The sequence below is a fragment of the Hemiscyllium ocellatum genome, chromosome 21 (genome assembly GCF_020745735.1).
Source record: "Hemiscyllium ocellatum isolate sHemOce1 chromosome 21, sHemOce1.pat.X.cur, whole genome shotgun sequence".
NCBI classification, from domain to species: Eukaryota; Metazoa; Chordata; class Chondrichthyes; order Orectolobiformes; family Hemiscylliidae; genus Hemiscyllium; species Hemiscyllium ocellatum.
The window spans coordinates 37516761-37639321 of record NC_083421.1 but is presented as its reverse complement, the minus strand read 5'-3'; the positions used below and the strand labels follow the sequence as shown (position 1 = coordinate 37639321).

At 40.4% G+C, this 122561-nt stretch overlaps 2 protein-coding genes across 2 annotated transcripts; both read left to right on the top strand.

Annotated features, from left to right (window-relative positions):
• Positions 1 to 1875: 1875 nt before the first annotated feature.
• si:ch211-282j22.3 (ER degradation-enhancing alpha-mannosidase-like protein 3) lies at positions 1876 to 64842 on the top strand. The gene is made up of 20 exons (XM_060841341.1): positions 1876 to 2397; positions 9907 to 9952; positions 12912 to 13012; positions 17102 to 17141; positions 17991 to 18103; positions 19398 to 19551; positions 19845 to 19979; positions 25856 to 25961; positions 30851 to 30948; positions 38224 to 38349; positions 40331 to 40414; positions 41757 to 41840; positions 43539 to 43663; positions 44734 to 44899; positions 47067 to 47221; positions 52555 to 52717; positions 56280 to 56471; positions 57315 to 57480; positions 57829 to 58020; positions 61502 to 64842. Exons 1-20 carry the CDS (start codon positions 2249 to 2251, stop codon positions 61786 to 61788), a joined length of 2682 nt encoding a protein of 893 aa, XP_060697324.1. The 5' UTR covers positions 1876 to 2248; the 3' UTR covers positions 61789 to 64842.
• Positions 64843 to 82612: 17770 nt separating this feature from the next.
• On the top strand, positions 82613 to 105126 carry nelfb (negative elongation factor complex member B). Its single transcript, XM_060841027.1, has 13 exons — positions 82613 to 82771; positions 83751 to 83914; positions 85447 to 85546; positions 85763 to 85993; positions 87104 to 87289; positions 87801 to 87913; positions 87999 to 88101; positions 88450 to 88545; positions 92737 to 92879; positions 94134 to 94240; positions 101832 to 101973; positions 103485 to 103593; positions 104150 to 105126. The coding sequence occupies exons 1-13, from the start codon at positions 82670 to 82672 to the stop codon at positions 104285 to 104287; spliced, it is 1734 nt and encodes a 577-aa protein (XP_060697010.1). The 5' UTR covers positions 82613 to 82669; the 3' UTR covers positions 104288 to 105126.
• The last annotated feature ends 17435 nt before the right edge of the window (positions 105127 to 122561 follow it).

Here is a 122561-nt window from a genome sequence, read left to right as displayed (position 1 = left end):
ATTCATGCACTTTGTGTCTCTCACTGTGTCTCACACCTGCACGCACACATCATGGGTGCTGGAGAAAAATAAGCACTACTGCAGTTAGGCGGTAGTGTGGGGGTTAATTAAAAAAAAGAAAACAAAACAGGGAATTATCACACAGCTTTGAAAAATAAAAAAAATTAAAAAAATAAACAGGAGCGTCAGAGGTAATGTTCAAAAAGAAAAAGAACTGGAATGTCCATCATCCTGTTCACTCTGAGAGCTACAGAGAGAAAAAAAAAGGAGTGGTTGATTTAATCCCTGCTCTCCCCTTCACTGTTTGATCACACAGAATTGCCCTTTGATGTGAAGGGCACTGCTTGTCACTGGCCATCAGGTGTTTCCTTTTTTCCTGATGGTGGAAATTGAATAAAGATTCGTACACCTTGTGTCTCTCACTGTGACTCACACCTGCACACACACAGGTGGGGAAAAAATAAGCACTACTGCGGTTAGTCTGTAGTGTGGGGGTTAATTTTAAAAAAAGAGAAAAAATAAATAAATAGGAGTGTTTGATTTAATCCCTGCTCTCCCCTTCACTGCTTGGTCATACAGTATTGCCTTTTGATGTGAAGGGCACTGCTTGTCACTGGCCATTTGGGTGTTCCTTTTCTTCCTGGTGGTGGAAATTTGAATAAAGATTCGTGCACCTTATGTCTTTTAAAAAAAAGAAACAAAGAGAAAAAAAAATAAAAAAAGGAGTGTCAGGGGTTCTGTTCACTCTGAGAGCTGGCTCCATCTCATGTACTATGCACATGTAAATAAAAGATGACTTGATAACAGGATACTGGCCGTAGTGGAGTTATTTCAGAAAGGTGCTGTGCGAAGACCTGAGGGTGATTGAGGAGTGGAACAGCATTTTGCAAAAGGAAGAATTTCTTCAGAAGGGAGATAAGAAGGTTTGCTTAATGGTAGTATCATGTTGGCAGTGACAGAAATGGCAGAGGATGGTTTCTTTAATGTGGATGTTGATGGGGTGAAAAGTGATGCAAAATCAGTCAGGGTTTAGGAATGGGTGAAACCAAAAGTGCAGGAAATTAGATGGAAAAGAATGAGCACTGTCAACCATTGTAGACACCCAAAAGGATAAGCCAGTTAAACTGACAAATGAGATATACCCCTATGACTTGTCTTACATAGTTCAGAATGTAAGTTCAGTATTATAGTATATTCATTACCAAATATTACTGATTCTTCCCTCTGTAGGGTGCTGCAGAGATTGGGAATACTTGGCTGTGGAAAAAGATGTGTTTGAAATGTTGGTATGAAAGGTGCCATCATCAAAACAGTTGTGAGGAAATGGTTAATTTAAGAAATAGAAGACAGTAGGTAGAGACAAGTGTAAATATATTATTTGGGCAAATCTTGGGATATTGGTTGGTGGCATATTCCAAGAAATGAAGATGAAGAAGTGTATAAACTGAGGTCCTATAAGCACTCATGTACTTAAACATTTTAAGGAAAGAACTCCTGATCTGATTCTACTATATTAAAAAAAACCTCAAGCATCAAATATCCATTGATAAGATACTGTTTGGAAGATTGTTCATTCTAATGAGATACAACATGTGAAGTGTCCCTTCAGGAAATATTCAGATGTGTGAAGCACAGCAACAAAACAAACCTGGAATGGGAGCCAGAGGGTTCAATGAAAGTAAGGGGGCTACTGGGCAATGCAACTGACAGCAGTGGCTGGGCCTGAGGGCTTGGTAGGAAAGACTACAATCCCATCATGCTTTGTGCGCTCACTTCCGCCGGGGACACGTAACGCGGCCGTGTGATGCCTCCCGGTAGTTGGAGTCCCGCCTTCCCGGCAGCGACTGCGCCGGCTGGCTTCAGCTTTGGCGTCTGGCGGCCTCGGTGTTTCGGCGAGTTCCGCCCGAGTGGTGGTGGAGGAGGAGAAGAAGGAGAAGATACCGGGAAATCGCGTTGACTGAAATGAATCCGGAGACGGTCGCCGGTGGGGGGGCCACCTCAGAGCCGCCCGCGTTGAGGAAGGAGGCTGGTGTTTAAGTGGACAGGATGTGGCCGAGCAGAGCAGCGAGAGGTTGGAGCAGGCTCTGAGGAAAGGACTTGTCAAAGCCTTCCAACAATCACCTCCCGGACCATGGGCGCGGATTAACAACAACCAGCTGCCTTCAGATTTGTCCCGGGGGGAAGGAGGGGTTTTATTTAAAAATTAACAGGTTGTGGTTACAAAATGGGACAGCCTGCAGCGTAGCTGATGGTCAGTGGGACACAGACTGGAAGCCTGCTCCTCAACTTGAGCAACATGGGCTTCGCACTCAGGCTGCTGTTGGCAGGCTTCACCTTCAGCTGCCTCTGCTTCCATCTGCTGCTGGCGATGACAGAGCAGGAAAAAGGCGCAATCAGGTAAGGGTTCAAACACTGGTGTCACCTGGGCCTCCTCTGTACACAGCACTTTGGACCACTCCTGTGTCCCAGCTGTCATCGTTTGATAATCGGGTGTTTGTTTTTGAAGCAAATTATAACTGTTATTGACACTAAAAATAGCTTGAAACTAACTATGGTGAATGTTTTCTCAGTGCTAGTGGAATAAAGTTTTGGTGCTCCGCCAACTGTCATAAAGTGTGCTTGTGCATTTCTCTGTGAACTTTGTGCTGATTTATTACATTCCTTCATGATTTTAGCATTTTGTTTTACTTTCCCCTTGCTTGCTTTTCTGTTTCTGATGGTGAATGAATGTGCAATTAGTATGTGCATAAGCCCCCAGACATCTTTTTGTTTGTAGGTAAAAACAATGACTGCAGATGCTGGAAACCAGATTCTGGATTAGTGGTGCTGGAAGAGCACAGCAGTTCAGACAGCATCCAAGGAGCAGTAAAATCAATGTTTTGAGCAAAAGCCCTTCATCTGTGGAGATTGCACGTTCTCCCCGTGTCTGCGTGGGTTTCCTCTGGGTGCTCCGGTTTCCTCCCACAGTCCAAAGATGTGCGGGTCAGGTGAATTGGCCATGCTAAATTGCCCGTAGTGTTAGGTAAGGGGTATATGTAGGGGTATGGGTGGGTTGCACTTCAGCGGGTCGGTGTGGACTTGTTGGGCCGAAGGGCCTGTTTCCACACTGTAAGTAATCTAATCTAATCTAATCTAATCTAATCAGGAATACAGGCAGAGAGCCTGAAGCGTGGAGAGATAAGCTGGTGGGGGTGGGAGTGGGAGAAAGTAACATAGAGTACAATAGGGAGTGGGGGAGGGAATGAAGGTGATAGGGTAGGGGGAGGGTGGAGTGGATAGGTGGAAAAGAAGATAGGCAGGTAGGACAAGTCTGGGGACAGTGCTGAGCTGGAAGTTTGGAACTGGGGTGAGGTGGGGGAAGGGGAAATGAGGAAACTGTTGAAGTCCACGTTGATTCCCTGGGGTTGAAGTGTTCTGAGGCAGAAGATGAGGCATTCTTCCTCCAAGCATCTGGTGGTGAGGGAGGGGCAGTGAAGGAGGCCCAGGACCTCCATGTCCTCGGCAGAGTGGGAGGGGGAGTTGAAATGTTGGGCCACAAGGCGGTGTGATTGATTGGTGCGGGTGTCCCAGAGATGTTCCCAAAAGCGCTCTGCTAGGAGGCGTCCAGTCTCCCCAGTGTAGAGGAGACCACATCGGGAGCTATCTATACAGTAAATGATATTAATGGATGTGCAGGTAAAACTTTGGATGTGGAAGGCTCCTTTAGGGCCTTGGATGGAGGTGAGGGAGGAGGTGTGGGTGCAGGTTTTGCAGTTCCTGCGGTGGCAGGGGAAGGTGCCAGGATGGGAGGGCGGCTTGTAGGGGGGGCGTGGATCTGAACAGATAGTCACGGAGAGAATAGTCTTTGTGGAAGGCGGAAAGGGGTAGGGGTGGGGGGGGTGGCGGGGAGATATATCCCTGGTGGTGGGGTCTTTTTGGAGGTGGCAGAAATATCGGCGGATGATTTGGTTTATGCGAAGGTTGGTAGGGTGGAAGGTGATCACTAGGGGTGTTCTGTCCTTGTTACGGTTGGAGGAGTGGGGTCTTGAGGGCAGAGATGCGAGATGTGGACGAGAGGACATCTCCAACATGTGTTGGAGGATATCTTTAACCACATGGGAAGGGAAATTGCGGTCTCTAAAGAAGGAGACCATCTGGTGTGTTCTGTGGTGGAACTGGACCTCCTGGGAGCAGATACAGCAGAGGCGGAGGGATTGGGAATATGGGATGGCATTTTTGCAAGAGGTAGGGTGGGAAGAGGTGAAATCCAGGTAGCTGTGGGAATCAGTGGGTTTGTAAAAAATGTCCGTGTCAAGTCGGTCGTCATTAATGGAGATGGAGGGATCCGGGAGGTGTCAGAGAAGGTCCAGGTAAATTTAAGGTCAGGGTGGAATGTGTTGGTGAAGTTGATGAATTGTTCAACCTCCTCGCGGGAGCACGAGGTGGCGCCAATGCAGTCATCAATGTAGCGGAGGAAGAGGTGGGGAGTGGTGCCGATGTAATTATGGAAGATTGACTGTTCCACGTAGCCAACAAAGAGACAGGCATAGCTGGGGCCCATACGTGTGCCCATGGCTATGCTTTTGGTCTGGAGGAAGTGGGAGGATTCGAAGGAGAAATTGTTAAGGGTGAGGACCAGTTCCGCCAAACAAATGAGAGTGTCAGTGGAAGAGTACTATTGGGGATGTCGGGAGAGGAAAAAACAGGGCTTGGAGGCCCCGGTCATGGCGGATGGAGATGTAGAGGGATTAGATATCCATGGTAAAGATGAGGCGTTGGGGGCCAGGGAAACGAAAATCTTGGTGGAGGGTGTGGGTGGTGTCTCGAACGTATGTGGGGAGTTCCTGGACCAGGGGGCATAGGACAGTGTCAAGGTAGGAAGAGATGAGTTCAGTGGGGTAAGAGCATGCTGAGACAATGGGTCGGCCAGGGTGGTCAGGCTTGTGGATCTTGGGAAGGAGGTAGAACCGGGCAGTGTGGGGTTCCCAGACTGAGGTTGGAAGCTGTGGGTGGGAGATCTCCTGAGGTGATGAGGTTCTGTATGGTCTGGGAGATGATGGTTTTGTGATGGGGGGTGGGGTCATGGTCGAGGGGGGCAGTAGAAAGAGGTGTCCTCGAGTTGGCGTTTGGCTTCAGCGGTGTAGAGGTCAGTGCGCCAGACTACCACTGCACCCCCTTTATCTGCTGGCTTGATGATGAGGTTGGGATTGGAGGGCTGCGCGTTGAGGGTGAGAGGTTGGAGTGGGGGAGGGGGGTAGACAGGTTGAGGCGGTTAATGTCCCGGCAACAGTCGGAAATGAAGAGGTCAAGGGCAGGTAATAGGCCAGCACAGGGTGTCCACGTGTGTTGGAGGTGGGCGAAGGGGTCCTCGGAAGGTGGGCGGGAATCCTGATTGTAAAAGTAAGCTCGGGGCTGGAGGCGGCGGAAGGATTGTTCGATGTCGTGCCGTGTATTAAATTCATTGATGCATGGACGGAGGAGGATGAAGGTGAATCCTTTGCTGAGGACTGATCGTTCGTCCTCAGTGAGGCGGAGGTCTGGAGGGATGGTGAAAACTCGGCAGGGCTGGGAGCTTGGACCCAGTGTGGGTGTGAAGCTGGGAGTGGGGGCGGAGCCTGTAACTGGAGTGGGTGTGATGGGGGGGTGGGGGGAATGGGGATGGAGTCATGGGCAGGGGAGGTGTTCCCCTCAGGGTTCTGGGGGCCGGGAATGGTGACAGTGGGATCTGTGGGGGGGTGTCAGCAGAATGCAGGTGAGTGGTGTTGGTGGGGGCAGAAATGGTGGCAGACACAGCAGTAGGGGTAACGGAAGTCACTGAGTGTGTGACATCAGCGATGATGTGAGGGGTGGGAGTGGTCATGATGGCTCTATGTTAATTTCTCCTCACCCCACCCTCCTCTAGCTTATCTCTCCACGCTTCAGGGTCTCTGCTTTTATTCCTGATGAAGGGTTTTTGCCCGAAACATCGATTTTGCTTCTCCTCGGATGCTGCCTGAACTGCTGTGCTCTTCCAGCACCACTAATCCAGAATCTTTTTGTTTGTATTTTCATGCAATTGAAAACTTGGTGTATTGCCAGCCAAAGTACTTGAGCAAGAAGTTGGTGTCATTGAATTTCGTCATTGTAAGTTCATGCTCCACTGGAACCAGAACTGGAAGGAGTGCACCCCATATTGTTGCCTCTCCCTTGCCTTAACATTGGTTATTGTGTTGGCTGAGCTCCTTGATGCTGGCCACCACCCCAACTACCCACCTTGATTCATGCCTCAGGCAGATGGGGAGTGGGTGAGACAGCAAATAAGCCACCAACTGCTCTTTCTGAGCACACTTTGGGTCACCCATTCTCTAATTTGTAGTGTGGCCAGCAGGCTGCTCTGTTGAACCTATTACAAATGTCCTGTATTGTTGCTGGTAGTAACATCAAAGGGACTGGGATTGTAAGGGCTTTCAGTGTGCCCCTTTCAGTTGTGATGAGTAAACATAGCCATGACAGATACCTTAATAAATTTATCTATGCAGGAGAATCTGGATGTTGTAATAGAGAGAGGTTTTTGATGGAGTACCAAAAGTTTTGTCATAGAAAGGGGTTTTTAGGAAGTGAAGGATTTGAACAGGATTAGCAATGCATTTCCACAATCTGCATGACAGAAGGAACTACCACCTATATGGGGTAAAAGGGCAAGTCCTAGGAGGTGTTGCTAGGAAATATAGGGCTGAAGAATGTTACATGTGAGGAGCTAAGGTTGCTTAGGCATTTAAACAGGGTTAAAGTTTTAACTCAGTGGGAACTGGATGAATTGAGAATCAATAAGAGATGAACTGATAGAAATGCAGCTGACGACAGTTTAGTCTCATTTCAAGCAGATAGGAAAAGGGGGAAATATAAGGTAGGAGTTGATGGTACTTGCTGAGCTGCAGCAGTCTCTGTGACATAGTTTTCCCTTCTTTCCCAATGGCAGATTAAATATGCTGCAAATCAAGGGATTCTCCAAGTGTTCGTAAACTTAAAACATATTTATTCTTTTTAAAAATGTGTATTTTTATATCACGTAACCCTCAAAGTATTATTTCCTTACTTGGGTTATTTTAAAGGTACAAGGTTTGGAACATCATAGACCTTTGATAAAGTTGTGTGTTAGCTGTTTATTTCAATGTGTGATATATTCCACATCACTGTGCATGCACAACTTAGTGAAAAAAGTGGTTTATTTGCTCACTCCCCAGAGGTCCTTTCCCACATACAATTTTCACTGATCCCAATCCATCTCCCCTCAAATGGTCAGTTTATATTTCTAATCTTACACATTCCATTCCATCTTGCCTCATACATGAGGATTGGGTCTGTAGCTTGAAAACTTGGTCATGGATCATAAACAACCTGAGATCTATTCATCTTCCCACATTAAACTTTCACTCATCAGTTATGCTAGTCATCTTCAACTAACCTGCAGTTTCCAGGCTGGTATGTGTCAATACCAAGGGAGAGAGTTCATTGACCATGGTCTTCATATACGATCAATATCCGAATTTGCATCATAAATCTATTTGTCATGAAACATTTACGTGCTCATTGAAACTAACTCCATATTTCAACTTTCTCCCAAGCTGTGGTTTTATTCTGCTCAATAAGGTTAATATCAGTGCATTTGTGACCATTTGTGTCACCCATTGTGAGTGTGGGTTATTTAGCTCTTGGCCATCAAGAGTAGCTGACTTGACAGTACTCTTGAGTCTCCCCTTTTTTATAGGGCTAGAAGCTAGACACACTTAAGTGCCATCACTTTTTTCCAGTTCAAATCCCTCTCTCTCAGCCCCAGTAGCTAATGGGTGAGATTCCCCAGTCCTACAGTTCTTGGCCAATTCATGATGGAGTGCTGTCATTGTTTGAACCTGGACCTCTCCGGCCTTGCCAACTCCCCGCCCCCTGGTGTTCTGCCCTCATTTGATGTGCTTCTCGGATGTCGAGGCACCTACCCTTTCCCACTTAACTGTCTCATCATGCTTACTGTTCTCCAGTTACAGATCCCCACTCTCGCTGTTCCTCTTTTTACAAGCTCCCACAATCCTCCCCACACCCCCTCTTCTTTCGTCCCCACATCCCCTCTTCCTTCCACCTCATTCTCCTCCCCCCGCCCCCCACCCCACGTGAGCCGCCTCTTTATTTTGATGTGTGACACGTACCAGATTGCTGAATTACCACACATGTGCACACTCTTGATGGACATTGCTGGGAGAACCTGAATGGTACATACTGTGGAGGAACATAAAATCACTACACTGACTGTTGGACCTGCTGCCAGGTTCAGTGGGGTAACAGTGGTGAGCACTGACAATTTTCCCATCATTGCCACTGTGTACAAAGTTCATCTGAAATGCCATAGTTTGACAACTTAGTACTGTGTAGCAATCAAATGTTTCCACAATCCTATAAATATACTGCAAAGAATGCAGTATTTTTGTCTTTTTATTATTTTGATTAAGATATTGGAAAGTTGTATGACGCATTTTAATCACTGAAATCTATTTATGCCTCTTTCACTTCATTTTATCCTACCCAAGAAACCTGAGAGATATTTGGCCTTTGTGTGTTATTTGTTCATCCTATGGAGAAAAAAGGAGAATGTGAGGTGTTTCAAACCATGATCGTAGTAGTTCTTGTGTAAATGTATGTGCTAGGTAAATTTTACCACTTCATTCCCTCACCCAGGTTGTTTAATGACGGCAATGATTGGCAAAGATTAAGGCGGCCACCCATGATCAGAAGATGCTGCCATTCCCAACATTTAATTCCAGTTAACTAATTTACATCAACATGCTCAGTATATTTATCTTTACAATCTTATTTTTGGCCATGTAATTTGCAGTGGTCTAACATCTGCGTTTAAATTTCCACCTGAATGGAACTAGTTATGTTGAGGCTTAAATGTCAATATGGTAAATACAAAACTTTGTGTTAAATGATGTGACTTGTCTCAAGGAACCTTTACTTGATAAAAATGAATCAGTTCTATGATTGAAAACTGAATTCCAGTAGCCTTTTACCAGCAGAAAGGCTTTAAGTTCAAATGTTTTGCTTTTTTTGTCTTCCTCTGGCAAACTGAATTAACTTGCTGTGCTGGTAAGTAATGCTACATATTCCATAACTGTTCACTACTTTTAGCTTCTGAAATTCTTCAGAGTAATTGTAAGACAGCATAGTTTTCATTAGATACTGTGCTTTGCAAAATCCCTTTTTATTACTAAAAATAATAAACTATTACAAATCACATGACACATGCTTGGTCACTGAATGTTCATATGTATTATATCGCTGCAAAAGAGTTTTCATAAATCAGATGTGGCCTGATGCCACTTAGCTCATATCCTTTTACATAGAAACATAGAAAGTAAGAGCAAGAGTAGGTCACCTTGCCCTTTTTGAGTCGATTTGCCATTTACTGAGATCATGGCTAATCGTCCAACTCGGTATTTTCCCATCATTGCCCCATATCATTTGATCCCTTTAGCCCTAAGAACTATATCTGTCTCCTGCTTGAAAACATTCAATGCTTTGGCCACAACTGCTTTCTGTGGCAAGAGAATTTCAGAGGCTCACCAGTCTCTAGTCCTTATTTCTCCTTATCTCAGTCCTACATGACCTTCGACTTCAGTTTAGATTAGATTGTGACTCCTCATTTTGGACTCCCCATCTTCCTGCCTTTAAGCCTGTTTAGCCTTGTTAGAATCTTTTAGGTTTCTGAGATTTCTTTCCCTCCAAATTCTTCTAAACTCCAGTGAATAGAATCCTAACCGTTACATACCGTATAGATGTCTGCAATCCCAAAGGTCAGTTTTGGTAAGGTAATATTTTTGTTTGGTTATGTCTGCTGGAGAAATACTTTGAGACTGCTCTTTGATTTAACTATCTCTTGGTTTTTTTTCGTTGCAGGAATGAAGTTGTTGAAATGTTTGAGCATGCATACAACAACTATATGGTAAGTGTTTCATTTTTATTCAGTTGCCTTTGTGCAGTATTTTCATTCAAGCCATCCAGGACAACTGGAAATCCAAACTATTTGGATATATAGGGGAGGCATTGGCTGGTGGTATTACTGATAACTACTAATCCAGAAATTCAGTTCAGGTTCTTGGGAATTGGCTTTAAATCCGGCCTTTGCATATGGTGAAATTTGAATTCCATACAGAATCTGGAATGAAGAGTCTAATGATGACTAGGAAACCATTGTTGGGGGGAAACAATCCATCTGGTTCACCGAAGGCCAAATCAGGTCAAGATTTGGGCAATATGTGACTCCAAGCCCACAACAATCTGGTTGACTCTTAACTGCCCTCTAGGCAATTAGGAATGGACAATAAATGCTGCCTTGCCAGTGACACCCACAAGCTGTGTGAATAATTTTTTTAAAAAAGTAGCAATTTCTTTGTTGCTGTGCTCCAATGAGGACCGCAGCAAAATGTCTCCAGTTTTTGTTAAATGTTAGAGTCCAGTTTTCTACTGTATCTTGCAGGTATTGCTGTCTGACATGGAGTTTGAGCCCTACTTTTGAGTTTTATTTTGTTGATCCCAACTAATATCAAACACTATCAGAACTTGTTCCATACCTTTTTCATATCCCATCGAAGTCAGTAAATTCCATTCGATGAGACAAATATTTCTTCAGATTTAAACAAAAACACTAAGAAAATTCTTTGAAATTCTAATTGGAAATTAACCATATGTAGGATGATTTTGCAAATTTGTACTGCTCCTTTGCCAGTCGATGGGCATGTGCAGCATACTATTTTCCATTCACACTGGTCAAAATTTCATGGCCTGCATAAAACTGAATTCTGAAAGTTCAGTGCTGGCTGCCAAGCCACTCCGTTGGCAGTTCAGCCACTAATTTTGCCGATATTGTTTGTGGACATTTCCTGATCATGTCCATCACACGTTTTCACCAGAGACTAAAGGACTTGCTACCAATGCACAGAAATAGAATGTTTTGGAGACAATTCCTTGTCTTGAAACATTTAACGTGCTTATTCAAAAAAAGGCGTTTCATCACATTTTGAAGTAGGGAAAGGAATTACTAAATGCTGCTGGCTACCTTTTCTTTTTTAAGTGCATTACAAATATGCCAGCACAACCAATATTCCAATTTCTGATCTTATGGCTGGGTTTTGCAGTTAGCAGCAATCAAGCTGTGTCACCTCTTTGTTGCATTTGCAGGTTGCCCACCATGGACTTTCTGAGCTTTGGGATCTGGGACCTTTTTGAATAAATCAATAAACTGTACATCTGCTTAATCAGTCAGTTTGCAGAATCTTTGAGGCATGCAGAGTCTGAACCAGGGAATGCAAACCAGAATAGCTAATCCAATGCCCAAGTATGTAGAAAAAGCAAAATGGGCAGCAAGATTTAAAAACAAAGTGCAAGGAAAGCATTTTTATTTTGAACTCTACAACTATAGTTAAAATTTTCAGGGAATATGTGCCCACATTTCTAATGCCTAAGTTTCAGATTTACCCTTTTAGATGAAGATGAGCGGTGTTAGTCTCAGTTATTTCTACCACAAAATCTGAGCCAATCCTTTCCTGTGTCTTGCATCTTTTAGTTAAAATCAACTCGGAGAAAGTGTGGACTGCAGATGCTGGAGATCAGAGCTGAAAAATGTGTTGCTGGAAATGCGCAGCAGGTCAGGCAGCATCCGAGGAGCAGGAGAATCGATGTTTCGGGCATAAGCCCTGAAGAAGGATGCTACCTGACTTGCTGCAATTTTCCAGCAACACATTTTTCAGCATCTTTTAGTTAAACACTATATTACTAATTCTTTCTGTGTACAATTCGTTAATTCAGAGCAAAATATTTTTTAGATCATTTTCTGTTTTCATTATGCTTGGGAAAGAAAAGCAATTTTTTGCTGTGATTACAAATAGCTTTTTAACTTGTAAATATAATATACTACTTTATATGCATGGAAATATAGTATACTACTTTACATGTATGTGCTTGCATGTAAATATAGTATACCACTTTACATGCCTGTGGTTGCTTAAAACTGAAGTTGCAAAAAGATGATTTCAATTTTTTTGACACTACACTGCAAGAAGCATGTTTAAATTGAGTTTATCAAAGGAGTTTTTCTAATATTCACATCAAATAGGAATCACAGCACTTATCTTAGAGTTCAGTTGAAAATTGTGAATGACTTTTTTGTAATTGCACAAGTTATTCCGACATGAAGATAGCTTGGTTAGCTGAAAGTGTACTGAAGTTGTTAAAAGTATTTGACTGGTTGTATTGCCTTGATTAAGTTTAACTATGATGCAATTTTATGAAGTAACTCACTTTGCTGTTTAGTATTATTTCCTCAGCATAGCATTATGCAGCTGACAAGTTTACTTTTTCAAGAGCATGGGAAATCATTGAAAATATTGCAATGCATTGTAAAGATTTCAAGAAAGGGGCTGGGAACAGGAGAGCGTGGAGCAGGGCTTAGTTATGCTTTAAATTCTGGGACTTGCATTCAACTGCAGCAGAGTGAAAAGATTTAGGTACTTGGAAGGATACTATATTCAGTGACTGTAACTAATATCAGCCCAGGTCTCGATGATTGAGGCCATAAGCATTAAATTGGGCACAAATCACTTGACATTCCTAGTTACAGAGATTGGGATTATATGAATGATCGGGGAAGAGGGATATTCACAGTGATGTAACATATTGGGTGAAAGTCAATGGAGCTTCTCTCGACATATGATTCTGTGGTGGTTGATCTGAGGTTGATTCGGACATCCTATGCTATCTGTTTCATTCAAAATGATATGCTGTCACTTATGAATATATTATCAAGCCACTGTAAGCCTAGTGGTACTGCATGCCATTTCTGAAACCAGTTAAAAATGAGGTTCTAATATTTAGGCTTTGTTTATTGCCTTCATCTGTCTCATTAGGAACATGCATACCCTGCTGATGAGTTGATGCCCTTGAGCTGTCGTGGAAGAATTCGTGGATTAGAGCCAAGTCGTGGTGATGTTGATGATGCCTTAGGAAAGTATGTTCTAGATTTGCACGTTCAGAAATGCTGTCACTTGTGATTATGAAGTGGAGAACAGTTTAAGAACAATGAAGTTTAAGTAAAGGATAAATTGTGCGTTAAGTACATCTGATAAATGTGGCAAGTAGGAAAAAAACTTTATGTTGTGGGCATTTGGAACAATCCGAAATAAGTTTTCATAATTTATGTCGAAATACATTTTATATTTATAGCCTTTGGTGCTGGTTCCCAAAACTGTGGCGTAACTACAAACAATATTTTGCGTAAACCTAACTTAGGATATCCCGTAAATAACAGCGCTGCTCAAAGTAGAGATCCATCACGCTTCAGCGGTAAATTCTTGCAAGTCAAAATACCACAGGTTGAAGCCACACACCAAAACACTTAGACATCACGTAGTCCAACACCTTTGGTACTGAGGGAGTGCTGTGCTGTTACAGGTACTGTTTGACTGTATTTTAAATTGAGGCACCCTCTGCTTTTTCACGCATAGACTTTTCCAGCACAGCAAAGGACCTTTTTCCACCCCTTGTGTCCATGCCAATATTTAAACATCTATCTTTTCCAATCCCATTTTCCAGTATACTTTGTATATTTTGGTGTTTCAAGTGTTGGTCTACATACTTGTCAAATGTCTTAAGGGTTCCCACCTCTATAACCCTTTTAGGCAGTGAGTTCCAGATCCCCATAACTGTCTGAGTGAAAATATTTCTCCTCATATCTCCTTTAAATCTCCTGCCCCTTGCCTTAAAACTGTGCCCTCTGGTTATCAACCTCTCCACAAGGGAAAGGCTTTTCCTCTCTACCCATCTGTATACCCCACAGAACTCCCTATGTTTGAGTGATGTTCCCCTTCAGCCTTATCTGCTTTAAGGAAAATAACCCCAGCCTATCTAACCTCCCTTAATAGTGGAATTTCTCATCTTGGCAAATCTCCTGTGCACCTTTTAAGTGCAATCACTTCCGTCCTGGAGTGTGGTGACCAGAACCAAAAAACAATCAAATGAAATCATACCCAAAAAAACATTGAAACGTGAGCAGTGGAGTTCTTCAAATGTCCTGGCAAACAACAATCCCTCAATCAACATCACTAAATTGGATCATCTGATCATTTGTTTCATCGCTATTTGTGCCTAAAGTAAATCATTGGCTTCTGATCATTTCTATATATCTTGACTTGCAAAGAGCAATATACAATTGTAAGTTTTGTGAAGAATCTAAGCTGCTAGGAGAAAGCATAAAGCTGTACAAACTCCCATAGGAACTTTGTTCTGATTATATACTTTGCCAATTATCTTATCATTGACTATGTGAAAATAAGGTGCTGCAAAAATTCATTGACTGCTGTAGGAAGGATTTCCCATTTCTTAATGACACCAAGGCGAGAGATGGTGTGAGCAGCTGTGATGCCAGCAAACTTGGGACGATCAATCTCATTGAAATATTTATGCATGTCAAACTATAAGTCAAAAGTATGTAATAACATTCTCAGTATTAACTCACAATTAGCAAAATAACTGTTTACTGTTGGATCATGCTAGATCTTAAACTAAAGATAAAATAACTTAGAGAAAGTTTTTAAAAATAAAAATGGGAACATTTGACATTCCACGAATAGAACATTGGCTTCTCGGGGCCAGCAAGGCAGCTTAACAGTAAGTATGATTTTAATACATCATTAAAATCCCAGTTACAACTTAGCAAACAATGCATTATTTTTTCAAGAGGTTTAACAGTGAGACTAAGCAGATAATTCTAAGTTCTCATCAATTCAATGATTTGCGATTGGGGTCCCTGGATTTAGTCAGCCTTGTAGGTAAAAACAATGACTGCAGATGCTGGAAACCAGAGTCTAGATTAGAGTGGTGCTGGAAAAGCACAGCATTTCAGGCAGCATCTGAGGAGCAGTAAAATCGACGTTTTGGGCAAAAGCCCTTCATCAGGAATACAGGCCTTAGTCGGCCTTGTAGGAAACATCCAAGCGTTCTGGGGTGGGGGGATTCCCAATGGTATTGTCTCATCTGGCATTTCATGAGATTTGAGATCTGATTGGCAGGAGTCCTGCCAGCCAATCAGAGACCAGCAGCTCTCCATTACGTGTCAGCACTACATAGAGTGCACAAACACTAGACGTCCAGGATTGTTGTGGGAACCCAGGCCAAAGGTAAATGAGAGTGGAATAGGACCTCAAGTTGGATGATGGCAAGAGGTGGGGCAGGGTTGGTAGCAGAAAGGGCTGGAGGTCAGTTTTTTGTAGCCCACCTTCCCCATGCCTGATTCCTCATTCAGGTACAGGGAGCCTTACAACTGGTCTCCTGGAAGTCTGACATAATTTACTCAGTTGGCATAGAGGATTGGGAAAGTTATGCTGATGCTGTTTAATCTGAGTCACCATTGCATTGTAGTTTGCTTGGAAATATTTGTGTCATTAATAAGCCCCATAGTCACCAGCTGAGAATCCTGTACTAGCCTCTTCCACTCTCCAACATAATTTGGGAAGGCTTTACTGCCAAGGAGAGACTGACATAACGCTTTCCCATGATTTGAGTTCTGCTGGCCTTTCTGTCCACAATGGGCTGTACTGAAAAACCTGAGGCAAAAATAACAACGCCCTACCGTTTGTTTTTAAAGCAACGTACATTAATAATTGAATAAAAGTGGCAACTGATAATCATTCATGTCTTTGAAAGCTCATTGTTTAACATTTTAAATTTAGATAATTCATTTTCTCTTTGTCAATATTTGTTTGTAAGCAACAATTTGATGACCATCTTATTTTTGTCTTTTGGATTTAAATGTTTCTGTCAGTGATCTGCTTTCAAAAGCAAATTCTGACAATCCAAAATCCAGATTTAGTTTACAAAGACTACATATGATCCAACAGGAGAGATTTATGAATTACTATTTCTCTTGACTTGGCTGAGTTTTAACAAATGAGGTGCTGCTGAATATTGTAAATAAAATGCTTAGTTTCAGGCAAAAGGATACAGTTTGTGAAAACTGAAAGAAATTAACTTAAATCTTGCTGATACCAAAGCAAATGTAATTTGCTGATTTTAAAAGGGACATTTGTCTTCGAGCCAAAATAATATCTGGAGACCATATGGTGAATTTCCAGTCTTCAAACTTTGGTCGTCACTGGCATTTTGTCTCGTCAAAGCTCCTTTTTAAGTAATTCTGTCTTAGTTTCAGCACACAATGAAAAATAGCAGTCAGAGAGAATTATAGAGTCATATAGCACGGAAACAGACCCTTCATAGGCTTGTTATATCAACCACTGCACCAAGTAGTCAGGATTTTCACATTTTCTTTCAAATCCTTTTTTCTGCATTGAGTTTGGTTTGAATCACATATGGCAATGAATTACATTGTTTTTAAAGTAGAGACTTAGAGTACTTAGATGGTTAATTAATGGTTGATTTTATGGAGGATTTTATATCATCCTTAGCCTACACATAAAAATGCCCTGCTTCTCTTGAAGAGTAGCTCTTCCACTAATGAATTACTGCAACCAAAAATATCTTTTTCATGGAAATTTTGAAAATTTGGGTTCTATTGAAGTGGCTTCAGAAAGATGCAACTTCAGTCTTTTGAATATGCATGTTTCAACTGCAAATTGCTGAAGTTGACTTTGTAGTCCTTGAGCAACGTAAAGTTTGTACTCAGACATACAGTCTACATTCAAACTTAGTGATGATTTAGAATAATTTGGTAAGGTCTTCCCTTATCTAATGCAGTTTACTTAATATTTTAAGTGCTTCTTAAATACACCTTTGTTAGAGCCTTTGAATATCTCTATGAACGTATGTATCGACTGCACTGAAAGATTTAAAACTTTGGGTCGTATTCCAATTGGTACTCTACCCCAAGTGAGATCTCCTGCCTTAAAATAGTTATGTTGATTAAAACAGAGCCTTGGATTAATGTATGAAATGATAATAGTTTATAGCTGTTTGTCAAAATATATATAAAACTGCTCACGCAGCAGAGGGGAAAAAAATCTCAAGTTTAAAATGTAATTGGAAACTTTAATGCATATTGACTTTTTTGTCACCTTCATAATTTGAATTATGTTTTCATTTCCAGGTTTTCACTCACTCTTATTGATACATTAGATACGCTAGTTGTAAGTATTGTAACTTGTGATTTCAAGAGGGTGGAGGGATTATTAAGAAAAGTGGGTTTCTTTATTTTTATCCGATCATGTTAGAAATGAGTGGGCTGCTGGTTTATTTGAGTTCAGTGTAAACAAATAGCCAAATCTATAAATTAATGTTGGCGCAGAATACACAAATTTTAGACATGAAGCACATTTTTATGTTGAGTTTTATCTAACCTCAACCTGATGGAACTTGTACCGCTAGATGATAAACTAGGAATATAAATCTGTGTTCTTTTGAAGATCTTCACAATTATCCTTTCTTTGATTTCAGGAAGAAATTGTGAGAGAAACAACATGATTTATTGCAATAAATCCTTTCTTAACATTTCTCACTAGTGTATTTAGATTAAACCTAGGAATAATTCAATTGTGCAGAATAAATCTATAAATAAACAGATGCATTTATTATGTGTCCTTGGAAAAATTGTTACCTTAAATTCCAAGGTCCCCTTCCATGCTGCACCTCATGTTGAACTCTATGAATGGAAGCTCGGTGTTCCATTTCATTTCTGGGGGAAAAGAACAGTGTTTAGGAAGAGACTGCTCTTAATTTTGTGATAACCTCCCTTTTTCTTTGCTGTCCAGCTATATTGCAGTCAAAAGAGCAGCTGACCAACTTTCAGGCCTCAATTTGTGCAATTATTTCTCCCAGTTGGTTAGCAATAGTAACTGTAGATAACCACCTATCTAATTTGTATTTTCTTTTTTTATCCCTACAAGTCTTGACTGAGTCTTATTTTGCCATATTACTTTGCCGAAGTTGTCACTTCAGTTCTTAAACTGAATAAAATACTATTATATTCTACTTCAAAGGTACTAAACAAATTAGATGAGTTTGAAGATGCAGTGCGAAAAGTAATACGACATGTCCAGTTCGATAATGACGTTGTAGTCTCGGTGTTTGAAACTAACATCCGTGTATTAGGGTGAGTAAAGCTCTGTGTAGATTACGGTGTCTTTCTGAATTTGCAGAACTAGGCAGTCGCAGCATTGGAACAAATGACTTGATCTTGTGCCATAGTTCATTTCAGTCCATTTTTCAGCTTCTTTTTGTAAGACTACATGGAAACTGAACATTGCCACAGAGTGCTCAGAAATAAGCCAAATCTTAGCTATGTGAGGGAGAAAAACATTGTGAACAGATCACTTTAAACTGTTAATACTCACCTTTTTAGCCAGATCAAAGTGAGTGTTATCTGGAATCTGTGAATACACTACCCCTCACTTTCAGTGTTTCAACATTTTAAAAAAGGATGGGAGAAAAATCTTGCAGTCTGTTGATTTAATTGGAATGGATAAATATAACCTTCAACAGCAATGTTCTAAATGACTGAATAGCAGTCCTTGCAGAATGCCAGTGTAACTTTTTTTTAACTTTTTTTTTGGTTATTTGACAAGGCACATTGATGCCCTTTCATGGTATGTTGTATAAAGTATTACAATGTGGTTTCACAATATTTGACTTGACAGTTTCTACTTCTAGTAAATTTCTAGTTGAGCAAACATTGCGAGAGAATTAGTGCCATAATGGTAATGTTACTGGACTAGTGATCCATAGACTTGGGTTCAAGTTACGCTGTGGCAGTTGGTGGAATTAAAATTTAGCATTCTGGAATTGAGGTCTGTCTGAGTAATCCAAGTAATAGTCATAATGATTTTATCATGTATTGTCATGAAAATGACAATTGGTTCACTGTCCTTTTGAGCACCTTCTAAAATACCTAGTAAGCCACTAATAAAATCTTGGTTTTTCCAATAATGCCAACATTCTTTTAGAGTTAAAGCAGAGAAATTATTCAACAAACTTGCTTTTGTAATACAAGTGGATTGCATTGTTTGTTTTCATAGTATTTTTGTGATTCATGTCTTTGTTTTAAATTTGCATCTCTTTAGTCTATAAATTTGGGTTTTGCACTGCATACCAATTAATAATCATTCATTTTTATAAATGGGGGAGGGGGAGAATCACAATATGGTGAGCATGGCAATAGAAAATCCTGGTTGTAGAATTCAAACATAATTAAGTAGGACATGTCCCAGAGGTCACAATGAAGTGTACTCACAACTGCTAGTTTAAAAATTAGTTAGTATTATGGGACTTTTTAAAGGAAGTTCTGCTCAGTATGGCTGGAAATGTTATTGCACAAGAACTCATTTATTATAATACTACAACTCTATTTCTATGATACTTGTTATTAAGAATATTTATTTTTGCTGCAGTGGGTTGTTAGGAGGTCATGTGATGGCAACCATGTTGAAGAACCATGGGTCCAAGGTTCATTGGTATAAAGATGAGCTTCTATATATGGCTAGAGACATAGGATATCGACTCCTGCCTGCTTTTAACACTACCAGTGGTCTACCATATCCAAGAGTAAGTACATAGGAATTAGGACAATAATGATCTTGGAGTGAGAGTTTTAATCTTAATATATTGTTTGTTAAATAAAAACTCCCAAGTGTAACTACAATGAATTTTGGTCATGTGTACCAAAGCTCATAAAGCAAATAGTACGACAAAGCAAGTTGTCTGTATTCTTTTGACAAACTGAGTTATAGTAGTCCACTGATATCACTGTAAATACATTTATACAGTACTTCTAAACTAATTGTGGAGCAGCAGTTATAAAGATTATTGAGAAGTTTAAAGTTTTTATTTTATTGTAGGTAAATCTGAAGTATGGAATCTTGAGCCCTCTGTCCCGAACGGGCACAGAGTCAGACACTTGTACAGCCTGTGCTGGAACCATGATTCTGGAATTTGCAGCTCTCAGTCGCCTGACGGGTGAAACTATTTTTGAGGTAAAGCAAAACTTAAATTTTGCTTTAAATTTGCATTGAATAATCTTCAAATTATGTTTGGAATTTTTTTTTTCTCCCACTCTCCAAACTAATCCCCAAAATCATCATTGGACCATGAGGGGAGAGACAGAAAGCTAGAAACTATAGCCCACCTAGCCTGACGTGACATCTGGGAAAATTGCTGGAATCCATTATCCATAGCAGGATATTCTGAAAAATATAGTGTGATTGGGTTGAGTGAACATGGCGTTATATTTGCTTAATTTATGGAAGTCTTTTGCGGAGGTAACTAGCAAGGTGGATAAAGGGAATCTGTAAGTGTTTTGCAGTTGAATATCCAAAAGGCTTTTGGTAATCAAAGCTTACTGCACAGAATGGTGGATAATCACTGAGCATATTCACATAAAGCTGCAGATTTTCTTTATCAGAACAGGAATAAAAGAAAACAAACAAAGCTATCTAAATATAGAAGACAATTTGAATGAGCTTGTAACACATCAATTCAAACTTTCAGCCTACCTCCTGACTAAGGTTCAGAAAACATTGTACACCAATCTTAATTCTTTAGAATTCTACTAGGTCCTTCCACGATCTTCCCATTGGATTATGGAGACAATTCATTGAGTACTTTCCAAGTCTGCTGACAGGGACTTCTCACAAATCTGAGATCTTAAACATTTTTCAGTTCTAAGAACCTGCAGGTTTTTAACCAACTCTCTGGTTTGGAAGTTTCAAAAGCAGAACCATTCACGTGAAGTAACTGGTTCTCTGGACTATCTTGATCTCCTCCATGGGGAGAAATTAAACAGATATCTGAACTCAAGTCTGGTGTTCCCTGAACTGGTACAAAAAATGTTGCTTCAATCCTAGATTCTGCTAAACTCTAAACAAAGCTAATGGCCTTCAATGCTTACCCAACTGTCATAAACCCAACATTATAAATATCTTTCAATTAACCCACTGAGACTTACAGTATTCTGCTTTATGACAAATGATGGATTGAATCTTTATTCCCAAAGGACATTGATTTTTTTTTAAAAGTAAGAACTAAGTGACTATGTCACCTAATGAAGGAGTTTGAGACCGAGAAAAGGAGCCCCTGCAAACCAGAAGGTAACCACTTGATTGAAATAAAGCCCTCAGATTTTCAGAGGAAGCATCCTAAGTGGGCGGCACGGTAGCAGAGTGGTTAGCACTGCTACCTCATAGCGCCAGAAACCCGGGTTCAATTCTCGCCTCAGGCAACTCTCTGTGTGGAGTTTGCACATTCTCCCCGTGTCTGCGTGGGTTTCCTCCAGGTGCTCTGGTTTCCTCCCACAGTCCAAAGATGTGCAGATTAGGTGAATTGGCCCGTAGTAGTAGGTGAAGGGGTAAATGTAAGGGAATGGGTCTTGGTGGGTTGCGCTTTGGCGGGTCGGTATGCACTTGTTGGGCCGAAGGGCCTGTTTCCACACTGTCAGTAATCTAATCTAAATTGCTGCTGCTGTGCAGAGCTTTGCTGAAACCTCATCTTGAGAATTGAATATAGTTTGGTTTCATTATTTGCAAAGAAAAATTGTATTGGAAGCAATTAAGAGAGGGTTAATATAATTGATTTGACTTCTACCGATTGGAGTTTAGAAGAATGACAGATGACTTTATTGAAACATGGGCGTGGGGGGGTGGAGTTGCTGGGGAAGAACAGAGCTGAGGGAGGGGAAGGTCTCCTTTTTTGGATAGAGATGAGATTTTGTTTTCCCTGTGGGTTGTCATAATGTGAAATTCTTTTCCCCAACAAGCAGCAAAGACTGCATCATTAATTTATTCAATCCAGATTTTGACAGTTTTAATAAACAAGGGAGTCAAAGCTATGAGAAGCTGAAACTGGGTACAGATACTTGTCTGTTTGCATCTTCAGCTGCTTCATCAATGACCTACCCTCCGTATAAGTTCAGAAGTAGGGATGTTCACTGTGCATTATTCAACATCATTCGTGACTCCATAGATGTTCAAATACAAGATCTGGACACTGTCCAGACTTTGGGTGATTCGCACCACACAAATGCCAGGCAATTACCATCTTCAATAAGAGACTATCTAACCACTGCCCCCTGATATGCAATGGCATTACTGTCACTGAATCCTCTAATATCAACATCCTTACCATGGACGAGAAACTAAACTGGACTGGCAGTTTAAATACAGTGGCTACAAGAACAGGTTAGAGGCTAGGAGTAACTCACCTCCAGACTCTCCAAAGTCTATCCACCATCTACAAAATGCAAGTCAGGAGTGTGATGGAATGCTCCCCACTTGCGTGCATGGGTGCAATTCCAACAACACTCAAGAAACGTAATACCATCCAGGAGAGAGCCTGCTTAATTGGCACCACGTGCACTAGCCTCCACTATTGCTGCTGAGTAGAAGCATCGTGTGTTGTCCACAAGATACACTGCAGAAATTCACCCAAGCTCCTTAGACACAACTCCACAACTGCTTCCACCTGGGAGGACAAAGTCAGCAAATACATGAGAACAATTTCCATCCTAACCCCAGCTATACCTCTGGAGTGGGAAGTGGGTTAGGCAAGGGCTGGGAGCTGATAATTGACAACCTAATGCCTCCAGCTGTCTGTAGGGTGCTGGGGACAGATTAGCTGCCTGGAGACTGCCTCCTGATATCAGTATGGAGAGCCTATATTCTTGCCTGGATGTAGCTGTTGACTTTCCTTTAGAGGAGGTCTGCTCCACACCACCCTTAATGGATGATGGTGGCCTTGTAGCAAAAGCCATTTTAGTTGTCTAAAGTTTTGAAAAGGTTGAAGGGACATTATCTCTGTTTTAAAGCCTGCTGCTATCAGGCTGGAAATCCTGTGATTAGCCCCCCAGCTTAGAGAACCTTCCTCCTTCAAGACTGGCGGTGCATGTGGGGGGAGCTGCATATAAAGGGGGTAGCCAGGGCAGGATAGTGAAGTAGGGATAGGTGAAGTTAGGTAGAGGGTACGACTTGGTTGGTGAATGGGAGGAATGAATCCGGTAGGTGGCAGGGAGCAGTGGAAGGGAGGGGCAGGGAAGGGAGTCAGAGGATGGGAAGGGAGGTTATTTGAAATTGGAGAACTCAATGTTGAGTCCTTTGGGCTGTAGGCTGCCCAGGTGGAAGATGAGGTGTTGCTCTTCCAATTTGCGCTGTGGTTTGTCGTGGCAATGGAGGAAGCCAAGGTTGGTCATGTTGGAAAGGAGTGGTTAGGGGAATTGAAATGGGCGGTGGCTGGGAGGTCAGGTAGGCCCCACGCCCAGCTGTTCCCTAAGTTTATGTTTGGTCTCCCCAATGTAGAGAAGGCCACATAGAGAGCACCTGATGCAGTAAACTGGTTTGGAAGAGAGGCAGGTGAACCTCTGTTTCACCTGGAAAGACTGTTTGGAGCCCTAGATGCCAATGAGGGGGGTGGTGTACCAGCAGGTTTTGCATCTTTTCCAGTGCAGGGAAAGGTACCTGGGGGGTTGGAGGCTTCGGTGGGGAGAGTGGTGCAAACCCAAGATTGCCTAAGGGAATGGTCCTTGCGGGAGGCAGAGAGGAGTGGGGAGGGGCAGATATTCTTGGTGATGGGGTCTAATTGGAGTTGGCGGAAGTGTTTCAGGATGATGCGTTGGATGCGGAGACTGGTGGGGTGGTAGGTGAGGCCAAGGGAGTCTGTCTTTATTCCATTGGGGAAGTTTAGAGTAGTGGAATGAGGAATAGAGGTGGTGCAGCGGAGGGCTGTCTAGATGACAAAGTGAGAATAAGCACGTTGTTCAAAATAGGCGGACATACAGGATGCTCGCAGTGGAGTGTCTCCTTGTCTGAGCAGATCCAGTGGAGGCGAAAGGATTGGGAGAATGGGATGGAGTTCTTGCAGGATATTGAGTGGGAGGAGGCGTAGTCTGTGTAGTTATAGGATTCTGTAGGTTTGTAGTAAACGTACGTCTGGAGACTGTCACCGGAGATGGAAATGGTGAGGTCAAGAAAGAAGAGGGAGGGGTTCGAAATAGACCAAGTGAATTTGAGGGCAGGGTGGAAGTTGTGGGTGAATTCAACGAACTGCTCCAAGTTCAGTCTGGGTGCATGATGCTGTACCAATGCAGTCATTGAAGAGTTGGGGTACAGTGCCTGTGTGGGCACTGAAGGGGAACAAAGAGGCAGGCATAGCTGGATCCCAACTGGGTGCCCATGTCGACCACCTTGATTTGGAGGAAATGGGAGGAGTTAAAAAGTTATTGAGGGTGAGAATCAGTTTGGCGAAGTGGAGGAGGTTACTGGGGGGGGGGGGGGGGGGGGCGTGGAAACTGGATGAGTCTGTTGGAGAAGAAGTGGAGAGCTTGGAGGCCATCCTTGTGAAGTATGGACGTGTATAAGGACTGCACGTCCATTGTGAAGATAAAGCGCTGTGGACCAGGGAATTGTAAGTGGTTGAAGAGATGGAGGGCATGGTTGGTATCACCGATGTAGATGTTAGTGCACGAACTGTGTGGGGCGAGATTGGAGTCGAGGTAAGATGAGATGAACTCGGTGGGGCAGGAGCATGCCGAGACGATATGTTGGCCGGGTAGTTGGGCTTGTGAGTCTTGGGAAGCAAGTAGAAGCATGCAGTACACAGCTGGGGTCTGAGTTTGGAGGGGAGATCACTGGAGGCAATCTGGCCATGGACCCAAGCCGACCTATCTTCTCAGCATGCTCCTGCCCCACTGAACCCCCCCCACCCCACCCCCCATCCTACCTCGACTCCATCCTCTTCCCTTTAGTTCAGGCACCTCCCACCTACAGCTGTGATAGCAACCACACCCTCCATCTCTTCAACAACTTCCAGTTGAGGCAGAACTTCACCTGCCTCTCTTCCAACCTAATTTATTGCATCAGGTGATCCCAATGTTGTCTTCTCTACATCGGGGAGACCGAACGTAAACTTAAGGAACAGTTCACCAAGCAATCGGAGCTGGGCCCGCGGGGCTGACCAGACCTCCCAGTCACCACTCACTTCAATTCCCCTAACCACTCCCATTCCAACATGACCATCCTTGGCCTCCTCCATTGCCACAACGAACCACACTGCAAGTTGGAGGAACAGCACCTCCTCTTCCACGTGGGCAGCCTACAGCACGGAGGACTCAACTTTGAGTTCTCAATTTTAAATAATCTCCCTTCCTAACCCCTGACTCCCTTCCCCGCCCTTCCCCATCCCTTTCACTGCTCCTTGCCACCTACAGAATTCATTCCTCCCATTGACCAATCGGGTTGTACCCTCTACCTGTCTTCACCTATCCCTGCTTCACTACCCTGCTCTGGCCACCCTGCTTTATCTGCAGTTCCCCCCCCATACCCACCCCCAATCCGGAAGAAGGGTTACACTCAAAACTTCTCCACCTTCTGATGCTGCTTGGATTGCTGTGTTCTTCCAGCCTCCTGCTTGTCTACTTTGGATTCCAGCATTTGCAGTTTTTTTTTGTCTCTAGAGAACCTTCCTGTCATTCCTAATTGGACAGAGAGTCTATGCTTTGTTCAGCAAATATTTAGGTTCTCCAGGGAGAACAAAATTTAAAGTCTAAAGTGAACATGCTGTCTTTGTTTGGATGTTAGACGATTATGATGATGTGACCCCATTGGAATATCTAGTTTGATTTATGGTGGTATCTTTTCATTATACCAGTCTCTCTGTTCGGTACACCTAGGGCAGAATTTGAAATTTTAGATGTATTAGTTTGTATCCTGTATTAAGTCAATATTTTTCATTTTACACATTTAAATAACAAATTGCCTAACATGTATGTTTGAAAATAATTGGATTTGTGCAAGAGCTAGTTATATATTCTTTAACACTTATTTTCTATTTCATGGTTCATGGCAAATTATTTTTTACCCTGTAGGAATATGCACGGAGAGCAATGGATTTTCTATGGGAGAAAAGACAGAGAGGCAGTGATCTTGTGGGGACAGTGATCAACATCCACAATGGTGACTGGATCAGGCGGGGTGAGCATAGCACCTTTATCTAATATGCCTCAAAGTTACTGTTGCAAATTGCACTTAAATTCTTCAGCACTTCCATGTAAACTTCATGGAAATGTGGAGTGCATACTTGCAGCACACAAGTACTCAAATCCATACACCTTTTAACCCTTTCTATTTTTCAAATATTACATTTCTGTAACCTGTTCTCCAACCTGTCCCTGACTCTTCAAATTTACCTGAGTGTTAGTAGACACCAACCAAAAATATCTGGACTTGCTGTAATAAATTCTGCAGCCTTGTATCCATTTAATTTCTTCCCTGGCTTTAAGGCTTTAAATATGACAGAAATGTACCATAGTTAATTGCAGTCCTTTAGAAGGACAACCCTGGTAATGTGTAGCAGTACAGGATAAATTAAAGACCTCTTACTCCAGGTAAGAGTGTTCATAACATGATGTGATTTCACATTCGTTTTACAGGGAGAAAATGTGGGCCTGTAACTATGTTTTAAACTTGGCAGTTACAGGATTGGTCAAACACGATAGGTTTAATGATTAGAAAAGTTAAAGGCTCAGAAAAGCGGTGGTAAAGATTTGAAGAGATATATTTTTGTTATTGTTAAGAATGTATTTAATTGAATAAAACTCTACTGGAATAACACACGACCCATGACTAAGCAAAGGTTGGCATCATAGTAAAAGAAAATACGTACAATTTTGGAAAGATTGAGAAACAAGTGAAGGATGTCAAAACAATTTTAAAAAGGATGAAATTAGAGTAGGAGAGAAAATTAGCAAGAAATATGAAACCACAATTAAAAGCTTTCATGAGCATATAAGAAGGAAAAGACTAGCTAAAGTGAGCATCAGTCCCCTCAGGATGAAACTGAAAAAATTAGAACATGAAAAGAGGTAACAGCAAAGGCTTTGAACAAAAAGAGAAAAGTATCCCAAGAGCAGTAGAAAATAAGCGTAAAAAGAGAAGGAGGAATTGAATGATCCCTCGAGAAATTGTACAAAAAAACTTGTCAGATAGAGCTTCCAGCACAACACCACCTGGTCGCATATCTCATATGTGGTCTTATAAGTTGTGGCTGCAGAGATGGTTGAGGCATTGGTTGCAAACTTCCAAAATGCCCTAGATTCTGGAAAAGTTCCAATACATTGGCAAACTGCATACAAAGGGTTTGTCTGCCTATGAATAGAAGTGAGAAAGCAGGAAACTATAGGCCAGTTAACCTAATACCCGCCATTGAGAAATTGATGGATTCCATTATTAAAGAGGTGGCAGCAGGCCACTTCAAGAACTGTAATACAAAGCAAGCAGTATTGACATGGTTTTGTGAATGGGAAGTCCTGAACAAAGAGACCTTGGAGTGCAGGTCCATAGCTCCTTGAATATGGAGTCGCAGGTAGATAGGATAGTGAAGAAGGCGTTTGGTATGCTTTCCTTTATCGGTCAGAGTATTGAGTACAGGAGTTGGGAGGTCATGTTGCAGCTGTACAGGACATTGGTTAGGCCACTGTTGGAATATTGCATATAATTCTGGTCTCGTTCCTATCAGAAAGATGTTGTGAAACTTGAAAGGGTTCAGAAAAGATTTACAAGGATGTTGCCAAGATTGGAGAATTTGAGCTATAGGGAGAGGCTGGGGCTGTTTTCCCTGGAGTGTCGAAGGCTGAGGGATGACCTCATAGAGGTTTACAAAATTATGAGGGACATGGACAGGGTAAATCGGCAAAGTCTTTTCCCTGAGGTCGGGGAGTCCAGAACTAGAGGGCATAGGTTTAGGGTGAGAGGGGAAAGATATAAGCGACCTACGGGGCAACTTTTTCACGCAGAGGGTGGTATGTTTATGCAATGAGTTGCCAGAGGATGTGTTGGAGGCTGGTACAATTGCAACATTTTAAGAAACATTTGGATGGGTATATGAAATGGAAGGGTTTGCAGGGATATGGGCCAGGTGCTGGCAGGTGGGACTAGATTGGGTTGGCATGGATGGGTTGGACCAAAGGGTCTGTACATCTCTGTGATAAGCTCGATACAAAGCTAGATAGGAACTAGTAGACATGGCTTGAACTTGCTTAAAGATACAGAGTCAATAGCTTAGGTAAAATAGCTATCAAACCCTGTTTCTGGAAATCCTATCCCCAAACCCAGCAGCTGCCATTTTTACTGAGGGGAAATGAGTCCAGCTTGTATTTTGCACATCCCTGGTTCATAGGGGCAACTGTATGTGTTAAGTGCATTTCCTTCAATTAGATTCGGTTTTCCCTGGTTGGATATTAAAACATTACTTGTAGGCTCTAGAACTTTTAGCAGAAAGTAAAAGATGACCAGAGTTCTTCAGAGGGGTTGGGTAGCCTTTGGAGAAGTAGAACAACTTTTTGGAACACACTCAGGGCAGCAATGAGAGATATCAGATGGCCTTTGCGATCGTTAAAAGTATACTTAAACATTTAAGTGCATTTAAAATGGAGAAGCTCATTCGAGCTGTCAAGACATTTAAATGTCCTAGCCTTTAAATTGTCAAAAAATAAACTACATCGTATAGAGAAAAAGAAGTTAAAGTTGCCATTGAATCAGTGCAGTTTGACAAATTGTGGATTGCCAGGGGAAATAAGGGTTTTGGGCCAGGAAGGAAAATAGAGTTAGGGCAACTGCCAGATGAACTATAATTTCATTGAATGGTAAAGCAAGGTTGAAGGGCCACATGACATGTCCTTCCTCCTTATTCTTGTGTTCTCCAATTATTCGACCAAGAGAAAACGTTTTTGTGTTGGTCTCTAAATCAATGACAATGTTCCTATGACATTTGCTAAGTAAACAGGCAAAGGTTAATATGTGCACAACAGTTCGCAGAAAGGTTATTATATTACCTATTAGAAAACTAAATTTTTGTCCTCCAGTAAACTGGTTAGAAGGAAGTTGTGTAGATATGTATGTCATGTGTTTGCTTAACGGACACTAGGTTACCTGCAATTATAGCTGAAAATGTGTTGCTGGTTAAAGCACAGCAGGTTAGGCAGCATCCAAGGAACAGGAAATTCGACGTTTCGGGCCAGAGCCCTTCATCAGGAAACGTCGAATTTCCTGTTACTTGGATGCTGCCTAACCTGCTGTGCTTTAACCAGCAACACATTTTCAGCTCTGATCTCCAGCGTCTGCAGACCTCACTTTTTTTACCTGCAGTTATACTACCATCAAGTCATAGAGATGTATAGCACGGAAGGAGACCCTTCGGCCCAACTTGTCCATGCCAACCAGATATCCCAACCCAATCTAGTCCCACCTGCCAGCATCCAGCCATTTCCTACTAAACCCTTCCTACTCATATACCCATCCAGATGCCTTTTAAATGTTGCAATTATATTAGCCTCAACCACATCCTCTGGCAGCTCACTCCATACACACCCCACCCTCTGCGTAAAAAGGTTGCCCCTTAGGTCTTTTTTATATCTTTCCCCTCTCACCCTAAACCTATGCCCTCTAGTTCTGGACTCCCCTATCCCAGGGAAAAGACTTTGTCTATTTATCCTATCTATGCTCCTCATGATTTTATAAACCTCTATAAGGTCACCCTCAGCCTCCAATGCTCCAGGGAAAACAGCCTCAGCCTGTTCAACCTCCCCCATAGCTCAAATCCTCCAACCCTGACAACATCCTTGTAAGACTTTTCTGAAGCCTTTCAAGTTTCACAACATCCTTTTCGATAGGAAGGAGACTAGAATTGCATGCAAAATTCCAAAAGTGACCTAACCAATGTCTTGTACAAAAGCAACGTGACCTCCAAACTCCAGTACTCAGTACTCTGACCAATAAAGGAAAGCATACCAAATGCTACCTTCACTATCCTATCTACCTGTGACTCCACTTTCAAGGAGCAATGAACCTGCACTCCAAGGTCTCTGTTCAGCAACACTCCCTAGGACCTTACCATTAAGTCCTGCTAAGATTTGCTTTCCCAAAATGCAGCACCTCACATTTATCTAAATTAAACTTCATTTGCCACTTCTCAGCTCATTGGCCCATCTGATCAAGATCCCATTTTAATCTGAGGTAACCTTCTTTGCTGTACACTTCACCCCAATTTAGCATGATTTAAATCAGTCTTCCTTTTAGTGAAATTTAATGCTGCAGGCATTTTTAAAACATTTTTCTTTCTGTGTTTGCATACGTTCATTCCACCAGTTTATGTCCTCAAACATTTTATAGTTCTCACTTAGGTTTACTTAATTTTGCCTCATTTTGAGCAAATGTTTCTTGATATCTAAAATACTTTACAGATACATTGTGTAAGCTATTACTGTCCAGTGCAAAATTTAAGGTTTTAATTTACTTTAATTAATGTAAATTTAAGGATCATGTGGTAGAAAAATAAAAGTATAACTTTACCAATAACAAAATGCTGAAGATTATGATTTGAAAGCAACAGGCAGAGTTAGCTATCTTTTTGATGGGTGAATCAAAGATTATTGGGTGAGGATGGAAATGTGAAATTGAAAACAAACATTAGCCATAATCTTTACTAAATGATGGGGCATATTAGGGTTGAATGGCCTAATTCTCCTAATGTTTCTGTTTATATGTGTGCTCGAAATATCAAGTACTGTATAACTTGACAGCCTTACTTCTGAGAAGCATGCAAACTGTCTCTCTAGGAGATGTATTTTCAGACCTGTGATCTTATAAATCTTATATATCTGTTTTTCAATAAGTTCATGTGGGAGAAACCACATGCTGTGCAATGTTGTAAATTAGCAGCCGACATTTTACATGAACAGCTCCTTTGTCACGCTGTAGTCACGTCTTTTGTAATATTAATGTACTTATCATCAACTTGCATTATTGATTGTTATGTTTCCAATCACTTTTTGAGATCCTACTAACAGATTCCATTGTATTCTAAGACAGTGGAGTGGGTGCTGGAATTGACTCCTACTACGAATATTTGTTGAAGGCCTATATCCTGCTGGGAGATGATGTATATTTGGAGAGATTTAATACAGTAAGTCTTGTATTTTTTTTCTCTTTTTAAAGGTATTCAGTCGTAAGATCTTGAAATACTAAAGGAAAAATCTGTTACTGTGTGGCCGACAGACATGGAGAGTTAGTGTAGCATGTGATGCGTCAGATAAAAGACTTGGGCTCCTGTGCTGACCCCAAATCAACTGGATATTTGCTGACTGAGCAGAGGCCAGACACTGCACACTGCACAGACAATTGGAACACTGGTAACTGTAAGGCATTGAGTAAAGGCCTTCAAGTGGATCAATTTGTCTCTCCTCTGGCTAGGTTACATTGGCACCCAAATGGGATTGGAAAATGTTACAATGTAGCAAATCTCCCTTGATTGTGTTGGAAGTATATAATGGTAAGTGTTGCAGAATGTAAGTATGGCACTGGTACAAAATACTTACTATATGCAAATCACATAATAAGTAGAAAGGTGACCTACCAATAAAAGTAATCAATTCTAATGTCAGTGATGAACACTATGTGTAAAGCATCATGTTATACTATATGTAGAAAATGTATGCTAATGACTGTTCATCCTTCAAGTGACAATGGTAATGATGCAATCTACTGGAACAAACCATTATTGCGATTAACATTTTGTAGGATGTCCCCAAAACTATTTAATGGATTATCAATTTGGATTGCCATTTAGTAGAATAAACCTATTGTAAATTTATTACTGCAAATAAAGTTGTACTTCTGCCAATACTTATTCTTCATTAATGGAATTGGCAGTTGGTCCAAGGGACATCTCCAGATTTATAACGAAGTGAAGGTAGCAGCTAATAAATGTAACGTTTTAATGAAATTAAAGTTTTTGTTAACATGACTTCAGTGTAATGCAGAGCAGTTTTTCCATTACACTAAAAGGAGAGGACCTTGGATTCCCCCCCCAAAAAACTAAATGAAACCGGGTACCATCTGATAATATGAGCTACCTCCAAAATGTGCCATGAAAGAAAATCACCAGTAAACAGAATTGCTGTAAAGCAATGAACTTCCACAAACTTGACTGACTAATATATTAAGAATTCAGTTAAACCTTTGGAAACATACCCAATGTCAAATCCAAACACGTTGACACTTTCAGACAGAGATAAAGTGGCTGTTACTCAGCAGAAGAGTAAATTAATCTAAATAAAGGAGAACTTTTCAAAAGAATTAACCAAATTAAAGCATCCTTTATTTCACAGGAAATAACAAGTCTGAATGGATGATATGTTGCAACAAGTTGGCAACCCAAATGTCAATTCATTTGCCTCATAATAATATAATAAAGAATGAGTTACATCTAAATCCTGCATTTCATTGCCATAGGTTATTTCAAAGGTCTTCATAGCCAAATAAATAGTTTTGAAACATAGTTATTGTAATGATTTGGGAAATATAGAAGCTAAATTGTGCACAGTAAGTTCCTCCAAACAGCAGTATGATAACCAGTTGACCTGTTTTAGTGATGTTAATTAAAAGATAGGTTTTTTTTCAATTCACTTATGGAATTTTGGCATTGCTGGTCAAGCCAGCATTTGTTGCACACCTGTAATATTTGATTTTATTCATTCGTGTGAGTGTTATTGTCAAGTCAGCATTTCTTTCCATGCCCTAATTTCCCTAAAGAAGCTGGTAGTGTGTTGCCTTCCTGAACAGTTGCAGTCCTTTGGGTTTAAGAGATACCCACTATGCTTTAATAAGAACTTCAGGATTTTGAACCCGCAACAGTGAAGGAATTGATCGAGTTTCAAATCATAATGGTGTGAGACTTGGAGGGGAACTTGTTTATCTGCTGTCCTTGTTCTTCGAGAGGGTAGAGGTCACAGGTTTGGAAAGTGCTAATGAAAGAGCTTAGTCCAATACCAGAGTGCATCGTACACAATGCCATCACAGTATGACTGTTGAAGCTGGTAGAGAAGCAGACTGCTTTGTTCTGGATGGAGGCAAGCGTCTTGTGTGTTTTTGGACATACTGATGCCTGGGTAGACAGCCACTGGGGAGTCTGTACATGAATTACTTATTCCAGAATTCCTAAGTTTTGATCTGCTTTTCTTGAGTATTTGTATGGCTAATCTACTTCAGTTTCTGGTCAATGGTTACCCTCAGGCTATTGACGGTTTCAGCAGTGGTAACGCTATTTGAAATCCGAGGCAATGGTTAGATTCTGTCTCATTGGAAATGGTCATTGCCTGGTACTTCCAGGCATGATTGGTAATGTCCCTACCTCTGAGCCAGGAGCCCTGACTTCAAGTCCTATTTGCTTCAGATGTGTAATAACACCTCCGAATCGGTTGATTTTAAAAATGCCTACACTTCTGCAACAATGCCCTCTGGGCTGAGATGGTTGACCTTCAATAGTTTCCACTATCTTATTTTGTGTCAGGTATGACTCCAATCAATGGAGAGTTTTCCCATGATTTCTCTTGATTTTAGTTTGCGAGAACTCCTTCAAAAAAATAATCAGTCAAATGCAGCCTTGATGTCAGGGTAGTCACTCTTGCCTTATTTCGAGTTCAGCTCTTTTTTTTTCCATGTTGGTTTAAGCTGTAATGATGTCAGGAGCTGCGTAATCCTGATGGAGTCCAAATTGAGCATCAATCAGCAGGTTTTTCTAAATATTGCCTGCTAGCACTGTTGACAACCCCCTCCATCACTTCACTTTGGATTGAGAGTAGGTTGATTGCACAGTGAATGGCCGATTTGAATTTGTCCTGCTTTTTGTGGGCAGATGTGTCTGGGCAATTTTCTCCATCGCTGGGTAATTGCCAATGTTGTAGCTGTACTGGAAGAGCTCAGCTGAAGGTGTGGCTCATTCTAGAGCATATGTCATCAGTACTATTGATGGACTGTTGTCCAAGCCTATAGCTTTTTCAGTATTCGAGTGCCTTCAACTACTACTTGATATTCTGTGGAGTGAGGGAAATAGGCTGAAGGCTGGCATTTGTAACGCAGAGGACGTCATGAGGAGGCTAGGATGGATCAATTGCTTGATGTTTCTAGCCGATGACGATTGAAAAGGCTTCAGGCTGATCTTTTCTGTTATTCTGTGATAGGTTCCCACGTCATAACTGATGAGTGTTGTTTATGGACCTGTTTCTTCCTGTTTAGTTGTTTAATTATTCATCACTGTTCACAACTGAATAAATAGTTTTTAACTATTCAGAGCTTTCAACTGATCCATTGGTTGTAAGCTCTCTGAACCCTGCCTATTGCATTGCTTCCACTATTCAGCATGCAAGCACTTCTGTGTTGTAGGTTTACCGTATTTTACCTCATTTAATTGATATGTCAGCAATGAAGTTATGTCTATGGCTAAATTTAATTCTTCTGATGTCTCACAACACCTGATAGATGTCCAGTTTGAAGTTGTTAAATCTGTTTGAAATCCATCCCACTTAGTATAGTAATAGTGCCACATAACTCAGCGGCAGATATCCAGAATGTGAAAATTGGACTTCATCTCACACAAGGGCTGAGCACTGTTCACTCTTATTAATACTATCATGGACAGATACATCTTTGACAAATAAGCTAGTGAGAACAAGACTAAGTAGGCTTTTCTCTTTTTGATTGTTCCCTTACCATTTGAGCAGATTCCGTCTAACCAGTATGTCCATGGGGATTACTCAATTGCTCTTCTTCAAAACAGTCCTATGAGATTATTTGTGTACATCTGTGTGGTCAGATGCTGCTGATGTTTGATATCTCCTTTGAAAGACAACATCTCCACAGTGCTCTTTCAGTACTGTACTGGAATTTTAGCCTTTGTTTTGTGTTCAAGATTTGGGATGAGATTTAAACCTACAGTCTTCAGAGTCAGAGGTGCAAGCACTGCCAACTAGGACAACAAGGTCATGAACGCTTTAGTTCAGCCTGAGATGATGACAGCCCTTGGACAATGAAAGGGTCAAGAGTGGCAGTGGACAGGGAGAGCTGAATGTTAATAGTGTAGATATGGAAACTAATGTCTCATCTGCAGATAACACTGTATAGCAAACTGTAGACGTGATGGCCTTGTATTATTACTAGACTGTTAATCCCGAGACCCAAATAGTGTTCTGGGGACCCAGGTTCAGATCCTACCACAGCAGATGTTAGAGTATGAATCCAGTATAAGTCTATAATTAAGAGTCTAGTGATGATCATTGTCAATCGTCAGAAAAACCTATCTGGTTCATTTATGCCTCTTTATGAAATGATATTATAGAGTCATAGAGATGTACAGCATGGAAACACACCCTTTGGTTTAACCTGTCCATGCTAACCAGATATCCCAACCTAATCTAATCCCATCTGCCAGCACCTGGCCCATATCCCTCCAAACCCTTCCTATTCATATACCCATCCAAATGCCTCTTAAATGTTGCAATTGTACCAGCCTCCACCACATCCTCTGGCAGCTCATTCCATACATGTACCACCCTCTGCGTGAAAAAGTTGCATCTTAGGTCTCTTTTATATCTTTCCCCTCACCCTAAACCTATGCCCTCTAGTTCTGGACTCCCCGACCCCAGGGAAAAGACTTTGCCTATTTATCCTATCCATGCCCCTGATAATTTTATAAACCTCTATAAGGTCAGTCCTCAGCCTCCGACGCTCCAGGGAAAACAGCCCCAGCCTGTTCAGCCTGTCCCTTTAGCTCAGATCCTCCAACCCGGCAACATCCTTGTAAATCTTTTCTGAACCCTTTCAAGTTTCACAACATCTTTCCGATAGGAACGAGACCAGAATTGCACGCAATATTCCAACAGTGGCCTAACCAATGTCCTGTACAGCCGCAACATGACCTCCCAACTCCTGTACTCAATACTCTGACGTATAAAGGAAAGCATACCAAATGCCTTCTTTACTATCCTATCTAACTGCGACTCCACTTTCAAGGAGCTATGAACCTGAACTCCAAGGTCCCTTTGTTCAGCAACACTCCTTAGGACCTTACCATTAAGGGAATAAGTCCTGCTAAGATTTGCTTTCCCAAAATGCAGCAGCTCGCATTAAACTCCATCTGTCACTTCTCAGCCCATTGGCCCATCTGTCAAGATCCTATTGTAATCTGAGGTAACCGTCTTTGCTGTCCACTACACCTCCAGTTTTGGTGTCATCTGCAAACTTACTAACTGTATCTCTTATGCTCACATCCAAATCATTTATGTAAATAACAAAAAGTAGAGGGCCCAGCACCGATCCTTGTGGCACTCCGCTGGTCACAGGCCTCCAGTCTGAAAAACAAGCCTCCACCAACACCCTCTGTCTTCTACCTTTGAGCCAGTTCTGTATCCAAATGGCTAGTTTTCCCTGTATTCCATGAGATCTAACCTTGCTAATCAGTCTCACATGGGGAACTTTGTTAAACGCCTTACTGCAGTCCATATAGATCACATCTACTGCTCTGCCCTCATCAATCTTCTTTGTTTCTTCATCACAAAATTCAATCAAGTTTGTGATACATGATTTCCCACGCACAAAGCCATGTTGACTATCCCGAATCAGTCCTTGCCTTTCCAAATACATGTACATCCTGTCCCTCAGGATTCCCTCCAACAACTTGTCCACCACCGAGGTCAGGCTCACTGGTGTATAGTTCCCTGGCTTGTCCTTACCACCCTTCTTAGACAGTCTATCTTTACCTGGTCTGGCCTACAAATGAATGACTCTTAACTCTGGGCAACTTAGGGATGGGCAATAAATGCGGGCATAACCAACAACATCCACATCCGTGTAAAAGAAATATCGGGTTGAATAAGTTAGTCAAAAATAGATCCTCGGGTGACTCCAGAAACAGCAGTGCAGCGCTGCAATGTTCTATGGCCGTGACTTATGCTGTTTTGTGTGTTTGACGTTATCCCATCCTATCGATATTGTCTTTTTATTTCTTTGTCAAGCACTTGGGGAGCTTCCTCTTAAATGCAGTCGTAATGCAAAAAAAACTAACAAATATTAAACGTAATTAAGTGAACAACTGAAATTTAACTTGACAAATGTTTTTCTAATATCTTTCCTTATCTTATGGGAAAAATTCAGATATCTTTCCTTGATTGATGGAAACCTGTCTACTTGATTCTAATCCTTTGGCTATATTCATTAATCTGACAATTGTACCTCTAATCATTGCATTAGGTAGTGAAGACCTTAGTTTTAAAATAGCTGAGACAGCTTGTACCTAGAAGAATGTAGCCCTGGAACAACATTCTGTTATTGAATATTCCTCTTATGTGGTGCAATCAGCACTAATTGATTTATTTATCATTAACAGTAATGGTAATTCTAATGTAATTACCATTAGAAATGGATATTGTAATTTCTATTCTGTGTATTACTTTTTAATGCTAACTCGATAGTTTATTTTGCACTAATTCATTTAATACACTATCATTTTATATTTTCAACTGACTGACTGCAAGGTGATTCAAACTAATACAGTGCTAAATAGTTGGTTTAGTTTGTATGTGGCTTTTAATTTGAAAAACACAAAACCTAAGAAGTCCTCTTAGCTCCTTCCTGATGTATTAAAATAGTGGTTCTGTTTAAGTTAAGAGATGACTTAGAATTTAATTAAACAATGAAGCAGATTCAATTTAAAAATCCTAAAAGAGAGAGATTATTTTTAAGTCCTAGAGAATATTTTAGATTTAATTAGGTTCTTAGAATTTTAGAAAAAAAATGTTCACATGAAAGACCTGTTTATTCAGACAAGTTCCTATATCATCTGTTTGTACTTTGTTCCACAATGTCGGGTATAAATATGGAGATTTAGAAAACTGCTATGTTGTGTGAATGAGGGTGGTGGTGGGGGAAAATGAATTAGAATTAAAATGTTTGAATTAGAATTAGAATTCCTACCGTGTAAAAATAGGCCCTTCGGCCCCACAAGTCCACACTGGCCCTCCGAAGAGTAAGCCACCTAGGCCCATTTCCCCCTACTCTGTATTTACCCCTGACTAATGCACCTAAACTACACATCTCTGAACACAATGGGCAATTTGGCATGGCCAGTTCACCTAACCTGCACATCTTTTAGATTGAATGTATCTGACTATTATTGCAAAGACCTGAGCACCCCCAAAATATGACCAAATTCTGTGTCTCAAATTTGAGCCATGTGATAAGAAGTATGAGCTAGACCTCTGTCTGGACTCTTCCGAATGAAAAGTGATCTAATATGAATGCATTGTGTTAAAAGGATCTTTGATTTTGCTGTGTTTCTATGAACGAGACAAATAAATGAGGATTTGTCATAAAATGTCCATTTCAACTTTTATTTGTTTTAATCTAGCACTATGCAGCCATTATGAAGTACATTAGTCAGCCTCCCCTGCTTCTCGATGTTCATATGCATAACCCTACAATTAATGCCAGAAAATGGATGGATTCACTTCTTGCATTTTTTCCAGGCTTACAGGTAGGCAATACGTTTTTGTTTTGATTGAGATCATTAGCATGCATGGAATTAATTATGACTTGATGAAAACCAATATATGAAAGCAGTTTGCACACTTCAGACCAAGCACAATGTAGAATATGGCATAAATTAGTAACCCTGTTATCAATGTTTTCAATCTCAATTTACATAAACATCCATTCAATCATGGAATAATGTCTCACGTTAGGATCGCCAATACATTTGAAAATATTTGAATGTTCTGCCAATTTTAATTTCCAAACAAGTAGATAATCCCAATGTGAGAGGTCAGTCCCACAATTGAATGGACATTTGAGATGACACTGTAAAAATGCAGTATCTCATTTTATCGGTGGTTCCAATTTAAAGAATTTAATTCACTTGAACAATTTTAGGCTAGCTTTCACGGGAAAGCACAGATGACAAAAAAAATGAAGAAGGCTTTGGTCTTCTGAAGTCAGTTCCATGAAGACCTGCCATCCATTTGATCCACACTCATTTCCTTGTATACAAAATGGAGCCACTCATTTGTTTTAGAACAACTTTATCATTTTACTAGATTATGATTGATACCTCAGACTCACCTGAAAGTTGATCCTAGAGCTGAGTTACATTACAGTATCCATAGGTTTAGAGTACAGAAGGTCGTTCAGATTATGATGGCCCATATTCTCCATGAAGTATCAATTATCATCAGATCGCCAATCTGTCAAATCCTTTGAGCATCCAATACTGCTCCACATTTCTTCTGGGATCCTCCAAACTGGCTTCGCCAGAAATTCAGAAAGAAATTCAGTATCTCCGTGACAATGCTAGAGAGCAAAAAGTGGAATTCTCTCTTTATGGAGTAAGCCATACAAATAGTGGTAGGATGCAGGTGGTTGGGGTAGGAGGTGGCGTGTTCATGGAAATGGAAGGTAGATAGGGCACGAAGTGGATTAGGTGGTAGGTAGGTGCAGTATTAGGGATTGATTGGGGAAGTTGGATGGCCATGTGAAATTGGGGGGTCAATGCAAATAATCGTGAGGTCAATTCTGTACATTGCCATGAATTAGTCTCTGCTTTTTGCTGTCAAATGTTTCCTGCATAAATATTCAGGTAAGTATTGTGGAAATATCAGCTCCGAGTGGAGTTAGAGACTTTTGTGCAGTAGTGGTAGGGGTCCCAAGAAGCAGTGGAATTGTCACCAGAAGTTAAAATTTTCTAGAGAATTCCAAAATGAATTGGAACTGAATCTGTGCTGTCTTTTTTCTAGAACGATGCAAGAACTGTTGCTCTCCAACTTTGTTTAATTCTTCAGCATTCACAAACTTAAAAGTTGTTATAACATGGAATTATTTGCAGCAAGTGGTTAGGGATAAAGATTTAATTAGAAGTAGGAACATGCTTATACACATTTTTCATCACGTGCATGGTTATCCTATTAGTTGGCCTTTTTCATATTTAAGCTCATTGTTAATTTTTTTTGAATGCGTACATTCTTCTTTTTTCCAGTGGTAATATTAATGGCTAGACCATACGCACCACTTATTTTTAAATATTTTACTTGCTTTGTACTTTTTTTTTCCATTTCTAAATATGCTCAGATCTTATGTAACACAACATGAAGGCAGTTTGAACTGTTCAGTGTTGAAGAAAAACCCGAAGGTCTGTTTGTACAGATCACAAAACATAAAGGATTTCTGGTGCTCATAAGAAGAAACCTGAAACCCTTGATTGTGGTGTTGTTTTATATACAATTCCCTGTTCACCCTTATTTCTTTTTGACTTTATTCAACCAAAATACAACAAACTTGAAATTATGGCGTTGATGATTAGTTTTCTTAGTCTGTTTCAAAATTTTAATCCGAGGTAAAGAATTTCTAAATGGAAACAAACAGCTTGAAGAAAACTTTTCCATTTAGTCTGATTATGCCTCTAGATAAATTTATCTAATGATGACACTATTAGCACAAATTTCCAGAATATTTTTTACCTTTAGGTACTAAAAGGGGACTTGCAACCTGCAATAGAAACTCATGAAATGTTGTATCAGGTTATACAGCGACACAAATTTCTCCCAGAGGTAAGAAGATTATGAAGTTCATTGCAAAAGTAGATTTTAATAAAATATACAGCTTACTTCAGGAATTTAATTTCTGATTGCCTTAAAATCACTCCCTTTCTCTTTCTGCTTGTTGCCTTCCAACAGTTTTAGGACACTGCCAACCAGGTCAATTCTCTTGTAATAGTTTTCCGTTCTATTTTCATTTATGACTTACTCTGTTAGCTTTGTGTTTAAATTAAAATGCTTTGTTAAATCACTACTTGTTTGGAAAAGATTTTCCTGATGGTGCATTTTGAAGTTGTGACTGTAGTGTCCTTTTTGTAAGTGGCAAGTAGTCTTTAGTGTACAAAACTTGAAAGACAATGTAAAGCAAAATTTTTTACAAGTAGATTCCAGTCTCTCTCTCTCTCTCTCTCTCTCTCTCTCTCTCTCCAATTAGTTATTGTTGCAAATTTTTAAATGAGCTGTTTAAAATCAGCAGTTTATTTGGAATTGAGGTTTATGCTCACTTTCATATTTCGATAAGTTAGTCAGCCTATGTCTTATGCATTTTCATGAAATTCCAATTCACCGTAATAGTTAGTCAACATTTCAAATTAATTTTGAGTGAAACTGCATGTGCATGAGAACAGGGAAAGTCGAGGCTTCCTCAGGTGGACACTCTGCCTTCTGGCCTGACAGATTTCTTGTCAGAAGTCAATTGGATTGACAGGCTTGGCTCCTAGATAGGTGGAAAGTCCTTAAGGAGCAAGTAGGTTCAATTTTGGCCCTGGAAGCATGTGTGTAAATGGATGTATAGGGTCCAATCTCCAACAATGGAAGGAGGCATCCAAGACTTGACTCTGGAGTCAAGGGATTTGGGGAACTGAGCAGAACACTCTCTTTCACCATCTGTCCCATGACTAATGATTTTTGAAGCTTTCCTCACTTTGTTCCAGGGAAATCTTTCATATTCATTGTAAAACTTGTAGGTTAAATCTGAGGCTGCCACTCATTAACTGATTTAAGATCGCAGTCTGACTCCTGGGGACCCACATCTTGCTCCAAAACCATCGAGAAATCAATGCATTGGCTGACAGCTGAGATTACATGCCAGCTGAATAGTAATCCAGAATGTAGGAGAAGGTGGCAGCAAAGATATGTATCTTTTACCAATGGTTAAAATTAGACATTTTGATGTTCCTGATAAATCACAATCAATTCTTGCCCACCTATGCCCTAATATTAAGCAGATTGGTATCATACTTCCAAAGCAGATAAGAAATTTGGTGGAAAGTTGAACTCTCAAATGTAAAAGTTTTATTTTGCCTCCCATCAGTGTAACTCATGATTTAAATTTGACTGATTTGTATTTTCAAAGGCTTTTACCACTGACTTTGCGGTTCATTGGGCTCAACATCCTTTAAGACCCGAATTTATTGAAAGTACTTATTTCCTTTATAAGGTTAGTATGTTCCATGAAACCACTAAATCTTTCTGTGCAAAGTTTAAAATTAGTTAAACATTCTTCCGCTCAAAAGAAGTAGAAATTCTACATCTGTCAGATTTATTATCTGGTGCTATTTATAGTCAGTTATCTTTGCTTAAGATTTATAACAGCTATGTACTTTTCTGTTCCTGTCTGAAAAAAAGCCTGCAGAGTAGAGGATACTGCAAAATGAACATAGACATAAGATATAGGAGCATAATTAGGCCATTTAATCATTGTTTAGAATTTTTTAGAATGTCTACAGTATGGAAACAGGCCCTTCGGCCCAACAAGTCCACACCGACCCTCCACAGAGTAATCTACCCAGACCCATTCCCCTACCCTGTCTTTACCCCTGACTGATGCACCTAACACTATGGGCAATTTAGCATGGCCAATTCACCTGCCGTGCACATCTTTGGATTGTGAAGAAAACTGGAGAACCCGGAGGAAATTCCACGCAGACACGGGGAGAATGTGCAAATTCCACACAGACAGTTGCCCAAGGCTGGATTCGAACCCAGGTCCCTGGTGATGTGAGGCAGCAGTACTATTCACTGAGCCCAATTGGTTGATATGTTTCTCAATCCCCTTCTCCTGGAACCCTTGATCCTCTTTCTAATCAAGAACTTGTGTATTGCTGTCTTAAAGACAGTGAATGGCTTAACCTCCACAGCATTCTGGAGCACAGATCTAGATTCACCCTCTGATTGAAAGGTTTCCTCCTTAGCTTAATTCTAATGGTGGTCCCTTCACTCTGAAGCTGTGCCCTCCGGCCCTAGTCTCTCCTATGAATGGAAACCTCCCTATGTCCACTCTATCCAGGCCTCTCAGTGTTCTGAAAGTTTCAGTGAGGTTCTCCCCACTTCCTTCGAAATTCCATTGAGTAAGGACCCAAGAATCCTCAACCGCTCCTCTACATGATAAGTTCTTCATTCCAGTTATTTGTCTGAACCTTCTCTGGACTGCCTCCAATGCCACCACATCCTCCCTTAGAAACGAGGCCTAAAACTGCTCTCAATGTTTTGAATGAGGCATGATACAGCTCCAGCAGTACGTCTGTCCTCTTGTAACACAGGGGTGTTACATTAGCCATTTTCCAGTCCTCTTCAAACCTACCTGACTCCAGTGATTCCTGAAAGATCATCAATCCCTCCACAATCTTCTCAGCTATCTCTTCAGGACTCTCTGGTGTAGTTCATTTAGTCCAGGTGATTTATTCACTTCAGACTTTTCAGCGTGTCCAGCACCATTGCCTTCATGATAGCCACCATATTCACCCACCACCTCTCTTGAAATTCTGGTATGTGGTTGTGTCTTCCAATGTGAAGACTATAAAGTATCTATTGAGTTCCTCTGCTGTTTCTTAGTTTCTCCATTACTATTTCTCCAGTCTCATTTTCCAACAGACCAATGTCCATTCTTACCTCCATATCAAGTGCCAGAATTCCAGCTAAATCAGAAAAACTGATAATGTGGCTGCTTAAACGTGACTTCTAGGTAGCATTTATTTAATAATAATGTCATTGCACATCTTTTTATGTAATAAATAATTGCCAATTATTTCTGCCAGTGGAAAGAACCTCCAGCCTTTAAAGTGGAAAATGTTGTTTCCCAGCTCTGACTTCTATCACCACATCTAGTCTGCTTTTCTGCTTTTGTCTTTTCAAATAGGCCACCAAAGACCCTTATTATCTACAGGTTGGTAAATCTGTTGTGGATAGCTTGAATCAGCATGCACGCGTGCCTTGTGGCTTTGCTGCTGTGCAAGATGTCCGAACTGGCAATCATGAGGACAGGTACGTTTGCACCAGGAGTTCAGTATAACTTGCAAAAACCAGTCCAAAAATTCGCTGAGTCATTCACCTTTTTGAGGTCAGAACAGTCTGATCCTGTTGCTGGGTGAATGTTCAAAGAATACGATTAATATCTGTTTTAGTTCACTTTTTAAGTTAAAGTGGCCAGCAGAAAAATATCATCCTATAATCTTAAAATAAATTAAATCCTTTACTCTTAAACCAAGCGAAGCATAAAAATCAATTAATTAAAGAAAGAAATGTCTTTGAAGGGAGAGGAAAGCTTAATATTTTACAAGGTTTGGTGTTGGCCATGGTAGAAATCAGAGGATGCAATCTTTAATGAAAATGTGACTGTCTTTTCTCCTCCCATAATAATTATTTTATTATTGAAAGCATGTGTTTTTTTTCTTAAAATGCATGCTTCAGTCAACATTTCAGTGATCTTTTTGGACTCATAATTTTAAAGAAAGTAAGAATTTTTTTTTGTACATGTTGTTCACCTTAAATTTATTGTTTATATTAATTGCCATCAAATCTTGGCAAATGTTTGAGATGTTTATAGAATGCTGTTGTTAATATCTCAGAAAACAAAAAGGTTATGAAAGTATAACAATGTGAATGTGGATAATCTTTCAAAGGCTTCACGTCCTTTCTCTTTTATTTTCCTTGCTATATTCTTCAAATAGATATAAAATCCTTCTGTCTGCTCCTTCCATATTTTGGCCCCAGTGCAGATGTTTGTGGTAAAGTTTAAATATTAGCATTTCTCTGATGCACTTACCAACTAGATGTATTTAATTTTGGCAAACTTAATGCATCCTTTTTGGCAGCTGAACTAATAAAATGTGAATAATTGTACTCTGTTCAGGCCATGCTAGTTCTAGACAAAATCAAATCATAGTCTCGGCCATACAAACGTAATATTTGTGTTTAGAAGCAGTTAACTATTGATTTAAAATCTAGTATTTTGTTTCCTTTTAAATGGGAATTTTGAATATCTGATCTTAAAGTTATACGACAGTGTGAATTACTGCACTGTATACTAAATTAGTATTTCTTTTTTCCCCAAGGATGGATTCATTCTTTCTGGCTGAGATGTTCAAGTACCTCTATTTGCTGTTTGCTGATGACCGTGAGCTGCCCTTTCACCTTGATGACTATATTTTCACCACAGAGGCTCACTTACTGCCTCTTACACTAGCCACAGTTTGTCACACCTGTAGTAAGAATATAACGGTAGGTTACTATGATATCATTGCCATTTTTGCACTCCATCTCATATAGTTTTGCAGCTTAATACTTTAATTAAATGATTAAGACTTTGGCTGATAAATTAGACCCCACCTGATTTAATTGGATCCCTTCACCTTGCAATTGTTGCATGAGGCAGCAGATTGTACAATTGCCCTGTTTAGTTTTGTGCCAGTGAACCGCAGGTGCCAGTTGCTGCCAAAAGGCAGCTAAATTGATGGGTTGATATGCCCTCACGTCTACTGAGATGAGTCTGCTAATCACCAAGACCGTCCTTCCTGCCCAGCAGTTAGCTCTAAGTGGGAAAGTACTCAATCCCTAAATCGCCTGGGCAGTTGGTTGAGAGACCACCTGCATTCATCTGTTTTTGCCCCAGTCTCAGTGGGAATCAGTTTAATAAAATGCTAATGGCCTGGTTGGCTGGCCAGTATGGACCATTTCCCTGTTTAATTTATTTCCTGCTCCCTTGTAGCAGAAAGCATGTCTAAGGGTAGCTCAGCTGTTGATGCAATAGGTGTGGAGCAATCTGCCAGTGCTCCTCAGGATTGTACCTCTCAACCCAGCCAATCTTGTACCTACCAATCCATTGCAAACCGTGATCCTGCCTTGTGTAGGCCAGCAACATCCTGTCCTATGTCATTCTTTTGATTCCTAAACTGGTTTCACAGCTAAGAAGCAAACCTGGTGTCCATTTCCTCTTACTGCTCCTATCATGGGATGAGGAAATTGAAAATGAGGCCGTGTTTAACTTGAGGTGAAATCTGAGGAAAATAAATCCTACTCAAGTGCATCAGGTGGTTCAGTGGTTAACACTTCTGCCTCTTAGCACTAGGGAACTTGTTCAATTCCATTCTCGGGTGACTGTCTGTGTGGAGTTTGCATGTTTTCTCCATGTCTTTGTGGGTTTCCTCCCACAGTCCAAAGATATTCAGGTTAGGAGGATTGGCCATGTGTCTATGGAAGTGCTGGCTAGGTGGATTAACAAAGGAATAGCTGGGTCTGGATGGGTAGTCTTCAGAGGGTCAGTATGTACTCGATGAGCCAAATGGCCCCCCCCTCTACGGTGTAGGAGAAAGTGAGGACTGCAGGTGCTCAAGATCACAGTCGAGAGCGTGGTGCTAGAAAAGTACACGTGGGACAGCATCCAAGGAGCAGACATTTTGGGCATAAGCCCTTCATCCGGAATGAGGCTTGTGGACTCAGAGATAAATGGGAGAGGAGTGGGACAGGGAGGAAGGTAGCTGGGAATGTGTTAGATATTTGAAGATGCTGGTGGAAGTGTTAGGTTGGAGGGGAGGGTAGAAAGGAAGGAGGATGGACAGGTAGGACCGGTCAAGAGGGCAGTGCTGAGTTGGAGACTTGGGACTGGGATAAGGTTGGCGGAGTGGAAATGAGGAAATGATCCTGTGTGGTTGCAGGGTCCCAAGAGGCTTCTGTCAATGGGATCAATGTGGGATCATTTCTGATGAAGGGCTTCTGCCCAAAACATCAGTTCTCCTGCTCCTTGGATGCTGCCTGACCTGCTGTGCTTTTCCAGCACCACACTCTCGACTTTCTACTCTGGAAAAAGTATATGATTCTATCACTGTACGATGCATAGAATTACAATGGATGACATTGACCCATATAGCTGGTTGTTTAGTTATGATGAGTTTATAAAACAAATGTTTCAAAACATCCGAACACTAGTATTGCAAGGTGGAGCTTGGAGTTGCCAACTGGGGGAACCTTGGGAAATGTATTTGGGAAGCAATAACGTTCACCAAAGGGTGGGAAATATCAGTCTGGGAAATCAGCTATTTGGATTTGACAAGCCTCGTGAAACACAGAATTCTGACAAGCCTGTGAATGTTTCCAATCATGAATGGAAGTGGACAGCACGTATGAGCCTTCCTTACAGATAAAGTTACTTTTTACAAGTTACTTTCAGTCCATTTGGTGGCAAGAAATGGATTTGGCCAAACGTGACTCAACATGTATACTTTTTGAGCCATTCGATACAAATGTGATTTTGTTGTTCACATTGTGACTATTGTTTCTTGTGTTTTCCATCTATGTGAATCAGTTTTAGAAACTGAAGAACTTATAATGCAAAGTATTCTACATCAATTGTATTTCAGTTAATTCATCCTCTTTTTTCCCCATTTGCTAGAGTGTGCAATTGGAAAGTAAAGTTGCTGGTGTCCTTTCTCATACGTGCCCAAGTGCTCAAACATTGTTCCCTAATAACCCGTCCTATGCACAGAAAATAAGGGAGACCTACAGAGATATCGTTCCAGATGCAAGTGCACGGACATCTGCAGAAAGGTATGTTCCTTTGCCAGGTTTTGCAATCACATAATTTTTAGAAAAGATTTTACTGAAATAGCACAGAAAGGGATTTTGCAAGTATGTGAAAAGAGTTTGTGCAGTAATATTCAGAGCATCTCGTAATAAATTCATGTAACAGCTTTGTCATTTTAAATATTATATCTCATAGAATTTTTCAAAAACATTTTTTAAAAGCTGAAAGGCCTCTTCCATATTTTGATTCTTTGATTTTTTTTAAAAAAAGTTTAATCCTGGATATAGGAAGTCTACTGTATAAGTAAGACCACCCTTAAGTAGAAGATAGAAACATACAAATTGAATTTGATGTGTGTCTGTCTCTCTCGCTCTCTCGCACACTCACTTTCACGCTCTCGCTCTCTCTCACGTGCTTGCACCCGCACACAAGAACAGACTGGGTGGCGGTGTGTTGTTGTACTATATTGTTTGGGAAGTTACAACACAAGCACAATACTGATTCAAGTCAAAGTGAGAGAGGTAAAGGTTAGCTTTGCTATTTTTAGGCGAGTTGAACAATCAAGGGCCTTAAGTGGCCAGTTAATCCTGTCACGGCTGAAAGGAGCCTGGTGGCACAAGGACTACATCCATGTAAGGAGCCCCTCCTTTCCTCCACACCAACAGCTGGCCCCATCAAGCCCAGCACAGTCACCTCCTTGAAGACCTGTAGTGATACTTCGAGTCTAGAGTCGAGTCTGTAGTCCAAGCTGTGATTACTGATGAAGGGCTCTGGCCCGAAACGTCGAATTTCCTGTTCCTTGGATGCTGCCTAACCTGCTGTGCTTTAACCAGCAACACATTTTCAGCTGTGATTACTGCTCCCACTCCTCATGACGTTTAAACACACAAGGACCCTGAACTGCCATTAAAGACCATCTGGGCTCCAGGGAACAGCCATAGCATTGTTCTTCAGTTTCCCAAATGATGGGACCATCACTATGGCCATCGGATTTACCGCAGCGTATGTGACAGTGACAATGGGTTTGACATTTTTGCTTCCAAATTTGTTAGAAGCAGAGGTGATTTTAATCTGCATTGTACAAATATTCAATTTGGGAGCTGCATCACTCTGTTTCAAATTCAAGCACAGAATAGCATTGGAAAACAGCCTTTTCCTTGGTAATATCAACAACAGTTTACTGCAGCACTTCCAGAAGAATGACTCCCTAATGGATTTGGACTACCCTCTAAGCCACAGAATAAGCTTGGAATTAAGCGAATGAATTTGAACAAAGACATCCCTGATTTGATCAAAACAATTAGTGAATGATTTTTAAATCAATTTCATAAATCAACCTGCCTTTTGGGGTTAAGAAACGTGTATGCATGAAGGCTAGTCTGACCTTTCACATGAAATTGTAATGATTATCTTTCACCATTCAAGTCTAGGTTGAAGAAAAGATGGAAGTAAATTTTTCAGTCTGCTTGAATTTTATTCCCAAATTTTTGCTTTTCTAAAACAATTATGTTTTACATTTGTTCCAATAAGAAAAACTCTGAGCATTACTGAGAGTGAAGATAGCTTGCTGCGTCACTAAGATTTACAGGGTGTATCATATTAATGATTATAATATGACCCATTTCAGATTCACCATCCAATGAGTCATTCTAATAGTTTCCCCATTTAAAACTCCTGAACTGGGACAGCTGCACCAAAGCTCCCAGTGTCTAATTGCAAAGTAACATGAATGGAGATTTGGGAAGTTGTTTGCCTGGTTGGTCTTTATATTCATAATTCTCAAAGGGATATGACAAGACATTATGCTTTTAGAAATATTAAATATGCATCAATTTCCTAGTGTTGTGTTCTTAAAAATATTGATAGGTTCAAAACCCATGAAATTATATGGACCATTTTGTAATCTAGTGAAAACTGAAGAAGCTCTTGGTCTCACCCAGAATACTTTAGAACATAGGACATAGAACAATACAGCACAGAACAGGCCCTTTGGCCCTTTTTGCACCGACCTGTGAACTATTCTCAGCTCGTCCCCCTACACTATCCCAAAATCATTCATGTGCTTATCTAAGGATTGTTTAAATCTCCCTAATGTGGATGAGTTGACTACATTAGCAGGTAGGGCCTTCCACGCCCTTACCATTCTCTGCGTAAAGAACCTGTCTCTGACATCTGTCTTAAACTTATCACCCCTCAATTTGTAGTTACGCCCCCTTGTAATGCTGACGTCATCATCCTAGGAAAAAGTCTCACTGTCTACCCTATTTAATCCTTTGATCATCTTGTACATCTCTATCAAATCCCCTCTTCGCCGCCTTCTTTCCAATGAGAACAGACCCAAGTGTCTCAGCCTTTCCTCATAAGACCTTCCCTCCAGACCAGGCAATATCGTGGTAAATCTCCTCTGCACCTTTTCCAATGCTTCCACATCCTTCCTGTAATAGGGCAACCAGAACTGTACACAATATTCCAAGGGTGGCAGCACCAGCGTTTTGTATAGTTGCAGCATGATATTGCAGTTCCAGAACTCAATCCCTCTACCAATGAAACCTGACACACCATATGCCGCCTTAACAGCACTATCCACCTGGGTGGCAACTTTCAGAGATCAATGTACATGGACTCCAAGATCCCTCTGCACATCCACACGACCAAGAATCTTTCCATTGACCCTGTACCCTGCCTTCCTGTTATTCTTCCCAAAGTGCATCACCTCACATTTAGCTGCATTGAACTCCATTTGCCACCTCTCAGCCCAATTCTGCAGTTTATCCAAGTCCCCCTGCAACCTGTAACATTCTTCCAAACTGTCCACTACTCCACTGACTTTAGTGTCATCTGCAAATTTACTCATCCATCCACCTATGCCTGCGTCTAAGTCATTTATAAAAATGATAAACAGCAGTGGTCCCAAAACAGATCGTTGTGGCACAACACTAGTAACCGGACGCCAGACTGAATATTTTCCATCAACCACCACTTGCCGCCGCCTTTCAGAAAGCCAGATTCTAATCCAAACTGCTAAATCACCCTCAATTCCATGCCTTTGCGTTTTCTCCATCAGCCTACTATGTGGAACCTTACCACATCAACTGCCCTATCTTCATCTACATGCTTGGTCACCCACTCAAAAAACTCAATGAAGTTTGTGAGACACGACCTGCCCTTGACGAAACTATGTTGACTATCTGAAATCAAATTGTTGTTTGCTAGATGATTATAAATCTTATCTCTTATAATCCTTTTCAAAACCTTTCCTACAACAGAAGTAAGGCTCACTGGTCTATAATTACCTGGGTCATCTCTGCTGCCCTTCTTGAACAAGGGCACAACATTTGCAATCTTCCAGTCCTCTGCTTACAGTTTGGTACTAATGATGACTGAAAATTCAAAGCCAAAGGCTCTGCTATCTCCTCCCTAGTTTCCCAGAGAATCCTCCGGATAAATCCCATCCGATCCAGGGGACTTGTCTACTTTCGTTCCTTCTGGAATTGCTAACACCTGTTCGTAACTAACCTCGATCCTTTCTAGTCTAATATCTCAAACCTCATTCTTCTCCTCTACAATATTCTCCTTTTCCTGTGTGAACATCGATGAGAAATGTTCATTTAGCACTTCTCTGATCTCTACAACTTCCCACTTCTGTCTTTGACTGGCCCTATTCCTACCCTAATCATCATCCTTTTATTCCTCATATTCCTGTTGAAAGCTTTAGGGTTCTCCTTTATTCTATTTGCTAAAGACTGCTTGTGTCCTCTCTTTGCTCTTCTTAACTCTCTCTTTAAATCCTTCCTAGCTGATCTGTAACTCTCCATCGCCTCATCTGAACCATCTTGCCTCATCAACACATAAGCCTCCTTCTTCTTCGTAACAAGAGATGCAATTTCAGTCGTAAACCATGGTACCCTTACCTTATCACTTCCTCCCTGTCTGACAGGGACATACCTATCAAGGACATGCAGTATCTGTTCCTTAAACCAGCTCCACATTTCCATTGTCTGCATCCCCTGTGTTTTGCTACCCCATTCTATGCATCCTAATTCTTGCCTAATCGCATTATAATTGCCCTTGCCCCATTGATAACTCTTGACCTGTGGCATGTACCTATCCCTTTCCATCGCTAAACTAAACGTAATAGAATTATGGTCACTCTCTCCAAAGTGCTCACCTACAACTAAATCAAACACCTGGCCTGGTTCATTACCAAGCACCAGATCCAGTGTGCCCCCCCCCCACCCTTGTTGGCCCTTTGACATACTGTGTCAGGAAACCCTCTTGTACACACTGGACAAAAACTGATCCATCTGACATATGAGCTATAACATTTTCAGTTAATGTTGGGGAAGTTAAAGTTCCCCGTAATGACCACCCTGTTCCTTTCACTCCTACTCAGAATAATTTTGCTAAACCTCTCTTCTACTTCCCTGGAACTCTGCGGAGTCCTATTTAAAAAAAACTCCAAGCAGTGTGACCTCTCCTCTCCTGTTTCTAACTTCAGTCCACACTACCTCAGTAGACAAGTCCTCATCAAAACTTCTCTCAGCCACCGTTACGTTGTCTTTGACTAACCAGGCCATGCCACCTCCTCTTTTACCGCCTTGCCTGTTTTTTGTTGGTATAAGAACAATAACTAGAGTTGAAAAACTAGTTATAATAGTTTGACTAGTTTAACACTTCCTAACCAATGCTCCCTGTTGATATGGACTGTTTGTCGAATATGAAATACATAGACAGACCCTGTTGGATTGCAAATCTTAACAAATTGTCAGCACTCAACATCTCTACACAACTGCAGGGGTGCTGTTGAAGTTCAAGCAGCTAAAACTGTACCTTATGACAACACCTCCTTTATGTATAGGTATCAACTCAGTCTCAGTGGTATCACCTCTGAATCGCAAATTTTAGGTTCAGGTTCCATCCAGGAACTGGAGCAGAAATGTTAACGCTGAAAATTCCAGTTCAGTTCTGAGGGAGGCAAACATCATCACGTGAATATTTGGGGGAGTTTGCTGATTGTAAACTAGTTGCTGTATCTTTTACTTTGTCAGTGACTAAACTTCAAAAAGTGCTTCATTTGCTGTAAAGTGCTTTTGAGATGTTCCAGTAATCACAAAAAGTGCTGTATAAATTAACATTTTCTCAATTGTCTTAACATTTTAGTTAAAAAATTGATTTTTCTTTTATCAGTCATTAGTAGTCATATTGCATTTGCGATATAAACTATTCAACGGTAAAATGTATTTTACAAATAGAATCATTGATTAGAAATTTTCAGTGACCTCAAAGTCCTGAAAAATAGATCTCAAGTGTATATGGAAATGTTTTTACCTTCACGTGTGTTTTTACACGATTACAGAGAAAAGTGTATGGAACCACCCCAGTCTAAAGTGTTCCCAACACTTCAAACGAAGGATTTTGTTGCTAGTGGCATGGATCATTTGGAAGTCCTGAAGCAAATGGGGTTCTCTATAGTTTCAACCAATGATGGACGTATCCAGCTGACACACACACCTGATCAGGTCAGTAGCTGGGTCGAAAGTGGACAAAGGGAGAGCAATGATAACTGTTAGCCTTGTAAAAGCAAATATAACTAAGAGTGCAGGTCAGTTTTACATTGTTCTGTAACTTTGTTTTGTTTGGTCAGTTTATTTGATGGGGGCATTTCTGGAAAGACCGGTAGTTTTTGCCCATCTCTAACTTCTCTGGAAATGAATGGCTTGAAAGGCCAGTTCAGAGAGCAGTTAAAAGTCAACCACTATTGTGAAGCTGGAGTCAAATGTAAGCCAAACCAAGTAAGAATGGCAGACCCCTTCTCTAGTGAGCCAAATGGGTCTTTACAAGAATCCATGAAAATTTCATGAAAGGCATTACCGACAGCAATAACTTTCAATTCCAAATTTTATTAATTGAATGTAAAATTCCAGCAGCTGCTGTGTTGGGATTTGCACCCATGTCCTCAATATTCACCTGGGCCTTTGTATTACTACTGCAGTGAATTATTACTACATTATTCCCCATCCCATCCCTCAACCACCCACCGTGACTTCCCTTGTGTAATTGCCATTTCATAGAGTCAGAGAGATGTACAGCACGGAAACAGACCTTTCGATCCAACTCATCCATGCCAACCAGATAGCCTAACCTAATCCAGTCCCATTTACCAGTACTTGGCCCATATCCCTCTAAACCTTTCCTATTTATCTACCCATCCAGATACCTTTTAAATGCTGCAATTGTACGAGCCTCCACTACTTCCTCTGTCAGCTCATTCCATACACACACAACCCTCAGCGTGAATAAGTTGCCCCTTGCGTCCCTTTTGTGTGTTTCCCCTCTCCTCCTAAGCCTTTGCCCTCTAGTTCTGGACTGTCGCACCCCAGGGAAAAGACTTTGTCTATTTATCCTATCCATGCCCCTAATGATTTTATAAATCTCTATAAGGTCACCCCTCAGCTTCCCACGCTCCAGGGAAAATAGCCCTAACCTATTCAGCCTCGAGATGTAGGTTTGTTCGCTGAGCTGGAAGGTTCATTTCTAGACGTTTCATCAGCCTACTAGGTAATATCTTCAGTGGGCCTCCAGGTGAAGCACTGCTGCTGATTCCTGCTTTCTATTTGTAAGTTTGGGTTTCTTTGGGTTGATGTCATTTCCTGTGGTGATGTCATTTGCTGTGGTTACCAACCCTTAACAGACACCAAAAAAGCCATCTTAGTAAGAGGATTAAATTACAACTGCCAGGATGCGGACAAGAAAGCTTTCTTAGCAGCATTAGAAACAACACTAAATGACAACTAACTCTCAGAAGAAACCCCGCAAACTATCAGATAGGTAGTCGCATCAACATTAAGCAGAAAAAAGAAGGAAACACACTCAATACACAAGAAAGAAAAGCACTGGAAAGGCTAAAAAAAAACCATTGTTATCCTACCTGTAGACAAAGGACGCTTGACAGTTCTAAATCAAGAGATTACATTGAAAAAGTGAATGCACTACTTACATATACCAACACTTACTAACAAGTGGTGATAGACTTGACCCCACAACTAGAGAACCAAATCACAGCCCTACTCAAAGAACTTCCAGAAATCTAAAGAAATAAATAAGACTGACTTCAAAAAATGAAACCAGGCAGATCCAACACACCACGCTTCTACAGATTACTCGAAATTCACCAACCATGAGCTTCCCTCAGACCCATAGTCTCGCTACCTGGAACACCAAGTTACAGACTGGCCGAGGAGTTACACCAAGCACTAAAACACTTAGTAGAAGACTCACGCCACTCCATCCACTATACCCAAGAGTTCCTGAAGATCATCAAAGACACTAAGATAGAAGAGGATGAAATAACCCAAAGAAATAAACCAACCCAAAGAAATCCAGACATATAAATCGAAAGCAGGAAATAGCAGCAGTGCTTTGCCCGGGGGCCCACTGAAGATGATACCTAGTAGGCTGACAAAACGTCTGGAAATGAACCTTTCAGCTCAGCGAACAAACCTACTTCGAGAACCTCAACCTGAACTACAAATCTTCTCAAAACATGCTATTCGGCCTCTCAAGTTTCACAACATCCTTCCGACCTCCCAACTCCTGTACTCAATAATCTGACCAATAAAGGAAAACATACCAAATGCGTTCTTCGCTATCTTATTTGCCTGTGACTCTACTTTCAAGGAACTATGAATCTGCACTCCAAGGTCTTTGTTCAGCAACTCTCTCCAGGACCTTGCGTTTAAATGTATAAGTCCTGCTCTGATTTGCTTTTCCAAAATGCAGCTCCTCACATTTATCTAAATTAAACTCCATCTGTCACTCCTCAGCCCACTGGCCCATTTGATCAAGATCCCCTTGTACTCTGAAGTAACCTTCTTCACTGTCCACAACACCTCTGCAAACTTACTGACGATACCTCCTAAGTTCACATCCAAACTATTTATATAAATGCCGAAAAGCAGTGGACCCCGCATCGACCCTTGTGACACTCCACTGGTCACAGGCCTCCAGTCTAAAAAGCAAACCTCCACCAACACCCTCCGTCTTCTACCTTTGAGCCTGTTCTATATCCAAATGGCTAGTCCTCCCTGTATTTCCTGAGATCTAACATTGATAAACAGTTTACTATGGGGAATGTTGTCAAATGCTTTATTGCAGTCCATATAGATCATGTCCATAAAACACATTTTCTTCCTAAAATATGTCCGCTAATCTATGAGCAAGCTGACAAGTCTGTTTTTCATGAAAACAGTACAATAACCTGGAGGAGCAGTGTCACTTTTCTTTACTAAGAAGGCACACCAAACTTGTCCTTCACTCTAAATAGCTGGTTGACTTTTAAGTGTTGGGGCTTCCATTTAGAGTGGCTGTTTTAAGTGGCTGACGTTGAAAATGACACAGCATTTGGTGATGTTTTGGGTGCAAATGGTGACCCTTTCCCCCAACCCTTCCACCAAAAGCTTACCCAATGCCTCTTTATCCCTTTTGTGAGTAGTCTCCAAAATGCACCACCTCATTCCCTTTCCCGCGTTCTCCAAACCTTTTCCTTCCAAAACACTGGATGTCTATGTATCCAGGCCTATGGCTGTCTTCACCTGGGACGTACGTGCCGTTCCAGTGACTTTAGAGTTGCTGAGGAATTTGATTGATCAGCTGATCTCAAAAGCAGAACTTCCGCCTACTGAGGGGTAGAGTCTCCCTCTGTTTATGCAATATGATATCGGTGTGGAACAGATTCTGTTTTGTTAAGCTGCCAATTCAGCTTGATATGTTTTTGGAGTTGTTCTCAGCCTGCTTTTCACCCCCATCATCTCTTTAATCTTCTGACTTACCTCATTTATTTTCTAAGGATACATGTAGACAAAATAACATGCTTCCACTGCAAACATTCGAGAAATGTAATCTGATAAGGTTGGCGTTGCTTTCCTTTATTCTTTGATATTGGTTAGAAGCAGAACTGATAATGCATCCGTTCCAGAGTGTGTCGAACGATCCTAAAACTTCACCAAAACAAACTGTATATTAAAAATGAAAACGGATTCCTGCTTTGTTTGGTTTATTGACATGCAGAATTTCTTTTCTCAGGCTGCAAGTTCACAGAGTGGTCAGCATGGCCTAAAGTTCATTGCAGAAATCATTGAACTGGCTCAAGCGCAGGCGAGAGGAGAGATGACATCATTTGCTGTACAGATTATATCTCCTCCATTTTTGGGACAAGTGGTTTTAGCTGCAGGTCCAGCTCATTTTGGAATGGACCTCAGTAAACAGGAGCATGGGGTGAGTTACATTTCTTTTTGTATTTAAATATTAAAGTGGTTATATGGAAGCACTGCTAGTGGAATTGTTTGAGGTGGGCGAATGAGGTATAGTGTAATTTGTGAGAATAACATTTTAACACTTAGTTAGATTTGTCTGAATGTAACAAAATCAAAATTCTGGGTAAACTCAGCAAGTCTGATAGCACCTGCCTTCGAAGGGACAGTGGACTTGAAACTGCTGGTTTTTTCCTCCACAGATGCTGCCAATCCTGCTGAATCTTCCAGCACTTCTTCTTTTCTCCAGACCTCCAGCATTGCAATTATTTGTTTTATTTTGATTGTCTGAATGTGATTGAGTAATATTTCTTTTCTTGACAATTGAGTGTCAAAGTGTTACGCTGAATAGTCTGCTTCGACATTGTCTTATGTTTTCCGATACAGTAAGTTTTTTTATTCTTTCGGTGGCTTAAGCCTTTTCCGATTATTTATATTTGATTTGAGAGCTGACTTTTCGTCATCCTTTTTGTAACAACTGACATAATGATTACATTTTTGGTTTTCCTAGGGGTAAGGTACATCCTCAAGTAGGCAAGTCACCTATTCCAATAAACCAACTGGTGCAGCTCCAGACGTCCCCACAGTATTTCTTGCCCTTATTTTGCTTACATTCCTCCTTGGACTAAGTGCTTAGTTTCTTCTTTAGTGCTTCCATGCAGAGGCTAGCCAAGTTTCAGGCCTCATCACTTACTGATTAGGGCTGCAGACATTGTCACATTGTTCCCACTGTCACTTTATTTTCCTGTTCAGTGTTATTTTGGAAATGTTAAGCTGTTACTTCAGGGACTGTTTTGTCTTTCTGTAGGTTAAAGGGACCCTGATGAAAGCCATTCCATACACTGCATGCTTGGATGTAACTAACTCGGAGCAGGTCCGTGGTAAAATTGTCTTGGCACAACGTGGAGATTGTATGTTTGCAAATAAGGCAAGGAATTTGCAACGGGCTGGGGCCATTGGAGCTGTCATTATTGGTGAGTATTGTTTATTTTGAATAGCTTGAATAATTTATTTTTAATTGGGTAAAGTGTGTCTTTATCAGGACTAACTTGACACTAACATTGTTATCTCAAATAGAGCCTCATGGTCAGCAGAATTTAGGTACATTTTCCTGTCAGAATGGATCAAATTGTGCTGAATTGTTATTTCGCTGAGTTTGGAGGCACAATGTTGCTATAAAATTAATTCACCAAAATAACTTCAAAGTGTGAATAGGTTTAAAAAGCTAGAAGGATAGTGCTGAATTGTCTTCTGTTTGTCAAAGTAGTTCATTTTTGTCTGTAACTCAATTATTTGATTTTCTTACTATCATTTTTTTTCAGATAATGTAGAAGGCAGTAGCAGTGATTCCTCCCCTGTATTCCAGATGGCTGGTGATGGAGATAATGCCAGTGATATTACCATACCCCTCCTTTTCCTCTTCCACAAAGAAGGCTCAATCCTACTGGATGCTCTGAATGCAAACCAGAATGTGGATGTGCTGCTAATCGATAAAGCCAAGCAGCTCGGACAGGGTTGGTAATTTTATTCTTTTGCTTAGTTATGGTGAGATTTTGTTTTTGTGTTTTTAAGAACCCTGGAGTCAGTTTAAAAAAAAAAGTTAGTATAGTAGTTAACCTGGAGAAAGTGAGGACTGCAGATGCTGGAACTCAAAGTCGAGAGTGGAAAAGCACAGCAGGTCAGGCAGCACCCAAGGAGCAGGCGAATCGACATTTCGGACTGAAGACCTTCATCAGGAATCAATAGTTATCCGTTGAACATGTCTCAGTCCTTTGAATATAGGAGTTGCGAAGTCCTGTTGAGGTGGTAAAAGACCTTGAGGTCTCTGTGGAATAGTGTGTCCAGTTCTGGTCACCCAGTTATAGGAAGAATAGTATTAAGCTCGAGAGGGTTCAGTGTAGATTTGCCAGGATGTTGCTGGGTATGGAAGGCTTTGAATTATAAAGAAAGGCTGGAAGTTTTTTCATCGCAGCATAGGATGTTGAGTGGCGGTCTTGTAGAAGTTTATAAAATAATGAGGGGTACTTATAGGGTTAATGATAGTTAAAATCCCTCATCCTAGGACAAATACGAGACTAGGCGGCATATTTTTAAGGTGAGAGGAGAGAGATTTTTTTTTAAAAGGAATGAGAGGCGATTTCTTTTCACAGAGGGTGATTCACATGTGGAATGAACTTCCTGAGGAAGTGGTGGATGTGCGGACAATTAAAACTTTATAAGACATTTTGGATAAGTGCATGGATAGGAAAGGTTTGGAGGGATATGGGCCAGGAGATAGGTGGGACCAGTTTAGTTTGGGATTATGTTCAGCATGGCCTGGTTGGACCAAAGGATCTGTTTCCGTGGCTCGATATCAACATGAAAGGCCTTCGACACAGTCATGCAAGATAGCTTTGGGTGCATTGTCAGGATGAACAGGGTAACAGGGTAACAGAGGAACTATTAGAAATTGGGATAGTTTCATAAAATAGGACAATCATATAAACATGTAATAGGAACAGGAAAAGGTCATTATCCCCTGAGCCTGCTCTGCCATTCATTGAGATCATAAGACCATAAGACATAGGAGTGGAAGTAAGGCCATTCGGCCCATTGAGTCCACTCCGCCATTTAATGATGGCTGACGGACATTTCGAAGGGCTGATCTGATTATAACTTCAAACTGCATTTCTATCTATCTTTGATAACCTTTCACACTCCCTTACTTAACAAGAATCTATCTACCGCTCCCTTAAAAATATTCACTAACTCTGCTTAAGTCGTCTTTTTCAGGAAGAGTTGGATAGACTTACGACCCTCTCCGAGGAAAGCAGCTGCCTCATCTCTGTTTCAAATGAGCAAACCCTGATTTTTTTTTAAACTGTGGCTCCTAGATTTTCCCATAAGTGATACATCCAGATCCCCAAAGATCTGTATCAATCCAGTCACCTCTTTAGACTCCAGCAGATACAAGTTGAGCGTGTGCAATGTTTCCTTAGAAGTACCCACTGGTTCCTCTGGCTCATTTGGGTTGGGTAACTGGTTTGTAATGCAGAGTGACACCAACAACATGGATTTGGTTCCTGCATTGGTTGAGATTACCATGAAGGATTCTCCTTCTCAACTTCACCCAAGTTGATGTGACCCTCGGGTTATGCCACCACTCGTCATCTCTCTGTAATGAGAAAGCAGCCCTGTGATGTGGTGAAACTATAGAGAATTGCATCATCCACAATACTGTTACCTCCAATAGATTAGTCAAACGTGGTTCACCTTTCTCAAAACCATGTTGATTCTGCCTAATTATCTTGAATGAATCAAAGTGCTGTAACTTCTTTTAATAGCTTCTAAATTTTTCCCTGTGACAGATGTTAATTGGCCTGTAGTTTATTGCTTTCTGCCTTCCTTTTTGAACAAAGGAGTCACATTCGATTTCTTCTAATGTAATAGGACTGGCTCAAAATCAAGGATTTTAAAATTAAAACCTACATATTGAGTATCTCACCTGTCACTTCTCAAGACCTGAAGCCATCAACCCATAGCTCTAACAATTTATCTCAAGCCATTTCACTGGTTATTGTGATTTTTCCTGAGTTCCTTCTCTCTTCCATTTCTAACTTATTCCTGCTTCTTTGATGTAACTTGGATCCTCTGTACTACAGACCAATGTGAATTGCCTGTTTCATTCATCTTCTATTTCCTTGTTTTCCTACATGCATCAAGATGACTGGATCCTCCCTTTCCACTACAAGTTCCTAATCTAGTTGTCCCAAACCTTAGCATCCGCAGGCAACACAGTTGTCTGGACGCGGACTCTTTGCTGCAGAAAATGGGGTTAATCCCTGTCACTATCCTGGCCTCTAATGCCATTCTATTTCTTCTTTCTTACCTGTCTTGAATGGCATCCAGTACCATGGTGCCATGGTCAGTTAGCACATCGATCCTGCATCCCTCAGACTTGTTGAAAAATTACATATCCTTTGGCTCCTGCCCTCTGGGTTCTCATACCTGCCTCACTCAGTCATATTCTTCTGTCCTTGAATAGTGAACAAATTAGGTGTTACAACCCTAAGAGGTATAACTGCCTCCTAGTACAAAGAATCCAGACCTTCCACTCCCTCTTCTCTCTTTTGTCCTCAATGTGTCAGTGTCTGTAGTTCCGCTTCCAGCTTCTAAACTATAAGCTAAAGCTGCCTGATCTTTAAGGACTTTCTACATGTATGTTTACTCTCAACCATGCTGACATCCAGGGACTCCCATTTGCTGCAACTGTAGCTCATCACCTATCCTGCTACCCTTAGTAATTGAAGGAAAAATTAATTATCCGGTTACATTTTTAGATATTTTGCTAATGTTACCCCCAATTTCTTTACTATGTTTCACCTTAGGAGTTGAAGTTAGTCATGCAGATATTCTCCAAATATCCAACTGCTTCTAAATCTTCTATGAAGGGAGATAGCCTTCAGGATCATTCAATATTTTCAAAAGTAAAGGGTGTTTGCTAAAGTAGGCAAGCACAAGGCCAGGGTGGGGATGTTAGATTGTGACAGGCTGGTTCAGAAGAGTACTTTGTGGGACAGAATGCAGGTTGCCTAGGTCGAGAAATCATTAAATATGGTAATGAATTAAGAGGAGGAGGAAAGTGGAGATGATGGAGGATACAGAGACAACAATCAATTGATTCCTATTTTGGAAACAAAATAGTTGAGAGAAAAAAACTTGAGATTTTAATCATGGATTGAGAGCTAGGGAGAAGGAAATGGCAAGAGCTGATATGTAATAGGATGGTGGAGTTTTATTACTGCCTTGATCTTCAAGGTAACCAAAAACAATGGAACGGGTTTGGTCTGAAAGAGATAGACTTGTTATAGAATTAAGTGGTCATGCTGAAGTTGCATGTACAGATGCTTTATATATTTCCTGCTGGATTTTGCTGATAACTGTATTTCAGTCAGTGAATAAGCTATGCAATTGTTGCGATTTAGGGCAGTCATTTCATTGTCAAATTTATTCCAGAAAGCAGACATGAGGAGAAAACTACAGGAGAGATCACAATCCATATCCAAATTGACTCTGTGGACACACAGGTTGCTCAACTAGAACTTGGCATTAGCTCTCCGAGCTGTCCGGGGCCGGAGTCAGCAAAGCACTCAAATCCAGGTGGACTTCAAACCCAAAGTCAGGAAATTGTTGAGCATTCACCTGATGCAGAAAAAGAAGAGAGTGAAGGCCATTCATCAGAAGCATTGGACCAGAAGGAAGAAGTGGAAACTTTTGAAGGAACCGATGAGGATGAGTTGTAAATACTACTTGCAAAGGTGAAATTTCTTCTTGTACAACTCTATTTAACTTCAGAGGGATCGTGCAATCTTAGATTTCTCAAAACCACGCTGCTTATATTAAATTGAGAATTCCACCATTTGTTACCAGTTTTCTGGGCGGGGTTGTAAATAGTGAGCTATGAATTTGAATAGGAAATTACATTGCCTTAATGGATGTATATGTGCTTTTAATTTATTTTGAAAGTGGCAAGGTGCCCATTTTCTAGGGGGAAGTTTCAATATTGAAAGGCAGAGCTGTATTATTAGGGACCTGGAATTTTGGATGTTCTGCTTTAACATTGGGGACTACTGTGTTTAATCAAATAGAGCTCATTGAAGTGAGTATTTTGTAAATTGATTACTCTATCGCAATGCCATAAATTTTATTCAAAGGAATCGTCTTTCCTGGTGCGAAAGGAACCAGCTATTTAAAGTAACTTTGTTGTTGCTGCTATCCATTTTATGTCCACTGGTCATTTACATGAGTATCAAAATGGAGAGTGGACCGCATTTTTAAGAATGACTTTGATTCAGGTTTGAGATGCACCCATCAAAATTGATTTACTTCAGCAAACCATCTTTTCTCAACACTGGCAGGTGCATCAATGAAAACCTTTTGAGTCTACGTACAGTCTCTGTAACACTAATATAGTATAACGCTAAATTAGATTTTCAGATGAGCAATAAATATTTAGTCAGTCATTTCTACCAGTAAAAATTCATAAAAGTTGAAATTGGTGACCATGTAGTTTGTATATAAATACTGCTTCAAACACATCGCAAATCTTTTATATTAACATGTTCATCCAGCCACGGCAGGGTTAAACTGTTAAACTCGGGATTCATTTATCAGGGACTTCGAAGAAAATTTTGATTATTGAGTATTTAATTTTTGTTTCCCCCCCCCCCCCCCATTGGATACAAATGATTCTTTTACAATGGGAAAGCAAATTCAGTGATGTTCCAATACTGAAGTTTATTAAAATTGGATGTTTGATATGACTGAAGAAATATTGTAATATCTGTTGGATTTGAACATAAATACCTACTTGTTTGGGTTGATGGAATAGAAGGAGGTTTTCTTTTGAATTGTATAACTGAGCAAACTCTGCAAGCATCAATACAATGTTAAATGTCGATTGACGCATTGCAGAATTTAGCAACAAAAGGCCAAAAATGCACAAGCTGTCAAAAATCTCATTCATATTTTAATAGATCAGACCATTTTAATAGATTTGCCAAGGAATAAGCTACCTCCAAACAGCTTGTATAAAGCCTGATCTTAAATATCTGTCAAACAGTTAATTTTGAAAATGTGTTAAGGGCAGCTTAAAAATTTTTTTTCCAAATGCCAGAAGAGATGGAAGAAGCATTTAATGCTAGCATACAGTGAATGTTTGATAATTGGTCAGCAGTTCTTCATTTCTGAGCAGTGCCTCTGAGGATGTGGTGACCGATGCCAGTCATGACATGAGGGGTATTGCAAGTAAGGGGTGGCAACAATAGCTGGAAGTGGTTCTCCGTGGCCCTTCTCTCCCCTACGCTAGGTACCTCCATCAAACACAGAGAATGCCTTTGTACAAAAAGAGAAGCCCCTCTCCCTGGAAGCTCTCAAGAAACCCCAGTAAGATTTGCTTTTCTGGCTTCCCACATGGCAAATCCCCAGCACTCCACTAGTCACCAGCAGCAGGCTAAGAGCCTGAATGCCTACACTGGGGGTCTCAATTGGTGGTGGGCTGGGATGGCCATTCTTACGCCTTCTGACCATGGATTTAATAGGGGCAAAGGCCAGAGGCAGCGGGGTCTACACTTGCCAACCTCCTGTCTGATTTAAATGCTTTACACCATCAAACCTGCCTCAATCATTGAATCACACCCTAAGGTTTCTTCCTCTGCACGTTGTGAATGACATGTTCTAATCCAATTTTTATTTTAAAAATGCATATGCAAAACCTATTTCACATTCAAAATCAGACTTCTGAATAATTTAAACTTTTTAATGTTATATTCATTAATGTTCTTAAACTTAAAAATGATATTTATGTTTTCAAGGGGGAGAATTAACATATTATTTCTTGTTAGCGGTACATCTTTTTCTATAGTAATTCCTGTCTGCCTAGTAAAGAGGAGCTGGAGTAGAAAGGGGGAAGGTAGATAGTTGCTTGATGATTTTGATTAATGTACATATCTGCTTCGGTGCAATTTATTTTTACTCTTGTAGCCATAGTCCTTATTTAGCATTAACAGAAAAATAAAACCCTGATGTTGTTATCAATTGTTTTATAGCATGCAGTTCCAGACAGTTGTCACAAAGCAGTTGAAACCATAATCTTTAATTTTAATATATTTGGTTTATTTTAGACAATTAGTATTTTGTTGACTCTTGTTAATGGTTTCTTTTATTGTCTGTCAGCTTAAAATGTTCATTGTCCATTCAACTATATTTGTTACTGATACAAAAATATATTCCTTAGAATACACAGTGAACTATTCTTCTAATCTATCGAGAGTAAAGGGAGATTTTGATGCCATTTAATTCTTCAGTTATTGATTCCTAATACAGGCCTTCACTCATAGCTTACCACTGTATCATGCTTAAATGAAGTTTGATGGTGTTCAGAGTATGGATTTAAAAGTATATATTAGGCAGTACAATTTGAGGGTTACAAGCAAATATGCACATCAAGATTCATTTAGATATAATGAGTACACTCACACCTGCAGAATAAAAGTTTACTAGGGTGTCTATCTATCTATCTTGTACACATGAAAATTAAGTAGAAACATTACGTTAATATTCTATGTAGAGCTTTTAATTTAGGACCAAAGGGATTGTTGGTTGTTCTCAAAAAGCGATATTTCTGTACTTCACCATTTTCAACTGAGCTTGATAGAATTTTGAAAGCCTACTTTTTAAACAATGAAGTGGACATAAAATCATTTAAAATGTAATTTCTAAATGTATTGGGTTTTTTGCTGTCTATGTAATTAAGATAAAAACTGTAACGAATGTCAAAATGAATTGACTTGTGAAAATGCTGTTATTGTTTTCGTTTATGATAACTTCTGGTCAACTTTACTTGACTAATAGATTTATTCTTAAAGAAAATAAAGCTGTCCCTTTTGTAAAGATCCTTTTATGACCTCAGCATGCCCCAAGGGTGATTCTAGAGAATTAAGTTTAAAAATCACACAACACCAGGTTATAGTCCAACAGGTTTAATTGGAAGCACACTAGCTTTCGGAGCAACACTCCTTCATCAGATATTTGTGTGTAAACATCTGATGAAGGAGCGTCGCTCTGAAAGCTAGTGGATCATGTCCTTTTCGAGTTTTTCTTTCGCTCGTCGACATTTTGAAACCCCTATCCAGCGAAACCACAGCCAGATGATCGTAAAGGGACGGTATACTAAAATAATAAAAATACGTAAAATCTTAAAAAGGCAGAATTCATCAAGGACAGGGATGAGCTGGGTTATTCGACCTTTCGACTCGGTTTACCCTCATCACCTGTTGTGTTGAGCGTGAGAAATTTTAATTTTCACCATTACCCACCACCAATTAATCGTGAATTTAAAACAAACTTTATTTCTAAAATTCTAAAATCTAAAACCTTAAAATTAATTAAAATATTAAAACTAATTCTAAAATATTTAAAATATCTAAAAACGTTATTAAATTATGTCAAAGAGGAGAGATTATGAGTCCATAAAAGTTCTCAGCAGCTCGAGAGTCAAAGATAAAACCAGATTCGTAGTATTCTGGGCAAAGGTTTTAAATTTTTCAATTCCGAGGTCCTTCATTAATTCTCCATTCTTCTCCAGCCATTTTCCTCGGGCACCCATCACGAATCCGTAGAAGGATACGTTTCCTCCTCCGGTGAGGTCCACGATCTCTTCTTTCAAATGTTTGTATTTGTTTACCTTTTCCTCCCAAGCCGCTTCTAGAGAGTTAAGTTGGAGATCTGACCTAATTGTTACGTCTACTAATATTATTTTTTCCTCCTTTTTAAATATTAGGTCCGGGATCCAAAGTTTCCCTTCTTTATCTTTAATCCTTGGCTCGATAAAAGTTATCCATCCATTCTTTCTAACAAATTTCACGAGTTCCTCAGCAACTCTGTTGTGTCTTTTAATACGCATGTTTTTAACAAAAGGGCACCATCCAGAGATATGTGCTAAGGTTTCCGATGTTTCATTACATCTCCTACATGTTTTGATGTTAAAAGGTCTTCCATAAGACAGAGAAGCCCTTGTTGGGAACAGGTTGGTTCTTAACAGGAGCGAGTTGATTACCTTTGAAGATTTCATAAATTGAGTTCTCCTCAACCAATTGTTGGATATACTGTCATCCCTGAAGTAGTGGATCCCAGCCCCCTGACCAGGGAGAGCCAGCCACTTGTCCATCTCTTTGGATCTCCACTTGGCATAGTTGGAATTGCTGAGTTCTTCAATCTCTTCATCATCTACTTCATCAACGACATTGACTTCAGCCAATTGTCTATTCAGATTTGGGTTCCAGATATTTTCCAACGACTTCAATTTATTCAATTTCTTCATTCTCTCAATTATGTTTTCGCCCTCAATGAAATGAGGCATGCACAATCTCGTCAGAGGCCTTGTAGAGAGTCTCGTATTTCCTTAATATTGATATTGGAATAAAAGTAGCCAACCTCGTTATCGCCAATCCGCCATCACGATTTCTGGCATATAAAATGCCGTCCGTGATGGATTGCGGGAGATGTAAAATTTCCTTAACCGTATTTTTAATTATATTATCTAGTTTATTTAAATAACTTATGGAGGACTCTGATAAAATTAAATAATAATATAGTCTCGGGATAAAATAAGTTTTTAAAATTTCTAGTTTCTGAATAGGTTTAAGGGGTGAATTTTTCAAATTAATTATCCAGTCATCTAATTTAATCTCCCAGTCGGCTGGGGCTATCCCAACCCATGGGTCTATTTTAGCTCCTAAATACTTATCAGTTTGACCTGGTTCAATATACTGAATAGAACCATCGTTAAATTTCCAATTCTCTTTGTTATTAAAAATTATTGTCTTATTTTTAACGGTTAAATAGAATCCTTTAGTCTTTTTAACATTGATTTCCATCCCTGTACTCAAGCAGAATTTCTCAACAAGCTTTAAATTGTATTTCATCCTCTCGTAAGACTCACTGACTAATGCGATGTCGTCAGCAAAAGCCAGTGTAGCACAGTGATGACTTCTGTCATCTGTCCCTAAAAATATCCCTTTCTTTCTTTCCTCAGTGGTGGCTATGAGGGGATCCATTACTATGTTAAATAGGATAGGTGATAGGGCATCACCTTGTTTGACTCCTCTTAAAATACTTATTTTATCTGTTTTGCATTTAAAGCCCTCTATCTGCGTAAAATTATTCTCATACAAACTGGCTATTAATTTAATAAATAAATACGGAAGATGGATTCGCCTTAAGGCAGTTAAAATCAATTTATGGCCTACTGTGTCAAAAGCCTTGGCCAGGTCAACAAAGACCACAGCTAGGTCTTTCTTTTTCTTCCTAACTCCTTTCATTATATTTTCTAAAATTTTGATATTCTCCTCACAGCCTGCCACTCCGGCCATAAAACCTTTTTGTCTATTATTAAGTTTAACTATCCTATTTAACCTTACTGCCATAATTTTTGTAAATAATCGTAATAAAATGGGGCCTATTGTTATAGGCCTCCAATTATTGATGTCTTTTAATTCTTCTTTATTATTAACTTTGGGAATTAGTACTGTTCTACTCAGCTTTAGCCGCTCTGGGATATCACCGTTTTTAATCCATAAAGTATATAGTCTGGGTAACATGGTATTATCCTTATTAAAAATTCCAATTATCTCTCTCAAGGTTATCCCATCGGGTTCGTCGGCGGTGCCGACGTCCATCGCCTTAATGGCCCGATTGACGTCGTCCACCGTCACAGGACCCAACAGGACCCCCTCTACCGATTCCTCATTCCCATTAACATACTTTACAAAACCCCTTAGATTACATTTATCATTCTTTATAGATAACCTAGTTTTATAATAATCTTCTAAGTCTTTTTTATCAAGGGGGCATCCATCATTGGATTGTTCCCCCATTAGGGTCCTTGCTAGCCTCTGTCTATTTTTGTTGTACATACTTTGGGTTTCTTTAAATTTTCCTTTCTTCCTACTGAATCTCCTTTTCGCATTATTTCCTTTCTTATCCATTCCTTGCCTGCCATTTTTTAATTTCACTCCAACCTTCTTTTTCTCACCTTTCTTATCTTCTTTCCTTACACCGATCTTCCTAATCACTTTGTCCATAGTTTCATCATAATCCTTAGACATAGTTTTTGATTTCCTTAATCCTTCTTCCATACTTTTGATTAAGTCTTCTAATGATTCCGTCCTAACTTCCTTACTAACTCCCATAATCCCATCGTTTTGCCTATCTATATCTGGAGTTCTATTTTCCCCCCTTTCTCTCTCTCCAACTATCCCTTCATTGCAATTTTCCTCATTAATGCTTATATCACTTAAATTAACCTCCTGGTCTATATTTATATCAATTTCAAGATTAACCTGTTTTTTAATTAATATTCTTCGCTTATCTGATATTTGCTTAGCGGTTTTAGAATTTAGTCTTTCTGCAATAAGCTTATTTATATTTTTATGACCTTTAAACTCGGTTTCTAATAATTGTAGTTTAAGAATTTCTTCCTGGGACCAGACCCCTCTCCTGTTTTTCTCCCCATTACTCTTTTCTTTATTATTTATTTTACCTTTCTTCCTTTTTTCGTTTCTTAGGCTGGGGTGAGCATGCCTCTCGTGCTGGCCTAGCCCCCTCGAAGTCTTAAATTTTAAAAGACATAATTCGCAATTATATAGACCATCATTTCTTATTTCTCCCTTACTATCTCTACTCTGAGTAATATTACATTTAACATAATGGCAGGCTACCGCCTGATAATTTCCTTCCCAATTACATTTACTACACCGAATTCTGACTGATTTGACCCCCTTACAAATTTTTTAATGTTTTCTGAGTAATCCCGTAGTATTGTATCCCGTAGCAGGGCAGCACGGTGGCACAGTGGTTAGCACTGCTGCCTCACAGCGCCTGTAGACCCGGGTTCAATTCCCGACTCAGGCGACTGACTGTGTGGAGTTTGCATGTTCTCCCCGTGGCTGCGTGGGTTTCCTCCGGGTGCTCCGGTTTCCTCCCACAGTCCAAAGATGTGCGGGTCAGGTGAATTGGCCGAGCTAAATTGCCCGTAGTGTTAGGTAAGGGGTAAATGTAGGGGTATGGGTGGGTTGCGCTTCGGCGGGTCAGTGTGGACTTGTTGGGCCGAAGGGCCTGTTTCCACACTAAGTCTAGTCTAATCTAAGTCTAATCTAATTGTATATATTCTTACAAAATTCGCAACTAAAATTATCCACTGGATAATTTATAATCACATCAATTTTATCTGCCTCCCTATTTATCGGGTGAATAACCTCTCCCTCATCTCTATCCTTATCATGCTCTGTCTCTTCAAGATGACTAAAATTATAAGGCCCTTTAAAACTCGAATTAAAAAAAGTCCGGCTCTTAAAAGGACTAGACTGTAGAGGGGCCGTCTCTTTCAGTCTTTCAATTCGAATCAGGTCCATATTACTCGAAGCATCATCGCGGGCTGCCTTGTGCCTGCCCAAGGACAGCCGAGCCGGAGTAAAAATTATTGCCTCCTCCGTCTGTGTAGAGACGGACTGTCTAATCCAATTTTGGCTAATGCATTTAGCACACGGCGCCGCCAATAGCAGCCGTGCGGGGCAGTTATTTTCCCGGTTTCCCACCCAACCGGAATTTTCAGTATTGGGCATAATCGCCTCTACCAAATTAGGGTTAAAAATTGACCGAAAGGTCACCAGCCGTCTCGTATCTTTTCACTCAGAGTTGTATTAGCCGACCTGGTCTGAGTATCGCAATTCAATGGCATAGACAATAAAACCACCGGAAGTCCAGCATACGTTAAAACTTAGGTAAAACCAACCCGAAGGTCACGGTAAAACCATCAGTTAAAACCCTGCTAAAACCACCAACAGTTAAAATCGCCCAGCCGTTGTGCCTCCTCTCCCAGGTCGTTACCAGGGGGAACCACGTGGAGGTTCAACTCACTTCGTGATCTAATAAATACGTAAAAATAGATCACAAAGGTGACTACGCAGGCACCGGTCGGAGACCAAAACCTTAAAAGCACTGTAGTCACATCCCCCCCTAGTGTACTTCCAATTAAACCTGTTGGACTATAACCTGGTGTTGTGAGATTTTTAACTTTTGTACACCCCAGTCCAACACTGGCATCTCCAAATCTAGAGAATTAAGTTAGCGAGTTTTGAGAAGATTTCTAGCTCAGGTTGAGGTTCTGGATGTAAGTTAGAAGGTTCATTCCAAGAGAAACACATAAGCTACTTCATAGACAATGATGTTCCACAAACAGCAAAGCAAATTTCTTCCTAATGCATTTTTAAGATGTGGTTTTCGTTGGCCAACCAGCATTATTGCTCATCCCAAGTTAACCCAAGGAGGAGGAGGTGGTGAGCTCCCATCACCCCTCTCTCTCGTAATGGTGCAGTCTATCTGTTGGGTAGCTAGTTGCAGGATTTTGACCAAGTGAAATAAAGGACTAGATAATTATTTTATTACTTTTTGAGGAAGAAGTACTATGCTGCTTAAATAATGCTGTTATTCACATCCACCTGAGGTACAGGCTGGGCCTATTTTCCAACTCTTAAGGTGAGCACATGATCACTGAGCTTTAGCTGACATCTGAATCTTGTAATTAATTTAGTGATATCTTGGCCTGCTTAGCAAAAGCAGTAAACCTGTATGTGAGTAAGAGATAAATAGGAGTATGGTCTGAATGTACTGATCATAAAACTTTATTTATATTGCCATGATTTAGCATATCTGTAAAGTAAATGAACTGCTTTTTGAATGTTTGGGCATCAGCGACTTGCTATAAAAATGTCTGCTGCAGGTGGAGCATGGCTCTAGTAAATCTGAGACTTGAGTAGTCAGAAAATGCCATTGTTGCACATTTCCCAGTGCAATTTCAAGGGTAAGTTTCATATTTGATAGTTTTAACTGAGTCAAGCTCATATTTGGTATTCGCAATATTTTAATGTTTTGAGAATTTATATATTAAATCAGTTTGGTGTAGGAATTATGCTGTTTGACAGTATAAGAAACACTAAATACCTATTCTAGCATCTTTTCCATTAGCTAAGAGAATTTGAATGCTGGGGAATGTGGAAGGGATGTTGAGTGCCTTTTGTAGTCAAGGATATTAACTGTAAAGTCAAAATGGTTAATATTTTTTAGTGTTACAAAATCATCATATTGTAAATACAGTTAAGTGAATGAAATACTTCACCTCAGACCTTGCAACGCAAATGCTGTTTCAAGCATAAATTAAAGGAATGCCATTCTGAGATCATTGTACTCATTTTTCAGTGTAAAAATGTATAATAGAAATTGCTTTTGTCTTGCTAAAGTTTAAAGATCGATACAAGTTCAGGAAAATGTTATGCTTTTGAACAGTCTCATTTTGGTGATAAATTCCGCATCCTTTCATCAGTTACAATTTAGTTTAAATGACTATTTGTGAAACATATTGCCATGTATTGCATCTTATTTGTATGTAACCACATTCATTTGATTCTGAAACTAATTTGACAAGTCAGTTTATCACCTTTCCATTTCTTGTTGCCTTTCTTTGCTGTCCCTACATTTTTTTTTTGAAAGATTTTCAATCTCAAATTGTGCCTGAGAATTGTGAGAATTTAATTCTCTGGAATGGTCTTGAAGTCTGCTTTCTAGACAGGTTTTGTTATACTGCATGATCAGTAAAATAAACATACTACTGCTACATGCCTTAATGATTTCAATAAAACTGGATTTTCTTTTTGCATATTGATAGAAAATTGACAAGAAAATTAGCCACTAACAATTGAGCTTAGAAAAATTAAGAAATAACCCGGGTACAGTCATTAATTTTTAAAAATCTGAATGTGAACAAAGTGATAAAGTGGTTACTGGGTACAACTGTTAGATGTAGGGTGTGACTTTCCTGTCCTTTGGTGCTGTTATGGGTAAATAATGGGATGAATTGGCCCTAAAGAAAAATTCATCCCCTTCCTGCCACCACAACATTTAAGTTCTGGCCATCAAGGTCATCTAGTGACTTTTTTGACTCAGCAGCAATTGAGACCCTTAAGTGGCCAATGAACAGCCACTCAAGGTCCTCTACTCACCAACTCTTCAATCATTTGTCTCTCTGGCATCTGAGAAAGGTAGGGAACCAGGACGATCTGCCAGGTTAGAGGAGAGGCGTACTAATATTATCCTAATTTGTGGCAATCGGAGGATACGTGGGGGAGTAAGGGAGTGGTATTTAAAAGCTAACATTCTTGCCCTTGCCTCCTATCTCCCTGATTTCCTTTAACCCATGAGGAAGAAAAAGAGACTTTTTGTCACTAGATTCCCACAAGTAGTAGGCCTCAACTGGCACACTTTTAAGGACCAGAAGTCCTTTGACTGGCTCGCAGTTTCTGGTGACCTGTGTTGCCAGCATCCAGGCCTGAGATAGGGTGAGGTACTTGCCCCTTCCCATCCGTCAGCACATCACAAACTGATTGGTGAGCAATCCCATGCTTTTTCTTACCAGTAGAGGTAGGCTGTTAGTTGCCCCCTAACGCACAGAGGAAAAGAAAAGGAAAATTTTGCCCGAGGTATTATATTAAATTAGTTATTTACTACTGCAATTAGTACAATTGTGGTTAAACTGTGTAAAGAAAGCTATTTGTTTTTATACAGCTGTCAAAATTTCAATGTACATTTTCAGAGAAGTTGAATAATATTTCAATGTTCTAATGAGTCGATGAATGCTTTAATCTAAATAAGGTGTGTCATGATAATTTTAATATTGATTAATTTTGATCGGGGTATGTTGAAAATCAAAAAGTGAGCACAAATGATTAACTTTATAAACACTATGCCTTTACAGTTTAGATGTTAAGTGAAATGTGTAAATAACATCCAGTCACTCTACAATTCGAGGTACTTTTAAATTGGAAGATGTTCATGTAACATAAAGAGCAGTTACTGAGAAGCACTTGTCAGTATTATATCAGTTTCAACACGATCACCACCTCCTCAGGACAGAATTGTTTAATTGCAAAAAAAAAAGTTTATAACATTGTAAAAGATAAAGTAATATTGTTGGTTTACACTTTAAATTGTACCTCATTTTGGGCCTTTCTACTTTGATTACTGAGAAGCAAAATTTTTAAAAAAAGGCATTCTAGCACATTGACCGTCATGGACTGTAATTCAAATCCAAAATGTTTTTGAAGCTTATCTAAGATAGTGTTTAAGGATAATGTGAATATGGATGTTAAGTAATATATCTTGCAGTTAAACAAAAAATCGAGGCATCTTTTGAAATATAGGCAAAAGCAAAAAATGAAGACTTATAGATGTTTTGAAATTTATCTCTTACAGCAACCAGGATAGTGTGCACACAATTCAATCCTGCCTCAGTACTTTAATAATCAGATGTGTTTTATAAATCTCATGCTCTTTAAATGCTGTTTTTAGAATTGTGCTTTAAAGATAGCATTAAGTTGCCTATTAATGATGGACAAATTTAATGTGTCTACACTCTATTTATAATTGTGCAGTACAAGCTTGGCTGGCCCAATACAAATTTACCATGGAAACCTACGTATGTGTCTTTGTTTTTATTCCATGCACGTAACACTGGATTAGTATGATATTTTAGTATATGTGCTAAATACTTCAAAAATGTTAGCTCCTTTAATCAGGCTTCATGTAACTTTATCTTTTGATTTGAAGCAGGTCACATTTCAGAACAGTGTTGCAAACAATAAATCTGAAACTTAACTAACTTGATGGCTTAATGTTATCACTATTGTACTGAACAGCTGGTTCCATGTTCAGTTCCTGGTCCATGGTCAATTACTAGTTTTCAGTCATTTGAATAAGCTACTATCGGTCTTTCAAAGGATCCCAGCCGTGTATACGAAAATATAAAGTCTCATGTCTCACATTGGCTAATTTGACTCTAATGGAAGAGCGGTCTCCTTATTCACTGTCTGAAATCTCACTATAACCTGTGTTTTAAAAGAAGCACCCCATTCCTCTAATCTCTTCACATTGCAGAATCCTTTCATCCCACATACCATTCTAGTAAAGCGCCATCTGTGTAATTGGAATTTGAGTAAATATTGGCCAAAAATCGTGGTGAAGGTGTTTGTTGAGAATGCTTTTGACAGTTGGGAGTAATATATTGAGGAATTTCTGAGTGAAGTTAAGAAAGGGAATTTCAGGATTTTTGCTCCACTGATGCTGGATCATGTAGTCCAAGTCAACACGGTGAGTGACTTGGGACACCTACTGGTGACAGCGCTCCCATGTATCTGTGTCCCTCGTTCTCTAGGTGATAGAGAACTCTGAATGGTGAAGGTTTTTGGGTGATGGATTGATGGATTACTGTGGATGTGGAGTCACACGTTCACTAGACTAGTTAAGGACAACAAATTCCTTCAAATAATGGTAAAGTGATCCATGGAATATAGTTTTCAGTAACACAGGTTTTTTTTATTTTTAGAAATGTCAAAACCAGGTTTCATGTAGACACTGATATTATAAACTTCACGGAATGAAGTGTTAAAATTCAAACAAAATGAACTGGATGCTGGAAATCTGAAATTGAAAAGGCATAAATTGTTGCAAAAACTCAACAGATCTGGCAGCATCTGTAGAGAGAAAACAGTTAATATTTTGAGCCCAGTGACCCTCCTTCAGAACTGCTGTTCAATTAAAACTGAACAGAACTGTTAAAATTTTACATTCTAAACCCTATGATCACGACTAATTTCTGTTCTTCATTGGAAATATATTTTTCTTGTCAACATTACATCTCCCTTGATTCTTCTTTTCAGGTTGATTTTCTTCAATACAGCAAAGGAAGGTTGTTGATATCAACAACTGTGTCCCATTGTGCAGTGTGTAACCATTTTGTTCACATCCCAAGGATTGATACTTGAGGATAAGTTTTTGAATTTTTTTTGCCTTTGTTTGGGTGAAAGTTAGAAACTGTTTTGTATATTCATGTGGTTTGGGCTTACTATCCAGTAAAAACAACAGTAACATGAGCTGGCAATGACGTTTCCTGACCAAAATCAAAATCATAAAACTCTCGAAAGGAGGAATATGAAGAGGTGCCAAGAAATGAGAGAAAGCAGAGGAGTCATACAAGGTAAATTACACTTTCAGGAATCTCGCACAGGGTCGATGAGCTGAATGACCTTATATAAAAATAAGGCTTTGCTTTGAAACATAAACCAGAAATATCAAAAATGATGACAGCTTTTAAAACAAAGGCAACAGTTCAAAAAATGGTTAAAATGCTAATAAAATGACTATAGTTTGTGTCCTGGATGATTGTAAACAATAGTGCTATCTTTGGAATGAAAAATAGGCCATCCATATTCAGCTTTCATGGGACTAATACTGTCTTAAAGACCTGTGCTGACCTAAAATAACAAGCCCAGACAACCCACACACTATATTCAAAACCGACTGCCCCTCAACAAGAAACACTGATACTCAGTGAGACACCAAGAAATTTGCACCTTCTGTTTTACCCCCACTTAGACCATTTGACATAAGACTTAGAAGAAGAACCGGGCAATTGGGTCTGCTCCTCTAGCCAATGAGATCATGACTGATATAATTCTCAACTCCATTTTCTTGTCTTATCCCCAAAATGTTTTGTTCCCTTCCTGATTAACTAATGTCAAGGCAGAGATTAAGATGTATAATGATGCAGCCTCGACAGCCATATGTGGTAAAGAACTATGACTGATGACTGAATTAACAGACTCTCAAATTCAGGGAAGCTGAGACCTGGACGTCGTCACAGACCAGAGAGAGAACTATGGGTGAGGTAAGTATACTATAGACAAGCTGAAGAAAAAAAACCAAACAATCTCTGATAGGGAGGAATAGGATGGGAAATTGTGGAAAACCTTCCCGAATGCTTCCACTGAGAAACATGGAAATTTGTTAGTTCTGGAATTCTTGAGAAATATAAGCTGCATGAGAAGTGTATGAGTGTTAATTGTGGTCAGTATCTGTTCAGCATAACTGGATCAGCATAGTTTTCGAGCCTTTCTATGGAAAGGAGCAGTGACCACTGTTAAACAGACCAATTGATTTTCGCTAAAATGTCAGTTTATTTACATTTGATTCAACTGTACTTATGGCTTCCCCGAATCTCATTTCCAAGGTCATTTGAAAAAATAATGATCTGATTGCAGTTGTCTGGAGAAATGCAATTGTCCCTTTAGTGTCCTGGATGGTTTGCTGTAGGCCTGTGACCTCTACTTGTGCTATGAATGTGTGTAGTGCTGATACACATACCACTTGAAACATGGAGCAGAAACTTAAGGGCCTGAACAAGGCGGGCTTTGGAAAGATTTGTAACAGTGTTCGAGGAGTACTGCTCTGACTGCATGAAGCTGAATTACTATATTTCAAGGGTTTAGCAGAAAAGAACCGAATAAGCCTATACTGCTGGGTTTCTGCTTGAGGGATGTCAGCTGCTGATTCTGATGAATCACTTCACACCATTCAACAGATTAGTGCCACCAATTCTAAAGGTGTTAAATGGTTTGTGACTGCTCCAATGATGACTGCAGAAGAGAGCATTGTATAAAGATGATACCAGTGTTTCATGTAACATAATGTGTTTTGCAGACTTGTGTGAAATGGCACAATATGGTGACACAATAATGAAGCTGCTGAAAAGTAAGGTTGAAGGTTCACGATGGAATAATACTCAAGTCCGCAGGACAGCTTCAGCTGATAGCTCAATACAAAGGGAAGAATGAACATCTGGAGTTTAACATTGGTAGATGTTAAGGGAAATCTATTCAGTGGTTGAAGCTCAGATTAATATTACTTAAGCATGCCAAAAGAGACTTGCAGCATTTTCCAACCACTAAGCCATTGATTGACAAATGTCTTCCTGGTAAACAGCAACATGACGTAGATGACAGTGTGAAGCCAATATATCATCTACTGGGATTTTCTAATGCCTTAAATCAGCCTGAAAAACAAAACCGAAGAGCTACGAAAAAAGGGAATAATCAAGAAAGTGACAAATCCCACTACCCTCATGTAAACTATTGAAACTTTGCAAACCATTTTGACTACCCTCAATGTGAAAGATAATTATTGGCAAGTTATACTGAATGAAAAGGATGATTCAGGAGAAGAGTGAAAGTAGTAGGGTGGTTGTTATGGAGGACTTTAACTTCCCAGATATTGACTGGAAAAGCTATAGCTCGAGTTCGTTAGATGGGTCAGTGTTTGTCCAATGTGTGCAGGAGGGTTTCCTGACACAATATGTAGACAGGCCAACAAGAGGTGAGGCCATACTGGTTCTAGGTTCTAGGTAATGAACCAGGCCAGGTGTTAGACTTGGAGGTAGGTGAGCACTTCGGGGACAGTGACCACAACTTAGTGACTTTTACTCTAGTGATGGAGAGGGATAAGTGTGCACTGCAGGGCAGGAGTTATAGCTGGGGGCAGGGAAATTATGATGCGGTGAGGCCTGACTTAGGATGTGTGGATTGGGAAAATAGGCTTCAAGGGAAGGACACAAATGAGATGTGGAGCTTGTTCAAGGAGCAGCTATTGGGTGTCCTTGATAAGTATGTACCAGTCAGGCAGGGAGGAAAGGGTCTTGTGAGGGAGCTGTGGTTTAATAAGGAATTGGAATCCCTTGTAAAAGGGAAGAGGGCGGCCTATGTAAAGATGAGGTGTGAAGGTTCAATTGGGGTGATTGAGAGTTGTAAGGTAGCCAGGAAGGATCTAAAGAGAGAGCTAAGAGTAGCAAGAAGGGGACATGTAAAGTCCTTGGTTGGTAGTATTAGGGAAAACCCAAAGGCTTTCTATAGGTATGTCAGGAATAAAAGGATGACTAGGGTAGGTATCGGCCCAGTCAAGGATAGTAGTGGGAAGTTGTGCGTGGAGGCGGAGGAGATTGGAGAGCTACTAAATCAATACTTTTCGTAAGTATTCACTCAGGAACAGGACATTGTTGCTGATGTGAATATTGAGTCACAAGTGATTAGAATGGATGGCTTTGAGGTATGTAGGGAAGAGGTCCGGGGAATACTAGAAAGGGTGAAAATAGATAAGTCCCCTGGGCCTGATGGCATTTATCCTAGGATTCTCTGGGAAGTTAGGGAGGAGATAGCGGAGTCATTGGCCTTGATTTTTATTAGATTAGATAACATACAGTGTGGAAACAGGCCCTTTGGCCCAACAAGTCCACACCGACCCGCCGAAGTGCAACCCACCCATTCCCCTCCATTTACCCCTTTTAAACTAACACTACGGGCAATTTAGCATGGCCAATTCACCTAACCTGCACATCTTTGGACTGTGGGAGGAAACCCACGCAGACACTGGGAGAATGTGCAAACTCCACACAGTCGCCTGAGTCAGGAATTGAACCCGGGTCTCTGGCGCTGTGAGGCAGCAGTGCTAACCACTGTGCCACCGTGCCGCCCTTATGTCGTTGTTGTCTACAGGAATAGTGCCAGAAGACTGGAGGATAGCGAATGTGGCCCCCTTGTTCAAGAAGGGGAGTAGGGACAGCCCTAGTAACTATAGGCCAGTGAGTCTCACTTCTGTTGTGGGCAAAGTCTCAGAGAGAATTGTAAGGGATAGGATTTATGAACATCTGGATAGGAATAATGTGATCAAGGATAGTCAGCATGGTTTTGTGAAGAGCATGTCGTGCCTCACAAACCTTATTGAGTTCTTTGAGAAGGTGACCAAGGAAGTGGACGAGGGTAAAGCAGTAGATGTGGTGTATATGGATTTTAGCAAGGCGTTCGATAAGGTACCCCATGGTAGGCTACTGCAAAAATTACGGAGGTATGGCATTGAGGATGCATTAGAGATTTGGATTAGGAATTGGCTGGCTGGAAGGAGACAGAGGGTAGTAGTTGATGGTATAGGTTCATCTAGGAGTGCAGTTACTAGCGGTGTTCCACAAGGATCTGTTTTGGGACCATTGCTGTTTGTCATTTTTATAAATGACCTGGAGGAGGGACTTGAAGGCTGGGTGAGCAAGTTTGCGGATGATATGAAAGTCGGTGGAGTGGTGGATAGCGAAGAAGGATGTGGCAGGTTACAGCAGGATATAGAAAAGTTGCAGAGCTGGGCAGAAAGGTGGCAAATGGAGTTCAATGTAGCTAAGTGTGAAGTCATTCACTTTGGTAGGAGTAACAAGAAGATGGATTACTGGGCTAATGGTAGGCTACTTGATAGTGTGGATGAGCAGAGGGATCTTGGTGTCCATGTACACAGATCTCTGAAAGTTGCCACCCAGGTAAATAGTGCTGTGAAGAAGGCATATGGTGTACTGGGCTTTATTGGTAGAGGAATTGAGTTCTGGAGTCCTGAGGTCATGTTGCAGTTGTATGAGACTCTGGTGCGGCCTCATCTGTAGTATTGTGTGCAGTTTTGGTCGCCATACTATAGGAAGGATGTGGAGGCACTGGAACGGGTGCAGAGGAGGTTTACCAGGATATTGCCTGGCATGGTAGGAAGATCGTATGAGGAAAGGCTGAGGCACTTGGGGCTGTTCTCATTGGAGAAAAGAAGGTTTAGGGGAGATTTGATAGAGGTGTACAAGATGATTAGGGGTTTAGATAGGGTTGACAGTGAGAACCTTTTTCCGCATATGGAGTCAGCTGTTACCAGGGGACACAGCTTTAAGTTAAGGGGAGGTTGGTATAGGACAGATGTTAGGGGTAGATTCTTTACTCAGCGTGTTGAGAGTTCATGGAATGCCCTGCCAGTATCAGTAGTGGACTCTCCCTCTTTATGGTCATTCAAGCGGGCATTGGATAAGCATATGGAGGTTATTGGGCTAATGTAGGTAGGCTTCGGTCGGCGCAACATCGAGGGCTGAAGGGCCTGTACTGCGCTGTATTTTTCTATGTTTCTATGTTCTATAAAAGCAGCATTTTCTAACTATATTCTGAGAGTCATTCTTTAATTGGTCATCAGAGTGTGAGCCTCCTACACAAACTCACTGCTCAGGAGGTGCAGAGAAGCACTTTTCACTAGGATCAAATAACTGCTGACAATGCCAATGCTGAGATACTGCAGTGTCAATGATGAAGTCCCCTTTCAGTGCAGTGTGGTGCCAACAAGACAAGACTTTTAGCAATCTTCAATACCAAAGCCAACTGAGGCATTAATGCAAACTGAACACTGCTATGCTCAGAAAGAGACCGAGTGCCTGGGTATTGTCTTTGCCTGTGAGCATTTTAATCAAGAGAGACAAAGCGACAATGGTGTCTGACCATGAGCTACTTGAAAACATTTTTCTCAAACTGCATCTCTCTGCTCCAAAGGATCCACAAATACTCCATTTCAAGAGATATCATTGGAAGCAAGGGAGATAAGTGTACTTTGCTGACTTGTTGTTGAGAGCAGCACCTCCATGAACAAAGTGTGGATGCTAAGACAGAATGTGAAATCTTCTAGACTCAACATAAAGCAACAGCTCATTGTGTTCTGCAAATCAGTAACCTAGCAAAGACATTGAATCTGAAAGACCAGTGTCTTGCTCAAATCAGGCAAACCAAGCAACAAGATACAGCTCTCCAACAAACACAAGCAAATGGGACTAGCTTAGTTTGGAAAACTTGGTTGGCATGAACAAATTGGACTGAAGGGTCTGTTGCCATTATGTATGACTCAGATGAACCTATAGTCCAAGAATGTCTGTTTACAAATAAAATAGACTCATTATTCCTAATGAGATGAGAAAAGAGATGCTGAAGAGAGCAGAAGAAATTTACAAGCATGTTGCTAGGACTCATCAGTCTGAGTTATAGGGAGAGGTTGAACAAGCTGCAAATTTTTTCTTTAGCGTGTAGGAGATTGAGGGGGGATCTTATAGAAGTGTATGAGATCATGAGAGGCATGGATAGGGTGAATGCTCTCAGTCTTTTTCTTGGGGTTGGGAAATCAAGGACTCTATGGCATCAGCTTAAGATTAGAGGAGAAAGAATAAAAGAACCTGAGGGGTAATGTTTTTACACATAGGGTAGTACACTGCCTGTCGTAGTGATTGAGGCAGGTACATTAACAACATTTAAAAGGCATTAGGACAAATACATGGATAGGAAAGGTTTAGAAGGATATGGGCCAAGTGTAGGGAAATAGGGTTAGCACTGACTGACAGTTTGGTCAGCATGGACCAGTTAGGGCCAGAGGGCCTGTCTCTGTGCTGTAGGACTTTATGACTGTAAGTTCATCCATGCCGTCATTGAGACGAATCTGAGGAAGAAAGGGGTTCTACTGTCAGAACATGAGCAATGAGATTAAGGATATGAGCCAATACAGTGCTTGTAGCAAAAAGCAAACCAAGCAGGTAAGAGCTGCTTATGACATGTGACTTCCCCAACACACCATGGACAAAATGTAAAGTAGATTTCTTCACTCTCATAGAACTGATCTTGGCACCAGTAACTGCTTTTTTTTTCCCCCACCTATTTTCTAATCAGAGATGTTATTGCACACTTCTGGAGCAGGTAGGACATGAAACCGGATCTCCTGGCTCAAAGGTAAGGATATTACCACTGCCCTTTTACCATTAACTACTCTCCTGATTGATGAAAGTTAGACCAGCTGCTGTCGATGATTCCCAGTGAGTTTGTAGAATACATGAGGGCCCTCTTGTGGCACAGTAGTAGAGTCCCTAACCTGGACTGGGCTTAAGTCCCACCTGCTCAGGTTGAGTGGAAAGTAGGCTTGTAGTCTGCTCGAAAGCACACTTCGGTCATTATGAAAGCATTTCAGGTATTGTGATGAGTAATAATGAAGTCAGTTATTTTTTGTCATTTGGATGTCACTGCCTGGAGCACGAATAAAAACAAGAAATGACACTTCCTTGAGAAAGAACAATTGGATACCACTGGCTATCCTTTGGATAATGTGTTAAGAGACCTGCATGTTTGAAATATTATATATGCCATACGTGGGCAGAGACTGCTGAAAATGGAACTGATGACATAACATAAAATAGATGTAGGAGCAAATTAATGTAGATACTGAAATCTAAACTGAAAACAATCAATGCTGGAGATCACAGCAGGTCAGACAGCATCCATAGAGAGAGAGAAAGTGCAAGTTAATGTTTCAACCTCAGAACTCTGACGAAAAGTTATCCATACTCAAAATGTTAGCTTGGTCTCTCTCTTATGGATGCTATCTGACCTGCTGTGATCTCCAGCATTTGTTGTTTTCTACACAAAATAGATCATTTGTTGAGTAACTTGTAACTGCAATGGATAATACATGCATTTTATTTTAAAAGAGGCATACTTTTTGAAAGTCTGCTGTAGTCACATGATCACAAAGTGCCCTGTGCAGTCCAAGTACCATAAACATTTCAAACAGGGAAAGGGGGGAAGATGGGGATAAGCTTGTAAACTGAGAGACTGTGGAAACAGATCCGTTCTCTAATTCACTGCGAAACTTTATTTATACGTAGCCTTCCTGTGCTTGCTGATAGTGATGCGTTGCGGTGCGTGAAACAATTAAACGAGAGAGAGGGAGAGGGACAGAAACCTAATGCTGTCCCCCGGGGACGGGGACCGGTGTCGTAGCGGGAACCCGACTCTGGGGGGAGCTGTTTCCGACCGGAGCTCCTTCCGGGACGGAGCGGTGTCCGGCGGAGCGGTTCCCCCGGCTCCTGGCGCCATGTTCTCGGGTTTGCAGGAACTCGGCATCGCGAGCGGAGACGATCTGAAGGAAACTTTGACCAACTGCACGGAGCCGCTGAAGGCCATCGACCAGTTCCAGGTGAGCGGAGCCGGGCACATCGTCACACCCACCTCCCGGCCCCGGCCCCAGTCCTGGGGGGAGGGACGGCCCACCTTTACAGAGCGGCTCTTCTTTCCACCCCCCCCCGTGTCTCTCTCTGACCCCCCCGACCCCCCGTGTCCCTGTGACCCCCCCTTGTGTTCTCTGATCCTCCGAACCCCCCCCCCCCGTGTCTCTGTGACCCCCCCCGTGTTCTCTGACCCCCCCGTGTCTCTCTCTGACCCCCCCCCCCGTGTCTCTGTGACCCCCCCCCGTGTTCTCTGACCCCCCCGTGTCTCTCTCTGACCCCCCCGACCCCCCGTGTCTCTGTGACCCCCCCCGTGTTCTCTGACCCCCCCGTGTCTCTCTCTGACCCCCCCGACCCCCCGTGTCTCTGTGACCCCCCCCGTGTTCTCTGACCCCCCCGTGTCTCTCTCTGACCCCCCCGACCCCCCGTGTCTCTCTCTGACCCCCCAACACCCCATGTATCTCTCTCTCTCTCTGCCTTCCCCATGTGTTTGCCTGTATCTCTACATGCCCTGAGTAGTGATGTTGCAGGGAAAAGTCTTGCCCAATTTGTTGACCATATCGAATCTGATCCGCCATGAATTTGCTAAATGTGAAGCAGCTTAGCCTTAGATGAAACAAGGAAAGGTTCCTGGATCGAGGGCTGGGGCAAATTGCGCTCATGGCACTCCGCCAGAACCCTGTCTTCTGAATCGTGGAGACTCATTGTAATATACAGTAAATGGCCTTGATGATAAATCAGGACAATGGTTATAATTTTCGTGCAAATTTGGTCAACCGATTTACATTTGATTTCTCGTGGGGGCTTCAGAGAGATGGTGGGTGTGTTCAAAAGGCCAGCATCTCATTTCAACCAAGAGCAGGATGGGAACATGATTGGCCCATTCATTGTATTCTGCAATGTGTTCTTTTGGATATTATTTCACTTGTTTTATTTTTCTAATGAATTCAGATTGAAAATGGAATTTTACTGCCATCCTTGCAGTCAGCGTTACCTTTCTTGGACCTGCACAGCATTCCCAGGCTGGAGTTCCACCAGTCTGTATTTGATGAACTACGGGAAAAACTGCTGGATAAAGTTGCCACCATAGCATCGGAGGGAAAAGATGGAAACAGGTAGAGTTGCGTAACGTATACGATATTATGACACTTAGCTAAATTAATTGTTTTCCTTTGTGATTTTTTAAATTATTGAAACTCTGCAACATTACAATCTGCAAATAACATGCCAGAATAAATAGGATTTTGAAAGCTGATCTCCAAAGCATCCCACTATCTGTTGCCATTGTTTTCAACACTCTTGGATAAAAATAATTGAGCCTCATTGATGTGTCAGTTTTTGGTCCTGTTCATTTTTTTCAATCAAGCTATCTTTTAAGCTACAGTTTGTTCTGCTATAACATGACAGTTGTGTTCCTCTGCAACCGCTATAGAAAATCACACTATGGGAAATCGCAGTGTAGAAGATTGCGCGATGGTAAACGCACTGGACCCATTCAGCAGAAAGTTTACATTATGCAAACAACATCCACGATTCATCAAAATTTATATTCAATTCGTGCTGACTAAGTGCACATTATAGAAGAATTCCCTGTAATACTAATTTTTTTTCAATTCCGAAATCCAACCAGATCTTAAATAATTCAGAGAAACCTTATGTGTCTTTATCTTTGAAGACAGACACAAAGTACTTATTTAGCTTCTCTACCTTTTTTTATATGATCAATTCTCATGTCTCTGTCTGTGATGGACTATTTGTTTTACTAAATGGTTTCATTTTAAAATTTTTTTTGAGCGAGGAACAAGAGTAAGCCAGTTGATCATTTGAACCTCCTCTGCCATTCAATAAGATCTTGCTTCATCTGACTTTAACTCTACATTACTGCAAACCCAAATAATCTTTCATTCCCTTGGTAATCAAGAATCTATCTTCCTCTGCCTTGAAAGGATTTCAAGGTTTTTGGTCTCTGCCTTTTGAGGAAGGGATTTCTAAAAACTCTCAACTCTTGGAGAGATGTTTTTCCCCTCATCCATGTCCTTTATAATGAGGAACCACCTTAATATTTTGCAGGTGAAAGTGAAGACTGCAGATCAGAGTCAAGATTAGAGAGATGCTGGAAAAGCACCGCAGGTCAGGCAGCATCTGAGGAGCAGGAAAATCGACGTTTCAGCCTCACTCCTGATGAAGGACTTTTGCCTGAAACGCCGATTTTACTACTCCTTGGATGCTGCCTGACCTGCTGTGCTTTTCCAGCACCACTCTAATCTTAATATTTTGCAATTATACTTTCCATGATATTGTCCAATTCTGAGTGAGTTAAGTGTATTTAAGTATAAACCTATTGTCTTCATACTAAATCATATTTAATAATATTTTAATGTGAAAGATGTTTAATATTGACTGGAAAGCACTAAGAATGCTGTGGCATTCTGAAACTTCTAAAGAAGTAACCTAAATTATAACAGGATGTCTTTTGATGAGTAGTTCCTCCTCTGGATGTAGATTTGCTCACTGAGCTGGAAAGTTTATTCTCACCATACTAGGTAACATCATCAGTAAGCCTCCGGACAAAGTCTCCTGTTCGGCATCATTCTTTTGTGTATGTCACTGCTGCCATTTGATTATTTTTGTCCACATTTTTCTTTAGGTATAACAAGTTAGAAGACCTCCTGGAAAAATGTTTTCCACTAGTCAAAGTTCCATCAATACAACCTGTAGTCATGTGCGTGATGAAACACTTGCCAAAGGTCAGTCGCACAATGTTGGAAAAGTGTCATATCTGAGCTTAAGAATTTCTTTGTCATAATTTTTATCAAATGATAAAAGCTTCCAAGTTAATACTAAAATGTTTGAGTTGCATCATGCTGATTAAATACAATATTTTTGCTTCTGTTATCTGTAGCTCACCTAATCTTTACCTTGTGTTATCATAATGGACCCTGAATTGTGTATTTTTTTCACAGGTACCAGAAGAGAAATTAAAACTGGTGATGGCAGATAAAGAGCTGTACAAAATCTGTGCGACTGAAGTGAAACGCCAGATCTGGCAGGATAACCAGGCGCTATTTGGAGATGAGGTCTCCCCATTGTTGAAACAGTATATTGTTGAGAAAGAAAATGCTCTCTTCAGCAGTGAGCTGTCAGTCCTGCACAACTTCTTCTCAGCATCCCCCAAAACCAGACGTCAAGGAGAGGTACAGGACAGGATGGCTTGTTAGTGGAAGTATTAGAGAGAGTGTTTCACCAATGTTCACCTCTGTCTTATGTCTGGAACTTCTGTTCAAGCACATCATTGCATGTTTCTCCCATAAAATCTTTTAATTTCTCTCAAATTTTTAATATCCTTGGCAGTTAAGCATGTTTATACAATATAGTTGCTTTGTTTTTCTTTATTATTTGAGTCCATAAGTATTTGTTTAAAAATTTCTCTGGTACTCTGGAATTCTCATTTCCAGCGACTCCTACAAGTTCCTGCATCTTCCTGTTCATATTTGAAATGATCAATTTTCCAGATAACATGCATCATTGGGATATGGCAAAAGTCACATAGTAACAAGTCAGCACCTAAAGAAATTTAATGATTACTTCCTGATGGAAATCTGAAGATCTGACAGTTACCTGAGATCTCTCCTCCCATCTCCCTTTGAAAATCTATGCTATAGTTATGGGGAAATGGGAGTGCAATGATAATTCGTACATCTCACCAGAGTAGCACATTGGAAATCATGACCTGCTATTCCTGGAGTTGTCTCAGCAGTGAAAGATCTTATACAAATATGCAAAATTCCCAATTTACCTGTCTGTTACACCCAGGTCGACAGAAATCATGCATCAGGTTTCTATACCTAGCAAGAATTACTATGGATTGTGAATAAATAGATTACACCTACAGATAAACAAGCATGTAACTTAATAAAAACTGAAAGAACTGCAGATGCTGTAAATCAGAAATAAAAACAGAAATTGCTCGAAAATCTCAGCAGGTCTGGCAACCTCTGTGGAGAGAAATCAGAGTTAACGTTTTGGGTCAAGTGACCCTTCCATAGAACGGTTCCTCAGAAGTTCTGAGGTAGGGTCAGTTAACTGGAAATGTTGACTCTGATTTCTCTCCACAAATGCTGTCGGACCTGCTAAGTCTTTCCAGCAATTTCTGCTTTTATGGCATATAATTTACCTGGTTAAGCTAGTGGTTAAGTAGCAAACTAAGTTTTCTTTTGCACACTTTCAAAGTTTTGTAGCTTGTTTAAAGATAAACTTTCTTTGTTTCTAATGTTTTCATGATTCTATTTCTTTTATATGTCTAGGTTGTTCAGAAATTAACCAACATGATTGGGAAAAATGTAAAGCTCTATGACATGGTTCTCCAATTTCTACGCACTTTGTTCCTGAGGACAAGAAATGTCCATTACTGCACCCTGCGTGCAGAACTATTGATGTCTTTGCATGATCTAGATATCAGTGAAATATGTTCTGTGGATCCTTGTCACAAGGTACGGTGAGGGTTTGGAAGATCCATTGCATGCGTGTACTTCAGCTGAAATTTGATCTCTCATCCTTTTTACTGAAACATTGTTTTAAACTGTGAACTGATGACTAGGAAATAGCTAGCAGTGTAACTTGGGAAAGCTTTTTGCCTGTATCTAAGCCAGTTATTTCAGTCAGTTTCAAGTCCAGAATCTAAATTCCCTCATGTAGAGAGATCTTGGTCCAGAAGTGTCTTGGGTTGTAATACTCCTAATTTTCCCAGGATCTTACCTTCCTGTTGCCCTGTTAGAATTTTCAGCATTATTCTGACCACGCTACTTTGAAAGGCACAGTCATTGGTCTGAAACATGAACTCTGTTTTTCTGCCCACAGTTCCTGTTAGATCCTGTAAGCATTTCCAGCATTTTCTGTTTATAAGCTTTTCAGCATCTGCATGTATTTTGGTTTTGCAATTTGAACAACCATCATAAAAACCATAAATTGAAAGTATTTAAAAATAAGTTTCTCTATTAACAGTTTACCTGGTGCCTTGATGCTTGCATTAGAGAGAGATTTGTAGATGCAAAGAGAGCTCGAGAATTGCAGGGTTTTTTGGATGGAGTTAAGAAGGGACAGGAACAAGTGTTGGGGTGAGTGATCTCTCATTGAATAAAAATCATTCTTTAGAAAAAAGCCATCTTTTGGATTGCTAAAAATAATATTTTCACTTTCCAGTGACCTCTCAATGATCCTTTGTGACCCCTTTGCAATAAATACACTGGCTCTGAGTACAGTGAAAAATCTGCAGGAGTTGGTCAGCCAAGATGCATTGCCCAGAGTAAGTACTCATAAGCTAATTTTTCAAGATTTGTTCTTGCAGCATTCTTCTTGGCAATGTCTTGAACAATCAGAGTTGTCATGACAACCAGTCAACATCCTTATGTCGTATAAATGTTGCTTCTTTTAAAATTTGGTGTTCTTGCATCTGTCCTGATGAGGGATATGCAAAAAAAGCTTCACCCGCTTCTCTCTTTCATCAATACAATAATTATAATATCTAGTATGATTTGTTTAAGTATTATCTTTAAAGAGCAAGATAGCAGTGCTCAAAAACCTAGTTTTTCTTAAATCAAGTTGCTTTGAGATTACTGGATAACTGAAGATGAATAATTGTGGGATTCAACAGGACAGTCCAGATCTTCTCCTCTTGTTGCGCATGCTGTCGCTTGGTCAAGGGGCCTGGGATATGATTGACAGTCAGGTGTTCAAAGAGCCAAAAATGGTAAGTTAGGAAACTAATCCATTACTTTATAGTGTTGTTTGTTAGCGTTCTACACAGTGACATCATTGAAATCCTTTGTGATTCTTTGTCTGAAATGATGCATTTATCATGAGTTAACTCCAATTTCTATTTAATTTGTTGAATTGTACAAAATATATTTGTTATCTTTAATGCTAAACATCTTCGGTACCTCTACAAGATTTGGAGTTAATGTGCTGAGGGTGCTTTAGCATCCATAATGGAATATGCTATCAGTTAATCAAAACATAAAATGGAATGGTGTACTGCATAACAAACAAATTATCAACTCGGGAGAATCACTGCAATATTGTTTATTTAATTGTCCTTTGACTTGGTGAAATTAATACTTATTATGTAAAAATATAACTGCCCATGTTGATATTTCCAAACTACTCTAAATACACACAAATCAGAAGCAGGGTGAGGTCGTTTGGTCCCTCATGCCAACTTCACCTTTAATAAACTCGTGGCTGATCTGATTGTGGCCTCAAATTCACTTTACTATTTAAACAGATTGACTGCTTTGATAGTTAAACTGATTTTTGACCAAATCTGACTTGGAAATATTCAATGATCCTGCCTCCCCTGCTGCCTGAGGGAGAGAGTTTGATGACTTACTGACCCCTGAGAGAAAAAAGTATCTTCATCTCTGTCTTATGTGAGAGATCCTTTCTTTTTAAATTGTTTTTCTTTATGGGGGAGACATCCTTTAAGCATCCGTGCTGTTGAGTCCCCTCAGGATCTTACATATTTCAATAATATCAAATGAAGTATTTAAGTGAAACAAGCAGTTAGCAATCAGATGCCTCATCTGGGTAACATTAATGATTGATTGGTTTGTTATCACATATGAAGGGGGAGAAATGTTACACAGCATTGTCATCAATAGATCCACTAATTGAGAACTTAGACCATTTTGTATTATTTTGAAAAATAAAAGCATTAAACTTTAACAGAGGTAAGATTCTAAAAAGATAACCAAAAGGCTTACATTTGATCTGATGGTATGTCAAAGAAGAACAGTACAGCACTGGAACAGACCCTTTGGCTCTCAAAGTCTGTGCCGACATATTTTGTCCTTCCATACTAAAACTGTCTTCACAGGATCTGTATCCTTCTATTCCTTTCCTTTTCATGTATTTGTCCAAATGCTTCTTGAATGCTGCTGTTGTGTTTACTTCCATCACCACCTCTGGTAGCGAGTTCCAGGCACTCACCACCCTATGTGTGAAAGCACAAAGCCGAGATGATGCAGGATGATGCATACCTTTCATATAGTATTTGCAGAACAGATCTGTAAAACTCTTTGGTACAGTATATCAATGTGACAAGACCCTAATATTAATGCATTTATAACATTTTTATTGTATATTAATACATTTGTGGGCGGCACGGTGGCACAGTGGTTAGCACTGCTGCCTCACAGCGCCTGTAGACCCGGGTTCAATTCCCGACTCAGGCGACTGACTGTGTGGAGTTTGCACGTTCTCCCCGTGTCTGCGTGGGTTTCCTCCGGGTGCTCCGGTTTCCTCCCACAGTCCAAAGATGTGCGGGTCAGGTGAATTGGCTGTGCTAAATTGCCCGTAGTGTTAGGTAAGGGGTAAATGTAGGGGTATGGGTGGGTTGCGCTTCGGCGGGTCGGTGTGGACTTGTTGGGCCGAAGGGCCTGTTTCCACACTGTAAGTCTAATCTAATCTAAATTTCCCTCGATCAAAAGAGTAGTGTCTTAGGCTCAAACATCTACAGCTGTTTCATCAGTGATCTTCCCTTCATCATAAGGTGAGATATAGGAATGTTAATGTCTCCTCACATACTGAAGCAATTCCTATCCAAATGTAGAAAAAAGTAGGAAAGGGCCAGCCTTGGGCTGAAATGTGGCAAGAAATATTCATGCCATAAAGTCCGAACAATGACCACCTTCAGCAAGACAATCTAACCATCACCCTTTGACATTCAGTGATATAACCATGACAGAATTCCCCTTCAACAGCATCGTTGGGGTTACCCTTGATCAACTGAACTGGACTAGCCATATAAATAATGTGGCTACAAGAGCAAGTCAAAGGCTAAGAATCTTGCAGTGAGTAATATGCCCCCAACTCCCCAAAGCATGACCTTCTACAAGGCACAAACAGGGAAGGTGAAGTGCAGCCCATTTGCCTCAATGAGTGCAGCTCCAACAACACTCAAGTAGCTTGATACTGGTGAAGATAAAGCCATCTGCTTGATTGGCACCACATCCATAGTATTCATTCTCTCTGCCAGATGCACTGCAACGGCAGTGTATATCATCTACAAGTTGCACAACAACAATTTTTACCAGAACTCCTAAGACAGCGCCTTCCAACCCCACAATTACTACCATCTAGAAGGTCAAAGGCAGCACTTATATACGGATACATCAACATCTACAAGTTCTCCTTCAAACTCACTCATCCTGACTTGGAAATAGATCACTGTTCTTTCGGTGCTATGAGATATACTTCCTGGAACACCTTCCCTAATGCCTTTGTAGGTATACTTAACGCCAAATGGACGACAGCAGACCAAGATGACAGATCGCTAGCATATTCTCAACGGCAACTAAGGATGGGCAATGAATGCTGACCCAACCAGCAAAGCACACTTACCATGAATAAGAAGCAAAATCTGTCACAGATTTCACTGGGCTTCCATCATAAATTTGCTGTTTTCTTTGCAGTCTTCCTCTAACTGAACCAGGAGGGACAGCGTTACTTGAGAGATGCAGTGTTACAGCTTGATGACTGCTCATTGTGATTGTTGGCCTTGGAAACTGTACACCAAATCTGACTTTCCAGTGTTCACATGTACTTCCAACAGGTTTTCCTGATCTAGTCTAAACAAATGATATACTTACCTGGTTATAATTTGGTTATGAGTCATTGTGGAGTTTCCACATTTCCTAGCTGATGGTGTATGAATTTGTAACCATTTAATGCATTTACTTTCTGATTTATCACAGTGAACGTTTTTCACCCATACACTGTGACAATAAAATGCTACATACCTTCTGTCTCAGTCAACATATATGCCACAAAGCCTTAGTGACAGTATAAGACTGGTGATGCGAGCATAAGAGGTACAGTTAGTAAGTTTGCAGATGACACCAAAATTGGAGGTGTAGTGGACAGCGAAGAGGGTTACCTCAGATTACAACAGGATCTTGACCAGATGGGCCAATGGGCTGAGAAGTGGCAGATGGAGTTTAATTCAGATAAATGCGAGGTGCTGCATTTTGTGAAAGCAAATCTTAGCAGGACTTATACACTTAATGGTAAGGTTCCAGGGAGTGTTGCTAAACAAAGAGACCTTGCAGTGCAGGTTCATAGCTCCTTGAAAATGGAGTCGCAGATAGATAGGATAGTGAAGAAGGCGTTTGGTATGCTTTCCTTTATTGGTCAGAGTATTGAGTACAGGAGTTGGGAAGTCATGTTGCAGATGTACAGGACATTGGTTAGGCCACTGTTGGAATATTGCGTGCAATTCTGCTCTCCTTCCTATCAGAAAGATGTTGTGAAACTTGAAAGGATTCAGAAAAGATTTACAAGGATGTTGCCAGGGTTGGAGGATCTGAGCTATAGGGAGAGGCTGAACAGGCTGGGGCTGTTTTCCCTGGAGCATCGGAGGCTGAGGGGTGACTTTATAGAGGTTTACAAAATTATGAGGGGCATGCATAGGATAAATAGGCAAAGTCTTTTCCCTGGGGTTGGGGAGTCTAGAACTAGAGGGTATAGGTTTAGGGTGAGAGGGGAAAGATATAAAAGAGACCTATGGGGCAACTTTTTCACGCAGAGTGTTGTACGTGTATGGAATGAGCTGCCAGAGGATGTGGTGGAGGCTGGTACAATTGCAATATTTATAAGGCATTTGGATGGGTATATGAATAGGAAGGGTTGGAGGGATATGGGCCAGGTGCTGGCATGTGCGACTAGATTGGGTTGGGATATCTGGTCGGCATGGACGGGTTGGACCGAAGGGTCTGTTTCCATGCTGTACATCTCTATGACTATGTCAGCAGCAGAGTAGACTTGATAATCATCATATTTGGTTTCTACATGGATGGATAGACAAATGTTAAATTGTGTTTGTGTCGAAAAACTACATTATTTTGCATATACAATTCACTTTCTGATTATGACCCTTCTTTAGGAGATAGAACTGATTACAAAGTTCTTACCCAATCTGATGGCATTCGTCGTGGATGATCACAGTTTCAATGTGGACCAAAAACTGCCGACTGAGGAGAAGGCTGCAAGCATGTATCCCACTACCCTCCCAGAATCTTTTATCAAGTATGTCATTGTCCAATTGTCAATCTGATATTTATTTTAAAAATGCAGATGAAATGATTAGATTAATTACTTTACCAGTGTGGAAACAGACCCTTCGGCCTAACAAGTCTTTACAGACTCTCCGAAGGGCAACCCACCCAGCCCCATACCCCTACATTTACCCCTTCACCTAAAACTATGGGCAATGTAGCGTGGCCAATTCACTGAACCTGCACATTTTTGGACTGATGGGAGGAAACTGGAGCACCCAGAGGAAACCCACGCAGACAAGGAGAGAATGTGCAAACTCCACACAGACAGTTGCCTGAGGCGGGAATTGAACCTGGGTCTCTGGCGCTGTGAGGCAGCAGTGCTAACCATTGTGCCACCATGCAGCCCAAAGATCCAATTTTCGACATGTTACGTCTGAGAACAATTCATGACCATATTACTTGATGTCAATACTGTCACAAAGGGTTTGGGTAGAATATTGTAAAAGATTTGCAATTTGTTTCTTGATTCTGAGTGACAAGTTAAGAAGCCCAAAGTTAAACTTGGATTAATTCTCAGCCTAATTAGTTTCATCAGTGGGATTGAGATCATTGGTAGAATTGTCCCACTTGTGAATATTGAAGGCAAGAGAATTAACTGTAGTTCACGAAGGACTATAAGCATTTCTCTCTATTAAACTGTGACATTGATGTAGCTTGAAGGACACCTATTCATATCAAGGGTGGGGGATGGCAAGGAGACAGGCACAGTATAAGAGCTGAACCTGTGCTATTGGCATTATTTCCAACACATTATAGCCATCAGCAAGTTGAGCTAACTGTCTAATGAAGAATAAGAAAACCTCGAACGTGAATATTTATCTTGAAAGAAAAGGGAGCATTGTGAGCACAGTGTAATTAATATCTTTCTGAGAAAAACTTTTGTGAAGCAATGGCAAAATGCAGGATTTGATGATATCTGCCTACAGATTTGATGCAGGTTTGTCAATGAAAGTTTCACCCAATCCAGCATCTTTTCAAGTGCTGTTCCTTCCACAGAGCAATTTGGTATCTGTCAATGGGGCAAGCAACAGCACAGTTCTTCCGGTTAGAATGAAGTTCCCTCCATGAGCTGTATCGAATCCAAATCTGGAAGTATAAACAAGAAAATATATATTAGACTAAAAAGATGTACAGAAAGAAAAATATTGCACCTCATACATGTTGTATTTCAATCAAATTAACTTGTGGCAAAACAAAATGCTTAGACTTCTTCCATTCCCAGGTTCGTTCTGGAGAATCGCGTCGCTTGTGAAATTGCACTGTACTATGTACTGCATATTACAAAACAGAGGAACAAGAATGCCATTCTCCGCTTATTACCTTCATTGGGTGAGTACTTGTAATTATTTTAGGTTTCTGTTTAAAAATTCCTGCATAAATATTTTACCATCTCTATTCAGCAGCTCTATAAATCATACATCAGATTAATATGTAGAAAATTGGATCCTTGGCATATAGATCCTGATTTGCCAAGTGCATACGTAGTGTATATACTGTGATTCAGGATGAAAAGAGCCGAGTGACATCTTAGTTTCTAAGTATCCATGTTATAGCTAAATATTTACCATTACTGACTGCTGTAATGTTCAGGGTTTAGTAGTTTAGATAAGTTGTAAATGCTTATGTTTGTAAACCTTGCAAAGGTTCCAATAAAGTATAATGTCGAGTGGGTGACATCTTTGTAGTATGCTCATGCCGACTATGGAAAAGCACCATAATAATAGTAAAATAGATGTGGTTCTTTCAAATTTTCAATGTGTCTGTAGAAAGTACTTGTAATAAAAAGAGAGATTGCTGGAGGTACTCAGCATCTATAGAGCGAAAAACAGTTAAAATTATCAATCAATGGCTTTTTATTAAAACTGGAAGAAGTTGGTGATTTAACAATATCTTCATAAATGCGGTAGCAGAGGAAGAAAGAGAAGGAACCTGAAATAAGGTGGGAGGCAAGATTGATTTAAGTGATAAAAGGAACTTGATTACAAATCCGAAGAGATGACAGTTGAACATATAAATAAAGATAGACTTGTGGAAGATGTCAATGGGAGCATCATAACTGCCATCTGAACAACAGGAGCAGACAAAGCAGAGAACAAGGTAGGACTGATAAATTAAACTGCATTTATTTCAATGCAAGGGGCCGAACAGGGAAGGCAGATGAACTCAGGGCATGGTTAGGAACATGGGACTGGGATATCAGAAACATGGCTCAGGGATGGACAGGACTGGCAGCTTAATGTTCGAGGATACAAATGCTACAGGAAGGATAGAAAGGAAGGCAAGAGAGGAGGGGGAGTGGCGTTTTTGATAAGGGATAGCATTACAGCTGTACTGAGGAAGGATATTCCCAGAAATACATCCAGGGAAGTTATATGGGTGGAACTGAGAAATAAGAAAGGGCTGATCACCTCATTAGAATTGTATTATAGACGAGAGAAATTGAGAAACAAATTTGTAAGGAGATGTCAGTTATCTGTCAGAACAATAAGGTGGTTATGGTAGGGGATTTTAACTTCCCAAACATAGACTGGGACTGCCATAGTGTTAAGGATTTAGATGGAGAGGAATTTTGAAAATGTGTACAAGAAAATTTTCTGATTCAGTATGGATGTACCTACTAGAAAAGGTGCAAACTTGACCTATTCTTGGGAAATAAGGCAGGGCAGGTGACTGAGGTGTCAGTGGGGGAGCACTTCGGGGCCAGCGACCATAATTCTATTAGTTTTTAAATAGTGATGGGAAAGGATAGACCAGATCTAAAAGTTGAAGTTCTAAATTGGTGAAAGGTCAATTTTGATGGTATTAAGCAAGAACTTTCAAAAGCTGAATGGGGACAGATGTTCGCAGGTAAAGGGACGGCTGGAAACTGGGAAGCCTTCAGAAATGAGAGAACAAGAATCCAGAGAAAGTATATTCCTGTTAGGGTGAAAGGAAAGGCTGGTAGGTTTAGGGAATGCTGGATGACTAAAGAAATTGAGGTTTTGGTTAAGAAAAAGAAGGAACCATATATCAGGTATAGACAGGATAGATTTGGTGAATCCTTAGAGTATAAATGCAGTAGGAGTATACTTAAGAGGGAAATCAGGAGGGTAAAAAGGGGACATGAGATAGCTTTGGCAAATAGAGTTAAGGAGAATCCAAAGGGTTTTTACAAATACATTAAGGACAAAAGTGTAACGAGGGAGAGAATAGGGCCCCTCAAAGATCAGCAAGGCAGCCTTTGTGAGGAGCCACAGGAGATAGGGGAGATACTAAACGAGTATTTTGCATCAGTATTTACTGTGGAAAATGACATGGAAGATACAGAATGTAGGGAAATAAACAGTGACATCTTATAAAATGTCCATATTACAGAGGAGGAAGTGCTGTATTTCTTGAAATGCATAAAAGTGGATAAATCCCCAGGACCTGATCAGGTGTACCCTAGAACTTTGTGGGAAGCTAGAGAAGTGATTGCTGGGCCTCTTGCTGAGATATTTGTATCATCAATAGTCACAGGTGAGGTGCCGGAAGACTGAAGGTTAGCTGACATGGTGCCACTGTTTAAGAAAGGTGGTAAGGACAAGCCAGGGAACTATAGAACAGTGAGCCTGACGTCGGTGGTGGTCAAGTTGTTGGAAGGAATCCTGAGGGACAGGGTGTACGTGTAATTGGAAAGGCAAGGACTGATTCGGGATAGTCAACATGGCTTTGTGCATGGGAAATCATGTCTCACAAACTTGATTGAGTTTTTTAATGAAGTAACAAAGAGGATTGATGAAGGCAGAGCAGTAGATGTGATATATATGGACTTAAGTAAGGTGTTCGACAAGGTTCCCCATGGAAGAGTGATTAGCAAGGTTAGATTTCATGGAATACAGGGAGTACTAGATATTTGGATATAGAACTGACTCAAAGGTAGAAGACAGAGGGTGGTGGTGGAGTTGTTTTTCAGATTGGACGCCTGTGACCAGTGAAGTGCCACAAGGATTGGTGCTGGGTCCACTACTTTTTGTCATTTATATAAATGATTAGGATGTGAGCTTAAGGGATATAGTTAGTAAGTTTGCAGATGACACTAAAATTGGAGGTGTAGTGGACAGTGAAGAGCATTACCTCAGATTACAATGGGATCTTGATCAGATAGGCCAATGGGCTGAGAGGTGGCAGATGGAGTTCAATTCAGATAAATGCAAGGTGCTACATTTTGGGAAAGCAAATCTTAGCGGAATTCATACACTTAATGGTAAGGTCCTAGGGAATGTTGCTGAACAAAGAGACTTGGAGTGCAGGTTCATAGCTCCTTGAAAGTGGAGTTGCAGGCAGATAGTATCATGAAGAAGGTGTTTGGAATGCTTTCCTTTATTGGTCAGAGTATTGAGTACAGGAGTTGGGAGGTCATGTTGCGACTGTACAGGACATTGGTTAGGCCACTTTTGGAATATCGCATGCAATTCTGGCCTCCTTCCTGTCAGAAGGATGTTGTGAAACTTGTAGGGTTCAGAAAAGATTTACAAGGATGTTGCAAAGCTTGGAGGATTTGAGCTACAGGGAGAGGTTGAATAGGTTGGGGCTGTTTTCCCTGGAGCGTCGGAGGCTGAGGGGTGACCTTTTATAGGTTTATAAAATCATGAGGGGCATGGATAGTGTAAGTAGACAAGGTCAGTTCCCTAGGGTGGTGGAGTCCAGAACTAGAGGGCATAGGTTTCGGGTGAGAGGGGAAAGATAGAAAAGAGACTTAAGAGGTAACATTTTCTCGCAGAGTGTGGTGCATGTTTGAAATAGGCTGTCAGAGGAAGTGGTGGAGGCTGGTACAATTGCAACATTTAAAAGGCATCTGGATAGGTATATGAATAGGAAGAGTTTGGAGGGATATAGGCCGGGTGCTGGCAGGTGGGACTAGATTGGGTTGGCATATCTTGTCAGCATGGATGAGTTGGACCGAAGGGTCTGTTTCCATGCTGTACATCTCTATGACTAAATCACTGCCCTATAATGTTTGGAACCCTCAACCATGAGCATCGAGGAGATAAACGGGCAGGTGTTCCATCTCCTGTGCTCGCAAAGGATTTGGTGTAGGGAGGGGAGCAAGTGTTTTCAGTAGGGAAAGTGTGGATTTTAAAAGTTTATTTTATTAAAACTACCTGCAACCATACAGTTTACAGAGACTGGGACAACACATCTATCCTGGGACAGGCTAAGCAAAGACATGCCAGAGAATTCCTCTAGGCCTAGCACTTCAACCACAACGCCATAAACAAACACATAGATCTATATACCATCTATCAACCCCTCAGAAAACGAACAGAAAATGACATCACCACAAACCCCAGGAACCCCATCCAGGACAAACATATAAATAGAAAGCAGGAGACAGCAGTTTCACTTCACTTGGAGGTCGCCACTGATGATGTTACCTAGCCAGGTAATGAATCATTTGGATATCAAACCTACAGCTCAGCGAGCAAACCTACACTCTAAAGTGTGGACCTAAGTTGTGGAAGGAATGGTCACTTTCAAATGCTAAACGGGAAGTGAAGCGGGAAATGTGTTCCGCTTGGAAGATGGTCCACTAAATGTGAAGACAGATTTAGGGAGAGGTAGCAGCAAAAACTGTTCTGAGAGCGAGGGGAAGAAGGGGAAGATAGGTACCTGAAATGGTTATTTTCAGTTGATTAATGCTGTCTTGAAGAACTAATCCATCACTGATTGGGGGATACTTGAGATAAATTAATACCATCACAAAAAGCAAGCTTTTTTTTCTGCTGTATGATGTTGGCAAAAACGTGAGATTAATGGCAACTGCTATCTGCTGTTCTCTGTAAACTGTATGGTTGCAGGTAGTTTTAATAAAATAAACTTTTAAAATCCATGAATACTGTACTAATATCTCGACATTAAAAGGGAAAAGATTCCAATTGTGTGAGACGTTTGAGTTTAGTTCATTATTAAGAAACTATATCTTTATACGTTGCTCTTTGCAGTAGAACCACACAGAACTCCAGGGACATGTAATTGTTCTGAGCAACTGCAGACCATCTTCCAAATGTTTTTGGGAGCTATAGATTTCACAGTCTCTAAGCACAGTCTCTAGTTGTGTATCTGACTTTGTTCATGTCTCCAGAGTCCTAATTTATTTACTGTCTGTCTTAATGGCTATACTTAAAAAGACTTATTCCTACAGATACCAAAACAAATTATCTGTAATACACTTCAGTGTGTGAGGCACCTGCATTATTTGGGTGTTCTGTATTGCAGTCATGTCAGCAATTACGTAGAGCTTTCCAAATTTCAGAACCAGCAGATTCCCATAGCTTTACCAAAGCATCAATATTCAGACGATTCATTCCCTGATGAACAGCTTTTGTCCGAAACGTCGATTCTCCAGCTTCTTGGTTGGTGCCTGACCTGCTGTGCTTTTCCAGCTCCACACTCTCGACACCAACATCAACATCCGGACCCAAACTCTGAGCCACACTTACTTTGTCCTAATTTTTCTATCATCAAAGCCACAGCAGATGTATTAGTGATGTTTAAACGTTCAGTGATAGAATTCAATGTCCAATTTAAGTCTGTGGATTCAATGTTGAGACAAAAATAACAACTAAGTACATTTCCCAGTTTTGGATTTTCATGAATGAGCTTCGAAAGTAAATCTTAGGCTATTGAACCATCAATGGCATCACAGCTAAGCCTTGACCACCACTTGGTTGGCATTTATACCTATCCGTTTTTTTGAAGGTGAACAACTGGACATAACTCAAAATTGATAACTTGGCATTTTTTGGCTCCAAACCAAAAAATGGGCGGCACGGTGGCACAGTGGTTAGCACTGCTGTCTCACAGCGCCTGAGACCCGGGTTCAATTCCCAACTCAGGCGACTGACTGTGTGGAGTTTGCACGTTCTCCCCGTGTCTGCGTGGGTTTCCTCCGGGTGCTCCAGTTTCCTCCCACAGTCCAAAGATGTGTGGGTCAGGTGAATTGGTTATGCTAAATTGCCCGTAGTGTAATGTAGGGGTACGGGTGGGTCGGTGTGGACTTGTTGGGCCGAAGAACCTGTTTCCACACTGTAAGTAATCTAAAAACCTTATCCTTGGTCGCATCATAAATCCAAATGGAAAGTGCAAGAGAAATTCATCCGGTCTGGCAGCATTTGTGGAAAGAGTTAATATTTCTAGTCCGATAACTCTTCTTCAGGACTCGATTTTATCAGCCCAATTATTGGTTAAGAGATTAACTAACTTAGCACAGACTAAAAACTGAACCAGTTATCTTCCAGGACTCATGGTTTTGTGTGACATTGAGTAGTGCCTTTACCACTGCATGACCTGAAAATGTTTTCAGAATTTGCAAGCCTTAACTTGGTAAACTTCTTTAGGAAATAAATGTTGATACCATCCTTATTTTCAAGTATTAACAGGATTAGATCTCAGTCTGATCATTGTCACACCTCACTAGGCTAGCATGCTGGAAATCAAGCCTTGCTATTCTCGGAGTCATCACAAAAGTTAAAGATTTTATCAATGTATGTAAAATTCCCCAGTTTACCTGTCTTTTAGACATACACTAACAGAGCATAGAAAAGGTTTCTGTCATTGAGAATTACTATTTATTACAAATAAGTAGAATCTAGCTATGGGTAAACAGCTATGAATTATCAACATACAACTCTACTGATTAAAATGTATAAAATTATATCAAATTCTACCCTAGAGACACAGACACACCCAGACACAAAAAAAAAGGAACCTTGATTATCCAAGCAACACGGCAGAGTGTATTTTGTTGGATAATCGAATGCCAGATAATCCAGTTTAGCCAAGCACCAGGACCTTGCCATCTTGCCTTATAATCTGAAATTCAGATAATGCCGGATAATCGAGGTTCCTTTATATATGGGTGGAGAATAAGGCAGTACAATGATTTCTGTCCATAGGATTTGCTGAGATCCTTTTGCCTTGCTGCTGCATGATCTCTCTTTGAGTATTTTCACTAGCTTGCAGGAGAAACAAAGATTGGTTCACACCTTAAAAACGCTCTGACTTGTAGCTGAAAAGCGACAGCTTGCAGCAACTGGGGAGGGAAAGCTTTCTTCACACTTTAGGTATTCTTCACGGCAGAAGAAAAATGGACGGCACATCCCATTTTGGAGGTCAGAAGGCTTCTGGCTATCTTGTTCATTCCCACAAATTACCCATCTACCTGAGAACCAATGTCCGGCAGGCAGAAGGTCTTCGTCATCGACAACTGATCATCACTCCTCCAGACAACTCGCTGCTTATTGCTGGCCAAGTCTCATTTTATACGCACTCTCTGATGCCAGTTGGACTGTAATTAAACCTTCCCCACTGTGGAACAGACAACAGCATGATCAACACTTGCAATAAGTGCTTGGGTAACTTGCTTTTAAAAAGTGCTTTTAAAGGATTATTCACTTCCACAGTCCTTTAGTTTTCAAACAGTTCTTTTCCAATTACACTCCACAATCAAAATACAGAAGATATGAAGATGCAGTCTTTACAGCATGGTGAATACATCGACAGAAAGAGGGCACATCTGTGAAAAGAGGGTTCTCACTTCACTGTTTGAATATGTTAGATAACTTGCATTCACAATTGAAATATATGGAAAGCACAGGACTTGTAGTTCTGCCAAACCAGCACAAGTATTGTTATGACTACTTCCATTAGAAACAAGAAGGAAGGTGGTTTCTTTTGTGGTGGACAAAGAAATCTCTGGTGTGATTATCTAGGTTTACATCAGAGCACATAGAATCATTAAATTGAGAACTTTTTTTAACTTTACAAAACAAAAATTGCAGTTTTTAGTATTTTGTATCATGCAGATTTGTGTTTCATCCTGAAGTTGAAAGGACTGCAGTTTAATTTTAAATTTCTGTGTGAATTGAAATAGCTAAATGTTCTTTGTATTTCATTTCAGTGGAAACCTATAATGACATGGCATTTAGTGATATTTTCTTGCACCTATTTACCAGCCATTTAACATTATTGATGGAGGAATTTTCTACAGAAGAATTCTGTACTGCACTATTTGATGGCTTCATCCTTACAACATTCTCCAGGTATGAAAACCAAAATTGTACGTCACATTATTTTCATAGATTGTGCTGCAAGAAGATCTACCACATGCTGAGGCCAATCTGGGTCAGCGGTTAGCACAAATTTGTTCTTCAATTTATGATTTCCAAAAGTTGATTGCAGAAATGCATTGAAAAATGCATGGATGGCTCCAAATTCTGAACCAGATTTTCTTGACAACCTTGGTATTAATAGTCTTTGAAAACAATCTAGTGACAGAAAGTCAAGACATCCAACCCTTGTGTTTCACTGCCCATCTAATAACATTAACATCTTGTCTGATTTTTAAGTCAGTTTTATTTGATTAATGATGGACCAGAGCAGTGGGATTACAGAAACACTCATACCTTGAAATTTAAGACTGTAGGAGTACTTTTTTGTGACTGGAATTTTTATCTTCCAGTGATGTAGGTATTATTTGGTCAAATGTGGCCTTTTATCAGAAAGTAAGCTTCTGACATTTGTTAATGTGTTCTTTTCTTGTCAACCAGATTCACACTTGTTCTTAATAACCTAACCATATTTTGAACTTTTTGCTTTTTACACCATTATTTTCCTGGGGTGGGGGTGGGGCAAAAGCTGCTAATTAGCTCTCTTGGCTGGATGGCATGTGGTTTAGAATAGTGACATAGATTTGATTCCTGTTGCAGCTGAGGTAGACTTGGGACCTGCCTTCCAACTCTCATTCAGAGTGAATGCAATGGCAAGCTACCACTAACAAAATCTCCCAGGGCAACTGCAGCATCACCTAACAATGAACTAAGACTGAGCTTCCAGGGATAGCACATATGAATTTTCCTTTGTCCAGCATCACTAGTGATTCCAATTAAAACCTTACATCTTTCATAAGTCAGAGAGTGCCTCTATCTGGCCCATATCTGTACCAAAGCAAATGAAGAACCAGGATCACATGATTTTTATCCACTTTGAATTCTGATCAGTGAGTCAAATGAATGATCTGATAAAGTTGAAAAAAAAGGCTAATGGTATAGTTAAATTTTGGTCAGTGGCAATTGTGGTGCAATCATATTGTCTCAGGCTCAGGTTCAAGACCCACTTACCTGATGGTTATCATAACATATCTGACCAGTGGGTTTTAAAAATATATACACAAAATGTTGTGATTCAACTCCAGGGTACTCACGTGACAGTAAACATGTTTTGCTTCTGAATCTTTTAGGACAGTAGCTTGGATTTCAAAAAGGGAAAGCAGCAGTATATTTTGAAGTTCTTTTGTTCCAGAAAATGATGTCCAAATAACTGAACTGTTTTATGCAATCTCATCCTAGTATAGTGGTTTATACAATTCTAGACTATCCAGATCACCTTATGGTCAACTCAGTTTTTTTCTGAAGTGTAGTTACAACTGTAATATGGGGAAATGTGTGTCAGATGTAATGTTATGAGGGCATCTGCTTCTTGAAATTGGAACCACAATTTTCATTTACCACTTCTGTGTAATGACCAGAATGTCCTCACTCATGTTTGATTACAGTAAAGAAAATGTACACAGACATATCCTTAGACTGCTGCTACATCTTCACCATAAAGTGGTACCTTCAAAAATGGCTTCATTGCAAAAGGCACTGGAACCTACCAAACAGGTATCTGTTTGTATAAAGATATGAAATGTGATATAAGGATGATGTATTGGAGACAAGGGAATCAAGATAAAGATCAGGATTATGAATAAACAATATTTTTTTCCATTCTCGAGGTGCGTTAATATCTTGAGTATGAGCAATATATTCGAGCTATTTTAAAACCTGATTGTACTCCTGCAAGACTAAGCTTGGCTGGGTTTAACTTTGGGACAGATATTGTTCAGATTGTAAGAGTTGGTAGTGTAAGAATATTATTTTCAGACCATAAGGCAGCCACAGATATTTTCTTCACAACTTTGTCACAAGTGGGTTTGTGGGTTTTGAAAGAGAATTTTAATTTTGATTAATTAGTAGAAGTGTCTTCAGTCAGACTGATAAATATTTGGAATTATTTACCTGTTCAGACAGTAGAATCAAAAACATTTGTGTATTTAAATTGCAGTTGAATGCTGCTGTGGTACCAGGGATGTGAATCAGGAAGATTTTGAGTTTTAAAAAAAAATGTTTGTCGTGCCTTAACATTTATAAGATTATTGCATTTTAATTTTGCATGCAGAGTGCTGAAGCAGTGAAGGACTTGTATACTCAACTCACCGAAAAGATAGAAAGTCTTAAACAAAGCCCTGTGCAAACAGTAGAGACTCCGCCACTGGAGCTGCCTTTGAGGACTGTCTCTACACCTCCTGCCATCTGACAGATTCACTTTACATCATGGATTGACACATTGTTGTGCATTTGTGATTGACTGGATCTGCTTGTTATTTTAAGGTGAATCGTGAAGCAGAGCTACTGGGTTATCTATGATTTGTGTCATCTTTTTTGCATGTTCAGAAGAGTGCAGCTCTGAGAAGTACACCAAATTGCTAAAATTTATGTTGGTCTCAATTACCACAAGATGAAATTAAATCAAAAGAACTTTTCGGTCTGTGCTGCGACATGACATGTTAGATAGATGGTTCTGTGATCCATGTTTTCGAGAAGTTCACTGTTAATAATTGGATTACCATCAATGGGTGAATGTTTTTTAAAAATCTAAATGACAAACTTCCAAGAGCTGTAAGCAAATTACTGAAGATCATTATCACTGCAGTTCTCTTTGGAGGCATTTTTCAGCTATTTCTGCTGTTGCTAGTACTTCCTCATACTTAGGAAGAATAGGTGGTTTAGTGTTAACAGTCTGGAAGAATAGTTCATTTACAGGTTCTTAGATATCAGTAAATATATAGATTCTGGATCTTGATCTTTTAAAGTATTGTTCTTTTGTTTTTATAAAGGTGATTATTTGTTAAGTGTATTAGTGACAGGAATCACTTTCAGAATGCTGATAAAGCAAAAACGGTGTGTATTGTACTGCAGTACATTGACTTAATACTTCAGCAACAGTGGAATGTTGAATATATAATTATACATGTGTTTATTTCAACATGAATAATGGAAAAAGGTCTAAAAGTTCATTTCTTATTTAACTAAGCAGCAAAAGTTAGGTGCTAAAGACTTTGTATCACTTTTTTAAAAAATAAAGTTAAAATATTGACATTCTATTTTTGTATGCACATTGTCTGGAAAAAAACCTTCATCAATGCAGTTATGCAGTTAATTACACCTTAACCCCTGCAGGTTTACTTGTTGTCAGCACACCATAGGCCTTTACACAGAAAGACAGGCAGGTGAGTTGTGTGCTGCTAAGACTGGATGTGGAGCCACTGGCTCTTTCTCTACTACATGATAATGCTATTTTTAATATCTGTCAGCAATTGAGGGAAATTTATCAGTTTTGGCCTGGTAACGAATAATGTTTACAGGATTAGATAGATATCTAAATAAAGAAGTCTGTATTTTATCTTTGCTCTGAATTCTGAAATTCCTTCCTAAAATTCCTTGCCTTACTCTCAGTCCTCTGTAAGATTTACTTCACTGACAAACCTTTTGCTGGTTTGGCAATTTATTTTGATGTATAATTACTGCTGTAGAGCATTGCCATCCACTAAAGATGTTATTTGAATACGGTTTCATTATTGAGGTGTTTATTATGTTTAACAGACTTTCACAATACAGTATATTGAGATTTGGTTTAATACCTGTGAAAACTATGTTCATTTGCCAAAGAGTAGAGTAACCTACATTTGTAGAACTCCACAGTAAGGAGAGCTGTTTCAGTCCTGATGTTCTTGAAATAAACATAATTCAGGATCTTTTTTGAAACAATCAGCTGTTCTGGCTGGGAGATAAACACGATTTTCCAAGTTGTTTGCATCTTGAAATAGAGAAGAGAAACACCAATGACAATCACAACTGAATTGAACTCGTTGAAGAAGAAATTAAGATTTTACTAGTTGCAAGCAATTTTTAAATGTGTTAAAGATTTAGAACTACAGCAAAATTTGAGGAACCTCATTTGTTCTATTGTAATTGATGAATCAACTGTGATCAACTTTTTTCTGGACTGCCTTGATTTAATACTATTTATCAATCTGCAAATCAGGTGTCACAATTAGTCCCATGCATATTTCAGATAACATGCCTTCGCAAAACTACAGTATTACAATAAGCTGAAAATGGATTTATTTCATGACTTCTTTTTTGTTTGCACCTTGGGCTATTGCTTTCAGTCCTGTTTTAGAAATAACAAAAATGTTCTGCAGTGTTATTAATTTGAAGGTGAGTTCACTTTTTACTTCATTTCACATTAAAGGAATTGGCATTTGTTTAGCATTTTTTGTGACATTGGGATGTCCCAGTGTGTGTTAAGGGCATTTAACTACTTTAAGTGTAGTTACCATTGGAAACTCAAGCCAGTTTGGAATAATTCACCAGGTGGTTAATCTGTTTTAATTAATTACTATATTTGTCAGTTAAAGCTATGAAGCACAGTACAGTTTTTTTTTCAAATTGGCACGATTGCCCAAATTGGTTTCTGGTTATATTTGGATTCTACTGTAGATATGGAGGTAGGCATTAGGAAAAAAATTACTATATGATACCACTGGCAAATGAAGTAAGACTCAGTCATATTTGAGAATTCTACAAAGATTGAAATATAGCCCAGTGTCATTACACTAGTGTAGTGGAGGGTTCTTTGTTGATATTCAAGTGTAAGTATTTTATTAATGAACAAAAGGAATATTTGTTCTGTGTTTGGATGCCATAGGGCATGTTAGAGTCATACAGAATGGAAACAGACCCTTCGGTCCAACTAATCCACCCCAACCATGTTCCCAAACTAAACCAGTCCCACTTGCCCGTGTTTGGCCCATATCTTCCAAACCTTTCCTATTCAGGTGATTTAAATGTTGTAACTGTACTTGCATCCACCACTTCCTCTGGCAGTTCATTCCACACATGAAACACTGTCTCTATAAAAGAAGTTGCTCCTCATGTCCTTTTTAAATCTTTCTCCTCTAACTATAAATATATGCACCCTAGTTTTGAAGGCCCTCATTATTCACCTTATCTCCACCTGTCATGATTTTATAAACTTGTATAAGATCACCCTCAACTTCCCTACGCCCCAGCCACATCCAGCCTATTTTTATAGCTCAAACTTTCCAGATCTGGCAGCGTCCCAGTAAATCTTTTCTGAACGTTCTCCAATTCAATAATATCCTTTTTTTTGGCAGGGCATCCAGAATTGCGCACACTATTCCAGAGGAGGCCTCACCAATGCCTTGTCCGTATAAATAATTAATTTCTGTCAATTAATTGTCAATTTTTCTTTCTCAGAACCAGCAATTTTTATTTTGTTCAGAAAGTCACTTACACTCAGTAGTTGCTGACTGTAAGTCAGCAAATGTAGCATGTCATGGTTAAAGAGAAAGCAACTTATGGTGCTGTAGAAAATAAACCAGCTTTTACACCGGATTCAGTTTTATGATATGATTTCTGCTATCCATTAGGGATCTTTTCCCTCCTTTTGGATAGCTGTGCCCTTTTTTTCTAACTCCTTGTTTTATACTGTTGTGGCGTAATATCTTGAACCTTTGAACTCTGGAACACTCAGTACGTTAGATTTGTTTTGGAGGCTATGGAAAGTTGGGCCCAACAGTCAAGTGGTCCCAAATGCATCATTGACCTATTGCACTGTATTTAATTTTCAGCACAAAATTAATGCTGTTTGAAAGATGAGGTAAGGAGTACTCACTCACAATACTCATTGCAAGATGTGCCTTCCATTGAATTCTGAGCCAATAAGATAAATGACTGTTGGTGCTGCTGGAGAGATAAATGTTGGCCTTGACATATTACAAACTGTTTCTGCTTTAACAAGTGTGATCTTTTGCATGGACCTGAGGGCAGATAGGGCTGCTGTTTAATGTTTCATCTGAAAAGGAAATATATCTGCAGAGTTATATAGACAGATGGGTAAGTGTAACAGTTTATTTTGTTTTGCATATGTACGTTACTTTCGAAAGCTGATTGGAGGCAAATGTTCGCAGGTAGAAGGACAGCTGGAAAATGGGAAGCCTTCAGAAATGAGATAACAAGAATCCAGAGAAGGTGTATTCCTGTCAGGTTGAAAGGAAAGGCTGGTAGCTACAGGGAATGCTGGATGCCTAAAGAAATTGAGGGATTGGTTAAGAAAAAGAAGGAAGCATATGTCAGGTATAGACAGGATAGATCGAGTGAATCCTAAGAAAAGTGTAAAGGAAGTAGGAGTATACTTAAGAGGGAAATCAGGAGGACAAAAAGGGGACATGAGATAGCTTTGGCAAATAGAATTAAAGAGAATCCAAAGGGTTTTTACAAATATATTAAGGACAAAATGGTAACTAGGGAGAAAATAGGGCCCCTCAAAAATCAGCAAGGTGGACTTTGTGTGGAGCCACAGAAAATGGAAGAGATACTAAATGAATATGATAAATGACTGGTGGTGCTGCTGGAGAGATAAATGTTGGCTAGGACATATTACCAACTGTTTCTGCTTTAACAAGTGTCTTGTGATACATCCCCAGGACCTGATCAGGTGTATCCGAGAATTCTGTGGGAAGCCAGAGAACTGATGGCTGGGCCTCTTGTTGAGATATTTGTATCATCGATAGTCAAGGTGAGGTGCCGGAAGACTGGAGGTTTAAGAAGGGCGGTAAAGACAAGCCAGGGAACTATAGACTGGTGAGCCTGACCTCGGTGGGCAAATTGTTGGAGGGAATCCTGAGGGACAGGATGTACGTGTATTTGGAATGGCAAGGACTGATTAGGGATAGTCAACATGTGGGAAATCATGTCTCACAAACTTGATTGAGTTTTTTGAAGAAGTAACAAAGAGGATTGATTAGGGCGGGGCAGTAGATGTGATCTATATGGACTTCAGTAAGGCGTTCGACAAAGTTCCCCATGGGAGACTGATTAGCAAGATTAGATCTCATGGAATACAGGGAAAACTAGCCATTTGGATACAGAACTGGCTCAAAGGTAGAAGACAGAGGGTGGTGGTGGAGGGTTGTTTTTCAGACTGGAGGCCTGTGACCAGTGGAGTGCCACAAGGATTGGTGCTGGGTCCTCTTCTTTTTTCATTTACATAAATGATTTGGATGCAAGCATAAGAGGTACAGTTAGTAAGTTTGCAGATTACACCAAAATTGGAGGTGTAGTGGACAGTTCCAAGATGGTTTACAGAGATAAATGCACTGAAAGAACACACTCCAGCAGAAAGCAAGTATATTGGTTGAGAGAATCAACATCTTGGTGATAATCACAGGTTTTGAATGTGAATGTACAATTTTGAGTTGATATGCTTGACGCACTTTGAAAGGTTGAATACTGAGGATTTGCATAAATGATACAGCAAAGAAAGACATCCAGGTTCATGGGACTGAAGGACAATGGACGTACTTCAAAGCTGGTGAAAATGATATAGTTTTGGTCCAGTGTTGGAGGGATATGAATTCAAGTTTGTGCTGCTTAATTGGAGGTAGATGAGCAAAAACAATGGGTTAGTTCAGAACAGAAACAGATCTCAGTTTGGTGTCTTTACATTGATTACCATCTAACTTGTTTTAATGAGATTATTCAAGTGGCTTTTCTGTTAAAAAGGACTGAACATTAATAGAATCTATAAATTAACTATCTTCTTCATCTCTGTCCGTGTTAATATCCAGTGACCACAAGAGGTTTTTTTTCCAAAATATATTTTATTTGTACCAGAAGGTATGTGTAGAAATAGACCATTCAACCTATCCAAGTCTTGATAGCTAAATACGAGCAAACATGCAAGACATTTCTACAACATTACGCATCATAGTTACATGATCATTTAAAACAGATTAATATGAAGAACTTGCATCTGCCTGTGTTTTTCACAATATCAATGCCCAAATATTTTACAATCAATTAATTACTTTTGATGTAATTTAGAGGACATGATAGCCAACTTCTGTAGAACCAGTTCTCTCAAACACCAATGAGATAATGACTGAATCATCTGCTTTAGTGACATTTAATGTAAAATAACTCACCTGATCATCTTCAAATGGTGCTAGTTGAGAAAACAATTTTAACAACTCATTCAAAAGACGACATCTCTGACAGCACAGACGTCAGTGCTGTACTGGAATGTTAACGTACATGATGTGTTCAAGTCTTGAATGCAGTTTGAACTCAACACCTTCTGCCTGAAGAGCCCAATTGCTCTCTCAGAACCAAGGCTAGGGCTTAATGTTGCAGCAGGCAATCCAGAGGAGGAGATCATCTTATGAGGAGTTGGTTGGGCCTGTACTCATTGGAGTTTACAAGAATAAGAGGTGACCTTATTATAACATACAAGACCGGTTGGATATGCAAAAGTTGTATCCTCCTATGGGAGAGTTTAGGACCAGAGGGTATAATCTTAAAATAAGAGGTCACCTATTTAAGATACAGATGAGGTGGAATTCCTTCTCTCAGAGGTTAGTGAACCAGTGGAATTCTTTACCATAGAGGGTTATTGAGGGACATTAAGTTTATTCAAGGCTAAGATAGACAGATTTTTAATCAGTTAGGGAATCAAAGGTTATGGTGAAAAGACAGGAAAGTGAAGTTGAGGATTATCAGATCAACCATGATCTCATTGAATGACAGAGAAAACTCAATTAGTTGAATGCCCTTCTTCTATTCCCATGACATATGGTCACTGAATATTAACCTGAACAAAGACAAAGAAGATAGTTTAATCATTGATTCTAATGCTGGTCAGTCCATTTCAACAGAAGTAAGTTATTTAACCAATCACTTCATTTCCATTTGAATAATCTTACTAAGGAAAAAAGTCATCTGGCAAAAAAAATGTGAGAAAGGCCAAGGTAATTTTTTTATGACCCAATGAAACATTTTTAAGTAGATTTATGTAAAACAATAAACCCTCCATGAAGATAGATGACTTTAATAAAATTATAGTGATTTATCATATAATTGTTGACATTATTTGCTGGGCAAAATCTCAAATTTAAATTTCAGTATGCTGAATGGGTCCAACATATTTAACAATGCCCTCTGTTACATGTTTAAGCACAGTTTTTGTCCTATTGACATTTTTCTTTGTGAATACCATTTTAAATCAAATACAGTTGACTGTCCACAACCCTTTTATTTGGTGCCAAGACTAAACTCAACTACCTACTTTGGTATATGGCACAGCCAGATTTTAACTCAGCAAAAGTGTGCATCGGGGTCAATGATAAAGTACCACTGAGTTAATGTATTTCTTGAACTTAGTTTACCTCCTTAAGTGGATATTTTTGAGCTTTATACCTACTCTATCTGTTAAAGTTATGGCAATTTTCAGCCTTCAATCACCTAGACAATCCCACCTGTTAATTGTACTGACTATTTAAAACAAAAATAGTTGTAAATAGTTTCAATTTCCAAATAAAAGATGTTTTGCTTTAAATTAGTTCTCACTCATAGACTGCACTCCTTTGTCAATTGTCACACTGAAGGAGTGGTGCAGGATATATCCAATGCACTGAAAATAGCAAAAAGGTAAAACCTGAAAGCATTGCAGGTACAATAAATATGCTGACCTGGTTCAATCAGCTTCTGCACAACTTTATTGAATTTTTCTTTTAAATGAAAGCAATACAAAATGTAAGCCGAGCTTCCAGATATAGTAACTGTTTGAAAAACTGCCATAAAACAACGCACCTATAGCAACAACTTGGAGCTAGTGACATACACCGTGATTATTCTGAAACTGATTGATAATACACCATTCTAAAATTTACAAAGCTTTAGTTGAGGTGAATCCCATCGCACTTTTTATTTATTGTCAGCTACCTTGTATCAAACGCCCTTGATTCTTTTATCTGCATGTTGTATTTAGCTATTGATAAATACACCTATCCCCATTTCCCTTTAGCAAGTCATAAGAAGGTATAGTAAGAAGGATAATAACATGGTCCCCAGATCATGTGTTTGGATTGAGAGGATCAACATTTGATGTCATTATTCCTCTGAAACTGACAGCAAATTCTGGAGTCTGTAGTTACAACCAGAAATTGCTGACAGTGATGCTGTGCTCTTTCAGAAGCCACTAGATTGCAGCCAATAGGAAATCTGAGCTGGTGAGATCTTCCATCCTTATAATTTAGTCTTGCTGTTTATAAACTGTTGAAAAGCTTGTATCATATTGAAGGAGATTTTATCTCTAAATGTTGGTATATTAAATTTCATCATTACAGCTAAACATCGTCGCTGACTGTGAAAGAATAATTTTGGATTGGTTGAATATTACATTCATCATATTTTCACTTTTGTTTTGAAGTTTGATATGGGTACTTCACAAAAATAATTATCTCTTGTAAAAGAAATATAAAATCAAAAGGGAAGGCAGTTAGTGTTTGTGAGAAAAATTCCAAGTAATAGGCTTATTATCCTGCTCAGTGACATCATTGTTGCCCAGTACATGGAGATCCCTTTGACTTGGTGCTGCAAACAAATTTGTATTGGGAAAGGGGAACTAGTGCCCCCAAAGCTTACTAAATCTTTGTGACGGATTTCTTTGCAGTCAGTACAAGACCTGTGACTACAAAATGCAGTTGATGTGAAAAGTGTGCTGCCCTCCAAGTGAAGATAATCCATCAAGAGGCTGCCAACCTATTCTGTTGATTAATCGTCCTGTATAATTGAGCCAGACTAATCTTTCAGGAGTTCAAGGGCTCAACAGATTTCCTCAGGGAGCAGTCCATAGTTGAAGTGTGCAACTGTGGGCCTGGGGTCAGTCTAAAGGACTGTGCTTAGGACAGCTATAGAAAATATGATGGAATAATTCTCTCCATCCATTCACAGCAATACACCCCCAGTGTTGAAAGATGGTGGTGGCTGCAATAAAACTAAACCAGTTACAATTGCATTAATAAATCATTTGCTATGTTATATTTACTGAATCTTGACCCAATAATGCAGTACATTAATCATTCATACACACAAAAAAACTGGGTCATTATGCTTTCTGACAGCAGTTCTGATACTTTGGAAAGCAAAAGCAACATAATTAGATTGTGACCCACGACTTCTAGCAGCTTGTTTATTCAAAGTTTGGGAGAAGATTTGTAGCGCAGGTGCTCGTTGTGGTTATGTTCGCCGAGCTGGGAATCTGTTTTGCAGAAGTTTCGTCCCCTGTCTCGGAGACCTCCTCTGCTCGGGAGCCTCCTATGAAGTGCTTCTGTGATCTTTCCTCCGGCATTTGTAGTGGTTTGAATCTGCTGCTTCCGGTTGTCAGTTCCAGCTGTCCGCTGCAGTGGTCGGTATATTGGGTCCAGGTCGATGTGCTTATTGATTGAATCTGTGGATGAGTGCCATGCCTCTAGGAATTCCCTGGCTGTTCTCTGTTTGGCTTGTCCTATAATAGTAGTGTTGTCCCAGTCGAATCCGAAGATCTGAGTAATGAAGGCAAATGTGCTAAATGCCTTCTTCACCACCCTATCTATCTGGGATGTAAACTTCAAAGAATTAAGTACCTGAACCCCTAGGTCTCTCTGTTCTACATAAATGGATAGGTCAAGTGAGTGTGAGAAAAATGACAGATGAATATAATTTGGAAAAAAATGTGAAGTTGTTTACTTTGGCAGGAAGAATTTTAAAGAGCAGAGTATTTGCAAACGGTTACAAAATTCTGAGGTGCAAAGGAATCTAAGTGGCATGGTGTATGTGTTGCAAAAAGCTAACATTGCAGGTACAAATATTAATGCAATGCTATCCTTCTTACAGGAGAAATTGAACATTGAAATTGTTTCAGTTCTATAGGGCTTTGGTGAGACCACATCTCTTATACTTGGTCTAATTTATGAAAGGGTGTAAGTGCTTTGGAGGCAGTTCAGAGAAGATTTCCCAGATTGATACCCGGAATGAGTGGCTTACCTTATAAGGAATACTTGGACAAAACTAGGCTCATTTCCATTGGAGTTTGAAAGAATGAGGGGTGACGTGATTGCAATATACAAGGTCCTGAATAGTCATAGAGATGTACAGCATGGAAACAGACCCTTCGGTCCAACTGTCCACGCCGACCAGATATCCCAACTGCAGATGCTGGAGATCAGAGCTGAAAACGTGTTGCTGGAAAAGCGCAGCAGGTCAGGCAGCATCCAAGGAGCAGGAGAATCGACATTTCGGGCATGAGCCCTTCTTCAGGAATGAAGAAGGGCTAATGTCCGAAACGTCAATTCTTCTGCTTCTTGGATGCTGCCTGACCTGCTGCGCTTTTCCAGCAACACATTTTCAGCTATTCATATACCCATCCAAATGCTTCTTAAATGTTGCAATCGTACCAGCCTTCACCACATCCTCTGGCAGCTCATTCCATACACGTACCACTCTCTGTGTGAAAAGGTTGCCCCTTAGGTCTCGTTTATATCTTTTCCCTTTCCCCCTAAACCTATACCCTCTAGTTCTGAACTCCCCTATCCCAGGGAAAAGACTTTGTCTATTTATCCTATCCATGCCCCTCATAATTTTGTAAACCTCTATAAGTTCACCCCTCAGCCTCCGACGTTCCAGGGAAAACAGCCCCAGCCTGTTCAACCTCTCCCTATAACTCAAATCCTCTAACCCTTGTAAATCTTTTCTGAACCCTTTCAAGTTTTACAACATCTTTCTTGACAAAGTGGGTATGGAAATTGTTTTCTATTGTGGATGAGTCCATGTTTTTAAAATTAGATTGACAAATTTAGGACAAGCATTAAGAGATTTCTTTTGCCTGAGTGTTGTAAATTTTGCATCCTTTGCCTTAGAAGATGGTGAAGGTGGGGTGATTGAATATTTTTTTTTAGATTAGACTTACAGTGTGGAAACAGGCCCTTCGGCCCAACAAGTCCACACCGACCCGCCGAAGCGCAACCCACCCATACCCCTACATTTACCCCTTACCTAACACTACGGGCAATTTAGCTTGGCCAATTCACCTGACCCGCACATCTTTGGACTGTGGGAGGAAACCGGAGCACCCGGAGGAAACCCACGCAGACACGGGGAGAACGTGCAAACTCCACACAGTCAGTCGCCTGAGTCGGGAATTGAACCCGGGTCTACAGGCGCTGTGAGGCAGCAGTGCTAACCACTGTGCCACCGTGTAAGTGGATTGATTCTATTGACTGACAAAAGTCTAAGGCACTTCAGGAATGGAGCTGAGTGGGAGTGAGTGGAGAGCAGTCTGGGAAGGTAATAGATTCTGTTCCAAAGCTGTTTCAACTGAGGAGAAACATGCAATGAGGCAGACTTGATAAGGGAGCTTAAGGTGAAGGAACCCTTATGAGGCAGTGATCAATTTACCCTGCAATTTGAGAGGGAGAAGATAGAATCAGAGTTTACAGTATTATAGCAGAATAAAGGCAACTACAGAGGCATGAGGGAAGAGCTGGGTAGAATTGACTAGGAGAGGAGCCTAGCAGGAAAGACAGTGGAAGAGCAATGGCAGGAGTTTCTGGGAGTATTTCAGGAGACACAGCAGAGGTTCATCCTGAGGAAAACAAAGCATGGTACAAAGAGGGTGAGGGAACCATGGCTGACTAGGGTAGTTAAGGATAGCATAAAAGCAAGAGAAAGCATATAATGTGGCAAAGGGCAGTGGGAAACCAGAGGATTTGAAAGCTTACAAAGACCAACAGAGGGCAACAAAAAAATTAAGGAGGGAGAAGATTAAATATGTGGGTAAACCAGCTAATAATATAAAGGAAGACTGTGTAAGAGTTTCTTTCGATGTATAAAGAGCAAAAGAGAACATTGGCCTGCTAGAAAATGATGCTGGAGGGATAGTAGCGGGGGAACACGGAAATGGTTGAGGAACTGAACATTTTGTGTCAGTCTTCATGGTGGCAGACATGAGTAACTTCCAAACATTCAAGAGAGTGAGGGGACAGAGATGAGAGTGTTGGCCATCACCAAGGAGAAGGTGCTAGAAAACCGAATGGCCTGAAGGTGGGTAAATCACCTGGACCCGATGGACTACATCCCAGAAGTCTGAGAGAGATACTGGAGAGATAGTGGAGACATTTGTGGTGAGCTTTCAGAAATCAGTAGAAGCAGAGAGGGTCCCAGATGAGGGAAAATCACTAGCATGGCACCCCTGTTTAAAATGGGGGTAAGGGAAAAGATGCAAAGTTACAGACCGATGTCTAACCTCAGTTTTGAGTAAGATCCTGGAATCCATTGGGAAGGATGAGATTTCTGAATAATTAGAAGTATATGGTCAAATACGGCAAACTCAACATGGTTTTATCAAGACAGGTCATGCCTGACAAATCTGCTAGAATTCTTTGAGGAAGCAGCAAGCAGGTTATGGATGTTATCTACCTGGACTTCAAGAAGGCTTTTGACAAGGTATCACACAGGAGGCTACTGAGTAAGTTAAGGGCCCATGGTGTCAGAGGCAAGGTGCTAGCATGGAGAGAAGCTTGGCTGTCTGGCAGAAAGCAGAGAGTGAGGATAGAAGGGTCCTTCTCAGCATGGCAGCTGGTGACAAGTGGTGTTCCGCAAGGCCCAGTGTTAGGACCACAACATTTCACTTTATACATTAATGATCCACATGAAGAAACAGAGGGTATTCTGGCTACATTTACAGACGATAAGAAGATAGGTAGAGGGACAGGTAGCACTGAGGAGGTGGGGAGGCTGCAGAAGGATTTGGGCAGGTTAGGAGAGTGGACAAAGAAGTTGTAGATGGAATACAATGTGGGAGGTCATGCACTTTAGTAGGAAGAATAGAGGCATAGACTATTTTTCTAAATGGGGAGGAAATTCAGAAGTCTGAAGTGCAAAGAGCCTTGGGAGTTCTATTCCAGGATTCTCTCAAGGTAAACTTGCAGGTTGAGTCAGTAGTTATAATGAATGAAGGCAAATATAATGAAGACATTTATTTTAAGAGGACTTGAATACAAAAACAGGAATGTACTTCTGAGGCTCTATAAGGCTCTGGTCAGACTACATTTGGAGTATTGTGTGCAGTTTTAGGCCCCATATCTCAGGAAGGATGTACTGGCCTTGGAGTGTGTTCAGAAAAGATTCATGAGAATCATTCCAGGAACAAAAAGCTTAACATATGAGAACTCTGGACCTATACTTGATGGAGTTTAGAAGGATGTGGGGGGGATCTAATTGAAACATACAGAATACTGAATGGTCTGGACAGAGTGGATGTTGAGAAGATGTTTCCATTGGTAGGAAAGACTCGGACCCAAGGGCATAGTCTTAGAGTAAGGGGAAGACCTTTTAGTTAGAAGATAAGGATAAACGTCTTCAGCCAGAGAGTGGGGTATTTATGGAATTCATTGTCACAGAAGGCTGTGGAAACCAGGTCATTGAGTACATTTAAGACTGAGATCGATAAGTTCTTGTGTGTCAAGTGGATCAAGGGTTACAGGAAAAAAGCGGGAGAATGGGGTTGAGAAACTTATCAGCCATGATTGAATGGTGGAGCAGACTCAATGGGCTGAATGGCCTAATTTCTGCTTCTGTCTTATGGTGAGTGAGAGTACATAGGAATATGGTCGAAACACAACGAGATCAGCCATCAGGTTTGATCCACAAAAAGATGAAGTCTGATTACCCTCTCCTGCTTTGATGTCTTCCTTGTAATATAATGAAAACTCAAAACCATTAATGCCCCATACCTTGGCATTTTGTCTCATTATGTGATTCAGCTCTTTCTTTCTTTTAAACCAGCCCGGTTGATTGTTAGAAAGGTTTAAGTTATTTTTAGTTCATGGCTGTACTTCTGTCCAGTTAATTTGTCATTGACTATCTTCACTGTAGGCAATAAAGTTTTGAAAGCATGGTTGACTTGTGCAAATTGCAGCTTTATTCCATGCTAAACCCAGGAAATGCATGAAGATGTGACATCACTTAGGCTCATGTGCATGTGAACACACACACACACACACACACACACACACACACAATGGGGGATAGCGTCAAGTACTAAAGCAAATCATAATATATAGGTTAAAGTTATTTGCGTGACCTTGAGATACAAGGATTTAACCTGACACCACATTTGAGTAGTTGAGTTCATTGAATATTTTAGTTATGTTTTAGATCTTCATTTCCTAATGTTTCTTTCAAGCAATAATTGTCACCTTTTTCTTCTCAAGAGAGAGAGTGATTTCTCCAACTGTTTCAACCTCACATACTGTGTCTATTGCTCTTGATGTGGTCTCTACATTGAGGAGGCAGAACACCAACTCACGGAGTGTTTCTGGGAGCATCTCTGGGACACGTGCATGCAACAACCCCACTGTCCTGTGGCTGACCACTTCAATTCCCTCTCCCACTCCACCAAGGACATGCAAGTCCTGTGCCGCCTCCAGTGCAAAATCCAAGCCACCCAACGCCCGGAGGAAGAGCACCTCATCTTTCACATTGGGACCCCTCAACCACACAGCATCAACTTCAACTTCACTAGTTTCCAAATCTCCCCCCCCCCCCCCCCCCCCACCTCATCCTAGATCCAACCCTCCAACTTGGCACTGCCCCCTTGACTTGTCCTACCTCGACATTTTCCTTCCCTAAGAGAAAGTGAGGACTACAGATGCTGGAGATCAGAGTCAAAAAATGTGGTGCTGGAAAGAACGCAGCATCCAAGGAACAGGAGAGTTGAGCTTATGCTTGAAATGTCAACGCTCCTGCTCCTCGGATGCTGCCTGACCCAGCTGTGCTTTTTCCAGTACCACACTTCATTAACTTTGACTCTCCAGCATCTGCAGTCCTCTCTTTCTCTCTGTTTCAGTTCTGCACTCTAACATCCATCTCTTCTCCTTCTGCCAAAGAAAGACTTCCTTGAAATAGGAGTTTGTTTCAATATTCTCTATTTGATAGGTCTTTACTTTTTCCACATTTGATAATTGCAGCTCAAACATGTGAAGATCTTCAATGTGGTGTAAATCATAATGGGAAACAAGGATCTTTTTGGGCCTTCTGCAGGCAGACTTGTTTTATTGCCTTTCTATAAAATAGTCGCTTCATTAGTTTTTCTGAACTACATTGGAATCATGAACATTGGCCAACTTAAGTGGGTCAGGTGATTTGAAAAGGTGTCACCATTTTGTTAGTGTTTTGGCCCCTTTTTAAAAAAGTTTGATAGTCCACGTTTTATATAGAGTCATTGAGGTGTACAGCTCAGAAACAGACCCTTCGGTCCAACTTATCCATGCCGACCAGATATCCCAACCCAATCTAGTCCCACCTGCCAGCACCTGGCCCAAATCCCTCCAAACCCTTCATATTCATATACCCATCCAAATGCTTCTTAAATGTTGCAATTGTACTAGTCTCCACCACTTCTTCTGGCAGCTCAATCCATACACATACCACCCTCTGCGTGAAAAGGTTGTCCCTTAGGTCCCTTTTATATCTTTCTCTTCTCACCCTAAACCTGTGCCCTCTAGTCTGGAATCCCCCACCCCACAGAAAAGACTTTGTCTATTTATCCTATCCATGCCCCTCATGATTTTATAAACCTCTATAAGGTCACGATAGCTCAAATCTAACAACCCTGGCAACAACCTTGCAAATCTTTTCTGAACCCTTTCAAGTTTCACAACATCTTTCCGATAAGAAGGAGACCAGAATTGCACGCAATATTCCAACAGTAGCCTAACCAATGTCCTGTACAGCCGTAACATGACCTCCCAACTCCTGTACTCCGTACACTGACCAATAAAGAAAAGTATACCAAACACCTTCTTCCCTATCCTGTCTACCTGCAATTCTACTTTCAAGGAGCTATGAACCTGCACTCCAAGGTCTCTTTGTTCAGCAACACTTCCTAGGACCTTACCATTAAGTGTCTAAGTCCTGTTAAGATTTACTTTCCCAAAATGCAATACCTCATATTTATCTAAATTAAACTCCATCAACCACTCATCAGTCCATTGGCCCATCTGATCACAATCCCATTGTAATCTGAGGTAACCTCCTTCGCTGTCCACTACACCTCCAATTTTGGTGTCCTATGCAAACTTACTAACTATATCTCTTATGCTCACATCCAAATCATTTATGTAAACGATGAAATGTAGTGGACCCGGCACTGATCCTTGTGGCACTCCACTGGTCACAGGCCTCCCATCTGAAAAACAACGCTCCGTCACCACCACCTTCTGACTTCTACATTTGAGCCAATTCTGGATCCAAATGGTGAGTTCTCCCTGTATTCCATGAGATCTAACCTTGCTCACCAGTCTCCCATGGGAAACCTTGTTGAACGCCTTACTGAAGTCCATATAGATCACGTCTACCACTCTGCCCTCATCAATCTTCTTTGTTACTTCTTCACAAAACTCAATCAAGTTTGTAAGACATGATTTCCCATGCTCAAAGCCATGTTGACTATCCCTAATCAGTCCTTGCCTTTCCAAATACATGTCCATCCTGTCCCTCAGGGATTCCCTCCAACAACTTGCCCATCACTGATGTCAGGTTCACTGGTCTATAGTTGTGACATTATTCATATGCAGACCCCGAATAAGGTAAATCAGAAATGGTCTGCTTTGACTGGTTTTTAAGCAGACAATGTGAGTTTTACAATTTTTTCAATTATTGCCCAGGTGTCCCGGGCTTAGCAGTAAACATTGCCTAATTGTCTTTAAGAATGGTGGTGAGCTGCATTTTTAACTTGCTGCAGTTCCATGGTGAAGAGACACTCAAAGTGCTATTTGAAGAATGTTTGAAGATTTTGACTCAATAACAGGCAGGGCAATATAGTACTAATTCATCACAAATGGCATGAAGGAAGAAACTGCCCAAAACAGTAATGGAAGCAACAATCATAATAATTTTAAATAGAAAAATGAATACTTATAAAAGAAGTGTTTAAATGTGTATCAGACAAGAGGAGGGGAATGAGCACCTTAATATTTGAGAATTGTCAAGTGGGTGTAAGTGGATGTATCTGATCCTTTAAAATTCTTTGATTTTGGCTTACTCCAAAATATGAAATTTTTTGATTTTCTTTGGTGCCATTTTATTCTCAAGAATTTTCAGCGTTTTGCTATTCACTTTAACTAAAAATTGTGTACCAATGTTAGCAAGATTAAACACACATATGTACAGGTGTACATAAAATCTATGTTAGTATATGTTATTACAAGAGATGAGTACTATCATGCCTGTTTATGTATGAGCTATCTCTCAGTTGATTTGGTAAATTGGGTTTTGTAAGTGTTGATAATGAGGAAGGTTATCAAAGGTGCAGCAGCATATAGATCAACTGGCAAGTTGGGGGAGAAATGGTTTAATCCAGATAAGTGTGAAATGATGCATTTTGGGAGGTCAAATGCAAGAGGAAAATTAACATTGGGAGCATTGATATATAGAGAGATCTTGCGGTCCAAGTCACAGCTGTCCAAAAATCGCACACGAGTGGATTAGGTGGTAAAGAAGGCAATACAATATGCTTGTTTTCATCCGTCAAGGCATTAAATAGAAAAGTTGGCAAGTCATGTTGCAACTGCATTTAGTCAGGTTACATTTGGAGTATTGTGTACAGTTCTGGACACCATGCTGTAGGGAGGTTATGGAGGCTTTGGAGAGTGTGCAGAGGAGGTTTACCAGGATGTTGCCTGGATTGGAGTGTATCAGCTATAAGGAACAGTTGGACAAGCTTCGATTCTTTTCAGTGGAGTGTCAGAGGCTGAGGGGTAACCTGTTTGAAGTACATAAAATGCTGAGTGGCATGGATAGGGTGGATATTTGGAGTCTGTTTCCAGAGTGGAAAGATCAAATGCTAGGAGGCATAGGGTTACAGAAAACTTTAAAAGAGATGTGCGAGCAAAGTTTTGTTTGACACAGAGCGTGGTAGGTACCAGAAATGCACTGCTAGGGGAGGTGTTAGAAGCAGAAATGTGAGCAAAGTTTGAGTTCTTTCGACAGATAAACATGCAGGGAATAGAGGGACACAGAGCATGTGCAAAAAGATGAGATTACTTTAGATTAGTATTGTGGTCAGCATAGATGTAGTGGGGCAAAGGGCCTGCTCCTGTACTTATGCTGTGCCACTCTATGTCTATGTTCACATTTTTTTTGCAAAAGGGGGTAAAGTATTCTTCAGTGTTTTCATGTTTACTTGTAAGGCACCATGGGTCAGATCAGTTTTCAGGAAGAGAACTTCTGAGTTGAGGTGTATCCAGTTGCAGATCCTGTTTCCAGACAGCACACCCATCTGCAGGTTTACTGTGTACCGTCAAAGGCCTTCTCCTGGTCCAGGCTGATGAGGTAGGTGTCCAACATGTCTCACCGCATTGGCCAAATACCTGAGTAGCATGAGGCTATCTGAGATCCTCTGGTTGGGTGCAGCACAGGTCTGGTCAGGGTGAATCACCAACTCCACAGCAGCTTGACCCATTGACCAGAGGCCTAGGTCAGAATGTTATACTCCATATCCGGCAGTGAGATGAGTTGTCAGTTTTGAATGTCTTCCCTCTTCTGCCTCCTGCTTGCAAATGAGGTGAGGATGCCTTTCCTCTTGCTTTGGGACACCACTGATCAAATCCTGCCAACTTGAGTACCTC

What these genes read in the sequence shown, in the direction of transcription:
- si:ch211-282j22.3 (XM_060841341.1), top strand. Translation starts at nt 2,249, where the DNA reads ATGGTCAGTGGGACACAGACTGGAAGCCTGCTCCTCAACTTGAGCAAC. An exon ending in ATACATTAGATACGCTAGTT is followed by an intron (nt 17,142 to 17,990) that starts GTAAGTATTGTA and finishes TCTACTTCAAAG; the next exon opens with GTACTAAACAAATTAGATGA. An exon ending in GTACTTATTTCCTTTATAAG is followed by an intron (nt 41,841 to 43,538) that starts GTTAGTATGTTC and finishes CTTTTCAAATAG; the next exon opens with GCCACCAAAGACCCTTATTA.
- nelfb (XM_060841027.1), top strand. Translation starts at nt 82,670, where the DNA reads ATGTTCTCGGGTTTGCAGGAACTCGGCATCGCGAGCGGAGACGATCTG. An exon ending in GAGGGAAAAGATGGAAACAG is followed by an intron (nt 83,915 to 85,446) that starts GTAGAGTTGCGT and finishes ATTTTTCTTTAG; the next exon opens with GTATAACAAGTTAGAAGACC. An exon ending in CTGTGGATCCTTGTCACAAG is followed by an intron (nt 87,290 to 87,800) that starts GTACGGTGAGGG and finishes CTCTATTAACAG; the next exon opens with TTTACCTGGTGCCTTGATGC.